General features: G+C 51.3%; 3 protein-coding genes across 3 annotated transcripts; 2 read left to right on the forward strand and 1 right to left on the reverse strand.

Moving 5' to 3' along the window:
- Positions 1 to 18,847: 18,847 nt before the first annotated feature.
- CMTR2 (cap methyltransferase 2) lies at positions 18,848 to 24,970 on the reverse strand. The gene is made up of 2 exons (XM_069739548.1): positions 24,919 to 24,970; positions 18,848 to 21,537 (listed from the first exon to the last, which is right to left on the reverse strand). The coding sequence occupies exon 2, from the start codon at positions 21,522 to 21,524 to the stop codon at positions 19,293 to 19,295; it is 2,232 nt and encodes a 743-aa protein (XP_069595649.1). The 5' UTR covers positions 21,525 to 21,537; positions 24,919 to 24,970; the 3' UTR covers positions 18,848 to 19,292.
- A 15,220-nt stretch (positions 24,971 to 40,190) lies between these two features.
- Positions 40,191 to 121,102, forward strand: CALB2 (calbindin 2). Its single transcript, XM_069739549.1, has 11 exons — positions 40,191 to 40,413; positions 56,533 to 56,609; positions 57,655 to 57,744; positions 57,877 to 57,957; positions 61,030 to 61,086; positions 91,624 to 91,701; positions 98,410 to 98,465; positions 98,632 to 98,671; positions 98,890 to 98,943; positions 100,012 to 100,083; positions 120,732 to 121,102. Exons 1-11 carry the CDS (start codon positions 40,323 to 40,325, stop codon positions 120,852 to 120,854), a joined length of 819 nt encoding a protein of 272 aa, XP_069595650.1. The 5' UTR covers positions 40,191 to 40,322; the 3' UTR covers positions 120,855 to 121,102.
- A 2,807-nt stretch (positions 121,103 to 123,909) lies between these two features.
- On the forward strand, positions 123,910 to 139,604 carry GOT2 (glutamic-oxaloacetic transaminase 2). The gene is made up of 10 exons (XM_069739550.1): positions 123,910 to 124,122; positions 130,823 to 130,979; positions 132,756 to 132,884; positions 132,953 to 133,012; positions 136,014 to 136,175; positions 136,297 to 136,401; positions 137,743 to 137,893; positions 137,976 to 138,141; positions 138,211 to 138,361; positions 138,912 to 139,604. The coding sequence occupies exons 1-10, from the start codon at positions 124,043 to 124,045 to the stop codon at positions 139,032 to 139,034; spliced, it is 1,284 nt and encodes a 427-aa protein (XP_069595651.1). The 5' UTR covers positions 123,910 to 124,042; the 3' UTR covers positions 139,035 to 139,604.
- The last annotated feature ends 4,575 nt before the right edge of the window (positions 139,605 to 144,179 follow it).

Here is a 144,179-nt window from a genome sequence, read left to right on the forward strand (position 1 = left end):
CATACATTACAATAGCCGCCGGTGGCCGGAGCCTGCCGATATTTACTGTGGGAATTACAAAGGTGGGGGGAGGCCAAAAGAGGAATATCGTGTCCCCTCTGCCCAGGAGCGCAGCGTGTGGGCTGATGCATTGGGGACATGCATCTCACATGGAACCTATTATACATATATATAACTGCACAAAATATTCTTGGTGCGGTGGGGTTCCATAACACGGCTCCCCTTTTCAGCGACGTGATTGGAAAACACAGTCTGATCCTTAATGGATCAGTTTGGGGATGACCGAAGTTTATGGGGTTGGTACAATTTCTGTTTGTCGACTTACTCCATCGGCGTTACCATTTTGTTTGCCGAGTCTGTAGTGGATGGTGAAGTCCAGAGGTTGTAGGGCTAAACTCCACCGCATCAATCTGGCATTGTCTCCGGAGACCCGATTAAGCCAGACTAGGGGTTTATGGTCCGCTAGGAGAGAAAACCGTTGTCCATACAAATATGGTTGCAATTTTTGAGTGCCCATACTACCGCCAGGCACTCCTCGATGGCCGCATAGCTTACTTCACAGGGCAGCAGTTTCCGACTCAGGTAAGCTACCGGGTGTTCTTGGCCGTCCGGCCCGACTTGGCTCAGTACTGCCCCCAATCCAAACATAGAAGCGTCTGTGTGAACAAGGAAACGTTTAGCTGGATCGGGTGCGGCCAATACAGGGGTATTGGTGAGGGCGTCCTATAGTTGGCGGAAGGCTTCCTCACACTCTGGGGTCCAGGTTACCTGGCGGGGTTGGTTCTTACGGGTCAGATCAGTGAGGGGCTTGGCTTCGCTGCTGTAATTGGGAACGAGTTTCCTGTAATACCCCGCTGTTCCTAGAAACACCATGACCTGGATTTTAGTGCGTGGGGTGGGCCATTTGGTATGGCCTCAATCATGGCTGGTTCTGGTCGCTGTTTCCCACTTCCCACCCAATGCCCTAAATACTGAACCTCTGCTTTGCCCACGTGACACTTGTTTGGGTTCAGGGTGATTCCGGCCTTGTGGATCCTGTCCAATACTGTCTCTAGGTGATTTAGATGCTCTTCCCATGTCGCACTGTAGATGGCGATGTCATCCAGGTAGGCACAAGCATAGTCCTGGAGACCATCCAGAAGCCGGTCAGCCAGCCTCTGGAAGGTCGTCGGGGCATTCTTCATCCCGAATGGCATAACTCAAAACTGGAATAAGCCGAACGGGGTGACAAATGCCGACTTGGGAATAGCGTCAGGATTAAGGGGAATCTGCCAGTAGCCTTTGCATAGATCGATGGTGGTCAAATAATTTGCCCCCGCCCGCCGGTCTAACAACTCATCCACACGCGGCATTGGATATGCATCTGTCACTGTTTTCTCATTGAACTTACGATAGTCTACACAAAACCGTGCAGTCCCATCCTTCTTGGGCACTAACACTACGGGGGATGCCCAGGGACTATTTGACTCTTCAATGACCCCTAAACGCAACATCTCTTGTATCTCTTGTCGCATCCCTTCTCGTACAGACTAAGGGACGCGGAAAGGGTTTTGTCGTAGGGGGGTCTGATCCTGGGTCTCAACCTTGTGTTGTGCCAGGCAAGTTTACCCTGGTCTCCCCGAAAACATCCTCTGTCGCTTCCTCAACAACTCCTCCACCTGCTGTCTCTCCCGGGGGCTTAAGTCTTCACCCAAGTGTACCTGGTCCCATGTTTTAGACTGAGTCCGTTCCCCTAAGACATCCGGCAAGGGAAGTCCGGCTAAATCCTCTGCTTCAGGTGCACAGATGGCCACTACCTCTTCAGGGTGCTCCCGGTAGGGCTTCAGCATATTCACGTGGAACATGCGGATAACCCTGGGGTCGTCACAATCGGCGACATTATAAGTTGTGTTGGCTATTTTCTCACTACCTGGTAGGGCCCCTGCCATGCAGCTTGGAACTTGTTCTGCCTAGTGGGCTCTAACACCAGGACCATCTGTCCTATTTCCAAGGTGCGCTCTCTAGCCCTCCGATCGTACCATACGCGCTGGCTTCGCTGGGTCACCTGCATGTTCCCACGTACAGCCTGGGTCAGCTCCTGTAGGCGGTCCCGGAATTCCAGCACATAGGGTACAATAAGTACCCCTTCTGTTATGACCTGGTGGTCAGGACAATAATGGACCTGGTGGTTAAGAGCACACGGAATGACCTGATAGTTACTGATAATAAGGACGAGCTCTGGGACGTGGGAACTCTGCTGACCGCAATCCCTAAACCTATCAAACACACTAGAAATAGCCGTGGATTGCGCCTAACGCTCCCTATGCAACTCGGCACAGCCTAAGAAACTAGCTAGCCCTGAAGATAGAAAAATAAAGCCTACCTTGCCTCAGAGAAATTCCCCAAAGGAAAAGGCAGCCCCCACATATAATGACTGTGAGTAAAGATGAAAAGACAAACACAGAGATGAAATAGATTTAGCAAAGTGAGGCCCGACTTACTGAACAGACCGAGGATAGGAAAGGTTACTTTGCGGTCAGCGCAAAAACCTACAAAAATACCACGCAGAGGGCGCAAAAAGACCCTCCGCACCGACTCACGGTGCGGAGGTGCTCCCTCTGCGTTCCAGAGCTTCCAGCAAGCAAGACAAAAAATTAAATAGCAAGCTGGACAGAAAAATAGCAAACCAAAGAAATACAAGCTGGAACTTAGCTTCTGATGGGAAGACAGGTCACAAGAACGACCCAGGAGTGAACTAGACCAATACTGGAACATTGACAGGTGGCATGGAGCAAAGATGTAAGTGGAGTTAAATAGAGCAGCAGCTAACGAATTAACCTCGTCACCTGTGAAACTCAGAAGCACCCACTAGAGGAAGTCCATGGACAGAACCAGCCGAAGTACCATTCATGACCACAGGAGGGAGCCCGACAACAGAATTCACAACAGTACCCCCCCTTGAGGAGGGGTCACCGAACCCTCACCAGAGCCCCCAGGCTGACCAGGATGAGCCAAATGAAAGGCACGAACCAGATTGGCAGCATGAACATCAGAGGCAAAAACCCAGGAATTATCTTCCTGACCATAACCCTTCCACTTGACCAGGTACTGGAGTTTCCGTCTCGAAACACGAGAATCCAAAATCTTCTCCACCACATACTCCAACTCCCCCTCAACTAACACCGGGGCAGGAGGATCAACGGATGGAACCACAGGCGCCACGTATCTCCGCAACAACGACCTATGGAACACATTATGGATGGCAAAAGAAGCAGGAAGGGCCAAACGAAATGACACAGGATTGATAACCTCAGAAATCTTATACGGACCAATGAAACGAGGCTTAAACTTAGGAGAGGAAACCTTCATAGGAACATAACGAGACGACAACCAAACCAAATCCCCAACACGAAGTCGGGGATCCACACAGCGCCGGCGGTTAGCGAAACGTTGAGCCTTCTCTTGGGACAATGTCAAATTGTCCACCACATGAGTCCAAATCTGCTGCAACCTATCCACCACATGATCTACACCAGGACAGTCTGAAGACTCAACCTGCCCTGAAGAGAAACGAGGATGGAAACCAGAATTGCAGAAAAACGGCGAAACCAAAGTAGCCGAGCTGGCCCGATTATTAAGGGCGAACTCAGCCAACGGCAAAAAGGACACCTAATCATCCTGATCAGCAGAAACAAAGCATCTCAGATATGTTTCCAAAGTTTGATTAGTTCGTTCGGTTTGGCCATTTGTCTGAGGATGGAAAGCCGAGGAAAAAGACAAATCAATGCCCATCCTAGCACAAAAGGATCGCCAAAACCTCGAAACAAACTGGGAACCTCTGTCAGAAACGATGTTCTCCTGGATACCATGTAAACGAACCACATGCTGGAAAAACAATGGCACCAAATCAGAGGAGGAAGGCAATTTAGACAAAGGTACCAAATGGACCATCTTAGAAAAGCGATCACAAACCACCCAAATGACCGACATCTTTTGATAGACGGGGAGATCCGAAATAAAATCCATAGAAATATGCGTCCAGGGCCTCTTCGGGACCGGCAAGGGCAAAAGCAACCCACTGGCACGAGAACAGCAGGGCTTAGCCCGAGCACAAGTCCCACAGGACTGCACAAAAGAACGCACATCCCGCGACAAAGACGGCCACCAGAAGGATCTAGCCACCAAATCTCTGGTACCAAAGATTCCAGGATGCCCAGCCAACAATGAACAATGAATCTCAGAGATAACTCTACTAGTCCATCTATCAGGGACAAACAGTTTCTCCGCTGGGCAACGGTCAGGTCTATCAGCCTGAAATTCTTGCAGCACCCGCCGCAAATCAGGGGAGATGGCAGACAAAATTACCCCCTCTTTGAGAATACCCGCCGGCTCAGGAACACCCGGAGAGTCAGGCACAAAACTCCTTGACAGGGCATCAGCCTTCACATTCTTAGAGCCCGGAAGGTACGAAACCACAAAATCAAAACGGGAGAAAAATAACAACCATCGAGCCTGTCTCGGATTCAACCGTTTGGCAGACTCAAGATAAGTCAAATTCTTGTGATCTGTCAAGACCACCACGCGATGCTTGGCTTCTTCCAGCCAATGACGCCACTCCTCGAATGCCCACTTCATGGCCAACAATTCACGATTACCAACATCATAGTTACGCTAAGCAGGCGAAAACTTTCTAGAAAAGAAAGCACATGGCTTCATCACCGAGCCATCAGAACTTCTTTGCGACAAAACAGCCCCTGCTCCAATCTCAGAAGCATCAACCTCAACCTGAAACGGAAGCGAAAAATCTGGCTGGCACAATACAGGGGCAGAAGAAAAACGACGCTTCAACTCCTGAAAAGCCTCTACAGCCGCAGAAGACCAATTGACCACATCAGCACCCTTCTTGGTCAAATCAGTCAACGGTTTAGCAAAAGTAGAAAAATTAGCGATGAAGCGCCGATAAAAATTAGCAAAGCCCAGGAACTTTTGCAGGCTCTTCACAGATGTCGGCTGAGTCCAATCGTAAATGGCCTGGACTTTAACAGGGTCCATCTCGATAGTAGAAGGGGAAAAAATGAACCCCAAAAATGAAACCTTCTGAACTCCAAAGAGACACTTTGACCCCTTCACAAACAAGGAATTCGCACAAAGGACCTGGAACACCATTCTGACCTGCTTCACATGAGACTCCCAATCATCCGAAAAGACCAAAATATCATCCAAATACACAATCAGGAATTTATCCAGGTACTCTCGGAAGATGTCATGCATAAAGGACTGAAATACTGATGGAGCATTGGAAAGCCCGATTGGCATAACCAGGTACTCAAAATGGCCCTCGGGCGTATTAAATGCTGTTTTCCATTCATCACCTTGTTTAATACGCACAAGATTATACGCCCCTCGAAGATCTATCTTGGTGAACCAACTAGCCCCCTTAATCCGAGCAAACAAATCAGACAGCAGCGGCAAAGGATACTGAAATTGGACTGTAATTTTATTAAGAAGGCGGTAATCAATACAAGGTCTCAAAGAACCATCCTTCTTGGCCACAAAAAAGAACCCTGCTCCTAACGGTGATGACGACGGGCGAATATGGCCTTTCTCCAAGGATTCATTTATATAACTCCGCATAGCGGCGTGTTCTGGCACAGATAAATTGAACAATCGGCCCTTAGGAAACTTACTACCAGGAATCAAATTAATTGCACAATCGCAATCCCTATGAGGAGGTAGGGCACTGGCTTTGGGCTCATCAAATACATCCCGATAATCCGACAAAAACTCTGGAACTTCAGAAGGAGTGGAAGACGAAATAGTCAAAAATGGAACATCACCATGTACCCCCTGGCAACCCCAGCTGGACACAGACATAGATTTCCAGTCCAATACTGGATTATGAACCTGTAGCCATGGCAACCCCAAAACGACCACATCATGCAGATTATGCAACACCAGAAAGCGGATATCCTCCTGATGTGCAGGAGCCATGCACATGGTCAATTGGGTCCAATACTGAGGCTTATTCTTGGCCAAAGGCGTAGCATCAATTCCTCTCAATGGAATAGGATACTGCAAGGGCTCCAAGAAAAAAACCACAGCGCCTAGCATACTCCAAGTCCATCAAATTCAGGGCAGCACCTGAATCCACAAATGCCATAACAGAATAGGATGACAAAGAGCAAATCAGAGTAACAGACAATAGAAATTTAGACTGTACCGTACCAATGGTGGCAGACCTAGCGAACCGCTTAGTGCGCTTAGGACAATCGGAGATAGCATGAGTGGAATCACCACAGTAAAAACATAGCCCATTCCGACGTCTGTGTTCTTGCCGTTCAGCTCTGGTCAAAGTCCTATCACATTGCATAGGCTCAGGCCCATGCTCAGATAGTACCGCCAAATGGTGCACAGCTTTACGCTCACGCAAGCGTCGATCGATCTGAATGGCCAAGGGCATAGACTCATTCAGACCAGCAGGCATGGGAAACCCCACCATGACATCCTTAAGGGCCTCAGAGAGACCCTTTCTGAAGATTGCTGCCAGGGCACATTCATTCCACTGAGTGAGCACAGACCACTTTCTAAACTTCTGACAATATATCTCCGCTTCATCCTGACCCTGACACAGAGCCAGCAAGATTTTCTCTGCCTGATCCACTGAATTAGGTTCGTCATAAAGCAATCCAAGTGCCAGGAAAAACGCATCAACATCACGCAATGCCGGATCGCCTGGCGCAAGGGAAAATGCCCAGTCTTGAGGGTCACCACGTAACAAAGAAATAATGATCTTCACTTGTTGAACAGGGTCACCTGAGGAGCGAGGTTTCAAGGCAAGAAACAATTTACAATTATTTTTGAAATTCAAGAACTTAGATCTATCACCAAAAAACAAATCAGGAATAGGAATCTTAGGCTCTGACATCGGATTCTGAACCACAAACTTTTGAATGTTTTGTATCCTTGTAGTGAGATTATCCATCCAAGAGGACAGACCTTGAATGTCCATGTTTACACCTGTGTCCTGAACCACCCAGAGGTAAAGGGGAAAAGAGAGACAAAACACACTGCAAAGAAAAAAAAATGGTCTCAGAACGTCTCTTATCCCTCTATTGAGATGCTTTAATACTTTGGGCCAGCTGTACTGTTATGACCCGGTGGTTAGGACAATAATGGACCTGGTGGTTAAGAGCACACAGAATGACCTGATAGTTACTAATAATATAGGACGAGCTCTGGGACGTGGGAACTCTGCTGACCGCAATCCCTAATCCTATCACACACACTAGAAATAGCCGTGGATTGCTCCTAACGCTCCCTATGCAACTCGGCACAGCCTAAGAAACTAGCTAGCCCTGAAGATAGAAAAATAAAGCCTACCTTGCCTCAGGGAAATTCCCCAAAGGAAAAGGCAGCCCCCACATATAATGACTGTGAGTAAAGATGAAAATACAAACACAGAGATGAAATAGATTTAGCAAAGTGAGGCCCGACTTACTGAACAGACCGAGGATAGGAAAGGTTACTTTGCGGTCAGCGCAAAAACCTACAAAAAGACCACGCAGAGGGCGCAAAAAGACCCTCTGCACCGACTCACGGTGCGGAGGTGCTCCCTCTGCGTCCCAGAGCTTCCAGCAAGCAAGACAAAAAATTAAATAGCAAGCTGGACAGAAAAATAGCAAACCAAAGAAATACAAGCTGGAACTTAGCTTCTGATGGGAAGACAGGTCACAAGAACGATCCAGGAGTGAACTAGACCAATACTAGAACATTGACAGGTGGCATGGAGCAAAGATCTAAGTGGAGTTAAATAGAGCAGCAGCAATCGAATTAACCTTGTCACCTGTGAAACTCAGAAACACCCACCAGAGGAAGTCCATGGACAGAACCAGCCGAAGTACCATTCATGACCACAGGAGGGAGCCCAACAACAGAATTCACAACACCCTTCTATGAGACCCTCCCCTTCCCAATGGTCTAGCACTAAGTCTAGGGGTCCCCTTACCCGTCTCCCGTATACCAGCTCGAACAGGGAGAACCCCGTGGATTCTTGGGGCACCTCCCGATAGGCAAACAGGAGGTGTGGCAAGAATTTCTCCCAGTCCCTGTAGGTCCTTGTAAAAGTTCCAATGAGTTGTTTTAATGTCCTGTTGAAGCGTTCACACAACCCATTGGTTTGCGGGTGGTACTGGGTGCTTCTAATGGACTTTACGCCGCACAGCTTCCACAGTTGGTTGGTCACCTCTGCTGTAAACTGGGTACACTGGTCTGAGATAATCTCCCGGGGAAATCCAACCCGTGAGAAAACCTGGAGCAGGGCAGCTGCCACTGTCTCTGCCAGTATGTTAGGTAACACAACCACCTCTGGATACCGTGTGGCATAATCTACCACTGTCAATATATATCTTTTCCCTGACGGACTGGTTAAGCTAACGGCCCTATCAGATCGACCGCTACTCGACTAAATGGTTCCTCCAAAATGGGGAGATGGCGTAATTTTGCCTTGCATCGATCTCCCCTCTTGCCAATGCACTGGCAACTCTCACAGGTCTGGCAGTACTGACGAACATCATAGGTTACCCCCGGCCAAAAGAAGTTTTGTGTCAGACGATGCCTGGTGCGACTGACACTGAAGTGCCCGGCCAAGGGTTTGTCATGAGAGATTCGCAGTAAATCTTGCCTATACTTTTTGGGAACTACCAGTTGTCGTTTTATAGTGGGGCTCGTCACTGTGTGGTGCTGCTCTGTGATCTGGTAGAGGAGTCCCTGCTTCCATACAAACTGTTCCCCTTCCAGTAACCCTCTCCCCTCCTGTGCCTTCCCCCGATATCCCTCCAATGAAGGATCCTCAAGTAACTCCCTCTTAAATTCATCTGGGGTGGCCCAAGAAATGTGTCTGGCTATGAGAATACATGTAGGGCTGGGATGTCTTACCTGGGCCTCCTCTGAGTGTGATTCCGCCTCCACAGCTCGAGCTGGTCTCCGGGTGGTCACAGGATATGTCTCAGCCAGAGGGGCAACCGAGAAGGCAGACAACATGGACCCCAAGTCATTTCCCAGCAAGACGTCTGCAGGCAAATCCTCCATCAAGCCAACCTCAACAAGGCCATCCCCGACTCCCAAGTTCAGGTGAATCCAAGCAGTGGGCAATCGATGTATAGCTCCCCCGCTACACAGACTGCCACTGTCCGGTCCGTCTTCTCTTTGTCCCGGACGAGATGAGGCTTCACAAGGGTCAAAATTCCCCCGGAATCTCTTAGTCCCTGCATATGTTTCCCATTAACCCACACGACCTGTTGATGCTGTTGTCGATTATCTGCCCGGGCTGCCTGCACAGGGTCTACTTCATGCAGCACATCTTCCATCTCTTCCACCCCTTGGTTAGTCGTAGCCCCCAATGCCGGGTCAGCTTCGCCTTGGTAGCAGTGTACAGCGGCCCAGCTGAAGGTAGCTGTTCCCGCCTTTGGCCACTGGGTATGCCGAGTCCGGTTGGGACATTGTCTTTGCAGGTGGCCCGGCTGATGACAGGTGTGGCATCGCGCCCCAGGGGGGACTGTGGTAGACTGGGTTTCTGGCTGGTCCCCCTACAATCTTTGGTGGTTTGGGGCCCTCCAGGTCCATGTGCGGACCCCTAGTGACCATCTTTGATCCGGACAACTGAGGCCTCCTGGCATCATGATGTTCATTGGCCAGACGAGCAGCTTCCTCAAGAGTCATTGGCCGCCTGTCCCGAAGCCATTCCTGTGTCTTGAGGATTAGTCCATTAAAGAATCGTTCTAACAATTAGAGCTGGAGGACATCCTCCCTAGTGGTTGCTTGGCTCCCTTGAACCCACTGTAGCAGTGACCACCGTAATTTATAGGCCCATTCAGCGTGGGTATCGGTTACGCGCTTTATAAGTCCGCTGAACTTTTGGCGGTATGCCTCTGGTGTCAGCGCATTCCGGGCCAAGATCACTTCTTTGATCCGCTCATAGTCCATACAGCCCTCATCAGGTATCGTGTGATAGGCGTCCGCTGCCCGGCCTGTCAGCTTGCTGGCCAGAATCTGAACCCGTTTCTCCGGCTTCACTTGATGAAGGGCACACTGCCGCTCAAAGTCCTGCAGAAAGCCATCAATGTCTTCCTCTGCCTCCCCCAACTGTCGGAAGGCATTATACTGGATCTTTTTGTGGCTTACTGTTGAAGGTACCTGGTCGAAGGCCAGAGCTCCCCTGCTCGCTGACTCTCCTCCCTCCGCTCTGCCATCTCCATCTTGGCTAGCTCTATCCTGGTCCGCTCGGCCATCTTTTCCTTCAGATCAGTACGCACATCAGCCATCACCTCTCGTATGATCTCTACTGCAGGGTTTGGGCCATAGAACGCCAGTCTGTTCTTTACCTCCCTCTGGAATTCAGTCTCCTCCACGTTCACATTGGGGGGCGCTGCACTGTCGTGTTCCATGATGGCTGCTATCAAATCCACTTTTGTTTTGTTGCTGGTGATCAACCCTCGGACTTCCACCAGATCTTTTCATGTAGTCCTCTTTAACTCCTGGTAGTTGTTTTCCATTCATTCCTTTCCTCCTGTAGAAGGGGTATCATATCCCGCTGTCTGCCACCAGTGTATCGGGGTCTACAAAGCTGGGGTACCTCTCTCAGTACCACCCCATGTTTCAGGAGGCTGGAGTCTGAATGAAGGATGCTGGCTGGAATTGCTTGGTTACATGGGCGCATATAAAAGATCACCGCTTTTCCACGTATTTCCAGTCTGACAGCACTTTACTCACAGGACACAGAATATATCACACAGATACAGAGGGCAGGCCAATAGAAAAGCGGCAGGCCAGACATACATTACAATAGCCGCCGATGGCCGGAGCATGCCGATATTTACTGTGTGAATTACAAAGGTGGGGGGAGGACAAAAGGGGAATATCGTGTCCCCTCTGCCCAGGGCGCAGCCTGTGGGCTGATGCATTAGGGACATGCATCTCACATGGAACCTATTATACATACTTATAACTGCACAATATATTCTGGGTGCTGAGTGGTTCCGTAACACGTAACAATGCACCTTGTTCATTTCTTCCCTACAACATAGAAAATCTATCTCCCAAAACTATCAGATCAATGCCAACCCCAATATTCATCACTGATCACTGGCTGAAAAAGGTATGCGATCTGTGCTTTGAACAGAGGCAGCTCTTGCCTTGGAAGTGTTCTTCTTGCCTCTGTATACACAAATCCCAGGCTTAGGGTCTGTCAGAGCAGATCACATGCTGTAATTACCTGGTCTCTGCAGGATGACCCTACCTCAATGGATGTTGAAGTGTCAGCTCTTTCTCACTTTCCCAGTTATAATTTATGTCATTTGTTCAATATGAGGGTGATATGTCCTCTCTTCAGAGATGTCTTTATGGATTTTACTTTTTCTCTATGACAGGCCTCTGTATTTGAATAAGTAGAATATCATTATCCAACTACAAGCAGAAATCTTAACACGTCAGATAAATTGAAATTCTTCATGGTGGGATCTCACACTGTAGGTTATAGAACTGCAAGTCTCCAGGGCTATTGTGAGCATTAGCAAGAATATGGAAGTCTGCAGCAAGTGACGATGTTCAACAGGACTCCAGAGCAGCGCTCCTCATGCAGATGTGAGGTAAATTAAGGTCACTGAACGTAAATCACTATTTAAACATTAAAAGGAATAAAATTGTGCCATAGGGAAGTGCGCTGGAGTAGAAACACTAATGCATTCTCACCAGCGCCGCTGCTTAATAATTGAGCGTGTTGGAGTCAGGCAGGGCTGAACGCCTGGTGGACAGATGAAGATGAGCTATAGAGTGTGATGGCTGTGATCTCGAGTACCAGCAGCCACCCCTGTCTCCTATACAAGACCCATGAAAACGAGCCACATCCACAGTCTTAAGAAGCTTCCAACCCAGTGCCCCAAGCACCATGATACCTGGAGACTTTGGCCGCCAATTTGCCAGGTTCCCGCCTTCCATCTTCATTTCAGCTATGGAGTCCAACACAACAGAGCGCAGTTGGGCTGTAACCCGTGACAGCCGTTATGGGGCTAGTACGATCCATCATCCAGGCGTCAGGGAGGACACACTGCCCTGCACTAAGATAGAGACGTGGCTCATCCACCCCTTCACTAAACATGTGATGCTCGGTTTATGGAGACGCAGCTTGTTGGCTTCTGGGCATCACTATTTGTAGGATCTGACTACAGACCTTTATGGAATGATGATACTGTATACAATCTCAAACAGATGGGACACTGGGTAAAATGTAAAGCAAACAAAAATGTGGTGATCTGGAAACATCTTCTCGTCATATTTTATTCATAGAGGATATAGTGAAGTTGAATTTCGAACATTTTTCCATTTACTTTGAAAAATGTAGCTCATTTAGAAATTGACGGCAGCAACACTTCTGAAAAAAGTTGATAATGGATCAAGGTCCAGCTTGTTATTAATTAGAGAGACCTGTACAGCTTGTTATTGAGAGGGGACCATCCAGCTTGTTATTGAGAGGGGACCGTCCAGCTTATCATTGAGAGGGACCGTCCAGCTTGTTACTGAGAGGAACCGTCCAGTTGTTATTTAGAGGGGTCCGTCCAGGTTGTCAATGAGAGGGGACCGTCCAGCTTGTTACAGAGGAGAGGGGACTGTCCAGCTTGTTACTGAGGAGAGGGGACCGTCCAGGTTGTCAATGAGGAGAGGGGACCGTCCAGCTTGTTACAGAGGAGAGGGGACTGTCCAGCTTGTTACTGAGGAGAGGGGACCATCCAGCTTGTTACAGAGGAGAGGGGACTGTCCAGCTTGTTATTGAGATGAAACATTCAGCTTATTAGCACACTTATCACATCTCTGATCTATGGGGGGACATTAGTGCCTTTGGTAGGTGCAATGCACACAAGAGGCGCCACCAATGCTGACTTATATAAAGGTGATGGACATTTTCTGCATAGACCAGATGTTGTTCTGTTTCAGGGAAGACCTTGTATTTCAACAGGACAAAGGTAAACCACATTCTGCGTCATCACTGCAGCACGGCTGCACAGAAGAGTTCATTCAGTGTGTAACCGACTGTTTGCAGTCCGGACCTTTTACCAATACAAAACATTTGGTACATTATGAAAGGAAAAATCAGGCAAAGACCCGAACTGTAGAGCAATGAGAACCCAACATTAGACTGAAGGGGACAACATTCCTGTCTCAAAATTACAGCGATTGTCTAAATCATAGACTGTTAGTTGGAAGGGACCACCAGGGTCATCAGGACCTCCTTGGTCTTCGTGTCCAACCCCCTGCTCAATGCAGCAGTAACTAAACCATCTCAGATGTTTGTCCAGCCTTTGTGTGAAGACTTCCATTGAAGGTGAACTCACCACCTCTCGTGGTCACCTGTTCCACTCATTGATCGCCCTATCACCCTTCTAATATCTAATCTGTATCTTCTCCCTTTCAGTTTTATTCCATTGCTTCTCATGTTTCCATGTGCAAACGAGAGTAATGATGATCCCTCTACACTGTGACAGCCCTTCAGATATTTGTAGTCTCCTCTTAGCCTTCATTCTTACAAGCTAAACATTCCCAGACCCTTTAATCGTTCCTCGTAGTACATACTTTGCAGTCTGCTCACCATCTTGGTCGCTCTTCTCTGAATTTACTCCAGTTTTTCAATGTCTTTTTTACAATGTTGTGCCCAAAACTGGACACAGTGGCCAGATGAGGCCTGACCAAGGAGTAGAGGGGGACAATTTCTTCCCGTGTTTAGACTCTATGCTTCTCTTATTACATTCTAGTACTGCGTTTTCCTTTTTTGATGCTGCATCACACTGTTGACTCATGTGCGGTCTGTGATCTATTAGAATACCCAAGTCTTTTTCACACATGCTGTTGCTTAGGTCTACTTCTCCAATCCTGTAAATGTAATTTTTTTCTTTCTTGCCCAGATGTAGACTCTTGCATTTCTCCCTGTTAACTACCATTCTATTAGTCGCTTCCCACTGTTCAAGCTTATCTAGATCGTTCTGAATCCTTCCTGTCTTCTCTAGTGTTAGCTATCCCTCCTAGCTTTGAATCATCTGCAAATTGGATCAGTTTACCTTCAGTTCCCTTATCTAGATCATTTATAAAAAAAAAGTTGATCAACACTGGTGCTAGGACAGAGCCTTGTGGTACTTCACTTGTAACACTCTTCCAAATGGATGTGCAACCATTTATCGCCACTCTTTTAGTACGATCACTAAGTCGGTTATGAATCCACCTAATCATAGACTTGTCAATCCCAGACGTGGTCATTTTTTCAATAAGGATAGCATGAGATAATTTATCAAATGTTTTGCTGAGGTCGGGATATACTAAGTCTCTTCTATGTTCTGTGTCAAAATCTGAAGACAAGAAATTTCCAGATTATCACATTTTGGTTTTCTTTACATTTTACACAGCAAACCAACAACTTTTATGGCATTGGAGTTGTACGTTGCTGCCCCAGTTTGTCATTAATCCTAGGTCTAACCTTTCTTTTCTTGCAGTGATCATTATAAACCCTGATATGAGTAGCTACTTCCTGAATATCAATAGGGTGTCATCGACAGGAAGAACTGATGGAGGACTAGGCGACAGACAGCAACCATCTTGGTTGACAGGGCATGGAGAGAGAACACAAGGTCTATTTAGTTATAGAAAAGCCCGTGTGGGACTTTGTGCTGGGATTCTTTGCGGCTGGGGGTCTTGAGATGTTGGGTGTTGCTCTACTTATAGGCAAAAAACTGGAAAGAAGGGGACAAAAGATTAATTAATCACCTTATTTTTTACTATCACTATATCTATAAGATTTGTATCTATGTATTTTTATTAGTACACGCTTGCATATGCTTGTATTTTTACACTATTTTTGCCATCTCACTGTTCTGCAGTGAAGGTGAACATATTTGTTGCTACAATCAATGATCCCCCACTAGTTGTCTCGCACTTTTGTATTATTATACTATATTTCCATTACATTAGGGGGGTGGGAAAATGTTCTGGATCCTGGTGAGGATAATTGCCCAATGTGGCAACTTTTACTACCTATTCTACTTCACATATTGTGAGTTCGATCTCACATTATGCAATTTTTGTTTATCACTTTTTTGTACCCACTATATGTCCCCACATCACATCTATTTTGCTGCCCTATATATATATATATATATATATATATTTTTTTTTTTTTTATGGCACAACATTGAGGGATTCAGTGCACTTATGACTATTTAAGTTCTGTGTTAAATTATACCCCTGATTTCTTTTCGCCCTCCTTTTCGGTATGATACGCCCCAATCTATTTATTATTTCCCATTTATTATTTAATATTGTTTAGCTCACCGTCTGTTTTCTGTTCTTTATTATTTCTCTAGCCCACATCTTACTTTTGGTTTATTTATTTAAGACGCAGAACAGCGCCATTCTCCCACCCCCTCCTTCTCTGTTTTGTTTAATGTCCCCATATACACTTACATTTCTCGTTACCTCCCTTCTTTTGCAGGCTTCAACCTCTGCGCTTGCGCACATATTATGCCTTCCGCTTCCTGCGTACATTTACTACGTCCCTTTTCGCTCACCTCCACGCATGCGCACAATCACCCATGTCCCCTTCGCTCACCATTCCGCTGGCATTTCCCGGAGTTCTTGTGCGCACGTTCCGTACACGCCACCTCTGACCTCCTGATGGCGCCGACCCACGTGACCGCAGTGCGTTCCACTGCGTGTCACGGTACGCCCTCGGAGGGTCCCCTTGGTAAGGTGGGACGGCCCTGTGTGTGCGCGCACTCCTGAACTCCGGGGTGCCACTTCCGGGTTACGATGCTGCGGCGGTGTATATAGTCCTTTATGCCTTTCACTTCCATCACTCCCGTTGAAGAAGCTTGTACGAAACGACGCTCGTCGGGCTCGGGATCATAGCACTTGGTACCTTCAAGCAGGCACAGACCCCTCTTCTGAGTAACATCAATATTGCAGGTAAATATTAACCCCCACTTTCCGGCTAAGTCTTTTATACCAGGCACACATTCTTAGGCGTTGGTTAGTGCTTGCACATACCAGGTGTACTAACAACTCTGGTTGTATTCCCTGGTCTCCATTGCCTTCCTTTCTCTGCTTTACTATTTAGTTATTGGTTTTTCCTGGCAGCCAGTTTCTGGGGAATCCACACTATTTACCTGTAATAGGTATATACATAGGAGGCCGCATTATTAATATCCCTTCTGGTCTGTTATCTCATTGTTTCAGGCGGCAGCTTACCCTTCAGGATATGTGTTATCTCTTCCTGCAATAATCGTATATTAATATCTATATAACTTTTTGTGGCTGTGCCGTTATTATTATGCTCGTTATATCCCATACCACTACATAGCTTTACTTTGGGGATTTCTTGCTCTCATCTACTCTTGAAGTTTGCCAAATATTGGTGTTATTGATCCCGTGGTAGTCGTGTTTTTTCAATCACCCCCCCCATTCTTTTTCATTATTTTATTGTCTTCTGTACACATTTTTGTAATAAAATTTACTCTTTTATTTGAAAACAATCTTCAAAAGCATTATCTGGTGGATTCATTTTATAATCCTGATATCCCACAATTCCTTGCATTATGGGGTCCATGATACACAAACAAGCTATACTACAATGGCGGCCATTACTGGTGCTGTACCTGCCTCCATTATTCCTGTAGTTCTTTATAGGAAGGACAAGTCAGGAGCTCACGGGGTGGGCGATCACAGGAGCAGGACAGCCAGGAGCTCACTGGGTGGGCGATCACAGGAGCAGGACAGCCAGGAGCTCACGGGGTGGGCGATCACAGGAGCAGGACAGCCAGGAGCTCACTGGGTGGGCGATCACAGGAGCAGGACAGCCAGGAGCTCACTGGGTGGGCGATCACAGGAGCAGGACAGCCAGGAGCTCACTGGGTGGACGATCACAGGAGCAGGACAGCCAGGAGCTCACTGGGTGGACGATCACAGGAGCAGGACAGCCAGGAGCTCACTGGGTGGACGATCACAGGAGCAGGACAGCCAGGAGCTCACTGGGTGGGCGATCACAGGAGCAGGACAGCCAGGAGCTCACTGGGTGGACGATCACAGGAGCAGGACAGTCAGGAGCTCACTGGGTGGGCGATCACAGGAGCAGGACAGCCAGGAGCTCACTGGGTGGGCGATCACAGGAGCAGGACAGCCAGGAGCTCACTGGGTGGGCGATCACAGGAGGAGGACAGCCAGGAGCTCACTGGGTGGGCGATCACAGGAGCAGGACAGTCAGGAGCTCACTGGGTGGGCGATCACAGGAGCAGGACAGCCAGGAGCTCACTGGGTGGGCGATCACAGGAGCAGGACAGCCAGGAGCTCACTGGGTGGGCGATCACAAGAGCAGGACAGCCAGGAGCTCACTGGGTGGGCGATCACAGGAGCAGGACAGCCAGGAGCTCACTGGGTGGGCGATCACAGAAGCAGGACAGCCAGGAGCTCACTGGGTGGGTGATCACAGGAGGACAGCCAGGAGCTCACTGGGTGGGCGATCACAGGAGGAGAACAGCCAGGAGCTCACTGGGTGGGCGATCACAGGAGGACAGTCAGGAGCTCACTGGGTGGGCGATCACAGGAGCAGGACAGTCAGGAGCTCACTGGGTGGGCGATCACAGGAGCAGGACAGCCAGGAGCTCACTAGGTGGGCGATCACAGGAGCAGGACAGCCAGGAGCTCACTGGGTGGGCGATCACAAGAGCAGGACAGCCAGGAGCTCACTGGGTGGGCGATCACAGGAGCAGGACAGCCAGGAGCTCACTGGGTGGGCGATCACAGGAGCAGGACAGCCAGGAGCTCACTGGGTGGGCGATCACAGAAGCTGGACAGCCAGGAGCTCACTGGGTGGGTGATCACAGGAGGACAGCCAGGAGCTCACTGGGTGGGCGATCACAGGAGCAGGACAGTCAGGAGCTCACTGGGTGGGCGATCACAGGAGCAGGACAGCCAGGAGCTCACTGGGTGGGCGATCACAGGAGCAGGACAGCCAGGAGCTCACTGGGTGGGTGATCACAGGAGGAGGACAGCCAGTAGCTCACTGGGTGGGTGATCACAGGAGGACAGCCAGGAGCTCACTGGGTGGGTGATCACAGGAGCATGACTGCCAAGAACAGATCATAATAGGAACAGCATAGTCTTGAGCTCACGCGGTGGTTCATCATAGGAACAGGATGGTCAGAAATTAACACGGTGGGTCGTCATAGGAAAGTCTAGACTTCATTGGGGTTGGGCAAGATAGAAGCAGCAGGACAGACTAGAGCTCACGGGGTGGGTCAAAGGAGTGGGATGGTCTGGAACTTACGTGGGGAGTGATTACAGGACCAGGACAGTAAGAATCTCACCCGGTGGGTCATAGGAGCCGATCAGGAGCTAAGGGGGGGGATCATAATAGGAGCAGGATAGTCTTGGCTCATGGGGTGGGCCATCATAGGAACAGGATAATCAAGAGCTCAGAGGGTAGGTCATTATAGGAATAGGATGATTAGCACTCATTGGGTGGGCTATCGGACACATGGATGGTCTTGACTACATGGGGTGGATCATTATAGGAACGGGATGGTCAGAAATTCATGGGGTGGGTCATCATAGGAAAGAAATGGTCTGGACTTCATGGAGGGTGGCATTATATGAGCAGGACAGTCAGGAGCTCACGGGGTTGTTCCTGATAAAAGGCAGAAGCTAACAAACACATATCAGAGGAACGCACTAGAAAACCTGTCACAGGAACAGTTCAGTCAGGACCTCAAAGGAAAACCTACGAAATGAAAACAGTTGATATTTCACTGGGAGAAGATCCATCATAAGAATGACATAATCAGAAATCAAAATGTTGTTTTAATTATGTTGCGTAATGGGACAGTCAGCACAGAATGACTGTTTAACCTACCGTAAGTCCCACAGCTCGGTGATTCACGTTGCACGTTGACCAACGATTAACATTCACCTTCCCACCTGCTTGGTTACCATCAATCTCCACCATTCTCTGGCTCTATGGAAACAAAGGTGTCAAAGAAACAAGCAGGTGGGAAGGTGCCTACAAATTATTGACCCAGCTGTGAGGCATGGAGCGCCTGTGCTTGGTTTGAACAGTCATTCTGTGCTGCCCGAGCCCGATGATCCAACTAGGACCAGTCCTGCACAGAAACTACAGCAATCACTAAACTATAGTGGCCACGAAGGCCTGCAGGTCGTAAAATAAATGCCATCTTATATGTGCAGGCTATTCACAAGTTCGGAAGCTTTGGGCAGTACAAAGCTTTTCACTTCAATTCTGGATGCTCCGAAACCTGGACTGTGCTTGATAAAGTCTTTTCATGTTCACGGAGGCCGATTACATGGAGGCTATGGCTAATTATGGCACAATTCAAGTCCCAGAGGAATTCCAGGATGGAGCCTTTCAAAAGTTCCTCCATGGGTATAAACTCCAGTACCTGATGGGGAGAGTCCGAGCTCACCAACTGGTCCACCAGCTGCTGTAACTCGTGAAGGCGCTGGAGAGCGGAACTGGGAAGAGGCTGGTAACCACTACACAGGAGTACAGCACTGGTTCCGTGGGTAAGATGGCTAACGGGACAAGAGAAACTGATGACATGAAAGCAATGGCACAAGGTGTACACAATACCAGCAGTAAAGCGGGTAAACGATGACGGAAGTGGCAGAAGGAAGGAGTCACCTGCCTGTAACTGCTGAAAAGCCTGAAGAATCAAGGAGATGAGCTGCTGCTGGTAGACTGGGTGTCCATCATGAAGGACGGAGATGGGTAGATGCAGAGGGGCAAATTCTAGGAATCCTGAAGACAACTGTCTTTGTTGAAGAACCTCAAAGAACGAACATGCCCCACAGACCAGTACTTGATGTCCATCCTCTGCCAGCTCCAACAATGACAACACTACATCTCCTGCTGGCTGAAGCTGACAGGAAAGGCATGAGAATGATGCCAGGGAGGCGATAGGGTCTCCTTCAGAACAACCCTCGATGGTTTCATTATATTTATTGAGCAGTTCAGTGTCACAGAACGAGGAGCTCTGGATCCTCGAGAGCCGCTGCCCCTGGAGGAAGTACCAGTCTTCATGTTTCAATGGATTGCTGGAACCTTGCAGGAAGCAGCCTCTACCCAGGTTACCGGCCATATGTTCCTCCAAGAAGGAGCTGAAGTATCCCTGAGCCACCTTCTCCGGCCATGTCCGAGCTTCCCGCTGCTTCCTCTCATTGTAGGTATCTGTGCGGCGGTTACGACTTCCCACCCACCGCATATTAAAGCTGCAGCCCACCCGCGGCTTCCGAACCAACCAATTTTTCCTGGAAATGTATTTGATCTGGAACCTCTGCAGGTAATAGGAGATAGCAGAGTCGCGCAGAAAATCCAGGTGCAGCTTGTCCTCTGAGCCCATATGTGAGAAAAGTTTCAGGTTCTCCAGGATGGTTTGTGTCTGATGCTTATAAAAGAAAGTGCAGCAATCATGATGGCACTGCAGGAATGACTCTGGGAGGGACTGATGAGGAAACAAGGATTGTGGTCCCACCTCTGCCCCAAAATGTGCTATCATTTTCCTAAGATGCCCTTGGATGGCCTCTTTACCCAAGTAGCCCAAGCACACCACATACACCTCAGAGTTGCCTGCCTTGCTGGTGCCAGGTTTTATTATGTGGACTGTCTGGAAGCAGCAGTTCAGAAGATACATGAGATTTACAGAAGAATGCTGAAACAGAGTGAACATCTTCAAGACAAAGGATCCTCCAAGCCCGAGGGTGACCAGACAGGTGACCACCTCACAGTAGTGCAGAGGATAGACTAGAGTCTCCTGTTCTCCGGGGTTCCCCTGGCAGTCAAAACTGCCATCAGCAGTGACCAGGTGTACAGAGGACATGTTACTGATGAACTTCTGTAACCCCTCCAAGTGTCTGATGTTCATGATGTCCCCAGTGTTGTCTGGGCCAAAGTACCACCAGGGTAAGGTATTAGCAATCAGGCGGTCATCAGCAATCATCACCAGACCATCGTTGGCCTCGTGGTATGGGTTTAGCGTGTTCGCCACCCAGTTCCAGTCACAGCGCTCAGCCACCTGGGTTTTCATGTAGTGGTTGAGGCTGGAGATGAAGGCTCCTGGGGCCTCACACAAGTGTAGGGTGTTCAGCTCAAAGCTCCACAGAGCTGTGTTGGGAAGCAGGGGGTACGAACATAAGATCTCATGAAACTTACACCAGGCCTGAGTGCACAGCTCAGCATTGGCCTGTCTCCGCACCTCAGACACTATTCTCCCAGCTTTGTTGGTGAAGGATGTGTGTTGGTGCCAGGCGTCCAGCTTCTTATCACTCAGAAGGTTCTTCACCTGGTTCAGAGAATCCTTCAGGGCCAGGAAGCGACTAAACTCCTTGTGGTCAGAGCTCAGGATCTCGGAGGCTGCGGGCAGATGCCAGTCTCTCTGCTTGTTGTAGGTGAAGCGCTTATCAAACAGATTCTGGATCTCTGTAGGGAAACCACAGCTGGACATTGTGCCCGGCGGCCTGTGAAAAACAGAAGCTCGTTACCAGCCACACCCAGGAGGTCCGACCTCAACCCCAACAACTGCCCTCCACCCCACAAAAAAAACGACAAAGCATCAGCCCCACTCCACCTTTGTACACAGTGCCCTCCGCCCCACAGATGAAATCGACACCCTCCTGACTGTCCTGCTCATAAACATACGCTAGGCCACTACTCTGTACGCCACACATCCCGCTCCTCCCCTGCACATCACACCGTAGGCTCGGCTCCTCCCCTGTACGCCACGCCGTATACTCCGCTCCTCCCATGTGCGACGCATTGTACGCTCCGCTCCTCCTCCATATGCCTAATCAAACACACCGCACCTCCTCTATAGACAGCGCTGTGCCCCCGCTCCTCCTCTATACGGCGCTGTGCCCCCGCTCCTCCTCTATACGGCGCTGTGCCCCCGCTCCTCTATAGACGGCGCTGTAACCCCCGATCCTCCTCTATACGGCGCTGTGCCCCGCTCCTCCTATATACAGCGCTGTAGCCCCGCTCCTCCTCTATACAGCGCTGTACTCCGCTCCACCTCTATACAGCGCTGTACCCCCGCTCCTCTATACAGCGCTGTACCCTGCTCCTCCTCTACATGGCGCTGTGCCCCCGCTCCTCCTCTATACAGCGCTGTACCCCCGCTCCTCCTCTATAGACGGCGCTGTGCCCCCGCTCCTCCTCTATACGGCACTGTGCCCCGCTCCTCCTATATACAGCGCTGTACCCCCGCTCCTCCTCTATACAGCGCTGTACCCCGCTCCTCCTCTATACAGCGCTGTACCCCCGCTCCTCCTCTATAGACGGCGCTGTGCCCCCGCTCCTCCTCTATACGGCGCTGTGCCCCGCTCCTCCTATATACAGCGCTGTACCCCCGCTCCTCCTCTATACAGCGCTGTACCCTGCTCCTCCTCTATACAGCGCTGTACTCCGCTCCTCCTCTATACGGCGCTGTACTCCGCTCCTCCTCTATACAGCGCTGTACTCCGCTCCTCCTCTATACAGCGCTGTGCCCCGCTCCTCCTCTATACAGCGCTGTACTCCGCTCCTCCTCTATACAGCGCTGTACTCCGCTCCTCCTATATACAGCGCTGTACTCCGCTCCTCCTCTATACAGCGCTGTGCCCCGCTCCTCCTATATACAGCGCTGTGCCCCGCTCCTCCTATATACAGCGCTGTACTCTGCTCCTCCTCTATACGGCGCTGTGCCCCGCTCCTCCTCTATACGGCGCTGTACTCCGCTCCTCCTCTATACGGCGCTGTACTCCGCTCCTCCTCTATACAGCGCTGTACTCCGCTCCTCCTCTATACGGCGCTGTACCCCGCTCCTCCTCTATACGGCGCTGTACTCCGCTCCTCCTCTATACGGCGCTGTACTCCGCTCCTCCTCTATACGGCGCTGTACCCCGCTCCTCCTCTATACGGCGCTGTACCCCCGCTCCTCCTCTATACGGCGCTGTGCCCCCGCTCCTCCTCTATACGGCGCTGTACTCCGCTCATCCTCTATACGGCGCTGTACCCCGCTCCTCCTCTATACAGCGCTGTACCCCGCTCCTCCTCTATACAGCGCTGTACTCCGCTCCTCCTCTATACAGCGCTGTACCCCGCTCCTCCTCTATACGGCGCTGTACCCCGCTCCTCCTCTATACGGCGCTGTACTCCGCTCCTCCTCTATACGGCGCTGTGCCCCGCTCCTCCTCTATACAGCGCTGTACCCCGCTCCTCCTCTATACGGCGCTGTACTCCGCTCCTCCTCTATACGGCGCTGTGCCCCGCTCCTCCTCTATACAGCGCTGTACCCCGCTCCTCCTCTATACGGCGCTGTACTCCGCTCCTCCTCTATACGGCGCTGTGCCCCGCTCCTCCTCTATACAGCGCTGTACTCCGCTCCTCCTCTCCTCCTCTATACGGCGCTGTGCCCCGCTCCTCCTCTATACGGCGCTGTACCCCGCTCCTCCTCTATACAGCGCTGTACTCCGCTCCTCCTCTATACAGCGCTGTACCCCGCTCCTCCTCTATACAGCGCTGTACCCCGCTCCTCCTCTATACAGCGCTGTACCCCGCTCCTCCTCTATACGGCGCTGTACTCCGCTCCTCCTCTATACGGCGCTGTACTCCGCTCCTCCTCTATACAGCGCTGTACTCCGCTCCTCCTCTATACAGCGCTGTACCCCGCTCCTCCTCTATACAGCGCTGTACTCCGCTCCTCCTCTATACAGCGCTGTACTCCGCTCCTCCTCTATACGGCGCTGTACTCCGCTCCTCCTCTATACGGCGCTGTACTCCGCTCCTCCTCTATACGGCGCTGTACTCCGCTCCTCCTCTATACAGCGCTGTACTCCGCTCCTCCTCTATACAGCGCTGTACTCCGCTCCTCCTCTATACGGCGCTGTACTCCGCTCCTCCTCTATACAGCGCTGTACTCCGCTCCTCCTCTATACGGCGCTGTACTCCGCTCCTCCTCTATACGGCGCTGTACTCCGCTCCTCCTCTATACGGCGCTGTACTCCGCTCCTCCTCTATACAGCGCTGTACTCCGCTCCTCCTCTATACAGCGCTGTACTCCGCTCCTCCTCTATACAGCGCTGTACTCCGCTCCTCCTCTATACAGCGCTGTACTCCGCTCCTCCTCTATACGGCGCTGTACTCCGCTCCTCCTCTATACAGCGCTGTACTCCGCTCCTCCTCTATACGGCGCTGTACTCCGCTCCTCCTCTATACAGCGCTGTACCCCGCTCCTCCTCTATACAGCGCTGTACTCCGCTCCTCCTCTATACAGCGCTGTACTCCGCTCCTCCTCTATACAGCGCTGTACCCCGCTCCTCCTCTATACAGCGCTGTACTCCGCTCCTCCTCTATACAGCGCTGTACTCCGCTCCTCCTCTATACAGCGCTGTACTCCGCTCCTCCTCTATACGGCGCTGTACTCCGCTCCTCCTCTATACAGCGCTGTACCCCGCTCCTCCTCTATACAGCGCTGTACTCCGCTCCTCCTCTATACAGCGCTGTACTCCGCTCCTCCTCTATACAGCGCTGTACTCCGCTCCTCCTCTATACAGCGCTGTACTCCGCTCCTCCTCTATACGGCGCTGTACTCCGCTCCTCCTCTATACAGCGCTGTACCCCGCTCCTCCTCTATACAGCGCTGTACTCCGCTCCTCCTCTATACAGCGCTGTACCCCCGCTCCTCTATACAGCGCTGTACCCCGCTCCTCCTCTATACAGCGCTGTACTCCGCTCCTCCTCTATACGGCGCTGTGCCCCGCTCCTCCTCTATACGGCGCTGTACTCCGCTCCTCCTCTATACGGCGCTGTGCCCCGCTCCTCCGGTCAGTGCCGGTATTTCCCGCGTCTCTTCAGGTCTTTACCTTTTTCCTGTCGATCTTCAGTTGAACCCGGAAGTAACGACCAGCAGTCACGTGACGCGCAGCCCTCTTTAATCACGTGAGTGATGTCGTCTCCATAGTAACTGCCGCCCTGAATGAGAGGATCCTGCCCTCGGCGTCCGCTGTGGGGTCTGACTGTTGCCCTCGGCATCCGCTGTGGGGTCTGACTGCCGCCCTCGGCGTCCGCTGTGGGGTCTGACTGCCGCCCTCGGCGTCCGCTGTCGGGTCTGACTGCCGCCCTCGGCGTCCGCTGTGGGGTCTGACTGTTGCCCTCGGCGTCCGCTGTCGGGTCTGACTGCCGCCCTCGGCGTCCGCTGTGGGGTCTGACTGCCGCCCTCGGCGTCCGCTGTCGGGGGTGACTGCCGCCCTCGGCGTCCGCTGTCGGGGGTGACTGCCGCCCTCGGCGTCCGCTGTCGGGTCTGACTGTTGCCCTCGGCGTCCGCTGTGGGGTCTGACTGTTGCCCTCGGCATCCGCTGTGGGGTCTGACTGCCGCCCTCGGCGTCCGCTGTGGGGTCTGACTGCCGCCCTCGGCGTCCGCTGTGGGGTCTGACTGCCGCCCTCGGCGTCCGCTGTGGGGTCTGACTGTTGCCCTCGGCGTCCGCTGTCGGGTCTGGCTGCCGCCCTCGGCGTCCGCTGTGGGGTCTGACTGTTGCCCTCGGCGTCCGCTGTCGGGTCTGACTGCCGCCCTCGGCGTCCGCTGTGGGGTCTGACTGCCGCCCTCGGCGTCCGCTGTCGGGGGTGACTGCCGCCCTCGGCGTCCGCTGTCGGGTCTGACTGCCGCCCTCGGCGTCCGCTGTCGGGGGTGACTGCCGCTCTCGGCGTCCGCTGTCGGGGGTGACTGCCGCTCTCGGCGTCCGCTGTGGGGTCTGACTGCCGCCCTCGGCGTCCGCTGTCGGGGGTGACTGCCGCTCTCGGCGTCCGCTGTGGGGTCTGACTGCCGCCCTCGGCGTCCGCTGTCGGGTCTGACTGCCGCCCTCGGCGTCCGCTGTGGGGTCTGACTGCCGCCCTCGGCGTCCGCTGTCGGGGGTGACTGCCGCTCTCGGCGTCCGCTGTGGGGTACGACTGCTGCACTCCGCTTCCGATGTCGGGTCTTACTCCTGCCCTCAGCGTTATAATATGATTTTTAGTTGTCCCTGTTCGCACACCATTGTGGGCTCTGACCCCTTTTCTCTGTGTTTCTGCTGGCAGAGATGTGTATGTGGATCCCAAATCCCTCATGTCCCCCCCACAAGAATTTTTATTGCGCTTGTAGCTGCACAAATCTCCCTCCAGCTGAACCTGGTCTGATATTCCTCTGAAGACAGGAGGTTCTTTGTTCTATTATAGTAAGATATTGGGCCACCCATTTGCTAGAAAAATAATAAGTACATATTGCTAACTTCCATCTGTAGATCTGTCAACCACTGTAACCACTAGCAGCTAAACACAACGAGTAAAAAGTATGGATTTTTCCGGAACCGTGTGGAACTAGGACGAATTTGGTATCAATAGAGAGCTAATTTTAATACAAGATGGATGAGGTGTGTGTTATGACTGACAGATTCTCAAGCGAAGATATGAGAGTTACAAGAATTGTGAGAAAAACTGTACAGCTGAGGAGAGGGGAAGGCGATGTTAACTCAACCCATTTAGTGATGTCACAAGGCTGCAGTTATAAGTTTCTGCACTTCACCCAGCAGTCTTGCCTGAGGAGCTGTTACAGCAGGTCTTATCTCATGAACTGGGACATTTGGGGCTCCGCCTACCAGCATGGTTGCCTGAGATGATCTGAGCACATGTGAGTTTTATCTTTCTTCTTTAATCCATGTTATTTTATAATTGCTGTGTACATACATACTTTGCCTCATATTGTAACATCTTTATATACCTTTTTATAAACACTGCTTGATCTTTATGGAGTAAAATACCAGCTTTGTTCCCCTGTTCTAAAACGTACCCTAAGTCTTCTGAAGGGAATTACGCTACTGTTTTGGGTTAGCTTCGGACCCGTTAATCGAAGCTGGTGGTGGCATACCTTGTCCTGCGCTTTTGGGAGTCGTTGTAGCGACGGCGGCATTGATAATTATTGTTCCTGCCTGAGTGGGAGTAGTTATATCGCCCTCGCTGCAGCGTGCCCAATAGCCATTACATAGCAGGCAGCCTTTCTGGCGACAAATTACCTTGGGTGCAGTACCTAATCTGACCTGAGGATAAGGGGGTGCCAGAGAGCTGCAAGTTTACAAGCGGAACTGTAAAGCGGGATATACATAAATCCCTGCACTTCGTGTTATACTGCAGAGCAGTGGGATATCTAAAATAAGCCCCTGCGGTAAATTGAGAGGTCAGTAGCCTTGTTTGTGTTTTCATCACATTGGAGGGATAATTAAAATAAGCCCCCCCTGCACAAGTGATAACCGTGGGCTGGCCAAAGGTCACCCCGATCGTGACGTATTGACAGTGACGCTGTGAATCTGATGACTGCCCTCAGCGTCCAATGTCAGGTAGGACTACTGCCCTCAGCGTCCACTGTCGGGTCTGACTGCCGCCCTCGGCGTCCGCTGTGGGGTCTGGCTGCCGCCCTCGGCGTCCGCTGTCGGGTCTGGCTGCCGCCCTCGGCGTCCGCTGTGGGGTCTGACTGTTGCCCTCGGCATCCGCTGTCGGGTCTGACTGCCGTCCTCGGCGTCCGCTGTGGGGTCTGACTGCCGCCCTCGGCGTCCGCTGTCGGGTCTGGCTGCCGCCCTCGGCGTCCGCTGTGGGGTCTGACTGTTGCCCTCGGCGTCCGCTGTCGGGTCTGGCTGCCGCCCTCGGCGTCCGCTGTGGGGTCTGACTGTTGCCCTCGGCGTCCGCTGTCGGGTCTGACTGCCGCCCTCGGCGTCCGCTGTGGGGTCTGACTGTTGCCCTCGGCGTCCGCTGTGGGGTCTGACTGTTGCCCTCGGCGTCCGCTGTCGGGTCTGACTGCCGCCCTCGGCGTCCGCTGTCGGGTCTGACTGCCGCCCTCGGCGTCCGCTGTCGGGTCTGACTGCCGCCCTCGGCGTCCGCTGTGGGGTCTGGCTGCCACCCTCAGCGTCCGCTGTCGGGTCTGACTGCCGCCCTCGGCGTCCGCTGTCGGGTCTGACTGCCGCCCTCGGCGTCCGCTGTCGGGTCTGACTGCCGCCCTCGGCGTCCGCTGTGGGGTCTGACTGCCGCCCTCGGCGTCCGCTGTCGGGGGTGACTGCCGCTCTCGGCGTCCGCTGTGGGGTACGACTGCTGCACTCCGCTTCCGATGTCGGGTCTTACTCCTGCCCTCAGCGTTATAATATGATTTTTAGTTGTCCCTGTTCGCACACCATTGTGGGCTCTGACCCCTTTTCTCTGTGTTTCTGCTGGCAGAGATGTGTATGTGGATCCCAAATCCCTCATGTCCCCCCCACAAGAATTTTTATTGCGCTTGTAGCTGCACAAATCTCCCTCCAGCTGAAACTGGTCTGATATCCCTCTGAAGACAGGAGGTTCTTTGTTCTATTATAGTAAGATATTGGGCCACCCATTTGCTAGAAAAATAATAAGTACATATTGCTAACTTCCATCTGTAGATCTGTCAACCACTGTAACCACTAGCAGCTAAACACAACGAGTAAAAAGTATGGATTTTTCCGGAACCGTGTGGAACTAGGACGAATTTGGTATCAATAGAGAGCTAATTTTAATACAAGATGGATGAGGTGTGTGTTATGACTCTGACAGATTCTCAAGCGAAGATATGAGAGTTACAAGAATTGTGAGAAAAACTGTACAGCTGAGGAGAGGGGAAGGCGATGTTAACTCAACCCATTTAGTGATGTCACAAGGCTGCAGTTATAAGTTTCTGCACTTCACCCAGCAGTCTTGCCTGAGGAGCTGTTACAGCAGGTCTTATCTCATGAACTGGGACATTTGGGGCTCCGCCTACCAGCATGGTTGCCTGAGATGATCTGAGCACATGTGAGTTTTATCTTTCTTCTTTAATCCATGTTATTTTATAATTGCTGTGTACATACATACTTTGCCTCATATTGTAACATCTTTATATACCTTTTTATAAACACTGCTTGATCTTTATGGAGTAAAATACCAGCTTTGTTCCCCTGTTCTAAAACGTACCCTAAGTCTTCTGAAGGGAATTACGCTACTGTTTTGGGTTAGCTTCGGACCCGTTAATCGAAGCTGGTGGTGGCATACCTTGTCCTGCGCTTTTGGGAGTCGTTGTAGCGACGGCGGCATTGATAATTATTGTTCCTGCCTGAGTGGGAGTAGTTATATCGCCCTCGCTGCAGCGTGCCCAATAGCCATTACATAGCAGGCAGCCTTTCTGGCGACAAATTACCTTGGGTGCAGTACCTAATCTGACCTGAGGATAAGGGGGTGCCAGAGAGCTGCAAGTTTACAAGCGGAACTGTAAAGCGGGATATACATAAATCCCTGCACTTCGTGTTATACTGCAGAGCAGTGGGATATCTAAAATAAGCCCCTGCGGTAAATTGAGAGGTCAGTAGCCTTGTTTGTGTTTTCATCACATTGGAGGGATAATTAAAATAAGCCCCCCCTGCACAAGTGATAACCGTGGGCTGGCCAAAGGTCACCCCGATCGTGACGTATTGACAGTGACGCTGTGAATCTGATGACTGCCCTCAGCGTCCAATGTCAGGTAGGACTACTGCCCTCAGCGTCCACTGTCGGGTCTGACTACTGCCCTCAACGTCCACTGTCCGGTCTGACTACTGCCCTCAGCGTCCACTGTCGGGTCTGACTACTGCCCTGATCGTGCACGATCGGGGCTGTCACGATAATGTAAAAATGCCATGGTCTGAGTAATTTTCTAGAAGGTCCATGGTTCTAGACACACGCTGCGATTTCACTCCCTCCTGCTATACAGCTGTAATGTGAGACCAGCGTGCCAGCAGCCTTCACTGAGCAGTTTTATGGCCTTAAACTGAAAGGACAAATAGAAGCACATGGAAAAAAACAAGGTTTCTATGTCCTTACAAATGTAAATATACCACCCAGTGGCGTAACTACAAAGTTATGGGCCCCGGTGCGAACTTTCAAATGGGGCCCCCCACCATGCCAAAATATTTTCCACCCAAATTCACATTTTCCCTATTAATATTGCACACTATAGCTTTATTGCAAAGTTGTATAGTGTGACCTCAGTTGCATAACTATCCAGGGCCCCATCCTGGCATATATTTGTCCCCCGTACTGCCATTGTTATGTAATGTATAAAAGAAAATAAACCATTATACTCATCAGGGGCTAACATAGAAGTCATGGGGATCCATATGAGAAGTATAATGCACCCCCATAGTACTCCTTATAGTATAATACACTCCCCATAGTCCCCCATATAGTATTGTACACTCCTCAGACCTCCATATAGTATAATACACTCCTCCGTATATTAAAATACACTCCTCATAGTGCTCCATATAGCATAATACTCTTCGTAGTGCTCCATATAGTATAATACACTGCTCAGTCCTCCATATAGTATAATACACCCCTCATAGTCCTCCATATAGTATAATACACTCCTCAGTCCTCCATTTAGTCTTACACACTCCACATAGTCCTCCATATATTAAAATACACTGCTCAGTCCTCCATATAGTATAATACACTGCTCATAGTGCTCCATATAGTATAATGCACCGCCATCGTCATCCATGTTGTACAATTCACTTCCCATAGTATAATACACCCCATAGTTCTTCATATAGTATAATATATTCCCCATAGTCCTCAATTCAGTATAATGCAGCCCACATATAGTATAATACAGCCACCCCACAGAGTATACTGCAGCCCTGCCATACAATACAATGTAACCCCCATAGAATATAATGCAGCCCCCCTCACAGTGTAATGCAGCCCCTCCATACAGGGGCAGTGAGAAAGACATGAGCAAATGGTGACTAGGGGGCAGGGGACAAGGACACAAGGGGAGTAGGGGAGACAGGCACAATGGTAACATAGGGGGGCTAGGGAGCAAGGAAGACAGGCACAAGGGGACACGTGGGGGCTAGGAGGCAGGGGAGAAGGTTACAAGGGGACTAGTGGGCAAGGGAGACAGACACAAGGGGACAAGGGAGACTGGCACAAGGGGACACACAGGGACTAGTTGGCCAGGGAGACTGAGAAGGGGACACACAGGGACTAATAGGCAAGGAAGACTGGCACACAGGGACAAGGGACACAAGCATAAGGGGACAAGGGAGACAGGCGCAAGGGGACACACAGGGACTAGTGGGCAAGGGACACTGACACAAGGCTACACACGGGGACAAGGGATAGAAGCACAAGGGGACTCATAGGGACTAAGAGGAAGGGGAGAAGGGCACAATGGGACACACGGGGACTAGGGTGCAATGGAGACATGCACAAGAGGACACAAGGGGACTCCGAGGGCAGAGTAGATAGGGACGCAAGGGGACAGAGGAAGATGGGGGGAGGGGGGGAGACTTGGGAGGAGGGAAGAAGGGGGGCACAGGGATTACAAGGACGGTAGATGGAGAACACACGGTGAGAAATGGGACAGGGGAGACTTGAGAGCAGGGCAGACGAGTCACACGGGGACAAGGGGCAGGGAATGCATGGGGGGTGCAGGAGGACTCAGGGCATGGGAGATGAGGAGCATTGGGAGACCAGGGGAGGAGGAACAAGGTGTGTACGGGGAGCCCAGAGGAGCACCATGACCTGAACCTGGGGACCTACTAGGACATGGGGCACGGGACAGCAGGGACGAAACGGGGCTGGTGTCACAGGGGGCCAGGGACGCTGGGGGCCGAGACGGCGACACACGGGCAGCAGACACACCTCACTTCCGCCGGTCCCGTACACCTTCATGTTCATCCCCGGATCCTCCATATGGCTGAGCCGCTGCGGCATCCCCCTCCTGGGCTTTGGTCCATGTGCCCCCCACTAGCTCCAGAACCGCCTGTTCCCGGTCCCAGCAGCCGCCACAGGCTTTGCCAATATGGCGGCCACCATCACCTGTGCAGATGCTGCACTGCCTTGGCCCCACACACAGCGGGTGCGCGATGAAGTGATGTCATCACGCACCCGCAGTGTCAAAGGCAGAGGGGAATGATGGGAGAGGGAGCATCAGCTGACGCTCTCTCCTCCATCATTGCTTTGAACTGTACCGGCATCATAAACGCCGGTATAGTTCACTGCGGCGGCTGCGACGGGGGCAGTCGGGTGCCTCTGACCTATCGGGCCCCTGACTTGCCAGTCTGTCGTAGTTACACCCCTGCCTCACACACACTACAGATATCACACACACTACAGATATCACACACACACACTACAGATATCACACACACACTACAGATATCACACACACACTACAGATGTCATACACACACTACATATATAACACGCACTACAGATATCACACACACACTACAGATGACACACACACTACAGATATCACACACACACTACATATATAACACGCACTACAGATATCACACACACACTACAGATATCACACACACACTACAGATATCACACACACACTACAGATATCACACACACACTACAGATATCACACACACACTACAGATATCACACACACACTACAGATATCACACACACACTACAGATGTCATACACACACTACATATATAACACACGCACTACAGATATCACACACACACTACATATATAACACACGCACTACAGATATCACACACACTACATATATAACCACACCTCCCAACTTTTGAAGCTGGGAAAGAGGGACAAAGTTAGCAGCGCGCAACGCGCGCCGCGGCAAATTTTAGGCCACGCCTCTGACCACACCCATTCACTAGTCACACCCATATCCACGTCTCAACCACACCCATTTAGCACTGCTGATCACACTGTTCATAAAGAATAATTATAAACAAAAAAATATGGCCACACAGTGCTCCATACTGTATAATGGCCACACATGATGCTCCATACTGTATAATGGCCACACATGATGCTCCATACTGTATAATGGCCACACATGATGCTCAATACTGTATAATGGCCACACAGTGCTCCATACTGTATAATGGCCGCACATGATGCTCAATACTGTATAACGACCCCACATGATGCTCAATACTGTATAATGGCCACACATAATGCTCCATACTGTATAATTGCCGCACATGATGCTCAATACTGTATAATGACCGCACATGATGCTCCATACTGTATAATGGCCACACATGATGCTCCATACTGTATAACAGCCACACATGATGCTACATACTGTATAACGGCCACACATGGTGCTCCATACTGTATAACGGCCACACATGACGCTCCATACTGTATAACGACCCCACATGATGCTCAATACTGTATAATGGCCACACATAATGCTCCATACTGTATAATGGCCGCACATGACGCTCCATACTGTATAATTGCCGCACATGATGCTCAATACTGTATAATGACCGCACATGATGCTCCATACTGTATAATGACCGCACATGATGCTCCATACTGTATAACGGCCACACATGATGCTCCATACTGTATAACAGCCACACATGATGCTACATACTGTATAACGGCCACACATGATGCTACATACTGTATAACGGCCACACATGATGCTCCATACTGTATAACGACCCCACATGATGCTCAATACTGTATAATGGCCACACATAATGCTCCATACTGTATAATGGCCGCACATGACGCTCCATACTGTATAATGACCCTACATGACGCTCAATACTGTATAACGGCCCCACATAACGCTCCATACTGTATAATGGCCCCACATAACGCTCCATACTGTATAATGGCCCCACATGATGCTCCATACTGTATAATGGCCCCACATGATGCTCCATACTGTATAATGGCCCCACATGATGCTCCATACTGTATAATGGCCCCACATGATGCTCCATACTGTATAATGGCCCCACATGATGCTCCATACTGTATAATGATCGCACATGATGCTCCATACTGTATAATGATCGCACATGATGCTCCATACTGTATAATGACCGCACATGATGCTCCATACTGTATAACAGCCACACATGATGCTACATACTGTATAACGGCCACACATGATGCTACATACTGTATAACGGCCACACATGATGCTCCATACTGTATAACGACCCCACATGATGCTCAATACTGTATAATGGCCACACATAATGCTCCATACTGTATAATGGCCGCACATGACGCTCCATACTGTATAATTGCCGCACATGATGCTCAATACTGTATAATGACCGCACATGATGCTCCATACTGTATAATGACCGCACATGATGCTCCATACTGTATAACGGCCACACATGATGCTCCATACTGTATAACAGCCACACATGATGCTACATACTGTATAACGGCCACACATGATGCTACATACTGTATAACGGCCACACATGATGCTCCATACTGTATAACGACCCCACATGATGCTCAATACTGTATAATGGCCACACATAATGCTCCATACTGTATAATGGCCGCACATGACGCTCCATACTGTATAATGACCCTACATGACGCTCAATACTGTATAACGGCCCCACATAACGCTCCATACTGTATAATGGCCCCACATAACGCTCCATACTGTATAATGGCCCCACATGATGCTCCATACTGTATAATGGCCCCACATGATGCTCCATACTGTATAATGGCCCCACATGATGCTCCATACTGTATAATGGCCCCACATGATGCTCCATACTGTATAATGGCCCCACATGATGCTCCATACTGTATAATGATCGCACATGATGCTCCATACTGTATAATGATCGCACATGATGCTCCATACTGTATAATGACCGCACATGATGCTCCATACTGTATAACAGCCACACATGATGCTACATACTGTATAACGGCCACACATGATGCTACATACTGTATAACGGCCACACATGATGCTCCATACTGTATAACGACCCCACATGATGCTCAATACTGTATAATGGCCACACATGATGCTCCATACTGTATAATGGCCCCACATGATGCTCCATACTGTATAATGGCCCCACATGATGCTCCATACTGTATAATGGCCCCACATGATGCTCCATACTGTATAATGGCCCCACATGATGCTCCATACTGTATAATGGCCCCACATGATGCTCCATACTGTATAATGGCCCCACATGATGCTCCATACTGTATAATGGCCCCACATGATGCTCCATACTGTATAATGGCCCCACATGATGCTCCATACTGTATAATGGCCCCACATGATGCTCCATACTGTATAATGGCCCCACATGATGCTCCATACTGTATAATGATCGCACATGATGCTCCATACTGTATAATGATCGCACATGATGCTCCATACTGTATAATGATCGCACATGATGCTCCATACTGTATATTGGCCGCACATGATACTTCGTACCGTATAATGGCCACACATAGCTACTCCTACACACGTGGCTGCGCTCCGTACACTTTGCATACACGGCTCCGCTCCATACACACGGCTCCACTCCATACATCTCAAACACACACGGCTCCGTTCCGTTCACCTCGTACACATTCAGCTCCGCTCCATACACCTCATACACACACTGCTCCGCTCCATACATCTCGTACACACGGCACTACGTACACCTCATACACACACCGCTCCGCTCCATACACATTGCAGAAGCTACTCCGCTCCGTATACCTTGCACACACACGGCTCTGCTGCGTACACCTCATACACATACGACTCCTCTCCATACATCTCGTTCACACGGCTCCACTCCGTACACCTCGTACACACACGGCTCCGCTCTATACACATTGCACACACTGCTCCGCTCCGTATACCTTGCACACACATGGCTCTGCTCTGTACACCTCGTACACACGTGGCTCTGCTCTGTACACCTCGTACACACTCGGCTGCGCTCCGTACACCTCATGCACACGGCTCCGTACACCTCATACACACGCGGCTGCGCTCCGTACACCTCATGCACACTGCTCCGTACACCCCTTACACACACGGCTCAGCTCCATACACCTCATACACACACGGCTCTGCTACATCCACCCTGTAAACACCTCCTGACCTCACACATACGCTGCCTTACCCTCCTCAGACGCCATGGCAACCAGCAAAGTCTTGTACACGGAGGTCCTCCTCCCGAATCCGATCATGTGACCCCTGACTCCTCCCATCCTGTGACCTCATCACAGGTCCTGTGCACAGAGCAGCCATTATGTGCTGCTGTGCTGGCCGGGTGCAGGGAGCTCTCAGCTGACCGACCGGGTGATTCACATACCTCCCAACCAGTGCGTGACAATTAATGTCCCGCCCGGGATCGCGGGGCTGACTGTCAAAATCAGGACAGTCCCGCTGGATCCGGGACGGGAGGTATGATATAACACACACACACACACACCTACCTCTCTGGTAAAGGGGAGGCTGATATTAACCTGCAGCTCCTCAGCGTCTCCTGCTTGCACACCGCTGTCATGTCCCGCCCCTCCCCCGCTCTCCCCTTCAGTCCCGGGGCTCAGAGCAGGAGACGCTGTCACAGTCTCACAGTGCTGACTGCTGGAGCTGCTTCCAAGTTCCTCTCCCATACCCCGGCTGCCCCCTCCCCCTAGATAAGCCTGGGACTGTTGCCGTGCGGAGGGATCTCCTCCTGCACTGCAACATGGTGTCGGCCGATGCCTCTGACCTGCCGGGCGGAGGGCCGCTGACCAGCCGGGCCCCGTCGCAATGGCGACCGCTGCGACCGCGGTAGTTACTCCACTGATACCACCGGTTAATGATAGAAGTGGGACAAATACATTTTTGACATGTGCCTCAGTAGAACTACCAGCCAGTGAGTTTTCTAGGTTCCAGAACCAGCACAATTGACAAACGGATTACTACATAATTGGGTCACCCAGCTACCCCATGTCTATACTTAAACGAACCCCTGTGTCACGCTGAGCATAAGGACATGGGTGTCGTCTTTCTACGAAGTTCATGCGGCAAGATATGCGGGATGATGGTTTTTCAATCCTCAAGAAAGAGAAGTGCATTCCATAGCTCTGCCCACCCCATGAGGTCATCCAGGGAGGGAGACCCTTTGGTTTGGGCAAAGGTATAAAGCTCCGCCCTATATACTGCACTATACACACCCGCTCCGCCCTATATACTGCACTATACACACCCGCTCCGCCCTATATACTGCACTATACACACCCGCTCCGCCCTATATACTGTACTATACACACCCGCTCCGCCCTATATACTGTACTATACACACCCGCTCCGCCCTATACACTGCACTATACACACCCGCTCCGCCCTATATACTGCACTATACACACCCGCTCCGCCCTATATACTGCACTATACACACCCGCTCCGCCCTATATACTGTACTATACACACCCGCTCCGCCCTATATACTGCACTATACACACCCGCTCCCCCCTATATACTGCACTATACACACCCGCTCCGCCCTATATACTGCACTATACACACCCGCTCCCCCCTATATACTGCACTATACACACCCGCTCCGCCCTATATACTGCACTATACACACCCGCTCCGCCCTATATACTGTACTATACACACCCGCTCCGCCCTATATACTGCACTATACATACCCGCTCCGCCCTATATACTGCACTATACACACCCGCTCCGCCCTATATACTGCACTATACACACCCGCTCTGCCCTATATACTGTACTATACACACCCGCTCCGCCCTATATACTGCACTATACACACCCGCTCTGCCCTATATACTGTACTATACACACCCGCTCTGCCCTATATACTGTACTGTACACACCCCGCTCCGCCCTATATACTGCACTATACACACCCGCTCCGCCCTATATACTGCACTATACATACCCGCTCCCCCCTATATACTGCACTATACACACCCGCTCCCCCCTATATACTGCACTATACACACCCGCTCCCCCCTATATACTGCACTATACACACCCGCTCCGCCCTATATACTGCACTATACACACCCGCTCCGCCCTATATACTATACTGTACTATACACACCCGCTCCGCCCTATATACTGCACTATACACACCCCGCTCCGCCCTATATACTATACTGTACTATACACACCCGCTCCGCCCTATATACTGTACTATACACACCCGCTCCCCCTATATACTGCACTATACACACCCCGATCCGCCCTATATACTGCACTATACACACCCCGCTCCGCCCTATATACTGCACTATACACACCCCGCTCCGCCCTATATACTGCACTATACACACCCCGCTCCGCCCTATATACTGCACTATACACACCCCGCTCCGCCCTATATACTGCACTATACACACCCCGCTCCGCCCTATATACTACACTATACACACCCGCTCCGTCCTATATACTGCACTATACACACCCGCTCTGCCCTATATACTGCACTATACACACCCGCTCCGCCCTATATGCTGCACTATACACACCCGCTCCGCCCTATATACTATACTGTACTATACACACCCGCTCCGCCCTATATACTGCACTATACACACCCCGCTCCGCCCTATATACTATACTGTACTATACACACCCGCTCCGCCCTATATACTGTACTATACACACCCGCTCCCCCTATATACTGCACTATACACACCCCGCTCCGCCCTATATACTGCACTATACACACCCGCTCCGCCCTATATACTGCACTATACACACCCGCTCCGCCCTATATACTGCACTAAACATACCCGCTCCCCCCTATATACTGCACTATACACACCCGCTCCCCACTATATACTGCACTATACACACCCGCTCCCCCCTATATACTGCACTATACACACCCGCTCCGCCCTATATACTGCACTATACACACCCGCTCCTCCCTATATACTATACTGTACTATACACACCCGCTCCACCCTATATACTGCACTATACACACCCCGCTCTGCCCTATATACTGCACTATACACACCCCGCTCCGCCCTATATACTGCACTATACACACCCGCTCCCCCCTATATACTGCACTATACACACCCGCTCCGCCCTATATACTGCACTATACACACCCGCTCCTCCCTATATACTATACTGTACTATACACACCCGCTCCGCCCTATATACTGCACTATACACACCCCGCTCCGCCCTATATACTGCACTATACACACCCCGCTCCGCCCTATATACTGCACTATACACACCCCGCTCCGCCCTATATACTGCACTATACACACCCGCTCCGCCCTATATACTGCACTATACACACCCCGCTCCGCCCTATATACTGCACTATACACACCCGCTCCGCCCTATATACTGTACTATACACACCCCGCTCCGCCCTATATACTGCACTATACACACCCCGCTCCGCCCTATATACTGCACTATACACACCCCGCTCCGCCCTATATACTGCACTATACACACCCCGCTCCGCCCTATATACTGCACTATACACACCCCGCTCCGCCCTATATACTGCACTATACACACCCCGCTCCGCCCTATATACTGCTCTATACACACCCCGCTCTGCCCTATATACTGCACTATACACACCCCGCTCCGCCCTATGTACTGCACTATACACACCCCGCTCCGCCCTATGTACTGCACTATACACACCCGCTCCCCCCTATGTACTGCACTATACACACCCGCTCCGCCCTATATACTGCACTATACACACCCCGCTCCTCCCTATATTCTATACTGTACTATACACACCCCGCTCCGCCCTATATACTGCACTATACACACCCCGCTCCGCCCTATATACTGCACTATACACACCCCGCTCCGCCCTATATACTGCACTATACACACCCCGCTCCGCCCTATATACTGCACTATACACACCCCGCTCCGCCCTATATACTGCACTATACACACCCCGCTCCGCCCTATATACTGCACTATACACACCCCGCTCCGCCCTATATACTGCACTATACACACCCCGCTCCGCCCTATATACTGCACTATACACACCCCGCTCCGCCCTATATACTGCACTATACACACCCCGCTCCGCCCTATATACTGCACTGTACCATGTCCCTCTTCTCTCTAGTACGGACATAATTCTGATGTATGTGATTATGAAGGGTGATATAAGGTGTCCTGTGCTGTTGGAGATGTCCGGTCACTGGTCGGATCACATTTGATGTCTCCTGAAGTCTCCGTATGATCAGCGGCTGCAGCGCTCCTGTGTCAGTGCTGCCCTCTGCGGGAGGCCGCGGGCACTGCAGCCGGGAGATGTGTCTATATAAGAGGAGCGCAGCCTGGCGCTGGGATTACTGGACAGAAGGCACCGCCGCTCCGTGATCTCCGCTCTGACATTATCCGCTCCGTGTTCTCCGCTCCGTGTTCTCCGCTCCGACACACGGGATCATGGCTCACAAGCAGCAGCCTCTGTACCTGCACCTGGCCGAGCTCACCGCCTCCCAGTTTCTGGATATTTGGAAGCACTACGACTCTGATGGTAAGAGCCTCTGACTCCCCGAACTACTGCCCCCCACCTGTCTGCTGGAAGAGAAGGCTCAGACGTCCCGTTATCTCAGCTGCCCCTTCTCCCATTTCCCTTATTTACTCTTTCCTGCCCAATGCACCCCTCTAGCTAGGAATGAAAGAAAGATAGGGGGTCTCTTCACATTGGGCCACTGATATACCAGGGGATCAGGAGAGTGGACCACACCATGGATACCAGGGATCCTCGGGAGACCAAAGGTACAAAGGGTTCTGAGGACACTGGAACATCCACCCAGACCATCAACACCAGGGGTCCTGCACTATGCCACAATGATAGTAGGTTGCCTTTTTTTTACTAAACTATGCCACACAAATTGTGGGTACCAGGGCTCCTCCTGCTTTTGGACCATACTATATTATCCACTAATTCCAGCTTGTTTCCAGATATTGGATTTTGCCATCTGGGCCACTGATGCCAAGGGTTGTGCATCCTCTCAACAATTCCACCTGAACCACCAATAGAGGTCATCTAGACCACCAATAGTAGAGGTCCACTGGACCACCAATACTAGAGGTCTTCTAAGATCATGCAACCTGGATAATCAATACTAGAGATCCTCTGGACCATGCCACCTAGACCACCAATACTAGAGATCCTCTGGACCATGCCACCTAGACCACCAATACTAGAGATCCTCTGGACCATTCCACCTGGACCATCAATACCAGGGTTTTTCTCGACATTGCACCATGCCAAGCAGATCACTGCTATCAGGAGTCCTCTGGACACTGGCCCATACCACTAGCTCTCACCTACTTCTCTCCCTCAGACTTTATATTGTGCGGCTCTCTGAGGGGATATGTGAAGGAAACGGGAACTAATCCTGCACAATTAGAGTAAAAAATTACTGGCAGAATGATGAATGTGATGATCCTTTTCTCAGATTGGTGAGAGTGCAAAGATATAATAGGGGAACCAGTGAGCGGAGGTTCTATGTGTAGGGGACCCTCATTTTCTTGCCCTTTTATAACATCTGATCCCTCCCTGTAGATTATTCCTTGTCACCTGCTCCCCCTCATTCACAATTCCCTTCCTTCCAGCTCTCCTCGATCCTGCTCCCCTAAATCCCTCTTCACTCATTCCTGTTACTATCGTTATCTGCTCACCTCGTTCCCGATCACCTTGTTCCCTCTACCCCTCATTCCCGTTCCCCCTCGATCTAGCTCTTTCCCACTCCTATCAATCCCACTCCCCTTGTTTTCACTAACCTTCATTCCCCCTCATTCACTTTTTCCTCGATCCTGCTATTTCTCGTTTTCACTCCCCTCATTTCAGAAACCTCTCGTTCCCGCTCCCTTCTTTCGCACTCCATTCATGCTACCCTTCGTTCTTGCTACCCTTCGTTCTTGCTACCCTTCGTTCTTGCTACCCTTCGTTCTTGCTACCCTTCGTTCTTGCTACCCTTCGTTCCCGCTACCGTTTGTTCCCGCTACCCTTTGTTCTCGCTACCCTTTGTTCTCGCTACCCTTTGTTCTCGCTACCCTTTGTTCTCGCTACCCTTTGTTCTCACTACCCTTTGTTCCCGCTACCCTTTGTTCCCGCTACCCTTCGTTCTTGCTACCCTTTCTTCCCGCTACTCCCGTTACCACTCCTCTCGTTACCGCTTCCCTTGTTACCTCTCCCCTTGATTTCACTTTCCACATTTCTGCTCCCCTCAGTCCCAGCTTCCTTCGTTTTTAGTCTTATTTCTGGTCTCCGCTTCCCTTGTTCCCGCCCTCCTCATTTCTGCTCCCCTCAATCCCCGCTTCCTTCGTTCCTGCTCTTCTGATGTCTGGTCCTGGTCTGTAGAAGGACGTAGATCTGGGGATTTATTATGATGGAATATAGGCTGAACTGGATGGACAAATGTCTTTTTTCGGCCTTACTAACTATGTTACTATGTTACTATGGTCTCCGCTTCCCTCGTTACCACTACCTTTAGTTTCTGCTACCCTTCATTCCCACTCGCCTAGATTTAGCCTCCCTCATCCCTTCTACCTCTAGTTCCTGCTCCCCTTGTACCCGCTCCCTTAGTTCCCGTTCCCCTCGTTTCTGCTCACTTAGTTTGCGCTCCCCTTGTGTGTTCCCCTTTCCCGTTACTCCTCGATCCCGCTACCTCTCATTCTTGCTCCCCGAGTTCCCACTCACCTCAATTCTGCTTACTTCGAACTCGCTCCCCTTGATCTAGCTCCCTTCGTTCCTTTTACCCCTCATTCTTGCTCCCTAGATTTTGCTCCTTGCCTTCCCACTACTCCTCGTTCCCACTACTCCTTGTTTCCGCTCCCCTCATTTGCTTCCCTTGTTCCCACTACACCTCGTTCCAGCAACCTCTCATACTTGCTACCCCTCGTTTGTGCTCCCCTCATTCCCGCTCCCATCTATCCCTCTCCCCTCATTGGGCCACCAATACTAGAGGTCTTCTGGATCGTGTCACCATTACCACCAGTACCAGGGTTCGTCTCAACTTTGCACCATGCCAAGTAGACCACTGATACCAGGAATCCTCTGAACACTGGCCCGTACCACTAGATGTCACCTCAGACTTTATATTGTGCAGCTCTCCTGTATGAGGGGATATGTGAAGGAAACAGGAACTAACCATGCAGAATTAGAATGCACCTTGATCCCTCTCCCCTTGGTCGCTTTCACCTTGATCCTGCTCCCCTCGTTCGCACTCTCCCTGGTGTTTGTTTACGAATTCACTGATTAGTGAAAAGACGCTATGGGCACCTGAGCCCAAAAGGATCCCTTGGGAGGGGATATCGAAAACATGAGTGCAGCTGTGGCTCAACTCATGCCTACAGGGTGCCATGGAATACCACCCCGTATCCTGCCCCCCTCCCAGTGTGTAACTGATATGTGACCAGTTACCCCGTATCCTGCCCCCTGTGTGTACCTGAGATGAGACCCGTTACCCCTTATCCTGCCGCCAGTGTGTACCTGAGATGTGGCCCATTACCCCTTATCCTGCCCCCCAGTGTGTACCTGAGATGTGACCCGTTACTCCGTATCCTGCCACCAGTGTGTACCTGAGATTTGACCCGTTACCCCGTATCCTGCTCCCCAGTGTGAACCTGAGATGTGAACCGTTACACCGTATTCTGCCCCCCAGTGTGTACCTGAGCTGTGACCCATTACCCCTTATCCTGCCCCCCAGTGTGTACCTGAGATGTGACCCATTATCCAGTATGCTGCACCAGTCTGTACCTGAGATGTGACCCATTACCCTGGACAACTTGTGTATTCCTGTACACCTCTATTTAGTCTTGCCTATCTTCTGTACACCCCTGTATATCTCCTGCATACCCCAGTACACCTCTGTACACTCCTGTTTATCCTGTACACCCCTTTGTATTCCTGTACACCCCTTTGTATTCCTGTACACTCCTGTGTACTCCTGTATACCCCTGTGTACTGCTGTACACCGCTGTATATTCTGTACAACCCTGTATATTGATGTATACTCCTGTGCAACCCTGTATACTCTTCTACACCCCAGTACACCCCTGTACACTCCTGTAAATCCTGAATACCCTTGTAAAATCCTGTATACTCCTTTACACTCCTGTTCACCCTATATACCCCTGTACACTACTGTACACCCTATATACTCTTGTATACCCCTGTACACCTATGTATACCCTTTGTGGTAGATCGGCCCACTCAGCTGTACACGGAGGTAGACACAGGAATACTGTCTCTTAAAGACCTTCATTAGTTTATTATACATGCGGCATAAACCATGGTGAAGTAAAAGTAAACATGGCCCTCTGGGCAAAAACAGGAAAAACAAAGTGGTAACGCAAAGTACAGTCCTTGTGATAGCGGGGGTCCACCCGCTCAGGGTTCGCAACACCTGTGTTTCAGGTCAGCACACAGGACCACTTCTCTGGGGTTAGCCTCTACAGACACTGAACACCTGATGTCTCTGGAGGTCAACTGTTTAAACCACAGACCACACCCTGGAGTGGAGATAAGTCCACAAAAACCCAGCCCTTAAAAATGGCAGATTAACCGCTCTCAACACATAGTGTGCTGGAGCAAACTTCTAGGTTTCAAATCACTAAAGCTGATATTCTCAGTGAAACGTATCTCTTCTCCAGCACTTTGCCAGTGACTGGCACACCTTGTAGACCTCTGTATACTTGTCACTAGAGTGTCAAGTTCCCCTGGAACACCTGGAGTTAGACGATCACATTGGATAATGAATCGCAGGTCTTCTTTAGAGAGAGAGTGAATTGTGTCCCATATTAAATGGATATTGTTTCTTCTGGTGCTGAAGAGGTTAACAACCCTTTCTTTGCTGGTCAGAAACATGCAGCTCCATTTCAACTGCTTCTAATCTGGTCATTACTTCTTTCTACATAAACTGATTAGACGTTCTTGTCCCTGCCAGTGAAAGATATGTCTTTATTTGCTGTATTCTAAAGCTAAGTAGTAGGAGTGGGAGTTGTTGTAGTAGTAGTAGTAGTAGTAGTGATCTGTGGTTTGCTGTTGTACGTGTGTGTTTATCTCCTGGTCCCCTTTTCCCATTCAGTTTGTTCCTCCCTGGCCCTATCCTCCTCCCTATTGTTGGTTTGTGCTTTTGAATGATAGAGGTTTTCTGTTCTCCCTGTTTTGTCTTTGTGTCTTGTTTTACCTTACATTTCTGTCCCTTGCCTCATGGGGTGGAGGGAGGGGACAAATCAGGGGTTAATGAGATAATAGTAAGGTTGGAGACTCAGGCCTCTCTATCTTTAAGTGTACCCCCAGGACAGGGATAGTTAGGGTCCCAGTTCCATGGACAGTTTGAGGCCCACCTTCCTTCACAAAGACCATTACAGTGTGACATTTTCACTGAACCCACATTTTGTATCTTGGTATACATACCGTTGCAGTCCTTGCCAAACAATTGCAGGGCCTGTCTCTTAAACTGTCAGACCTACAATCTAGGGTCTCACAGCAACAGACTGTTGGTCTGGCGGGCAGTCAGGCTGAACCGGACCCTATAGCAGCCCTCCCGGATAGGTTATCTGGGGGACGGGATAAATTTGTGTTCCGTGAAGCCTGCAAGCTTTATTTTACGCTTTGTCTTCATCCATCTGTGAGTGAGGAGCAATGGGATGGGATTGTTATTTCTTTTCTTCAGGGAGATCCTCAATCCTGGGCCTCCTCCTGTCAGACTCAGTCTCTTCGGTCAGTTTTTTTTTTTTTTTTTTGAGGCTCTAGTCCTGGTTTCTGATGATTTGAACTGTGTCTCCCTTGCTGAATATCAGATACTTATGCTCCAGCAGGAAGACGGGCCGGACAATAAGCTCCAGCAGAAAACGGACCGGCACGGAAGCCCCAGCAGGGAGACGGCCGCCACAGGAGCCCCAGCAGGGAGACGGGCCGGCACGGAAGCTCCAGCAGGGAGACGGGCCGGCACAGAAGCTCCAGCAGGGAGACGGGCCGGCACAGAAGCTCCAGCAGGGAGATGGGCTGGCATGGAAGCTCCAGCAGGGAGACGGGCCGGCACAGAAGCTCCAGCAGGGAGATGGGCCGGCACGGAAGCTCCAGCAGGGAGATGGGGCGTGTCACGGTTCCCAGGGAGGATATCTTTATCATCTCCACCGCTCGCACTAGTATGTCATGAACCGGGGTTGTTTTGCTGCCCAGTTTGCTGCAGGGGATTTTTCTATATGCCACTTCCCAGTTCCAGTTTGGAACTTGCAGCTCTCTGGCACCCCCCCTTACCCTCAGGTCAGACAGGGTACTGCACCTAGGTTATTTAGTCACCAGAAAGACTGTCTTACTTTGTACTGGCTAATGAGCACACTGCAGCGAGGGCGATATAACTACTCTCACTCAGGCAGGAACAATAATTATTAACGCGGTCCGTCGCTACAAAGTCTCCCAGCCGCACAGGACAAATCCGCTGCTACCAGCTCCGATTCCTTAATTAATAACGGGTCCGGAGCCAACCCAAATTAGTAGCGTAATTCACTTCAGAGGACATGACAGTACATTATAGAGCAAGGAGAGACAAAGCTTGTTATTTTATATATTTTACTCCGAAAAGGTAGGCAGTGTTTACAGAAGTATGAAAGGGTATTATAATTGTAGACAAGTCATGTGTACAGTACAATTACAAATAAAATGGCATTAACGTTGAAAAAACACTTAGTTTCTTATGTCATTTCATCTCATGGCAGACAATGTGGCTCGGGCGACACATCAAGATGCATTACAGATGGGTCTCGCAGCTATACCCTAGACAAGACTCGTGAAGACTGATGTCTCACTTATCTCCATACCCAAAACCAAGGCACTCCCTTTTTGGTGACCTCACTCCGAGGCTGAATACTCCCCTTTTTTAGAGTTATGACAAGCCATTTCTATACATAACTCGCTGTATGAACCTCGTAGAAGAATGACACAATAACCATGATGCTCACCACATTATGGGGGTTCTTTTAAGAATAAACACGGCATAGATATATGACCCACTTATGGAGAAACCTGTTCCTTGCATTTCATTGGGTTTAGATCCTAGCGATTTCAGTGAGATATAGATTTCTCGGTGGACATTCGGAATATGTAACCCTTATATCTCTATCCCCGATCGGTGCCATTATACATAACTTTTCAAGAACAAAAGAGTCCCATGCGGTTTGAAAGTTGCTGTACCAGTTAAAGCTGGTATCAGGCGGGAGAGGGGATAAGGGGTTTAGACAGAAGACTGGTTTTCCCAGCACAAAGCCATAAAAATTCCTCAGTGGATGTTGCTGGCACGCTGGTCTCACATTACAGCTAATAGCAGAGGGGAGGGAGGAAGAATGGCTTAGAATTCCAGCCTGTCCTGGGCAAGCAGAAGAAACTGCAGCTGAGAGCCCTGTATGTGTAATTGAAGTAATCAGAAATTACTATTTTCTGACCAGCCAGCACGGAAGCTCCAGCAGGGAGATGTGCTGGCATGTAAGCTCCAGCAGGGAGACCGGCCGGCAGAGGAATTCTGCTCAGAGTCCCGTAGATGGGCCACTGACACCCAGTGGAACAATCCTGCTCTTAGGAGCCAGTTTTGTCTGGGCCTGTCTGAAAGACCAAAAGACGCACTAGCACTTTGCGAGACTTCTGAGTCGTTGGATGCCGCTGTCATGATAATGTGAATATGCCATGTTTGAGTATCTACCTAGAAGTTCCATGGCTTTCCAGATACACGCTGTGGGCCTTTCTGACCCCCTCTTGCCCTTCTTTTATTTGTGTGTAATCCTAAACCCCTCATTTACCCATCCCTCAAGAATTTATATGGCTCCGTGCTACACAGACAAATCTCCCTACCCTACTCATTCCCCCCTCCCATCTTGTGCTGGTTAAAACTGGTATACAAAGCATGAGTTTCTATTGTTTTTTGAACGTTATATTTTGGCGCCGATCAGGGCTAGAGATATAAGAATTATATATTCCGGATGTCCATCGAGAGATCTATGGCTCCCTGAAATCGCTAGAAGCTAAACTCAACGAGTGCAGTGAGCGGGTTTCATGTAATTACACCGTGTTTACACTTAGAATCCCCCTTATGTGGGGCACATCCTGATCATTATATCTTTCGTATACAGATTCATACAGCGAGCTAGGCATAAAAATTACTTACTATAACTCTAAGTAAAGGGGAGGTTTCAGCCTCTAAGTGAGGTCACCACAGGGGGAGTGCCTGGGTTTTGGGCTAGGAAATAAGTGAGTGAAGCAGCAGTTTCACGTGTCTTTGTCTGGGGTCCTGCTGAGAGACAGGGGTGATGCATCTGGATATATGCTCGTCCTCCCCCCACAGCACACTGTCAGCCATTAGATGATATGACAACGAAATGTAAGTGATTTTTCAACGTTAATCCCATTTTATTTTGTAATTGTATTGTACATATGATCATTGTCTTCTTTATTTTATCTTCTTATACTTCAGTAAACACTGTCTACCTTTTCTGGAGTAAAATATAAAATTACTAGCTTGTCTCTCCTTGCTCTATAACGTACGGTCGCGTCCTCTGAAGTGAATTACGCTACTAATCCAGGTTGGCTCCAGACCCGTTAATAAATAAGAAATTGGAGCTGGTGGCAGCAGAATTTGTCCTGTGTGACTGGGAGGCTCTGTAGTGACCGGCGGAGTTGATAATTTATTGTTCCCGTCTGAGTGGGAGTAGTTATATCACCCTCGCTGCAGTGTGCCCGTTAGCCAGGACATAGCAGGCAGCCTTTCTGGCGACTAATTACCCTAGGTGCAGTACCCTGACTGACCTGAGCATAAGGGAGGGCACCAGAGAGCTGCAAGTTCCAAACCGGAACTGGGAAGTGGGATATAGATAAATCCCCTTCAGAAAGAACCAGGGGCAACCAAACAACCCCTTACAAATTGGTGTGAGTCGTGGGGATGATAAAGGTATCCTCACCGTGAACAGTGACCGCTGCCATGGCTCTGGCCATAGACTCCTCATGGGGGTAAACCTGTAACTAAGCTCCCCATGGTACTCCCTAAAACCGAGATTCTTCCTGTGTGCCCTGAATAACCAATGCAGTTAGGAGCTGCCTCCCTTCGGTATGAGTCTCTTACAGTTTGCCACAAAACGGAGTTGTGTTATTTCTGTGGTCAAAAGGAGTCTGTCCTTCTTTACCTAAAGCACAAAAAGCCGTCGGAAAACTTCTCACCCCAGGTTGTGTGGAGGATAACAACAAGGGTGTATACATCTCCTCCACATGTGTATTTCAGTTTTTCTTACCCGCAGAAGTGGTTAGAGGTACAAAAAATGAGAAAATATCTATCTTCTTGGATAGTGGGGTGGGAGCCAATATGGTGGATACTTGTTTCTCACGGGACCTTGTTCTTTCCTGTGGTACTCTAGTGAAGCTAATCCCCATATTTGCAATGGACTCTTCACCTCTTGGGGAGGATATCTTTATCGTCCCCACTACTCACACCAATTTGTCGCGAACCGGGGTTGTTTGATTGGCCCTGGTTCCTTCCGAAGGGGATTTATCTATATCCCACTTCCCAGTACTGGTTTGGAACTTGCAGCTCTCTGGCGCCCCCTTTACTCTCTGGTCAGATTAGGTACTGCACCTAGGGTAATTAGTCGCCAGAAAGGCTGCCTGCTATGTACTGGCTAGTACTGGCTATTGGGCATGCTGCAGCGAGGGCAATATAACTACTCCCACACAGTCGGGAACAATAATTATCAATGCTGCCGTCGCTACAAAGATTCTCAATCGCACAGAACAAAGTATACTGCCACCAGCTTCGATTCTACCAAAGGTTAACGGGTTCGGAGCCAACCCAAATCAGTAGCGTAATTCACTTCAGAGGAAGCGACAGTTTGTTCATAGAGCAGGAAGAGACAGCTAATAAATTATATATTTTACTCCATAAAAAGTTAGGCAGTGTTTACAAAGTATAAAAGATATTACAAAGAAGCCAAAATCATGTGTACATTACAAATTACAATATAAAATGAGATTAAAATGGAATAGAACACTTACAGGTCGTTCAGATCATTTCATATCAGCATGGCGGCCATGTGCTAAGGAGATACATCCAAGTGCATTAGAACAGCTGTGTCAAGCTGTTAGCTTGCTTCCTGGGCCAAGACAAACACAACTCAGCAGGCGTAACATATACCCTCTCCTCCTAACATCACTAAGTGGGCTGAGTAATGATATGCACTCTTTTCTCAGAATTTACATTTTTGAGAGTCCCCAGACAAAAGCATTCCTGTTAGGAGGGAGGGGCTGCTACACCTTTGTCTCCCATTACACTATATAGCAGGGAGAGGTGGGTGAGTGGCTTTACAGGATTGGTCTCCTGCAGTTTAAAAGCCACACCCTGCTCACACATTAGTATCTAGTTGCACAGTGTCACTGCCATAGGGTTTTGTTTGTTGTATGAGCTAATGCAGGGGGGAGAAAGAAGGGTCGAAGCTGCAGCATGTGTGTGTGACATGGTACTTTCTAGAACTAATCTCACATTATGACATTTTTACATTATCGTGACACCTGTGCATAGGGGTCTTCACATGGAGTTCCTTCCTTGTTATATCTTGGAAGGTCTCCCTGCTCCTATTGTTTGGTCTTCCCTGGATAACTGTGTGTAAGCTGATTATAGACTGGCCGTCCAGAGAAATAGTCAAATGGAGAGATTTCTGCAAAAATAATTGCCTAGGTGCCATCATTTCTACTGTTTCCACTAAAACCATACCCTCATTCTGTCTGATTTTGTGGATGTGCTCTTAGAAAAGGGGCACCTTTAACTGCCTCCCCACGTGTGCATGATTGCCCCCCGTAAACCTCCCTGGAGTGAAATTACCCAAAACCAGATTATACAATTTGTCTGGCCCTGAAAGGATGGCCATGAAGTATTACATCTCTGAGAGTCTTGCTAAGAGACATATTAGACCCTCCTCTTTGCCTGTAGCAGTGGGGGTTATTCTTTGTTAGAAAGATGGGGGCTGTGAGGGACGAGGGAGACTCTATTTTGGATTTATTAATTCAGGCCCAATATATTGTCCAGAGATCTCCCTGCACTCCTGAAGTGGCCCCACCCTTGGGATAAGTACACAAATTCCCAAAAGAACAAAACGTCGCCATTTGGCTAGAAAATGAAAGGCCACGTGTTAATCAATTTTGTGCAAGTTGGCCAACATCAATCAACTATCAAGAAGAAAGTGTAGATGTTACATCTTCGCTTCCACCGCGGCTCCCTGCCTCCTCTTGCACTCACCTGTCTTCGGGGCCTCGGCGCTCCTCCTTTGCTGCAGGTTCCCGTCCGGCGTCCTCTCGTCTGCGTGTGGACTCTGCTTCTCGCCGGCTGTGCGCGCACGCACTGTTCAGCGCTGCGCGTGTACATCTCTGAGAGTGTCACACTAACACAAGGCCATGGACTATTGTCCAGCATCTCATTTACCTGACCTCATACTTTTTACTCTATTTCCCTAGGTCCTGTTCTTGTTCCTCATCCAGTCTACCTCCACGTTGTCCTGCCTCCTTGTCCGTTTCCACTGCACCGTCCTTGCTTCACTCTCCAGCCAGACCTCAGTTATCTTCCGGTTCGTGCTTCTCTCTGGTACCACTTCACCATCCTATCTTATCTCTCTTATTCAGCTATACCCTCCTGGTTCCTATTTCTAGCCCTTTCACCCTGCCTTCCAGCTGCCATGGCGATAGTCCCTCACGGGTCTGCCCCTAACGCTCCCTGTATAGGGGGCGGTTCCATCTGGTCAGGTCGCCCGTGGGAGGATCGTTGTCACGGTCCAGTGGGTCCACCCCTTTCGTTCCTTTTTTATGTCTCCGTCATTATCACAGTAGACACTTTGGCACCGACATCTAGAAATGATATACAACCAGAACCCTGGGAGCCCTCCGCACGCACCCATGCATCTCATATTTCTCTAGCGGTCCCGGATACTGAGCTATCGAGACTGGCCCTCCAGAACCACTTAGCTAACCCAAGTTTGAACTCTCAGTATCGGTCCAGCCCCAACGAACCCGTTGAGATGTCAGTCATCCTGTTTGGACCTCCCTCTAGGAAGTTATGACCCATCCTAGATATTGGAAATTATTTCAGCTAGGAGGTCAAGGGAGGAAAATTCAGCCCAACCCAGAGGGACGGTGTCACGATAATGTAAAATCCTATAGCAGAGGGATTTTTGCACATGTGACCATGGTCCTGAAAGCACACAACAGCTTTGACCCCCCCTCTCTCCCTTTCCCCTCTGAATACAACAAACAAGCCGTATGGCCTAGACACTGGGTAACTTGAAGCTAGTGGGTGAGGAGGGTGTAGCTTTAAACTGCAAGTGACCAATCCTACGGTCATGGCCACTCCTTCTGCGGCTGTGCCTGCTGCCGGGACCACCGCCGCTCCCTCCGCTCATACTTACCCGCTGCGGCGCGCTCCTCCTGCAGGCGCGCATCCTATCCTTCATTCTTCTCCGTTCCCTGGTTCTTGTCGGGTGCGCGTCGCACCGCCCACTCCAGCACTTCCTCTTTCTGATTTACAGGCGCTCTGTATCTCCTCTCTGTAATCCTGGAGGACCGTGACCCAGAAGTCCTTCAGCACACCTTGTACTTAAGGCGATTCCTTCCTCTGCTCCTTGCCTGTCTGTCATTTGTTCTTCTGTGACTCAGGTTCACCTTTGCTCTGCCTGTTCTGAGTCTCCGCTCTGTCCAGCCAGTTCAGCTTCTCTGCCTTTCCCAGGCTTCCTTGTCTCCTCGTCCAGTCCAGCCTTCCCAGTGTCCGCTCTGTACTGTTAGTCTGGTGTCTCTGTCCTGTCCTGCTTCCTTTGTGTCTTCCCCTTCCCAGTGCTCCTTTGGTCTCGCCTGTATTCAGCTCTTACCAAACTGTACTTCATCTTACCCTGCTCTGTCCGTCCTACGCCCATCTTCTCTATTTTGTACCTCCTATTACCTGTCTCCGGGATCCAGCTTCTGCAGCAATAGTCTCCCTTGGGTCTGCCCCTAACACTCTCTGTATAGGGGATGGTCTAGCTGGTCAGCTCACCCTTGGGAGGTTCTTTGTCATGGATCTGTGGGTCCACTCCAGGTGTTCCAAAAGATCTCACACCTGCAAAGCCACCTGTTGTCCCTCCCTTCTCACTCAGTAATTTCTTTTGTCTCCAGAGTCTAAAAGCATAAATATCTCTGAGGTCAGTGAATATCATTAACCAGCCCTTTAGTGATGTCACAAGCCTGCAGGTATAAGTTGCTGCACTCGACCCAGCCTTCATTCTTGCTTGGGACCTCACCCCCGAAAGACTATCTCATAAATTGGGACATTTGGGGCTCCGCCTACCAGCATGGTTTGCCTGAAATGATCTAAGCAAATGTGAGTTTATCTTCCTTTAACCCATGTTTATTTTATAATTGCTTTGTACATACTTTGTCTCATATTGTAACATCTTTATATGCCTTTTATATACACTGCCTAATCTTTTATGGAGTAAAATATATAAAATACTAGCTTTGCTCTCCTGCTCTAAAACGTACCCTAAGTCTTCTGAAGTTAATTACGCTACTAATTTGGGTTGGCTCGAACCCCTCTCTGAGAAATCTGATCTGGTGGCAGCAAAGTGTGTTCTTGGCTGGGCAGGTGAGCTGGCAGTGATGGAACAAGGGTTTATAAGCTATTGTCTGGCTGCGGCCTGAGCATTCATAATTCCCTTGCTGCAGCGTGCCTGCTAGCCAGTCCACAGTGAAGTGGCCCGGTTGGCGACTAATTATCCCAGGTGTAGTTCCCTGAGTGACCTGAGGGTAAGGGGGCGCCGGAGAGCTGCAAGTTCCGAAGTGGAACTGGAAAGCGGAATATACATAAATCCCTGCAGTTTGTGATATTGTAGCAGCAGTGGGATAACTAAAATAAGCCTCTGCGGCAAATTGATAGGTCAATAGCCTTTGTTGGTGTTTTCTTCACATTGTAGCAGTGGAGGGATAACTAAGATAAGCCCCCTGCACACGTGATAGCCGTGTGCTGGCCAAAGGTCACCCCTGATTCGTGACATAGTGGTGTCAGCACTGTGGGAATCATGACAGACGGCAAATATGGGAGGGGGCGAGCGAGTAGTTAAAAGCTAGCTACACACCTTTAGCCTTTGTTAGTGCTCTGCCAAGGTAGCCGCATCATGTCACGTGTGGAGACGGACCAGAAACTAAGAAGGTTCCTGTGGATACGAGAGCTTCCCTCCATCCACAAGATATATGGACTGGTAATGTGACACATACGCTAACTGCAATCCCAACCTGTACCCTACATTTATCTGTACTTCTTACTGTTATCTCTGTATATATGTGTAGTTTCTAGTGCGTCTTTCAGCAATTAAAATATCAATTAATTTTGGGCCTCTCTTTTATCTCGAAACCCGATTTTCCACACCGGTGAGTCCGGCTAGTACTTATACGCTACCTGGGGTTGGTTTCTGACCCGATATAAGCATGTTAACGGACCGGGCTTATATCTAACGAGGAACTGGTGGCAGCATACCGTCCTGGTGTTATTGGGGGATCCTGGCGGTGCTGGATCTGACATATATATACCTGGCCTGGGACTGTTGGTGTATATACCGCCCTCACTGCAGAGTGACCCGATAACCAGTACGTGACAGTACTTATCCTAGGTGCAGTTCCCTGACTGACCTAAGGGTAAGGGGGGTGCCAGAGAGCTGTGACTGTGTAAGCTCTGTCACAGATTGGTGACGATGGGGGGATATCCCCCAGCTCTCCTCTCATGTGTGTTTTCCCTTACAGGGGCCTGCGTCCCTGTTTAGATTTTCGTGAGTTAAATCAGATTGCTATCTGGACCCTTATCTCCTCCCACTCATTTCCGACTTATTTAATCAGATTTTTGGTGTAAAATGGTTCTCTAAACCGGACCTCAGAGGATCCTATAATCTGATTCGGATCGAGGAGGGGGATGAGTGGATGACAGCCTTTAACACTCCTGAAGGGCATTCTGAAAACCTTGTCTTGCCCCTTGGTTGGACTAGTCCCCCAGTCATTTTCCAACATTTCGTTAACATTTTTTGTCACCTTTTTGGTAGATTTGCAGTGGTGTATCTGGACGATATTTTAGCCCCTTAACGACCAGAGGTATTTTTGGTTTTGTGTTTTCGGTTTTCGCTCCCCTCCTTCCCAGAGCCATAACTTTTTTATTTTTCCGTCAATATGGTCATGTTAGGGGTTGTTTTTTGCGGGATGAGTTGTACATTTGAATTACACCATTAGTTTTACCATGTCGTGTACTAGAAAACGAGAAAAAATTCCAAGTACTGTGAAATTGCAAAAAAGTGCAACCCCACAGATTTTAGTTTTTTTTAACCATATTCACTAACTGCTAAATCTGAGCTGCCATTATGATTCTCCAGGTCATTACGAGTTCATAGACACCAAACATGTCTAGGTTCTTTTTTATTTAAGTGGTGAAAAAAAATTCCAAAGTTTGTAAAAAAAAAAAAAAAAGAAATTGCGCCATTTTCCGATACCGACAGAGTCTCTATGTTTTCGTGATCTTGGGTTGGATGAGGGATTATTTTTTGCGTGCCGAGATGACGTTTTTAATGATACCATTTTAGTGCAGATACGATCTTTTGCTCGTCCGTTATTGCATTTTAATACAATGTTGCGGAGACCAAAAAAACGTAATTCTGGAGTTTTGACTTTTTTTTTTGTTACGCCATTTAGCGATCTGTTTAATTCTTTTTTTATATTAATCGGAGTGATTCTGAACTCGGCGATACCAGATATGTGTGTGTTTTGATTTTATATATTTTTTAATATTTTTAAAAACATTTTTTTTTACTTTTGCCATGCTTCAATAGCTTCCATAGGAGACTAGAAGCTGCCATAACCTGATCGGCTCTGCTACATACAGGCGATGCTCAGATCGCCTGTATGTAGCAGAATTGCTGACTTGCTATGAGCTCCGCCCACCGGGCAGTGCTCGTAGCAGTCTGGCAGTGACAACCATAGAGGTCTGCTGGAGACCTATGGTTGTCATACCAACCCATCGGTGACTTGCGATCATGTGACGGGTTCACCAATGGGCCGGATTTGCGCTGCGCTTGCCGAAAGCGCGCGTTAAATGCCGCTGTCAAGAGTTTGACAGCAGCATTTAACTAGTGAACAGCCACAGGTGGATCGCAATTCCACCCATGGCTGTTAGAGGCACATGTCAGCTGTTCAAAACACCTGACATGTGCCGGGAAAGATGTGGGCTCAGCGCCGGAGCCCACAACAAACAAGGGGAGTCTGACATCGGCGTACTATTACCCCCAATTTTGGAAAGGTATATACTCACCTGATCTCAAGTCACATCAGGCACATGTCCGGCAGGTGTTACAGGTTTTGCAGGATAATAAACTGTACGCCAAATTCGAAAAATGTGTATTTGCCATACAAGGGGTTCAGTTCCTGGGCTTTCTAGTGTCTGCGGCAGGTTTCCAGATGGATCCTGAAAAGGTCCGTGCAGTTCTGTCATGGGACCTGCTAGAAAATCTGAAAGCGTTAAAAAGCTTTTTGGGGTTTGGCAACTACTATTTAATGGGAGTAAGAGCGGTGGAGCAGACCTGCTGGTGACAGTGTGATTTCTCCTCTCTACAGGTAATGGCTACATTGAAGGGAAGGAATTGGAGAGCTTCTTCCAGGAATTGGAAGCTGCAAGGAGAGGAGCTGGAGTGGTAAGAACCCACCCCCCGGGTGGAGGCTGCCCCTGCTGGGGATCTGGTGGTGGAGGCCGGCCCCTGCTGGGGATCAGGTGGTGGAGGCCTGCCCCTGCTGGTGGTCTGGTGGTGAAGACTGCCCCGCTGGGGATCTGGTAGTGGAGGCTGCCCCTTGATGGGGATCAGGTGGTGGAGGCTGGCCCCTGCTGGGGATCTGGTGGTGAAGACTGCCCCGCTGGGGATCTGGTAGTGGAGGCTGCCCCTTGATGGGGATCAGGTGGTTGAGGCTGCCCCCTGCTGGGAATCTGGTGGTGGAGGCTGCCCTCTTGGGGATCTGAGGGGGGAGTCTGCCTCCTGCTGTGGTTCTAGTGGGGGAGGCTGGCCCCTGCTGGGGATCTGGTGGTGGAGGCCGGCCCCTGCTGGGGATCAGGTGGTGGATGCCTGCCCCTGCTGGTGGTCTGGTGGTGAAGACTGCCCCGCTGGGGATCTGGTAGAGGAGGTTGCCCCTTGATGGGGATCAGGTGGTGGAGGCTGGCCCCTGCTGGGGATCTGGTGGTGAAGACTGCCCCGCTGGGGATCTGGTAGTGGAGGCTGCCCCTTGATGGGGAACAGGTGGTTGAGGCTGCCCCCTGCTGGGAATCTGGTGGTGGAGGCTGCCCTCTTGGGGATCTGAGGGGGGAGTCTGCCTCCTGCTGTGGACCTAGTGGGGGAGGCTGCCCCTGCTGGGGATCTGGTGGTGGAGGCTGCCTCCTGCTGGGGATCTGGTGGTGGAGGCTGCCCCCTGCTGGGGATCTGGTGGTGGAGGCTGCCCCCTGCTGGGGATCTGGTGGTGGAGGCTGCCCCCTGCTGGGGATCTGGTGGTGGAGGCTGCCCCCTGCTGGGGATCTGGTGGTGGAGGCTGCCCCCTGCTGGGGATCTGGTGGTGGAGGCTGCCCCCTGCTGGGGATCTGGTGGTGGAGGCTGCCTCCTGTTGGGGATCTGGTGGTGGAGGCTGCCCCCTGCTGGGGATCTGGTGGTGGAGGCTGCCTCCTGCTGGGGATCTGACGTCCTGATCTGTCGTTAGGAGGGATCCAGCATTAATATCGGGGAGAAGCTGAAGGAGTTCATGCAGAAGTACGACAAGAATGCAGACGGCCGTATCGAGATGGCGGAGGTGAGTGCTCGACCGGCTTCCCTGCTCCATGGTGCGGTGCCGGCCCTGAAACCTCAGAGGCTTGGATTTTGGAGATGTCTGGTGTCACACAGCAGAGGATCCGTCACAGTGTGTCATTGTGTCTCCATTCAGCTGGCGCAAATTCTCCCCACAGAAGAAAATTTCCTGCTCTGCTTCAGACAACACGCCGGCTCCAGCACAGAGTTCATGGAGGTACGAGAGACACCGCACTACACCCCACCTGTACACGCTCGGCTCTGCCGCACCACACTACACCCCACCTGTACACGCTCTGCTCTGCCGCACCACACTACACCCCACCTGTACACGCTCGGCTCTGCCGCACCACACTACACCCCACCTGTACACGCTCTGCTCTGCCGCACCACACTACACCCCACCTGTACACGCTCGACCCTGCCGCACCACACTACACCCCACCTGTACACGCTCGGCTCTGCCGCACCACACTACACCCCACCTGTACACGCTCGGCTCTGCCGCACCACACTACACCCCACCTGTACACGCTCTGCTCTGCCGCACCACACTACACCCCACCTGTACACGCTCGGCTCTGCCGCACCACACTACACCCCACCTGTACACGCTCTGCTCTGCCGCACCACACTACACCCCACCTGTACACGCTCGGCTCTGCCGCACCACACTACACCCCACCTGTACACGCTCTGCTCTGCCGCACCACACTACACCCCACCTGTACACGCTCGACCCTGCCGCACCACACTACACCCCACCTGTACACGCTCGGCTCTGCCGCACCACACTACACCCCACCTGTACACGCTCGGCTCTGCCGCACCACACTACACCCCACCTGTACACGCTCTGCTCTGCCGCACCACACTACACCCCACCTGTACACGCTCTGCTCTGCCGCACCACACTACACCCCACCTGTACACGCTCGGCTCTGCCGCACCACACTACACCCCACCTGTACACGCTCTGCTCTGCCGCACCACACTACACCCCACCTGTACACGCTCTGCTCTGCCGCACCACACTACACCCCACCTGTACACGCTCTGCTCTGCCGCACCACACTACACCCTACCTGTACACGCTCGGCTCTGCCGCACCACACTACACCCCACCTGTACACGCTCTGCCGCACCACACTACACCCCACCTGTACACGCTCGACTCTGCCGCACCACACTACACCCCACCTGTACACGCTCGACTCTGCAGCACCACACTACACCCCACCTGTACACGCTCGACCCTGCCGCACCACACTACGCCCCACCTGTACACGCTCGACTCTGCAGCACCACACTACTCCCCACCTGTACACGCTCGGCTCTGCCGCACCACACTACACCCCACCTGTACACGCTCGACTCTGCCACACCACACTACACCCCACCTGTACACGCTCGGCTCTGCCGCACCACACTACTCCCCACCTGTACACGCTCGGCTCTGCCGCACCACACTACACCCCACCTGTACACGCTCGACTCTGCCGCACCACACTACACCCCACCTGTACACGCTCTGCTCTGCCGCACCACACTACACCCCACCTGTACACGCTCTGCTCTGCCGCACCACACTACACCCCACCTGTACACGCTCTGCTCTGCCGCACCACACTACACCCTACCTGTACACGCTCGGCTCTGCCGCACCACACTACACCCCACCTGTACACGCTCTGCCGCACCACACTACACCCCACCTGTACACGCTCGACTCTGCCGCACCACACTACACCCCACCTGTACACGCTCGACTCTGCAGCACCACACTACACCCCACCTGTACACGCTCGACCCTGCCGCACCACACTACGCCCCACCTGTACACGCTCGACTCTGCAGCACCACACTACTCCCCACCTGTACACGCTCGGCTCTGCCGCACCACACTACACCCCACCTGTACACGCTCGACTCTGCCACACCACACTACACCCCACCTGTACACGCTCGGCTCTGCCGCACCACACTACTCCCCACCTGTACACGCTCGGCTCTGCCGCACCACACTACACCCCACCTGTACACGCTCGACTCTGCCGCACCACACTACACCCCACCTGTACACGCTCGGCTCTGCCGCACCACACTACACCCCACCTGTACACGCTCTGCTCTGCCGCACCACACTACACCCCACCTGTACACGCTCGGCTCTGCCGCACCACACTACACCCCACCTGTACACGCTCGGCTCTGCCGCACCACACTACACCCCACCTGTACACGCTCTGCTCTGCCGCACCACACTACACCCCACCTGTACACGCTCTGCCGCACCACACTACACCCCACCTGTACACGCTCGGCTCTGCCGCACCACACTACACCCCACCTGTACACGCTCTGCTCTGCCGCACCACACTACACCCCACCTGTACACGCTCTGCTCTGCCGCACCACACTACACCCCACCTGTACACGCTCTGCTCTGCCGCACCACACTACACCCTACCTGTACACGCTCGGCTCTGCCGCACCACACTACACCCCACCTGTACACGCTCTGCCGCACCACACTACACCCCACCTGTACACGCTCGACTCTGCCGCACCACACTACACCCCACCTGTACACGCTCGACTCTGCAGCACCACACTACACCCCACCTGTACACGCTCGACCCTGCCGCACCACACTACGCCCCACCTGTACACGCTCGACTCTGCAGCACCACACTACTCCCCACCTGTACACGCTCGGCTCTGCCGCACCACACTACACCCCACCTGTACACGCTCGACTCTGCCACACCACACTACACCCCACCTGTACACGCTCGGCTCTGCCGCACCACACTACTCCCCTCCTGTACACGCTCGGCTCTGCCGCACCACACTACACCCCACCTGTACACGCTCGACTCTGCCGCACCACACTACACCCCACCTGTACACGCTCGACTCTGCCGCACCACACTACACCCCACCTGTACACGCTCGACTCTGCCGCACCACACTACACCCCACCTGTACACGCTCGACTCTGCCGCACCACACTACACCCCACCTGTACACGCTCGACTCTGCCGCACCACACTACACCCCACCTGTACACGCTCGACTCTGCCGCACCACACTACACCCCACCTGTACACGCTCGGCTCTGCCGCACCACACTACACCCCACCTGTACACGCTCGGCTCTGCCGCACCACACTACTCCCCACCTGTACACGCTCTGCTCTGCCGCACCACACTACACCCTACCTGTACACGATTTTCCCTTTTACTGTTTTTTTGTAGAACAGTTGATTTCATTCTAATGTTTCAGGCCTGGAGAAAATACGACACAGATAGAAGCGGCTACATCGAGGCCAACGAACTGAAGGTGAGATTGTGAGGGGTCCCTGGGGGTCTAATACTGACGGACGGAGGACCAGCGACCACGCGGGGCTCTGATAACCACAACCTGTGTGGCTCAGAGCACAGTTACCTGATATCTGCCCCATGCTCCCCGTGTGATATCTGCCCCACGTGATATGTGATATTTGCCCCGTGTGATATTTCCCCGTGTGATATCTGCCCCACGTGATATGTGATATTTGCCCCGTGTGATATTTGCCCCGTGTGATATCTGCCCCACGTGATATGTGATATTTGCCCCGTGTGATATTTGCCCCGTGTGATATCTGCCCCACGTGATATGTGATATTTGCCCCGTGTGATATCTGCCCCACGTGATATGTGATATTTGCCCCGTGTGATATTTCCCCGTGTGATATCTGCCCCACGTGATATGTGATATTTGCCCCGTGTGATATTTGCCCCGTGTGATATCTGCCCCACGTGATATGTGATATTTGCCCCGTGTGATATCTGCCCCACATGATATGTGATATTTGCCCCGTGTGATATTTGCCCCGTGTGATATCTGCCCCACGTGATATGTGATATTTGCCCCGTGTGATATTTGCCCCGTGTGATATCTGCCCCACATGATATGTGATATTTGCCCCGTGTGATATCTGCCCCACATGATATGTGATATTTGCCCCGTGTGATATCTGCCCCACATGATATGTGATATTTGCCCCGTGTGATATCTGCCCCACATGATATGTGATATTTGCCCCGTGTGATATCTGCCCCACATGATATGTGATATTTGCCCCGTGTGATATCTGCCCCACATGATATGTGATATTTGCCCCGTGTGATATCTGCCCCACATGATATGTGATATTTGCCCCGTGTGATATCTGCCCCACATGATATGTGATATTTGCCCCGTGTGATATCTGCCCCACATGATATGTGATATTTGCCCCGTGTGATATCTGCCCCACATGATATGTGATATTTGCCCCGTGTGATATCTGCCCCACATGATATGTGATATTTGCCCCGTGTGATATCTGCCCCACATGATATGTGATATTTGCCCCGTGTGATATCTGCCCCACATGATATGTGATATTTGCCCCGTGTGATATCTGCCCTGTGCCTCTCTGTGAAAGCTGCAGACTAGAACCCAACCCTATGCACACTACTGTGAGTGTTACAGAAGGGTGGTCCGGATTATCAGGGGAGTAAAGGTGAATTTAGGCTGCAATGAAGAGGTTCTCAGGGATTACTCAGTGGTCGGGGGCGTCTCCGGACCCTCGTGCGGTCATTCCAGCTTGTGTTGGGGCTGTCTCTGCAGACCACCAGGGATGGGGGGTCCGTGGACTTCTACTGGGGACAATCACTGTCTCTGTTGCCTGCAGAAGAGTCCAGACAGTGATGTCTTGTAGGTGCATTTTAACATCGGAAACATATCCAGTAATCACAGAAGTGAGTACACCCCTGCCATTTCTGTGACTCTTATTGCCTCTTCCTCGGACCGCGCTGAGGGTCTGATGAGGCCGTGTTCTTTATGCACAGTGTCCGTTGTGTTTTCAGCAGTAAAGTCTGAGATATCGGAGTCTCCTGCACACAACAGTAATTGCAGGATGCAGCTGGCGCTTCTCGGTGTTTTCAGTAATGTGTGGTACAGAGACGCTGGAGAGACGGTGCAGAGACACTGGAGAGACGGTGCAGAGACGGTGGAGAGACTCTAGAGACGGTGCAGAGATGCTGGAGGGACGGTGCAGAGATGCTGGAGAGACGGTGCAGAGACGCTGGAGAGACGGTGCAGAGACGCTGGAGAGACTCTAGAGACGCTGTAGAGATGCTGGAGAGACGGTGCAGAGATGCTGGAGGGACGGTGCAGAGATGCTGGAGGGACGGTGCAGAGACACTGGAGAGACAGTGCAGAGACGGTGCAGAGACGGTGGAGAGACTCTAGAGACGGTGCAGAGATGCTGGAGGGACGGTGCAGAGATGCTGGAGGGATGGTGCAGAGATGCTGGAGAGACGGTGCAGAGACGCTGGAGAGACTCTAGAGACGCTGTAGAGATGCTGGAGAGACGGTGCAGAGATGCTGGAGGGACGGTGCAGAGATGCTGGAGGGACGGTGCAGAGACACTGGAGAGACAGTGCAGAGACGGTGCAGAGACGGTGGAGAGACTCTAGAGACGGTGCAGAGATGCTGGAGGGACGGTGCAGAGATGCTGGAGGGATGGTGCAGAGATGCTGGAGAGACGGTGCAGAGACGCTGGAGAGACTCTAGAGACGCTGTAGAGATGCTGGAGAGACGGTGCAGAGATGCTGGAGGGATGGTGCAGAGATGCTGGAGGGACGGTGCAGAGATGCTGGAGAGACGGTGCAGAGACGCTGGAGAGACTCTAGAGACGCTGTAGAGATGCTGGAGAGACGGTGCAGAGATGCTGGAGGGACGGTGCAGAGATGCTGGAGGGACGGTGCAGAGATGCTGGAGAGACGGTGCAGAGATGCTGGAGAGACGGTGCAGAGACGCTGGAGAGACTCTAGAGACGCTGTAGAGATGCTGGAGAGACGGTGCAGAGATGCTGGAGGGACGGTGCAGAGATGCTGGAGGGACGGTGCAGAGATGCTGGAGAGACGTTGCAGAGATGCTGGAGAGACGGTGCAGAGACGCTGGAGAGACTCTAGAGACGCTGTAGAGATGCTGGAGAGACGGTGCAGAGATGCTGGAGGGACGGTGCAGAGATGCTGGAGGGACGGTGCAGAGATGCTGGAGAGACGGTGCAGAGACACTGGAGAGACAGTGCAGAGACGGTGGAGAGACTCTAGAGATGCTGGAGGGATGGTGCAGAGATGCTGGAGAGACGGTGCAGAGATGCTGGAGAGACGGTGCAGAGACGCTGGAGAGACGGTGCAGAAAAGCTGGAGAGATGTGCAGAGAGACGGTGGAGAGACACTTTAGAGATGCTGCAGAGACGCTGGAGAGATGCTGCAGAGACGCTGGAGAGATGGTGCAGAGACGGTGGAGAGACGCTGCAGAGACTGTGTAGAGATGCTGTAGTGACGGTGGATAGACAGTGCAGAGACAGTGGAGAGATGCTGTAGTGACGGTGGATACAGTGCAGAGACGCTGCAGAGACAGTGGAGAGATGCTGGAGAGGTGGTGCAGAGACACAGAGATCAGGTTTGTCTGCGTTTTTGTGCCAAAACCTGATGAAAGTTGATTCAGAAATTTTTTATTCACTAAACTTTATCAGCATGAACAAGAGTCAAATATGCCCTGAAAAAAAAAAAGAAAAACTCTGTCTAACTCCCAAGAGAGCAGGATTTTTTCTTTAGGAAACAAAAGTGAGTACACCCCTGTCAGGACTCACAGGGACTATAAGTTTATCATCCCGCCCACTCACACCAATATGTCATGAATCGGGGTTGTTTGGTTACCTCTGGTTCTTTTCTGAAGGGGATTTAACTATATCCCACTTCCAGATCACTAATGCTCTATTATCCCACTGCTGCCAAAAATATGTCATGAACCGGGGGTGTTTGGTTGCCCCCAGTTCTTCATCAGGGATATATTTATATCCCACTTCCTGTTTGGAACTTGCAGCTCTCTGGTGCCCCCCTTACCCTTAGGTCAGAGAGGGAACTACACCTAGGATAATTAGTCGCCAGAACGGCTGCCTTACTTTGTACTGGCTAATGGGCACACTGCAGCGAGGGTGATATAACTACTCCTACTCAGACAAGAACAATAATTATCAATGCCGTCCGTCACTACCAGGTTCCCCAAACGCACAGGACAAATTCGCTGCCACCAGCTCCAATTCCTGAATTAATAAGGGGTCCGGGAGCCAACCCAAATTAGTAGCAAAATTCACTTCAGAGGATGTGAAAGTACGTTATAAAGCAAGGAGAAACGAAGCTAGTAATTTTATATATTTTACTCCAAAATGGTAGGCAGTGTTTACAAAAGGGTAAAAGGATATTATAAAAAAAGACAAGTATTGTATGTACAAACAATTACAAATAAAAAGGGACTAAAGCTGAAAAAAAAACAGTTCTCTCATATTTCAGATCATGGCAAACCATGTGGCTGGTGGAAGGGGTGACATCAAAATACATCAGAGTAGCTTGCAGAGCTGCTGATAGCTCTCTTCCTGGGCAAAGACTCACTCACAACTCAGCAGGGATAAGATATGCCCTCTGGTCGTGGCATCACTGAGTGGGCTGAGTTATGAAATGCACTGCTCATTTCTCAGAGGGATTCAGAGTTATGGAACATTCATATCCACCGTAGTTCCAGGATGCAACCTCTTATAGCGATGACGGAATTATCATTGATCTTGTTTTGCAACTAGCATTCTATTAAGACCAAACATGACCTGGCTATGCACTGCGAGTAAGCAGTAACTCGTTTTTTGGATACCAAGGATATAGGAAATTGGAAAACGCACTCGGTGATGGCCCGGCCGATGCACATACCAAATATATAACTTTCATATCTCTATCACTAATTCGGGTCAAGTTATGCCTTACTATTAAGTTTGTACATGAACAAAAGAGCACGTGGTTTCAGACAAAAGACTGGTTTTCTGCACACTCCTGCATTGGAGAGGGAGGGGGGGCAGAGTCCCACACTTGAGTTTCAAGTTACAGCTGTATTGTCAGCAGGGAGCAAGGCTGGGAGTAAGGGGGGGGGAGGTCGGAAAGTCTGCAGCGTGTGTCTGTGCTCAGCTTTAATGGATGTAGCAGAGCTCAGTGTGCGTGATCATAGACAATCAAGTATATCATGTTCCTGACAACCCCTAAGTGAAAATTGTGCCTGATTACCTCCCCGGTGTCATGTGACTCGTTAGGGTTTCCAGGTGTCAGGTGTGAATGGGGGCAGGGGGTAACATTTGGGGTCATCATGGCGCCTCATGGTGAAGAAAGCTCCGAGGATCGGAAGTAAAAATTATTACTCTACATAAAGTTGGCCGAGGCTATAAGAAGACCACAGACACCCCAACACTGAGCTGCAACACGGGGGCCACGACCGGACAGTGGTGGGGGCTCCACCATTCAGTGCTCAGACCATACACATTACTGCAGAGGGTGCAGGGGTGGGGGTCCGTCTGTCAGTGCTCAGACCATACACATTACTGCAGAGGTTACAGGGGTGGGGGTCCCCCTGTCAGCGCTCAGACCATACACATTACTGCAGAGGTTACGGGGGTGGGGGTCTGCCTGTCAGCGCTCAGACCATACACATTACTGCAGAGGGTACAGGGGTGGGGGGTCCGCCTGTCAGTGCTCAGACCATACACATTACTGCAGAGGGTACAGGGGTGGGGGGTCCGCCTGTCAGTGCTCAGACCATACACATTACTGCAGAGGTTACAGGGGTGGGGGTCCCCCTGTCAGCGCTCAGACCATACACATTACTGCAGAGGTTACGGGGGTGGGGGTCTGCCTGTCAGCGCTCAGACCATACACATTACTGCAGAGGGTACAGGGGTGGGGGGTCCGCCTGTCAGTGCTCAGACCATACACATTACTGCAGAGGGTACAGGGGTGGGGGGTCCGCCTGTCAGTGCTCAGACCATACACATTACCGCAGAGGGTACAGTGGTGGGGGGTCCGCCTGTCAGTGCTCAGACCATACACATTACTACAAAGGTGGGGGGTCCGCCTGTCAGCGCTCAGACCATACACATTACTGCAGAGGGTACAGGGGTGGGGGGTCCGCCTGTCAGTGCTAAGACCATACACATTGCTGCAGAGGTTACAGGGGTGGGGGGTCTGCCTGTCAGTGCTCAGACCATACACATTACTGCAGAGGGTACAGGGGTGGGGGGTCTGCCTGTCAGTGCTCAGACCATACACATTACTGCAGAGGTTACAGGGGTGGGGGGTCTGCCTGTCAGTGCTCAGACCATACACATTACTGCAGAGGTTAGAGGGGTGGGGGGTCCGCCTGTCAGTGCTCAGACCATACACATTACTGCAGAGGGTACAGGGGTGGGGGGTCCGCCTGTCAGTGCTCAGACCATACACATTACTGCAGAGGGTACAGGGGTGGGGGTCTGCCTGTCAGTGCTCAGACCATACACATTGCTGCAGAGGGTACAGGGGTGGGGGGTCCGCCTGTCAGTGCTCAGACCATACACATTACTGCAGAGGGTACAGGGGTGGAGGGTCCGCCTGTCAGTGCTCAGACCATACACATTGCTGCAGAGGGTACAGGGGTGGGGGGTCCGCCCGTCAGTGCTCAGACCATACACATTACTGCAGAGGGTACAGTGGTGGAGGGTCCGCCTGTCAGTGCTCAGACCATACACATTACTGCAGAGGGTACAGGGGTGGGGGGTCTGCCTGTCAGTGCTCAGACCATACACATTACTGCAGAGGGTACAGGGGTGGGGGGTCCGCCTGTCAGTGCTCAGACCATACACATTGCTGCAGAGGGTACAGGGGTGGGGGGTCCGCCTGTCAGTGCTCAGACCATACACATTACAGCAGAGGGTACAGTGGTGGAGGGTCCGCCTGTCAGTGCTCAGACCATACACATTACTGCAGAGGGTACAGGGGTGGGGGGTCCGCCGGTCAGCGCTCAGACCAAACACATTGCTGCAGAGGGTACAGTGGTGGGGGGTCCGCCTGTCAGCGCTCAGACCATACACATTACTGCAAAGGTTACAGGGGTACAGGGTCCGCCTGTCAGCGCTCAGACTATACTTATTGTTGCAGAGGTTACTAGAGCCGCGTTCTGTGCTCTGATGACACCAAGATAAACTTATTTGGTTCAGATGGTTGTCAGGAAATATGATGTAATGTCTTATCAGACACAAGCTGCAGCTTTGATCCCCCTTACAACCCCTCCTTCTCTCTCTGCCTGCGTGTGTAATCCTATACTCTTTCCCCCTCCCTCAGGAATGTGTGTGTGTGATCCTATACTCCCCCCCCCCCCCCCCCCCTCAGTAATGTGTGTGATCCTATACTCTTTCCCCCTCCCTCAGGAATGTGTGTGTGTGATCCTATACTCCCCCCCCCCCCCCCCCCCCCCCCTCAGTAATGTGTGTGATCCTATACTCCTCCCCCCCCCCCCCTCAGTAATGTGTGTGATCCTATACTCCTCCCCCCTCCCTCAGGAATGTGTGTGTGTGATTCCCTCACTCCCTCCTGCTTGCAGGTGGGGAAACTGAAAGTAAAAAGTTCTGAAACACGTGTTTCCTTTGTCCTAGTACAGGGTTCATTTAGGATCAAAATATAACAGCACCGAAGAGCCATAGTAACACGAAACTTCCCCTTTTGAATGGTCACAGGCAGAACCATACTCCAGTGAATTTTCTAAGCTCAGGGACCAGCAAAATCCAAGTGGTGGATTACTGCTTAACCAAGGCACATAGCCAAATCGGGTTTAGACTTAAATGAACGTCCATTTCATGCTGAGAAAAATGATAATTTTGTCTTCCTTCTATGGGCTTCTCCCCAGGGGATATGGTTAATAGCAGGATTTCATAACTTTCAAAAAGGGGAGTATTCAGCCACCCAATGATGTCAGCACAGGGGGGAGTGCCTTGGTTTTGGGCACAGGTATTAGACTCGGAGGCGGGACGAGAGGGCAGTCTTTGTCTAGGAAGACTGCTACAGGAGGCTCTGCAACCAGCCTGATGCATTAGGATGTGACTCCCTTTCCCCCCACACCACATGGCAGCCATGATATGAGATAACTGTAAGTGTTTTTTCAACTTTAATCTCTTTTCATTTGTAATTGTCTGTACATATTATAATTGTCTCATCTTGTAATATCGTTTTTATTCTTTTTGTAAACACTGCCTAATCTTTTTGGAGTAAAGCTATAATATTTACTAGTGTCCTTTTCCTTGCTTTAAACGTACCCTAAGTCCTCTGACCTAAGCCATTACTACTGATTGGGTTGGCTCCTGACCCATTATTAATCATAAGTAATAGGAGCTGGTGGCAGTGTAGCATTCTGAGCTTTGTTGGGCAAAGCTGTCAGTGATGGAAAGGGTTTTATAAGTGGATTTCCCGCCTGTCATTGGAAATTGGTTTAACGCCCTCACTGCAGTGTGTGCCCAATAACCAGTACATAGCAGGCAGCCTTTCTGGCGACTACTTATTCTAGGTGCAGTTCCCTGACTGACCTGAGGGTAAGGGGGGCACCAGAGAGCTGCAAGTTCCAAACTGGAAGTGGGATATAAATAAATCCCTGATGAAGAACCTGGGGGCAACCATACACCCCCGGTTCATGACATATTGGTGGCAGCAGTGGGATAATAGAGCATTAGTGATCTGGTTTGAGCAATCATTCCTCTCACTAAAAACTTGCATGGTTCTTGCGAGGATTCTGCGCAAATAAGTTTTGGAGAACGAACTCAGTGTTTAATAGTCCTGAGACAATAGTGTGTATTTCACGGTTCATGGGGAGGATACCTTTATCATCCCCACCACTCACATCAATTTGTCATGAACCGGGGTTGTTTGGTTGCCCCTGGTTCTTTCTGAAGGTGATTTATCTATATCCCACTTCCCAGTTCCGGTTTGGAACTTGCAGCTCTCTGGCGCCTCCTCTTACCTTCAGGTCAGGCCAGGTACTGCACTTAGGATAATTACATCCAAAAAAAGAACAAGATAAAGCTATGGCCTTAAAATAATTAACATGTTTTATTTCAATAAATTTTATAAACAAAAATGGAAACAAATACTAAAGGTAAAAGGACTATACGGATACAAGGTGCAACTGATATGATCGAACCAGACTAAAACAGGCAGTGCCAAGGGTCATCCACTTAAGGTAAAAAATACATAAAGTGCAGGATGTAACCAAGAGCGTATAGACGCTTCAGATAAGCAGCATGTGTACTAAAGTGCTATAGTGCATAAACTCTGGGCCACAAAAGAGGCTAGTAGAAAGAGACTATATGGCTTCACATGAACGTAAGTAGTCTATGTAAGAAATGCGGCCTAGCTAGGCTCCAGTAAAGCGAGTAAGCTCTAATCTCCAGAGTAAAGATGGTGACCCTAAGGGAGTAACGCACAGTGGCGGAGACACATTACCTGTATAGCCGTGGGACGATTCCCCGACGCGCGTTTCGCGTGTAGCTTTAACGAGGGGTTTCAGGTCAGGCCAGGTACTGCACTTAGGATAATTAGTTGCCAGAAAGGCTGCCTTCTATGTACTGGCTAATGGGCACACTGCAGTGAGGGCGATATAACTACTCCCACTCAGGCGGGAACAATAATTATCCATGTCGCCGGTCACTACAAAGCCTCCCAAACGCCCAGGACGAATCCTGCTACCACCAGTTCTGATTTCCTAATTATCGGGTCCGGAGCCAACCCAGATTAGTAGCGTAATTCACTTCAGAGGACGTGATCGTACGTTATAGAGCAAGGAGACACAAGCTAGTAATTTTAGATTTTACTCCTAAAAAGGTAGGCAGTGTTTACAGATGTATAAATAGATATTATAAAGAAGACAAATATCATATGTACAATTAAATTACAAATAAAATGGGATTAACGTTGAAAAATCACTTACATTACGTTATGTTATCTTACCTCATGGCCGACCGTGTGCTGTGGAGGAGGGGACACATATAGATGCATCGCACGAATCTGTATAGCAGCTAGACCCCGGACAAAGACACGTGAAGACTGCTGCTTCACTCAGTTATTTCCTAGCCTAAAACCCAGGCACTCCCCATGTGGTGGCCTCAGTTAGAAGCTGAAACCACCCTGTCGCGGATCCCACTTTGTGCTGCTACCAGTTTGTCACGTACCCGCTCTCAGCATGTGACTTGGGGTTGCGCCTGCAAAGGTTAATCTATCTCCCCTCTCTCAGTCCAGCATTCAATCTCTGTCCTATGGTGAAATGGGACGCTGCCACCACTCACGCTGCCACCACTCACCAAACACACGGGCAATGAGTCCCAGACTATTACTAATACTGTCTACCACTCATAAGGGTCAAACACTTTAAGGCTATGGATTCTTTAGAACATACAAGGCTCAACTGTTAAAGTTTTATTCTTTAATACAAAAGGTACAGTGCTTACAGTAAAAAAAAATATAAAAATATGGTAATAAGAAGACATACAATTATGCAAAAACAGTTATAAAATAAAGGGAGAAACTTACAGAAATATTGAACTTTGCAGTCTGGTACTCTGTCCCTGAGGGAGGACGAAATATGGAATGGAACACATCAGCTCTCCAGGCTGCCCCCATTATGTGAACAATTTTGAATGTATACAGGCCTAATTTATGGAGTCACCCTGGAGGTCAGATTTCTAGACCAGCCCCTCAAGTTGATATTCTAATTGCTTGTTTTTGATTGGACCACGGCCGCGCCACCAATGAATATATTATTTTCTCTGAGATCCTTTGTGTAAAGCTTCCCACAGATACATAGTGTCAGGCTGTAATTGACATCTCTCTTCCAAAGAGCCGAAGTTGTGAAGCGCTTCATCTCTTTCCTGGTCCTAGCTAGCCCCCTGGCGAGATTAGAGACAGAAGTCTGCTGTCTCATGATAATACATATTAACACCTGGGTGAGACCTGCAGCTTTCAGGACAGACGTTAAATTATTACTAGTCACACAATAAACCTATACATAGTTCACTGCACACATATATATATCTACTATATAATTGTTTAAGGGTCACTTCCGTTTTTCTGTCCTTCTGTCTGTCACGGATATTCATTGGTCGCGGCCTCTGTCTGTCATGGAATCCAAGTCGCTGATTGGTCTCGCCAGCTGCCTGTCATGGCTGCCGTGACCAATCAGCGACGGCCACAGTCCGATTAGTCCCTCCCTACTCCCCTGCAGTCAGTGCCCGGCGCCCGCTCCATACTCCCCGCAGTCACCGCTCACACAGGGTTAATGCCAGCGGTAACGGACCACGTTATGCTGCAGGTAACTCACTCCGTTACCGCCGCTATTAACCCTGTGTGACAAAGTTTTTATTCATGTGACCGCGATGTCATCACAGGTCCTGCGCGAGAAGGACCTGCCATGACGTCGCGGTCATGTGACTGCGACGTCATCACACCCTGGGACCGGAAGCTGCCGCGTGCACCGCGCACAGGCGACAGAACTACAAGGGGCCCTCGGATCGGAAGGTGAATATATGTTTATTTTTTATTTTTTAACCTGTGACATACGTGACTGGGCAATATACTACGTAGGTGGGCAATATACTACGTGGCTCTGTGCTGTATACTACGTCACTGGGCAATATACTACGTAACTGGGCAATATACTACGTGGCTGGGCAATATACTACGTCGCTGGGCATTATACTACGTAACTGGGCAATATACTACGTAACTGGGCAATATACTACATGGCTGGGCAATATACTACGTGGGCTCTGCAATATACTACGTGGCTGTGCAATATACTACGTGGACATGCATATTCTAGAATACCCAATGCGCTAGAATCGGGCCACGATCTAGTTTCTACATATTTCACTACACGCCCCTTTACTTAGAGTCATGGCCACCATTTTTATGCCTAGCTCGCTGTATGAATCTCGCATACGAAAGACACACTGATCAGGATGTGCCCCACATCAGGGGGATTATTTTAAGTGTAAACATGGTGTAATTACATGACCCGCTTACGGAGAAACCCGCTCTTTGCACTCATTGGGTTTAGCTTCTAGCGATTTCAGGAAGTTATAGATCCCTCGATGGACATCCGGAATATATAATCCTTATATCTCTAGCCCTGATCGGTGCCAATATATATAACCTTGAAAGAAAAATAGAAGCTCATGCTTTCTATACCAGTTTTAACCAGTACCGGGTGGGAGGGGGTGGAGGAATGAGTAGGTTAGGGAGACCTGCTTTTGCAGCTCAGAGCCATAAAAATTCTTGAGCGATCCCAGTGTTGGCATACTGAGCTCACATTACAGCCATAAAGCAGAGGCGAGGGAGAGTGGCTTAAAATTGCAGCCTTCGCTGGCAGGCACAGGAAACTGAAGCTGAGAGTTTTGTATGTGTAATTGAAGTAATCAGAACGTCTTCCTATTTCCTGACAGTGTATAAGGCGTTACCCCCTCCCTTCTCTTCGTTTTTCTATCCTATCTTTTATTTGGCAATGATGGCTGCAAAAGGAGAGCTCTTGTGCACCCAGCAGAAAAAGGGCATCCTTGCTGGAATATGCATGTTCAAAGGCATTGACCCCCATGGCAAGAACAAAGACCAAATGGTCGCGGAACTGGTGCGACTTGAAACAGAGCAAGACCGTGCTCAGAGCATAATATGAGATAACTGTAAGTGTTTTTTTCAACTTAGATCCCTTGTTATTTGTAATTTTCTGTACATACTATAATTGTCTCATCTTGTGTGGTGAAATATGTGTATATATATCTATATGTGTGTAGTGACATATGTCTAGGGTTATATGTGTGACTAGTGATAATGTAACATCTGTCCTGAAGGCAAGTCGCACCTAGGTGTTAATAGGTACTTCCTTGGGACTAGTAGAAATTGTGTCTCCATATCTCACCAGGAGGTCTAGCTAGGGCCAAGAAGAAAGGTAAAATTTGGCACCTCCTAGGTCTTGGAGGGGAGATGTTAATTGCAGCCTGAGGGTATCTATTCCTGAGAACCTTTTCACAAGTGTCTCAAGAGAAAAATAATATATTCATTAGTAGCGCGGCTGTGGCCAATCAGAAAGCCATCAATTATGATATTAACCTGAGGGGCCAGTCTAGAAACCTGACCTCCAGACCAAAGTTATAAATTTAGGCTGCAGACAGAGAATTTTGTTCACGTGATGGGGCAGCCTGAGAAGCTGGTGTGATCCAATCTACATTCGTCCTAACCTCAGGGAGCAGAAGCAACTACCAGTTAGATAATTTGTGTAAGTTTCTCCTCTTTATTTTAAGTTGTATGTCTTTTTATTATCATATTTTTATACCTTTTTCTTATTGTAAGCATTGAACCTTTTGTTATTAAAGTATAAAACTTTAGCAAATTGAACCTTGAATCTTCTAAAAGAATCCATAGCCTAAGGTGTGTGAGCCTTATGAGTGATAGACATTATTAGTATTATTAGTTCCGGGACTCATCGCCCGTGTACTCGATGAGCCGTGGCAGTGTGTATGAGCGGGTGTGTGCCTGCGCGGGCATTGCGGCCAACCACCTTTGGAATCCCCGCCCCGAACTGTGCATAATGCATAACACAGTGCGGGGCGAGGATTCCAAAGGTGGCTGGCCGCAATGCCCGCGCAGGCGCAGTCTGCAAGCCTGGCTGGGACGTCAGACAGCCAGAGCTTACTGCGTCTGCGCAGCACAGCAGTACACTGCGCAGGCGCCGGTTTTGAAACGTACACAGCGCTGAGGGGGTGGCGCCGAAAGCGCAGGAAGATTGGAGTGACGGCAGAGGAGCGGTTAGAGCTGGGGAGTGAGGACCCGCCTCCCTGGCTAGAGACAGGAATTGTGGCTAAGTATAAAAACGCTTTATTTGGGGTATACTTAAACCTAAAACTAAAAGAGCCACCTTGTTAGAATGCAGCATTACTGCTGCACAAGGTGACTCTTTTAGTTTATAACGGCTGGAGGGGGGTGACAGTGGCCCTTTAACCCTTGCAGGCACAACCCCAAGTCAAGTGAGAGAGCAGACACGTGACGAATAAGTGACACCACGGAGAAGGGATCCATGACATCTTGTAATATCGTTTTTATACTTTTTGTAAAAACTGCCTAATCTTTTTAGAGTATGTCACGATAATGTGTAAAATGGAGTAAGATTTTTCATTTTCCTTGTTGGCACACATGCTGGGGGCTCTGACCCCCCTTCTCTCTGTGCATCTGCCTGCTGCTTGTGTGTGTGTGAAGAAGAGTTTTTATTGCTTCTAGCTGCAAATTCTAGGCTCTGGACAACTTACTCATACTTCCTCCCATCTAGCACCACCTGAAACTGGTCTAGTCTGTTGTGAATTCTGTGGCAGAGCTCCCTCCTGTGGTCACAAGTGGTACTTCTGCTGATTCTCTCTGTGAGCTTCCGTTGGTGGAGGGAAGTGGTACTGCGGCTTCTGAGTTTCCTCCCTCAGGTGATGTGGTGAGGTCGTTAGGTGCTTCTCTACTTAACTCCACCTAGTGCTTTGATCCTGGCTTCCTGTCTATGTTCCAGTATTGGACTTGTTTTCCTCCTGGATCGTTCCTGTGGCCTGCTGCTCTGCATAGCTAAGTTTTCCTTTGCTATTTTGTTTGTTTTTTTTCTGTCCAGCTTTTCTATTTGTTTGCTGGAAGCTCTGGGACGCAGAGGGTGTACCTCCGTGCCGTTAGTTCGGTACGGAGGGTCTTTTTGCCCCCTTTGCGTGGTTTTTAGGGTTTTGTGTTGACCGCAAAGTTACCTTTCCTATCCTCGCTCTGTTCAGAAAGTCGGGCCTCACTTTGCTAAATCTATTTCATCTCTACGTTTGTCTTTTCATCTTAACTCACAGTCATTATATGTGGGGGGCTGCCTTTTCCTTTGGGGTATTTCTCTGAGGCAAGGTAGGCTTATTTTCTATCTTCAGGCTAGCTAGTTTCTCAGGCTGTGCCGAGTTGCATAGGGAGCGTTAGGCGCAATCCACGGCTGCCTCTAGTGTTTGTTTGAGAGGATCAGGGATTGCGGTCAACAGAGTTCCCACGTCTCAGAGCTCGTTCTATGTTTTTGGGTTATTGTCAGATCACTGTATGTGCTCTGACCTCTATGTCCACTGTGGTACTGAATTGCCTAGTCATAACAGTACAGGAAGCCAAAAGTACTAATGATTCTCAATAGAGGGAAAAAAGAAGTTCTGAGACCATTTTTTTTTTCTCTGCACTGTGTTTTGCCTTTTTTTTCCCCTAGACATTTGGGTGGTTCAGGACACAGGTGTAGCAATGGACATTAGAAGTCTGTCTTCATGTGTGGATCAGCTCTCGGCAAGAGTACAAAAGATTCAAGACACTATTGGTCAGAAATCTATGTTAGAACCAAGAATTCCTATTCCTGTTTTGTTTTTTGGAGATAGAACTAAGTTTCTGAGTTTCAAAAATAATTGTAAACTATTTCTGGCCTTGAAACCTCGCTCCTCTGGTGACCCAGTTCAACAGGTTTTGATCATTATTTCTTTTTTGCGTGGCGACCCTCAGGACTGGGCATTTTCTCTTGCGCCAGGAGATCCTGCATTAAGTAATATCGATGCGTTTTTCCTGGCGCTCGGATTGCTGTACGACGAACCTAATTCAGTGGATCAGGCAGAAAAAAATTTGCTGGCTCTTTGTCAGGGTCAGGATGAGATAGAGTTATATTGTCAGAAATTTAGAAAGTGGTCCGTGCTCACTCTATGGAATGAATCTGCGCTGGCAGCTATTTTCAGAAAGGGTCTCTCTGAAGCCCTTAAGGATGTCATGGTGGGATTTCCTATGCCTGCTGGTTTGAATGAGTCTATGTCTTTGGCCATTCAGATCGGTCGACGCTTGCGTGAGCTTAAATCTGTGCACCATTTGGCGGTATTACCTGAGCTTATACCTGAGCCTATGCAGTGCGATAGGACTTTGACCAGAGTTGAACGGCAAGAACACAGACGTCTGAATGGGCTGTGTTTCTATTGTGGTGATTCCACTCATGCTATCTCTGATTGTCCTAAGCGCACTAAGCGGTTCGCTAGGTCTGCCGCCATTGGTACGGTACAGTCAAAATTTCTTCTGTCCGTTACCTTGATCTGCTCTTTGTCATCGTATTCTGTCATGGCATTTGTGGATTCAGGCGCTGCCCTGAATTTGATGGACTTGGAATATGCTAAGCGTTGTGGGTTTTTCTTGGAGCCCTTGCAGTGTCCTATTCCATTGAGAGGAATTGATGCTACGCCTTTCGCCAAGAATAAGCCTTAGTACTGGACCCAGCTGACCATGTGCATGGCTCCTGCACATCAGGAGGTTATTCGCTTTCTGGTGTTGCATAATCTGCATGATGTGGTCGTGTTGGGGTTGCCATGGCTACAAGTCCATAATCCAGTATTAGATTGGAAATCCATGTCGGTGTCCAGCTGGGGTTGTCAGGGGGTACATGGTGATGTTCCATTTCTGTCAATTTCGTCATCCACCCCTTCTGAGGTTCCAGAGTTCTTGTCTGATTACCGGGATGTATTTGATGAGCCCAAGTCCGATGCCCTACCTCCGCATAGGGATTGTGATTGTGCTATCAATTTGATTCCTGGTAGTAAGTTCCCAAAAGGCCGATTGTTTAATTTATCTGTGCCTGAGCACGCCGCTATGCGCAGTTATGTGAAGGAGTCCTTGGAGAAGGGGCATATTCGCCCGTCATCGTCGCCATTAGGAGCAGGGTTCTTTTTTTGTAGCCAAGAAGGATGGTTCACTGAGACCTTGTATAGATTACCGCCTTCTAAATAAGATCACGGTTAAATTTCAGTACCCCTTGCCGTTGTTATCTGATTTGTTTGCTCGGATTAAGGGGGCTAGTTGGTTCACCAAGATAGATCTTCGTGGTGCGTATAATCTTGTGCGAATTAAGCGAGGCGATGAATGGAAAACTGCATTTAATACGCCCGAGGGTCATTTTGAGTATCTTGTAATGCCATTCGGACTTGCCAATGCTCCATCAGTGTTTCAGTCCTTTATACATGACATCTTCCGAGACTACCTGGATAAATTCCTGATTGTGTACTTGGATGACATTTTGATCTTCTCGGATGATTGGGAGTCTCATGTGAAGCAGGTCAGAACGGTTTTTCAGGTCCTGCGTGCTAATTCTTTGTTTGTGAAGGGATCAAAGTGTCTCTTTGGTGTGCAGAAGGTTTCATTTTTGGGGTTCATCTTTTCCCCTTCTACTATCGAGATGGATCCTGTTAAGGTCCAAGCCATCCATGATTGGACTCAGCCGACATCTCTGAAAAGTCTGCAAAAGTTCCTGGGCTTTGCTAATTTTTATCGTCGCTTCATCTGCAATTTTTCTAGTATTGCTAAACCATTGACCGATTTGACCAAGAAGGGTGCTGATGTGGTCAATTGGTCTTCTGCTGCTGTGGAAGCTTTTCAAGAGTTGAAGCGTCGTTTTTCTTCTGCCCCTGTGTTGTGTCAACCAGATGTTTCGCTTCCGTTCCAGGTCGAGGTTGATGCTTCTGAGATTGGAGCAAGGGCTGTTTTGTCGCAGAGAGGTTCTGATTGCTCAGTGATGAAACTGTGCGCCTTCTTTTCCAGGAAGTTTTCGCCTGCTGAGCGAAATTATGATGTGGGCAACCGAGAGTTGCTGGCCATGAAGTGGGCATTCGAGGAGTGGCGTCATTGGCTTGAAGGAGCTAAGCATCGCGTGGTGGTATTGACTGATCATAAGAACTTGACTTATCTCGAGTCTGCCAAGCGGTTGAATCCTAGACAGGCTCGTTGGTCGCTGTTTTTTGCCCGTTTTGACTTTGTGATTTCGTACCTTCCGGGCTCTAAAAATGTGAAGGCGGATGCTCTGTCTAGGAGTTTTGTGCCCGACTCTCCGGGTTTGTCTGAGCCGGCGGGTATCCTCAAGGAAGGAGTAATTGTGTCTGCCATCTCCCCTGATTTGCGGCGAGTGCTGCAAAAATTTCAGGCTAATAAACCTGATCGTTGTCCAGCGGAGAAACTGTTTGTCCCTGATAGGTGGACGAATAAAGTTATCTCTGAGGTTCATTGTTCGGTCTTGGCTGGTCATCCTGGAATCTTTGGTACCAGAGAGTTAGTGGCTAGATCCTTTTGGTGGCCATCTCTGTCGCGGGATGTGCGTACTTTTGTGCAGTCCTGTGGGATTTGTGCTCGGGCTAAGCCCTGCTGTTCTCGTGCCAGTGGGTTGCTTTTGCCCTTGCCGGTCCCAAAGAGGCCTTGGACACATATCTCTATGGATTTTATTTCAGATCTCCCCGTCTCTCAAAAGATGTCAGTCATTTGGGTGGTCTGTGATCGCTTCTCTAAGATGGTCCATTTAGTACCCTTGTCTAAATTGCCTTCCTCCTCTGATTTGGTGCCTTTGTTCTTCCAGCATGTGGTTTGTTTACATGGCATTCCAGAGAATATCGTTTCTGACAGAGGTTCCCAGTTTGTTTCGAGGTTTTCGCGAGCTTTTTGTGGTAGGATGGGCATTGACTTGTCTTTTTCCTCGGCTTTCCATCCTCAGACTAATGGCCAGACCGAACGAACCAATCAGACCTTGGAAACATATCTGAGATGTTTTGTTTCTGCTGATCAGGATGACTGGGTGTCCTTTTTGCCTTTGGCTGAGTTCGCCCTTAATAATCGGGCCAGCTCGGCTACCTTGGTTTCGCCATTTTTCTGCAACTCTGGGTTCCATCCTCGTTTCTCGTCAGGACAGGTTGAGTCTTCGGACTGTCCTGGTGTGGATACTGTGGTGGACAGGTTGCAGCAGATTTGGACTCATATAGTGGACAATTTGACCTTGTCCCAGGAGAAGGCTCAACGTTTTGCTAATCGCAGACGCTGTGTGGGTCCCCGACTTCGTGTTGGGGATCTGGTTTGGTTATCTTCTCGTCATATTCCTATGAAGGTTTCCTCTCCTAAGTTTAAACCTCGTTTCATTGGTCCGTATAGGATTTCTGAGGTTCTTAATCCTGTGTCTTTTCGTCTGACCCTTCCAGATTATTTTTCCATACATAACGTATTCCATAGGTCATTGTTGCGGAGATACGTGGCACCTATGGTTCCATCTGTTGACCCTCCTGCCCCGGTTTTGGTGGAAGGGGAGTTGGAGTATATTGTGGAGAAGATTTTGGATTCTCATGTTTCAAGACGGAAACTCCAGTATCTGGTTAAGTGGAAGGGTTATGCTCAGGAAGATAATTCCTGGGTCTTTGCCTCTGATGTCCATGCTCCCGATCTTGTTCGTGCCTTTCATGTGGCTCATCCTGGTCGGCCTGGGGGCTCTGGTAAGGGTTCGGTGACCCCTCCTCAAGGGGGGGGTACTGTTGTGAATTCTGTGGCAGAGCTCCCTCCTGTGGTCACAAGTGGTACTTCTGCTGATTCTCTCTGTGAGCTTCCGTTGGTGGAGGGAAGTGGTACTGCGGCTTCTGAGTTTCCTCCCTCAGGTGATGTGGTGAGGTCGTTAGGTGCTGCTCTACTTAACTCCACCTAGTGCTTTGATCCTGGCTTCCTGTCTATGTTCCAGTATTGGACTTGTTTTCCTCCTGGATCGTTCCTGTGGCCTGCTGCTCTGCATAGCTAAGTTTTCCTTTGCTATTTTGTTTGTTTTTTTTTTCTGTCCAGCTTTTCTATTTGTTTGCTGGAAGCTCTGGGACGCAGAGGGTGTACCTCCGTGCCGTTAGTTCGGTACGGAGGGTCTTTTTGCCCCCTTTGCGTGGTTTTTAGGGTTTTGTGTTGACCGCAAAGTTACCTTTCCTATCCTCGCTCTGTTCAGAAAGTCGGGCCTCACTTTGCTAAATCTATTTCATCTCTACGTTTGTCTTTTCATCTTAACTCACAGTCATTATATGTGGGGGGCTGCCTTTTCCTTTGGGGTATTTCTCTGAGGCAAGGTAGGCTTATTTTCTATCTTCAGGCTAGCTAGTTTCTCAGGCTGTGCCGAGTTGCATAGGGAGCGTTAGGCGCAATCCACGGCTGCCTCTAGTGTTTGTTTGAGAGGATCAGGGATTGCGGTCAAGAGTTCCCACGTCTCAGAGCTCGTTCTATGTTTTTGGGTTATTGTCAGATCACTGTATGTGCTCTGACCTCTATGTCCACTGTGGTACTGAATTGCCTAGTCATAACACTAGTCTCTCTCAGAACAAAGAACCTCATGTCTTTTATTATAATGATATATTGGGCCACCGATTTGGGCTAGAAAAATAAGCAGTACATATTGCTAACTTCCATCGGTAGATCTGTCAACCACTGTAAGCGCAAAATATAGATACAAAAAGCAGAAATAGCTAATCTTAGCCAGAAGCATTCTTGTACTTGCTCCTCTATCAATAGTAACTAACCTAATACAGATTAGTGGACAAATCCATATAGCTACCGACAAAATGAGTACCAAATACCCACAGACCACTATATCACAATACAGTAAAATCAATAAAGTTTATTGAAAACGAATTTTTTTAAAAAAATATACATAACACCATGTGAGTTTTATCAAAGAGAATCAGTCAGAAATTCCATGAGCAGCGGAAATACCGCATCCAACCATGTAATGCTAAGCATTAAGATACATTGAAATCTATATTAGTATTACTCTCATTTAAATATAAGATCCCCCAAAAAAACATCCTTTAAGGTAATTTCAGCGTCTATTATTCCCGGATGATGAGAATTCAATATATAGAATGAGTGGATTCATGCTTACCCATAGTCAGTGCACCGCTGCCCCGGAACGCCCCGACGCGCGTTTCGCCCGTGCTTTTTCAAGGGGAGTGTGTTCCTGCCCCCACCTTACCTCATTAAATACCCCTTGAATAGTAACACCAGCCAGTAGGATACTCGCATGCCGAGACGCTGCCGCCAGATTCCCAGCTGCATCAACTCCGGTACTCATTTCCGGCGCGCGCTAGAGGAAATCCCTCTCTGACGTCACATTGCGCGCACCGGAAGTAGATTGAGACCTTCGGTGACACAGGGAAAAGAGGCGAGCGACTGCGCATGCGCATACCGGCGCCATATTCAAGGAGCCCTTAAGGGAGATGCCATGTTTGTGTGCCCTGTGCGAAAAAGAAAGTGCGCCTGCGCATAGCGGCGCCATTCTTAAGGAGTCCATAGTATAACGCCGTCTCCCAATACCCTCGAAAGCGGAAGAAGAAAATTGTCCATCTATCTATACCGCACCGAGCAGGCTTTACCCAGAATACTAAGGCCAGCTGTAAGTAGCACACAAAGAAAAACCCCCTCCTACCCTATTCTACCCCAGAACCCAGTCCGTATACAGAAATGGTACAAGAAGGATATCAATATATATTCTCTCATCATCCGCATAATAAGAACAAACTCAAAATAAACTATAATACAAAATAAACATTCGTAAAGAATATGTATGTGCCATGAACAATAGTGCATAAAAACATACCACATTATACAACATGTAAATACAGATTAACCGTTTCAGGAAAACCCGAAACGGTAAATAAATAATAACTCAATCCCCAGGAGATCCCTAAAGAGAGGACCATATAATAACTATGGACCTCCTCCTCTAAGAATCCATATGTGTTATTAAATACTACACCTATGACATATCCCATGTTTCATCTATGTAGAACATACAATTAATATTAATATACACAAAAACAATAACAATAAAACAATAGTGAACATATACAATTCAATTACCACATGTAAATACACAAACATAAATAATAAATCACCATAAATATGAACATTATTTCGTTTATTTGTTGTTTTCCTCTATATTCCTGCTCTCAATATGCGGTCCTTCTTCTCATGTATTCAACCGGGCCATATTCATCATCTATGTATAAAAGGTCCGAAAGAAAACAGACTCTCCAAGATGTAGAAAATAGGCGAGGGGGGAGGGGGAAAGTCACAAATAATTCTTCTTTAAGATGAAGATCAATCACCAAAACCTCACATTCAAGCAAGAGATGATCCTACTACTAAAAATGAATAAACAAAGAAGAAAAATTAAAAACACACATAGAAAAAGTTAAAAAACAGGGATTACAAAAATGGTACAAAACTAATTTTTTCGTTGAGTCCATCAGGGGACATAGTGCCCAATTCGACAATCCACTTGGATTCCGTTTGGGCCAAAATCTGTTTAATATTTCCTCCTCTAGTGCCACAGTGGATCCTATCAATTCCCCTGACCCTAAATCCTCTCGGATCAGACTGATGATATAATTTAAAATGTTTCGGTATTGTTTTCAGCAATGATAGGTCATCCACCTCTTCTGCCGCAATGATGTCACGCACGTGTTCTCTGGTCCTAATACGCAGCTCACGTGATGTCAATCCAACGTAAGCCTTGTTGCAGGGACAGACGGCATGGTATATGACATACGTTGTACTACAAGAGATATAGCTGGTGACCACAAAGGAACGAGTCCCATCTACTGAGGAAAAGGAATTGCCTCTAATTATATTCCCCCTCTTACATGCCAAACAATCTCCGCACGGAAAGCATCCACATCTCTGTTTGCCGGCACCAAAAGGATTTTTAATTTTGGCCGTATAATGACTCCTGACCAGGTGATCCCTTAGATTCCTGCTACGTCTAGCAGTCATCAAGGGAACAGGTGAAATTTCTTTCTGTAATACCGGGTCAGTCATCAATACCGGCCAATGTTTGTTAAGAATCTGTCTGATTGAATGCCAACGGCAATTAAAGGTAGAGATAAATCTGGTTTTAAGATTGGTATCTTTATCTTTTCTAGTTGCAACAAGAAGTTTCTCTCTCGGGGTGCTCTTTGCTCTATAGTAGCCATGTCCAATCATTTTCTTACTATAGCCCCTATCTAAAAATCTCTCCTTCAGATCCTGGGCCTGTGATTCGAACCTGTCTACAGTGGAGCAAGTACGCTTTATTCTTAAGTATTGACCGATGGGAATTGCTTTCTTTGTTGAATGTGTATGTGAAGATGCCGCATGCAACACAGAATTTACTGACGTCTCTTTCCGAAAGATGTCAGTTTGAATGGTACCATCTAGATCTACGGAGATTGAGATATCTAGGAAGTCTATCACTCTCTTTTCAATTCTATGAGTAAGTTTAATGTTGTAAGGATTCTGATTCAGTCCACCAATGAATCTTTCGAAATCCAACTTGGATCCATTCCAAAAAATCAAGAGATCGTCTATGTACCGGAGCCAGCACTGCACATGGTCGGCGGCACACGCACCGTCACAATGCACAACCTCCCTCTCCCAAAATCCGAGAAAAAGGTTGGCATACGACGGCGCGCATGCCGCACCCATGGCAGTGCCGCGCTCCTGCAAATAGAAACGATCTCTGAAAGTAAAAAAATTATGTCTTAAAACAAAATCCAACAACTCCAAAATTAACTCAATTAAAAGATGGTCCAAATTACTCATTTCAAGAAAAAAACGCGCAGCCTTAATTCCATCATCATGGCCAATAGATGTGTAGAGGGACTCTACGTCTGCGGTCACCAGCCATACATCAGGTTCCAACGTAATGCCATCTATCCTCACCAGGACGTCCGAAGAGTCCCTGACATAGGAGGGTAGAGTTTCTACAAGTGGCTTCAGGTAAAAATCAATAAATCTACACACCGGATCACATAGCCCCCCTATGCCAGAGACTATCGGACGTCCGGGTGGGTCCACAGGATCTTTGTGAATTTTAGGGAGCAAGTATAATGTTGGAATTTTAGGACATCTAACTATTAATCCATCCAAGATTTTTTTGGGGATAATACCCATTTCGAAGGCCTGCTGTAAGATACCATGTAATTCATCAGTAAATTCCCGTAGTGGACTGTTAGGGAGCTTTGAGTAATTATCCTTATTTCTTAGTTGTCTGTATACTTCATGTTCGTACAGATCAACTGGCCAGATCACCACATTCCCTCCCTTGTCGGCCGCCTTAATCACCACATCGTCCAAAGACTTGAGTTCTTTAAGAGCCCGTCTTTGAACTGCATTTAAGTTATCATGTTTAATATGTCGTGGTATCTCTTTAAAGTCTTTCATGACGAGTTTACAGAAAATCTCTACTTGAGGGCAGACCGACAAGGGAGGATAGGTTAGTGATCTAGGCAGGATAGAGGTGGGAAAATTACCCACCGTAATTGGTCCCTGTTCTTCCAAAAGCTCCTCCAAGATGTTAAGAGTCTCCTGTTCTGTAATGTTAGTAGCCTCAGTAGCCTGTCCCTGTCGATGATGTAGTTTTTTTAAGACCAGTTTGCGGCAGAAGAGGTGGAGGTCCTTCACAGCTGAAAAATAGTTAAAGCCATTAGTTGGAGAGAATGTAAGGCCAAATTTCAAAACTTCCACCTGTGCATCAGTAAGTCTATGGGAAGAGAGATTTATTACCTCCAGGTTACCATTTCTGGTTTTCCTAGTGGACTGTCGTTGTGGGGAGATCATCCTCTTTTTGTTGTTATGAGGTTTAGTTTTATTCCTCTTAGTATCCTTGGGGAATCCTGAGTTACCAATGTCTTCCAACCTGGACTCAGAGACACTCGGTCTTGATTCATCCACTGACGTGTAGGAGGATACGGATGTAGATCGTGATCTATTCATTGGCCTCTTTCTACTAATTTTGTTTCTCCATCTATAGACAGTTTGATTCTGTGAGTCCAAAGAATCTCTTTGAAATTTTCTAGATTTGATGTTACAAATCTCAGTTTCCCATTTCTGGAAACTCTGTTCCAGATCTTTATTTATGTCCTCCAACTTTTTGTCCGATAATTCTTTTTTAAGTTCCCCTTGAACTCCCTCAATGTCTTTTTCAATTTCTTTTAATTTGCTGTCATCCAATTGAATCAAAAGCTCCATAAAACCCTTTGAACACTCCCCAGCTATTCTTTCCCATTTAGTTTTTATAGTCTCATCCTCTACCAAAAAAGACGGAAAAATCTGGACCCGAAGTCCCCGTGGAATCAACCCTTTAATTAAATATTTCTGAAGAAAGGCCTTATTCCACCAGACCCTTGTACGTCTGTGGAGAAGGTCCTTTAGTTTACCGATTTGTTCTTTAGTGTCCCTGTTGTCTAAAAACAAACTTGAATCCTCTTTGAAAACCTCATTGAGTTTTGTAAGCCACGCCTGATCACGTGCTCTGAAATCCATCTGCTTTGGATCAAAAGCTGTGAATGACACAGTAACAAATAGATCAAAATATAGATACAAAAAGCAGAAATAGCTAATCTTAGCCAGAAGCATTCTTGTACTTGCTCCTCTATCAATAGTAACTAACCTAATACAGATTAGTGGACAAATCCATATAGCTACCGACAAAATGAGTACCAAATACCCACAGACCACTATATCACAATACAGTAAAATCAATAAAGTTTATTGAAAACAAATTTTTTTAAAAAATATACATAACACCATGTGAGTTTTATCAAAGAGAATCAGTCAGAAATTCCATGAGCAGCGGAAATACCGCATCCAACCATGTAATGCTAAGCATTAAGATACATTGAAATCTATATTAGTATTACTCTCATTTAAATATAAGATCCCCCCAAAAAATGTCCACTGTGGTACTGAATTGCCTAGTCATAACACTAGTCTCTCTCAGAACAAAGAACCTCATGTCTTTTATTATAATGATATATTGGGCCACCGATTTGGGCTAGAAAAATAAGCAGTACATATTGCTAACTTCCATCGGTAGATCTGTCAACCACTGTAAGCGCTAGCAGCTAAACACATCGAATACAAAGTGCGGATTTCTCATGAACTGTGTAGAACAACTAGGACAAATTTGGTATCACTAGAAAGCCAATTTTAAAATAAGATGAATGATTGGTGTGCTGTGATTCTGCCAGGTTCTTAAACTAAGATATGAGAATTATAAGTATTGTTGGTAAAATCTGTAACTTTGAGGAGAGGGGAGGGTGAGGTTAAACCAGCCCCTTTAGTGATGTCACAAGCCTGCAGATATAAGTGACTGCACTTAACCCAGCCTTCAGTCTTGCCTTAGGAGCTGTTTCAGCAGGTCTTGTCTCATGAATTGGGACATTTGGGGCTCCGCCCACCAGCATGGTTTGCCTGAAATTATCTGAGCACATGTAAGTGTTAATTTCTCGTTTAATCCCTGTTTATTTTGTAATTGCTGTACATACTTTAAATTGTATCATATTGCAACATCTTTCTATATCTTTTATAAACACTGCCTAATCTTTTTTATGGAGTAAAGGTTATAATATTTACTAGTTTTGTTCCCTTGCTCTAAAACGTACCTTAAGTCTTCTGAAGTAATTGCGCTACTAATTTGAGTTGGCTCGAACCCCTCTCTGTGAGAAATCTGAGCTGGTGGCAGCAAAGTGTGTTCTGGGCTAGGCAGGTGAGCTGGCAGTGACGGAATGAGGTTCTATAAGCTATTGCATGGCTGTGACCTGAGCATTTATAATTCTCTAAAGGTACCCTAAGTAATCCGACCTAAGCCATTGCTACTGATTGGGTTGTCTCCTGACCCGTTATTAATCATAAGTAATAGGAGCTGGTGGCAGTGAAGCGTTCTGAGCTTGTTGGGCAAAGCTGGCAGTGATGGAAAGGGTTTTATAAGTGGATTTCCCGCCTGTCATTGGAAATAGGTACAACGCCCTCACTGCAGAGTGCCCAATAAGCTCAGAACGCTTCACTGCCATCAGCTCCTATTGCTTATGATTAATTACGGGTCAGGAGACAACCCAATCAGTAGTAATGGCTTAGGTTGGATGACTTGTGGTACATTTAGAGCAATGAAAAGGACACTAGTAAATATTATAGCTTTTACTCCAAAAAGATTAGACAGTGTTTACAAAAACGATATTATAAGATGAGACAATTATAGTATGTACAATTACAAATAAAAAGGGATTAAAGTTGAGAAAACGCTTACAGTTATCTCATATCATGGCTGCCATGCGGTGTGGAGGGAAGGGAGTGACATCCCAATGCATCAGGCTGGTTGCAGAGCCTCCGGTAGAAGGCTTCCTGGGTGTCACGGATCCCACCGTTGTGTCACCAATTTGTCACGTACCCGCTCTCAGCACGCGACTTGGGGTTGCGCCTACAAGGGTTAATAAATCTCCCCTCTCTGTCTAGCATTCAACCTCTGTCCTATGCTGTAATGGGAGCATAAATCACACACCGACCCAGGCCACACACCTGCTCATACACGCTGCCACCACTCACATAACACACGGGCGATGATTCCCGGAACTATTACTACTACTGTCCACCACTCATAAGGGTCACACATCTTAGGCTATGGATTCTTTAAAACATACAGGATTCATCTTGTTTAAGTTTTATGCTTTAATACAAAAAAGGTACAGTGCTTACAGTAAAGAAAAAGGTATAAAAATATGGTAATAAAAAGACACAAATATGCAAAACCGTTATAAAAATAAACAGAAGAAAACTTACAGAAATGTCTAACTTTGTAGTCTGCTTTCTGCTCCCTGAGGGCAGGAGAAATATGGAATGGAACACATCAGCTTTCCAGGCTGCCCCTACATGTGAACACCTTTATATACGTACAAGCCTAATTTATAGAGTTACTCTGGAGGTCAAGTTTCTAGACCAGTGGTCCCCAACTCCAGGCCTCGAGGGCCGCAAACAGTGCAGGTTTTCAGGATTTCCTTAGTATTGCACAGGGGTTGGAATCATCACCTGTGCAGATGATCACATTACCACCGATGCAATACTAAAGAAATCCTGAAAACCTGCACTGTTGGCGGCCCTCGAGGCCTGGAGTTGGGGACCCCTGTTCTAGACCATCCTCTCATGTTAATATTATAATTGTTTGTTTTTGATTGGACCACAGCTGCTCCCCCAATGAATATATTATTTCCTCTGAGATTCCCTGTGTAAAAGTTTGTCACAGATAGATACTGTCAGAGTGTAATTGACATCTCTCTTCAAAGAGCTAGAAGGTGTGAAAAGCTTGGAGACAGACTGCCTTCCCAAGATACATATGTTGTGACCCCCTGTGAGATCTGCAATCTCAGGACAGATGTTAAGCTACTGCTGGTCACACAATATATCTATACATATTTCACTACTCTGGGCAAAGACTGCCCTCTCGTCCCACCTCTGAGTTTTATACCTGTGCCCAAAACCAAGGCACTCCCCCCTGTGCAGACCTCATTGGATGGCTGAATACTCCCCTTTTTGAAAGTTATGAAATCCTGCTATTAACCATATCTCCTGGGGAGAAGCCCATAGAAGGAAGACAAAATTATCATTTTTCTCACCATGAAATGGATGTTCGTTCAAGTCTAAACCCGATTTGGCTATGTGCCTCGGGTAAGCAGTAATCCACTACTTGAATTCTGCTGGTCCCTGAGCTTAAAAAATTCACTGGAGAATGGTTCTGCCTGTGCCCATTCAAAAGGGTAAGTTTCATGTTTGTATGGCTCTTCAGCGCCGTTATATTTTGATCCTAAATCAATCCTGTACTAGGACAAAGGAAACACGTGTTTCAGAACTTTTTACTTTCAGTTTCCCCACCTGCAAGCAGGAGGGAGTGAGGGAATCACACACACACATTCCTGAGGGAGGGGGGAAGGAGTATAGGATCACACACATTACTGAGGGGGGGGGGGGAGGAGTATAGGATCACACACACACATTCCTGAGGGAGGGGGAGAAGGAGTATAGGATCACACACACACATTCCTGAGGGAGGGGGGAAGGAGTATAGGATCACACACACACATTCCTGAGGGAGGGGGAGAAGGAGTATAGGATCACACACACACATTCCTGAGGGAGGGGGAGAAGGAGTATAGGATCACACACACACACATTCCTGAGGGAGGGGGGAAGGAGTATAGGATCACACACACACATTCCTGAGGGAGGGGGGAAAGAGTATAGGATTACATACGCAGGCAAAGAGAGAGAGAAGGACAGGTTGTGAGGGGGAATCAAAGCTGCAGCTTGTGTCTGATAAGAAGTTAAGTCATATTTTCTGATAATGGTGTCAGGCGCATGTGGCGTTACCAGGTGAGGAGCACAAAGACCAGTGTGTCCTGCCTACAGTCAGGCATGGTGGTGGAGTGGATTGGGGCGGCATGAGTGCGGTCAGCAGTGGGTGGCTACAGGTCACTGAGGAAACCATGATGCCAACATGTACTGTGACATCCTGAAGCAGATCACGTTCCCTTTCTTCTCAAAATAGGACCCCATGATAATGACCCCAAACCCCTCCAAGACCACCACTGCCTTGTAAAGAAATTGAGGATAAAGGTGCTGGACTGGCCGAGCATGTCTCCAGACCTATGCCCTATGTATAACACAAAATCCCATATAGATATCAATGAGACCAAGAAGAGTTCCCACAATATGGTATAAAATAATTTTTTATTATAAATAAATATAAAAACAGAACAGTTGATAAATCCTAAGAAATACCGTATAAAGGGACGCCACAAAACAAAATGAGTATAGGTATATATATATGTATATAATACAGCAACCATCTGCAAATACTTGCTAGTGGTTGACACAAAGATCCTATGTCGAAGAAATGCTGACACTATACCAACTCAAAGTTTATAGAAGATGGGCAACATATATGGATTGATACCCAGGATCCTTAAACATAAGGGCCCTAACAAAATGTTTAGCCTCCCCAGATTATATATACATGCCGCAACAATGGGCCAATATGCAGGGCATAGCCGCCTCAATAAATCCTGGGGGATAAAGTAAGAACCGGGTACACATTACCTGCCACAGAGCTTCACCCAGGCATCCCTTCACCCCTGACGCGCGTTTCGCCGCCAGCTTCTTCCGCCCCCGGAAATAATGGTGGCCACACAAAATATTCACACTTTGGGCACAATTTGGCCGTTTTCACTGTGGGGTGTACTCACTTTTGTTGCCAGCGGATCACACATTGATGGCTGTGCTGAGTTATTTCCACACGAGCCGTACACGACCACTGTGCATTATATCCACCAGATCTTCAGTGTTGTCCCAGGAATAGAGACAATGCGATATTTACATAAATCTCAGGGGTGTACTCACTTTTGTGAGATACTCTATAACAGGGCAGGTTGATGGGATTGTTAGTGATGAGGAGTGTGCGCTGTGACTGAAAATGTAGCTGTGTATGAGCTGAACGCCGGACAACTGCAGGAATCTGGGTGCACCCCAAAAAGATAAATCTAATATGGTCCAAAAAAAAAGAAAAAAAGGTGGCGCTCACTGTCCGGTAACACAGTCCTCTATTTAACCCATAACGTTGGTACAGCGGGAGAGGAGCGGAAACCTGTGGACGGCGGCTGTTCGCGCTGACAGCGGGTCCTGTGCTGGCAGGAAATGACGAGGTCCCCGATTTATAGGGAATACCTCCCACACCTGAGTGAAGAACCACAAGTCACTGCTCCCAGCAAAACTGCTGTACCCATGTTATAGGTTAAATAAAGGACTGTTTTACCGGACGGTGAGTGCCACCTTTTTTCTTTTTTTGGACTCATGGGATTGTTAACTCTGTCCTCTCCTGAATGGCCTTGAGGACTCCCTTCTAATAGGCCCCCAAAACTGGAGATGACCACCAGATGTGCGACATTGTGCACCCCACGCCAGCACAGATCAGAGACGTGTGGAGACCATGTGTGCAGATGATTGGGGTCCGGACACGGTCATGGTTATAGCGGATGTGTAAGACACTGACCCCTAACATAGAGGGAGCGCCAACAGTACTTCTCCTGAGACCACCTGGATGCTCCTGGGGAGACTCTCAGGTTATCAGTTATTGGCATCATTGGTCCACAGGGGTCAATCAGAATACCTCTGATCTCAATCTGCGCATGCACCGCCCCCACTGTTCATGGAGAATGGGCGCACAGCTACCATTCGTGGTCATTCATGGTGAGGGGGTGCTGCAGACGAGCATGGAGGCTTTTCTGCTGATAATCTTCTATGACTCCTTCAGGGATTCCTGTCTGATCTGCTTAAGAAGGCAAATCGACCCTTCGATGAAAAGAAACTCCATGAATACACCCAAACTATAGTGAGTATACCACGACCCGACCATGATGAATACACCCAAACTATAGGGAGTATACCCCGACCATGATGAATACACCCAAACTATAGGGAGTATACCACGACCATGATGAGTACACCCAAACTATAGGGAGTATACCACGACCATGATGAGTACACCCAAACTATAGGGAGTATACCCCGACCATGATGAGTACACCCAATCTATAGCGAGTATACCCCGACCATGATGAGTACACCCAAACTATAGGGAGTATACCCCGACCATGATGAATACACCCAAACTATAGGGAGTATACCACGACCATGATGAGTACACCCAATCTATAGCGAGTATACCCCGACCATGATGAATACACCCAAACTATAGGGAGTATACCATGACCATGATGAGTACACCCAAACTATAGTGAGTATACCTCGACCCGACCATGATGAATACACCCAAACTATAGTGAGTATACCACGACCATGATGAGTACACCCAAACTATAGTGAGTATACCTCGACCCGACCATGATGAATACACCCAAACTATAGTGAGTATACCACGACCATGATGAGTACACCCAATCTATAGGGAGTATACCCCGACCATGATGAGTACACCCAATCTATAGCGAGTATACCCCGACCATGATGAGTACACCCAATCTATAGCGAGTATACCCCGACCATGATGAGTACACCCAATCTATAGCGAGTATACCCCGACCATGATGAGTACACCCAAACCATAGCGAGTATACCCCGACCATGATGAGTACATCCAATCTATAGCGAGTATACCCCGACCATGATGAGTACACCCAATCTATAGCGAGTATACCCCGACCATGATGAGTACACCCAATCTATAGCGAGTATACCCCGACCATGATGAGTACACCCAAACTATAGTGAGTATACCCCGACCATGATGAATACACCCAAACTATAGCGAGTATACCACGACCATGATGAGTACACCCAAACTATAGCGAGTATACCCCGACCATGATGAATACACCCAAACTATAGCGAGTATACCCCGACCATGATGAGTACACCCAAACTATAGCGAGTATACCACGACCATGATGAGTACACCCAAACTATAGCGAGTATACCACGACCATGATGAGTACACCCAAACTATAGCGAGTATACCACGACCATGATGAGTACACCCAAACTATAGCGAGTATACCACGACCATGATGAATACACCCAAACTATAGCGAGTATACCCCGACCATGATGAGTACACCCAATCTATAGCGAGTATACCCCGACCATGATGAATACACCCAAACTATAGTGAGTATATCCTGACCATGATGAGTACACCCAAACTATAGTGAGTATACCCCAACCATGATGAGTACACCCAATCTATAGCGAGTATACCCAGACCATGATGAGTACATCCAATCTATAGCGAGTATACCACGACCATGATGAATACACCCAAACTATAGCGAGTATACCCCGACCATGATGAGTACACCCAATCTATAGCGAGTATACCCCGACCATGATGAATACACCCAAACTATAGTGAGTATATCCTGACCATGATGAGTACACCCAAACTATAGTGAGTATACCCCAACCATGATGAGTACACCCAATCTATAGCGAGTATACCCCGACCATGATGAGTACATCCAATCTATAGCGAGTATACCACGACCATGATGAGTACACCCAAACTATAGCGAGTATACCCTGACCATGATGCGTACACCCAAACTATAGCGAGTATACCACGACCATGATGAGTACACCCAATCTATAGCGAGTATACCCCGACCATGATGAGTATACCCCGACCATGATGAGTACATCCAATCTATAGCGAGTATACCACGACCATGATGAGTACACCCAAACTATAGCGAGTATACCCCGACCATGATGCGTACACCCAAACTATAGTGAGTATACCCCGACCATGATGAGTACACCCAATCTATAGCGAGTATACCCCGACCATGATGAGTACACCCAAACTATAGCGAGTATACCCCGACCATGATGAGTACACCCAAACTATAGCGAGTATACCGCGACCATGATGAGTACACCCAAACTATAGCGAGTATACCCCGACCATGATGAATACACCCAAACTATAGCGAGTATACCCCGACCATGATGAATACACCCAAACTATAGCGAGTATACCCTGACCATGATGAGTACACCCAAACTATAATGAGTATACCCCGACCATGATGAGTACACCCAAACTATAGCGAGTATACCCCGACCATGATGAGTACACCCAATCTATAGCGAGTATACCCTGACATGATGAATACACCCAAACTATAGCGAGTATACCACGACCATGATGAGTACATCCAATCTATAGCGAGTATACCCCGACCATGATGAGTACACCCAAACTATAGCGAGTATACCGCGACCATGATGAATACACCCAAACTATAGCGAGTATACCACGACCATGATGAGTACACCCAAACTATAGGGAGTATACCACGACCATGATGAGTACACCCAAACTATAGGGAGTATACCCCGACCATGATGAATACACCCAAAATATAGGGAGTATACCACGACCATGATGAGTACACCCAATCTATAGCGAGTATACCCCGACCATGATGAATACACCCAAACTATAGGGAGTATACCATGACCATGATGAGTACACCCAAACTATAGTGAGTATACCTCGACCCGACCATGATGAATACACCCAAACTATAGTGAGTATACCACGACCATGATGAGTACACCCAAACTATAGTGAGTATACCTCGACCCGACCATGATGAATACACCCAAACTATAGCGAGTATACCGCGACCATGATGAATACACCCAAACTATAGCGAGTATACCACGACCATGATGAGTACACCCAAACTATAGGGAGTATACCACGACCATGATGAGTACACCCAATCTATAGGGAGTATACCCCGACCATGATGAATACACCCAAAATATAGGGAGTATACCACGACCATGATGAGTACACCCAATCTATAGCGAGTATACCCCGACCATGATGAATACACCCAAACTATAGGGAGTATACCATGACCATGATGAGTACACCCAAACTATAGTGAGTATACCTCGACCCGACCATGATGAATACACCCAAACTATAGTGAGTATACCACGACCATGATGAGTACACCCAAACTATAGTGAGTATACCTCGACCCGACCATGATGAATACACCCAAACTATAGTGAGTATACCACGACCATGATGAGTACACCCAATCTATAGGGAGTATACCCCGACCATGATGAGTACACCCAATCTATAGCGAGTATACCCCGACCATGATGAGTACACCCAATCTATAGCGAGTATACCCCGACCATGATGAGTACACCCAATCTATAGCGAGTATACCCCGACCATGATGAGTACACCCAAACCATAGCGAGTATACCCCGACCATGATGAGTACATCCAATCTATAGCGAGTATACCCCGACCATGATGAGTACACCCAATCTATAGCGAGTATACCCCGACCATGATGAGTACACCCAATCTATAGTGAGTATACCCCGACCATGATGAGTACACCCAAACTATAGCGAGTATACCCCGACCATGATGAATACACCCAAACTATAGCGAGTATACCCCGACCATGATGAGTACACCCAAACTATAGCGAGTATACCACGACCATGATGAGTACACCCAAACTATAGCGAGTATACCACGACCATGATGAGTACACCCAAACTATAGCGAGTATACCACGACCATGATGAGTACACCCAAACTATAGCGAGTATACCACGACCATGATGAATACACCCAAACTATAGCGAGTATACCCCGACCATGATGAGTACACCCAATCTATAGCGAGTATACCCCGACCATGATGAATACACCCAAACTATAGTGAGTATATCCTGACCATGATGAGTACACCCAAACTATAGTGAGTATACCCCAACCATGATGAGTACACCCAATCTATAGCGAGTATACCCAGACCATGATGAGTACATCCAATCTATAGCGAGTATACCACGACCATGATGAATACACCCAAACTATAGCGAGTATACCCCGACCATGATGAGTACACCCAATCTATAGCGAGTATACCCCGACCATGATGAATACACCCAAACTATAGTGAGTATATCCTGACCATGATGAGTACACCCAAACTATAGTGAGTATACCCCAACCATGATGAGTACACCCAATCTATAGCGAGTATACCCCGACCATGATGAGTACATCCAATCTATAGCGAGTATACCACGACCATGATGAGTACACCCAAACTATAGCGAGTATACCCTGACCATGATGCGTACACCCAAACTATAGCGAGTATACCACGACCATGATGAGTACACCCAATCTATAGCGAGTATACCCCGACCATGATGAGTATACCCCGACCATGATGAGTACATCCAATCTATAGCGAGTATACCACGACCATGATGAGTACACCCAAACTATAGCGAGTATACCCCGACCATGATGCGTACACCCAAACTATAGTGAGTATACCCCGACCATGATGAGTACACCCAATCTATAGCGAGTATACCCCGACCATGATGAGTACACCCAAACTATAGCGAGTATACCCCGACCATGATGAGTACACCCAAACTATAGCGAGTATACCGCGACCATGATGAGTACACCCAAACTATAGCGAGTATACCCCGACCATGATGAATACACCCAAACTATAGCGAGTATACCCCGACCATGATGAATACACCCAAACTATAGCGAGTATACCCTGACCATGATGAGTACACCCAAACTATAATGAGTATACCCCGACCATGATGAGTACACCCAAACTATAGCGAGTATACCCCGACCATGATGAGTACACCCAAACTATAGCGAGTATACCCTGACCATGATGAATACACCCAAACTATAGCGAGTATACCCTGACCATGATGAGTACACCCAAACTATAATGAGTATACCCCGACCATGATGAGTACACCCAAACTATAGCGAGTATACCCCGACCATGATGAGTACACCCAATCTATAGCGAGTATACCCTGACCATGATGAATACACCCAAACTATAGCGAGTATACCACGACCATGATGAGTACATCCAATCTATAGCGAGTATACCCCGACCATGATGAGTACACCCAAACTATAGCGAGTATACCGCGACCATGATGAATACACCCAAACTATAGCGAGTATACCACGACCATGATGAGTACACCCAAACTATAGTGAGTAGACCCCGACAATGATGAGTACACCCAAACTATAGTGAGTATACCGCGACCATGATGAATACACCCAAACTATAGTGAGTATACCGCGACCATGATGAGTACACCCAAACTATAGCGAGTATACCCCGACCATGATGAGTACACCCAAACTATAGCGAGTATACCGCGACCATGATGAGTACACCCAAACTATAGCGAGTATACCCCGACCATGATGAATACACCCAAACTATAGCGAGTATACCCCGACCATGATGAATACACCCAAACTATAGCGAGTATACCCCGACCATGATGAGTACACCCAAACTATAGCGAGTATACCCCGACCATGATGAGTACACCCAATCTATAGCGAGTATACCCTGACCATGATGAATACACCCAAACTATAGCGAGTATACCACGACCATGATGAGTACATCCAATCTATAGCGAGTATACCCCGACCATGATGAGTACACCCAAACTATAGCGAGTATACCGCGACCATGATGAATACACCCAAACTATAGCGAGTATACCACGACCATGATGAGTACACCCAAACTATAGTGAGTATACCCCGACCATGATGAGTACACCCAAACTATAGTGAGTATACCGCGACCATGATGAATACACCCAAACTATAGTGAGTATACCGCGACCATGATGAGTACACCCAAACTATAGCGAGTATACCCCGACCATGATGAGTACATCCAATCTATAGCGAGTATACCACGACCATGATGAGTACACCCAATCTATAGCGAGTATACCCCGACCATGATGAGTACACCCAAACTATAGCGAGTATACCCCGACCATGATGAGTACACCCAAACTATAGTGAGTATATCACGACCATGATGAGTACACCCAAACTATAGCGAGTATACCACGACCATGATGAGTACACCCAAACTATAGCGAGTATACCACGACCATGATGAGTACACCCAATCTATAGCGAGTATACCCCGACCATGATGAGTACACCCAAACTATAGCGAGTATACCCCGACCATGATGAGTACACCCAATCTATAGCGAGTATACCACGACCATGATGAGTACACCCAAACTATAGTGAGTATACCCCGACCATGATGAGTACACCCAAACTATAGCGAGTATACCCCGACCATGATGAGTACACCCAATCTATAGCGAGTATACCACGACCATGATGAGTACACCCAAACTATAGTGAGTATACCCCGACCATGATGAGTACACCCAAACTATAGCGAGTATACCCCGACCATGATGAGTACACCCAATCTATAGTGAGTATACCCCGATCGCAGCGAGTACACTATCATTGCGAGTACATCCCGTCCATAGTGAGCAGACCCCTAGCATAGTGAGTACACCCCTCCATTGTGGAGTGCAGGGAGAGTACAGAGTGGATGCGGGGAGGTCCATGTGCACATTGTGCGGTTGGTGGCCGGTGCTCACACTCTAATGTCGTGTTTTGCAGCTCCGCATGTTTGATCTGAATGGGGACGGGAAGCTCTGCCTGTCGGAGATGTCCAGGTAACGGGAGGCCGGGATCACACGCTCGTAATTGTGAGCGCCCCCTGCAGAGCTGCCCACATTGGGGGTAGGATGTGGGAGGATCCATCTCTTGCCCCGCCCATTTTAAAGTGACAGTGCTGATAAGTAGGTTTCTGTGCGCTGACCATTATCTCCTGTATTACAGGCTGCTTCCTGTGCAGGAGAATTTCCTACTGAAATTTCAGGTATGGAAGATCCCTCATGTCCCAGGGGTCACGGCGACATATGCCATGACAACTGCTGGGGGCAGTAGAGAGCAGCGCCTACAGCTCTCTGTGTGTTTGGAGGCTGTACCGTCTGCAGGGTCCGGACATTGTGACTCTTCCCGGGGAGGGGTCTCCCCTAACTGTGGGGGTCTACCGGGAGGTCACATGCACTGAACTCTTGTCCTTTCGTCTCTCAGGGAATGAAGCTGAGCGGCCAGGAATTCAATACCATATTCAGCTTCTACGACAAGGTGAGGACATGGCCAGCGGGGCAGAGTGGGCGGGGACAGCAGGGGTGGAGGAGGCGGGGACAGTGGGGCAGAGTGGGCGGGGACAGCAGGGGTGGAGGAGGCGGGGCAGAGGGGGCGGTGCCAGCAGGGCAGGGGTGGAGGAGGCGGGGACAGCAGGGCAGAGTGGGCGGGGACAGCAAGGCAGGGGTGGAGGAGGTGGGGACAGCGGGGCAGAGGGGGCGGGGACAGCAAGGCAGGGGTGGAGGAGGTGGGGACAGCGGGGCAGAGGGGGTGGGGACAGCAAGGCAGGGGTGGAGGAGGTGGGGACAGCGGGGCAGAGTGGGCGGGGACAGCAGGGCAGGGGTGGAGTTGGCGGGCAGAGTGGGCGGGGACAGCAAGGCAGGGGTGGAGGAGGCGGGGGAAGAGTGGGCGGGGACAGTAAGGCAGGGGTGGAGGAGGTGGGGGCAGAGTGGGTGGGGACAGCAAGACAGGGGTGGAGGAGGAGGTGGAGGCAGAGGGGGCGGCGACAGCAAGGCAGGGGTGGAGGAGGCGGGGGCAGAGGGGGCGGTGCCAGCAGGGCAGGGGTGAAGGAGGCGGGGACAGCAGGGCAGAGTGGGTGGGGACAGCAGGGCAGGGGTGGAGGAGGCGGGGACAGCGGGGCAGAGGGATCGGTGCCAGCAGGGCAGGGGTGAAGGAGGCGGGGACAGCAGGGCAGAGTGGGCGGGGACAGCAGGGCAGGGTTGGAGGAGGCGGGACAGCGGGGCAGAGGGGGCGGTGCCAGCAAGGCAGGGGTGAAGGAGGCGGGGACAGAAGGGCAGAGTGGGCGGGGACAGCAAGGCAGGGGTGGAGGAGGCGGGGACAGCGGGGAAGAGGGGGCGGTGCCAGCAGAGCAGGGGTGGAGGAGGCGGGGACAGCAGGGCAGAGTGGGCGGGGACAGCAAGGCAGGGGTGGAGGAGGCGGGGACAGCAGGGCAGAGTGGGCGGGGACAGCAAGGCAGGGGTGGAGGAGGTGGGGACAGCGGGGCAGAGGGGGCGGTGCCAGCAGAGCAGGGGGTAAGAGGCCATGTCTGACGTCCGGCTCTTGTTGCAGGATGGGAGCGGGTACATAGATGAGCACGAGCTGGACGCATTACTGAAGGATTTTTTTGAAAAGAACAAAAAGGTGAGAGATGATGATCTGCGGATGATGGATGATGGATGGATGATGATGGAGAGAAGGATATTTTACCCCCAAGGGGAATGATGTGATTGTGGTTACCCCAGGGGAGTGTAGAGGAGAAGGGACAGCAGGGTCGCTGTGCGGGGATGATGAGGGTCCTTGTGTGATGATGATGGGGGTCCCTGTGTGATGATGATGTGGGTCCCTGTGTGATGATGATGTGGGTCGCTGTGTGGGGATGATGAGGGTCCCTGTGTGATGATGATGGGGGTCCCTGTGTGATGATGATGATGGGGGTCCCTGTGTGATGATGATGGGGGTCGCTGTGCGGGGATGATGAGGGTCCCTGTGTGATGATGATGGGGGTCCCTGTGTGATGATGATGGGGGTCCCTGTGTGATGATGATGGGGGTCGCTGTGTGATAATGATGAGGGTCCCTGTGTGATGATGATGAGGGTCCCTGTGTGATGATGATGAGAGTTGTTGTGTGCTGATGATGGGGGTCCCTGTGTGATGATGATGATGATGGGGGTCCCTGTGTGATGATGATGGGGGTCGCTGTGTGATGATGATGGGGGTCGCTGTGTGATGATGATGAGGGGGGTCCCTGTGTGATGATGGGGGTCCCTGTGTGATGATGGGGGTCCCTGTATGATGATGGGGGTCCCTGTGTGATGATGATGATGGGGGTCCCTGTGTGATGAAGATGGGGGTCCCTGTGTGATGATGATGGGGGTCCCTGTGTGATGATGATGGGGGTCCCTGTGTGATGATGATGGGGGTCGCTGTGTGGGGATGATGAGGGTCCCTGTGTGCTGATGATGGGGGTCCCTGTGTGATGATGATGAGGGGGGTCCCTGTGTGATGATGATGGGGGTCCCTGTGTGCTGATGATGGGGGTCCCTGTGTGATGATGATGGGGTCCCTGTGTGATGATGATGGGGGTCCCTGTGATGATGATGGGGGGTCCCTGTGTGATGATGATGGGGGTCCCTGTGTGATGATGATGATGGGGGTCCCTGTGTGATGATGATGGGGGTCCCTGTGTGATGATGATGGGGGTCCCTGTGTGCTGATGATGGGGGTCCCTGTGTGATGATGATGGGGTCCCTGTGTGATGATGATGGGGGTCCCTGTGATGATGATGGGGGGTCCCTGTGTGATGATGATGGGGGTCCCTGTGTGATGATGATGATGGGGGTCCCTGTGTGATGATGATGGGGGTCCCTGTGTGATGATGATGGGGGTCGCTGTGTGGGGATGATGGGGTCCCTGTGTGCTGATGATGGGGGTCCCTGTGTGCTGATGATGAGGGTCCCTGTGTGATGATGATGGGGGTCTCTATGTGATGTTGATGGGGGTCCCTGTGTGCTGATGATGGGGGTCTCTATGTGATGTTGATGGGGGTCCCTGTGTGATGATGATGAGGGTCGCTGTGTGATGATGATGGCGTCCCTGTGTGATGAAGATGGGGGTCCCTGTGTGATGATGATGGGGGTCGCTGTGTGATGATGATGGGGGTCCCTGTGTGATGATGATGGGGGTCGCTGTGTGATGATGATGGGGGTCCCTGTGTGATGATGATGGGGTCCCTGTGTGATGATGATGGGGGTCCCTGTGTGATGATAATGAGGGTCCCTGTGTGATGATGATGGGGGTCCCTGTGTGATGATGATGGGGTCCCTGTGTGATGATGATGATGGGGTCCCTGTGTGCTGATGATGGGGGTCTCTATGTGATGTTGATGGGGGTCCCTGTGTGATGATGATGAGGGTCCCTGTGTGATGATGATGGGGGTCCCTGTGTGATGATAATGAGGGTCCCTGTGTGCTGATGATGGGGGTCGCTGTGCTGATGATGATGGGGGTCCCTGTGTGATGATGATGGGGGTCCCTGTGTGATGATGATGGGGGTCGCTGTGTGATGATGATGGGGGTCCCTGTGTGATGTTGATGGGGGTCCCTGTGTGATGTTGATGGGGGTCCCTGTGTGATGTTGATGGGGGTCCCTGTGTGATGATGATGGGGGTCCCTGTGTGATGATGATGGGGGTCCCTGTGTGATGATGGGGGTCCCTGTGTGATGATGATGGGGGTCGCTGTGTGATGATGATGGGGGTCCCTGTGCTGATGATGATGGGGGTCCCTGTGTGATGATGATGGGGGTCCCTGTGTGATAATGATGGGGGTCCCTGTGTGATGATGATGAGGGTCCCTGTGTGATGATGATGGGGGTCTCTATGTGATGTTGATGGGGGTCCCTGTGTGCTGATGATGGGGGTCTCTATGTGATGTTGATGGGGGTCCCTGTGTGATGATGATGATGGGGGTCCCTGTGTGATGTTGATGGGGGTCCCTGTGTGATGATGGGCGTCCCTGTGTGATGATAATGAGGGTCCCTGTGTGCTGATGATGGGGGTCGCTGTGTGATGATGATGGGGGTCGCTGTGTGATGATGATGAGGGGGGTCCCTGTGTGATGATGGGGGTCCCTGTGTGATGATGGGGGTCCCTGTGTGATGATGGGGGTCCCTGTGTGATGATGATGATGGGGGTCCCTGTGTGATGAAGATGGGGGTCCCTGTGTGATGATGATGGGGGTCCCTGTGTGATGATGATGGGGGTCCCTGTGTGATGATGATGGGGGTCGCTGTGTGGGGATGATGAGGGTCCCTGTGTGCTGATGATGGGGGTCCCTGTGTGATGATGATGAGGGGGGTCCCTGTGTGATGATGATGGGGGTCCCTGTGTGCTGATGATGGGGGTCCCTGTGTGATGATGATGGGGTCCCTGTGTGATGATGATGGGGTCCCTGTGATGTTGATGGGGGTCCCTGTGTGATGATGATGAGGGTCCCTGTGTGATGTTGATGGGGGTCGCTGTGTGATGTTGATGGGGGTCCCTGTGTGATGATGATGGGGGTCCCTGTGTGATGATAATGAGGGTCCCTGTGTGCTGATGATGGGGGTCGCTGTGCTGATGATGATGGGGGTCCCTGTGTGATGATGATGGGGGTCCCTGTGTGATGATGATGGGGGTCGCTGTGTGATGATGATGGGGGTCCCTGTGTGATGTTGATGGGGGTCCCTGTGTGATGTTGATGGGGGTCCCTGTGTGATGTTGATGGGGGTCCCTGTGTGATGATGATGGGGGTCCCTGTGTGATGATGATGGGGGTCCCTGTGTGATGATGGGGGTCCCTGTGTGATGATGATGGGGGTCGCTGTGTGATGATGATGGGGGTCCCTGTGCTGATGATGATGGGGGTCCCTGTGTGATGATGATGGGGGTCCCTGTGTGATAATGATGGGGGTCCCTGTGTGATGATGATGAGGGTCCCTGTGTGATGATGATGGGGGTCTCTATGTGATGTTGATGGGGGTCCCTGTGTGCTGATGATGGGGGTCTCTATGTGATGTTGATGGGGGTCCCTGTGTGATGATGATGATGGGGGTCCCTGTGTGATGTTGATGGGGGTCGCTGTGTGATGATGATGATGGGGGTCGCTGTGTGATGATGATGATGGGGGTCCCTGTGTGATGATGATGGGGGTCCCTGTGTGATGATGGGCATCCCTGTGTGATGATGATGGGGGTCCCTGTGTGATGATAATGAGGGTCCCTGTGTGCTGATGATGGGGGTCGCTGTGTGATGATGATGAGGGGGGTCCCTGTGTGATGATGGGGGTCCCTGTGTGATGATGGAGGTCCCTGTGTGATGATGGGGGTCCCTGTGTGATGATGATGATGGGGGTCCCTGTGTGATGAAGATGGGGGTCCCTGTGTGATGATGATGGGGGTCGCTGTGTGGGGATGATGAGGGTCCCTGTGTGCTGATGATGGGGGTCCCTGTGTGATGATGATGATGGGGGTCCCTGTGTGATGATGATGGGGGTCCCTGTGTGCTGATGATGGGGGTCCCTGTGTGATGATGATGGGGTCCCTGTGTGATGATGATGGGGGTCCCTGTGTGATGATGATGGGGGTCGCTGTGTGGGGATGATGAGGGTCCCTGTGTGCTGATGATGGGGGTCCCTGTGTGATGATGATGAGGGGGGTCCCTGTGTGATGATGATGGGGGTCCCTGTGTGCTGATGATGGGGGTCCCTGTGTGATGATGATGGGGTCCCTGTGTGATGATGATGGGGTCCCTGTGATGATGATGGGGGGTCCCTGTGTGATGATGATGGGGGTCCCTGTGTGATGATGATGATGGGGGTCCCTGTGTGATGATGATGGGGGTCCCTGTGTGATGATGAGGTGGGTCGCTGTGTGGGGATGATGGGGTCCCTGTGTGCTGATGATGGGGTCCCTGTGTGCTGATGATGGGGGTCTCTATGTGATGTTGATGGGGGTCCCTGTGTGATGAAGATGGGGGTCCCTGTGTGATGATGATGGGGGTCCCTGTGTGATGAAGATGGGGGTCCCTGTGTGATGATGATGGGGGTCGCTGTGTGATGATGATGGGGGTCCCTGTGTGATGATGATGGGGTCCCTGTGTGATGATGATGGGGGTCCCTGTGTAATGATAATGAGGGTCCCTGTGTGATGATGATGGGGGTCCCTGTGTGAAGATGATGGGGGTCCCTGTGTGATGATGATGGGGGTCGCTGTGTGATGATGATGGGGGTCCCTGTGTGATGATGATGGGGGTCTCTATGTGATGTTGATGGGGGTCCCTGTGTGATGATGATGATGGGGGTCCCTGTGTGATGTTGATGGGGGTCGCTGTGTGATGATGATGATGGGGGTCCCTGTGTGATGATGGGGTCCCTGTGTGATGATGATGGGGGTCTCTATGTGATGTTGATGGGGGTCCCTGTGTGATGATAATGAGGGTCCCTGTGTGATGATAATGAGGGTCCCTGTGTGCTGATGATGGGGGTCGCTGTGTGATGATGATGGGGGTCCCTGTGTGATGATGATGATGGGGGTCCCTGTGTGATGTTGATGGGGGTCGCTGTGTGATGATGATGGGGGTCCCTGTGTGATGATGATGGGCGTCCCTGTGTGATGATGATGGGGGTCCCTGTGTGATGATAATGAGGGTCCCTGTGTGCTGATGATGGGGGTCGCTGTGTGATGATGATGGGGTCCCTGTGTGATGATGATGGGGGTCCCTGTGTGATGATGATGGGGGTCCCTGTGTGATGATGATGGGGTCCCTGTGTGATGTTGATGGGGGTCCCTGTGTGATGATGATGGGGGTCCCTGTGTGCTGATGATGGGGGTCCCTGTGTGATGATGATGGGGGTCTCTATGTGATGTTGATGGGGGTCGCTGTGTGATGATGATGGGGGTCGCTGTGTGATGATGATGAGGGTCCCTGTGTGATGATGATGGGGGTCGCTGTGTGATGATAATGAGGGTCCCTGTGTGATGATGATGGGGGTCCCTGTGTGATGATGATGGGGGTCCCTGTGTGATGATGGGGGTCGCTGTGTGATGATGATGGGGGTCCCTGTGCTGATGATGATGGGGGTCCCTGTGTGATGATGGGGGTCGCTGTGTGATGATGATGGGGGTCCCTGTGCTGATGATGATGGGGGTCCCTGTGTGATGATGGGGGTCCCTGTGTGATGTTGATGGGGGGTCCCTTTGTGATGATGATGGGGGTCCCTGTGTGATGTTGATGGGGGTTCCCTGTGTGATGTTGATGGGGGTCCCTGTGTGATGATGATGGGGGTCGCTGTGTGATGATGATGGGGGTCCCTGTGTGATGATGATGGGGGTCCCTGTGTGATGACGATGGGGGTCGCTGTGTGATGATGATGGGGGTCCCTGTGTGATGATGATGGGGGTCCCTGTGTGATGATGATGGGGGTCGCTGTGTGATGATGATGGGGGTCCCTGTGCTGATGATGATGGGGGTCCCTGTGTGATGTTGATGGGGGTCGCTGTGTGATGATGATGGGGGTCCCTGTGTGATGATGATGGGGGTCCCTGTGTGATGATGATGGGGGTCCCTGTGTGATGATGATGGGGTCGCTGTGTGATGATGATGGGGGTCCCTGTGTGATGATGATGGGGGTCCCTGTGTGATGTTGATAGGGGTCGCTGTGTGATGTTGATGGGGGTCCCTGTGTGATGATGATGGGGGTCCCTGTGTGATGTTGATGGGGGTCGCTGAGTGATGATGATGGGGGTCGCTGTGTGATGATGAGGGTCCCTGTGTGCTGATGATGGGGGTCCCTGTGTGCTGATGATGGGGGTCCCTGTGTGATGATGATGGGGTCCCTGTGTGATGATGATGGGGGTCCCTGTGTGATGATGATGGGGGTCCCTGTGTGATGTTGATGGGGATCCCTGTGTGATGATGATGGGGGTCGCTGAGTGATGATGATGGGGGTCCCTGTGTGATGATGATGGGGGTCCCTGTGATGATGATGGGGTCGCTGTGTGATGTTGATGGGGGTCCCTGTGTGATGATGATGGGGGTCCCTGTGATGATGATGGGGGTCCCTGTGTGATGATGATGGGGGTCGCTGAGTGATGATGATGGGGGTCGCTGTGTGATGTTGATGGGGGTCCCTGTGTGATGATGATGGGGGTCCCTGTGTGATGATGATGGGGGTCCCTGTGTGATGATGATGGGGGTCCCTGTGATGATGATGGGGGTCCCTGTGTGATGATGATAGGGGTCGCTGTGTGATGTTGATGGGGGTCGCTGTGTGATGATGATGGGGGTCCCTGTGTGATGATGATGGGGGTCGCTGAGTGATGATGATGGGGGTCCCTGTGTGATGATGATGGGGGTCCCTGTGTGATGATGATGGGGGTCCCTGTGATGATGATGGGGGTCCCTGTGTGATGATGATAGGGGTCGCTGTGTGATGTTGATGGGGGTCGCTGTGTGATGATGATGGGGGTCCCTGTGTGATGATGGGGGTCCCTGTGTGATGATGATGGGGGTCCCTGTGTGATGATGATGGGGGTCCCTGTGTGATGATGATGGGGGTCCCTGTGTGATGATGATGGGGGTCCCTGTGTGATGATGATGGGGGTCCCTGTGTGATGATGATGGGGGTCCCTGTGTGATGATGATGGGGGTCCCTGTGTGATGATGATGGGGGTCGCTGTGTGATGATGATGGGGGTCCCTGTGTGATGATGATGGGGGTCGCTGTGTGATGATGATGGGGGTCCCTGTGCTGATGATGATGGGGGTCCCTGTGATGATGATGATGGGGGTCCCTGTGTGATGATGATGGGGGTCGCTGTGTGATGATGATGGGGGTCCCTGTGTGATGATGATGGGGGTCGCTGTGTGATGATGATGGGGGTCCCTGTGTGATGATGATGGGGGTCCCTGTGTGATGATGATGGGGTTCCCTGTGTGATGATGATGGGGGTCGCTGTGTGATGATGATGGGGGTCCCTGTGCTGATGATGATGGGGGTCCCTGTGTGATGATGATGGGGGTCGCTGTGTGATGATGATGGGGGTCCCTGTGCTGATGATGATGGGGGTCCCTGTGTGATGATGATGGGGGTCCCTGTGTGATGATGATGGGGGTCGCTGTGTGATGATGATGGGGGTCCCTGTGTGATGATGATGGGGGTCCCTGTGTGATGTTGATGGGGGTCGCTGTGTGATGATGGGGGTCCCTGTGCTGATGATGATGGGGGTCCCTGTGTGATCATGATGGGGGTCTCTATGTGATGTTGATGGGGGTCCCTGTGTGATGATGATGGGGGTCCCTGTGTGATGTTGATGGGGGTCGCTGTGTGATGATGATGGGGGTCCCTGTGTGATGATGATGGGGGTCCCTGTGTGATGTTGATGGGGGTCGCTGTGTGATGTTGATGGGGGTCCCTGTGTGATGATGATGGGGGTCCCTGTGTGATGATGATGGGGGTCCCTGTGTGATGATGATGGGGGTCCCTGTGATGATGATGGGGTCCCTGTGTGATGATGATGGGGGTCCCTGTGTGATGATGATGGGGGTCCCTGTGTGATGATGATGATGGGGGTCCCTGTGTGATGATGATGGGGGTCCCTGTGATGATGATGGGGTCCCTGTGTGATGATGATGGGGGTCCCTGTGTGATGATGATGGGGGTCCCTGTGTGATGATGATGGGGGTCGCTGTGTGATGATGATGGGGGTCCCTGTGATGATGATGGGGGTCCCTGTGTGATGTTGATGGGGGTCGATGTGTGATGATGATGGGGGTCCCTGTGTGATGATGATGGGGGTCCCTGTGATGATGATGGGGTCCCTGTGTGATGATGATGGGGGTCCCTGTGTGATGATGATGGGGGTCCCTGTGTGATGATGATGGGGGTCGCTGTGTGATGATGATGGGGGTCCCTGTGATGATGATGGGGGTCCCTGTGTGATGTTGATGGGGGTCGCTGTGTGATGATGATGGGGGTCCCTGTGATGATGATGGGGGTCCCTGTGTGATGTTGATGGGGGTCGCTGTGTGATGATGATGAGGGTCCCTGTGTGATGATGATGGGGGTCCCTGTGTGATGATGATGGGGGTCCCTGTGTGATGATGATGGGGGTCCCTGTGATGATGATGGGGGTCCCTGTGATGATGATGATGGGGGTCCCTGTGATGATGATGGGGGTCCCTGTGATGATGATGATGGGGGTCCCTGTGTGATGATGATGGGGGTCCCTGTGATGATGATGGGGGTCGCTGTGTGATGATGATGGGGGTCCCTGTGATGATGATGGGGGTCCCTGTGTGATGATGATGGGGGTCGCTGTGTGATGATGATAGGGGTCCCTGTGTGATGATGATGAGGGTCCCTGTGTGATGATGATGGGGGTCCCTGTGTGATGTTGATGGGGGTCGCTGTGTGATGTTGATGGGGGTCCCTGTGCTGATGATGGGGGTCCCTGTGTGATGATGATGGGGGTCCCTGTGTGATGATGATGGGGGTCGCTGTGTGATGATGATGGGGTCCCTGTGTGATGATGATGGGGTCCCTGTGATGATGATGGGGGTCCCTGTGTGATGTTGATGGGGGTCCCTGTGTGATGATGATGGGGGTCCCTGTGTGATGATGATGGGGGTCCCTGTGTGATGATGATGGGGGTCGCTGTGTGATGATGATGGGGGTCCCTGTGATGATGATGGGGTCCCTGTGTGATGATGATGGGGGTCCCTGTGTGATGATGATGGGGGTCGCTGTGTGATGATGATGGGGGTCGCTGTGTGATGATGATGGGGGTCCCTGTGATGATGATGGGGTCGCTGTGTGATGTTGATGGGGGTCGCTGTGTGATGTTGATGGGGGTCGCTGAGTGATGATGATGGGGGTCGCTGTGTGATGTTGATGGGGGTCGCTGTGTGATGTTGATGGGGGTCCCTGTGTGATGATGATGGGGGTCCCTGTGTGATGATGATGGGGGTCCCTGTGATGATGATGGGGTCGCTGTGTGATGTTGATGGGGGTCGCTGTGTGATGTTGATGGGGGTCGCTGAGTGATGATGATGGGGGTCGCTGTGTGATGTTGATGGGGGTCCCTGTGTGATGATGATGGGGGTCGCTGTGTGATGTTGATGGGGGTCGCTGTGTGATGATGATGGGGGTCCCTGTGTGATGATGGGGGTCCCTGTGCTGATGATGATGGGGGTCCCTGTGTGATGATGATGGGGGTCTCTATGTGATGTTGATGGGGGTCCCTGTGTGATGATGATGGGGGTCCCTGTGTGATGTTGATGGGGGTCGCTGTGTGATGATGATGGGGGTCCCTGTGTGATGATGATGGGGGTCCCTGTGTGATGTTGATGGGGGTCGCTGTGTGATGTTGATGGGGGTCCCTGTGTGATGATGATGGGGGTCCCTGTGTGATGATGATGGGGGTCCCTGTGTGATGATGATGGGGGTCCCTGTGATGATGATGGGGTCCCTGTGTGATGATGATGGGGGTCCCTGTGTGATGATGATGGGGGTCCCTGTGTGATGATGATGATGGGGGTCCCTGTGTGATGATGATGGGGGTCCCTGTGATGATGATGGGGTCCCTGTGTGATGATGATGGGGGTCCCTGTGTGATGATGATGGGGGTCCCTGTGTGATGATGATGGGGGTCGCTGTGTGATGATGATGGGGGTCCCTGTGATGATGATGGGGGTCCCTGTGTGATGTTGATGGGGGTCGATGTGTGATGATGATGGGGGTCCCTGTGTGATGATGATGGGGGTCCCTGTGATGATGATGGGGTCCCTGTGTGATGATGATGGGGGTCCCTGTGTGATGATGATGGGGGTCCCTGTGTGATGATGATGGGGGTCGCTGTGTGATGATGATGGGGGTCCCTGTGATGATGATGGGGGTCCCTGTGTGATGTTGATGGGGGTCGCTGTGTGATGATGATGGGGGTCCCTGTGATGATGATGGGGGTCCCTGTGTGATGTTGATGGGGGTCGCTGTGTGATGATGATGAGGGTCCCTGTGTGATGATGATGGGGGTCCCTGTGTGATGATGATGGGGGTCCCTGTGTGATGATGATGGGGGTCCCTGTGATGATGATGGGGGTCCCTGTGATGATGATGATGGGGGTCCCTGTGATGATGATGGGGGTCCCTGTGATGATGATGATGGGGGTCCCTGTGTGATGATGATGGGGGTCCCTGTGATGATGATGGGGGTCGCTGTGTGATGATGATGGGGGTCCCTGTGATGATGATGGGGGTCCCTGTGTGATGATGATGGGGGTCGCTGTGTGATGATGATAGGGGTCCCTGTGTGATGATGATGAGGGTCCCTGTGTGATGATGATGGGGGTCCCTGTGTGATGTTGATGGGGGTCGCTGTGTGATGTTGATGGGGGTCCCTGTGCTGATGATGGGGGTCCCTGTGTGATGATGATGGGGGTCCCTGTGTGATGATGATGGGGGTCGCTGTGTGATGATGATGGGGTCCCTGTGTGATGATGATGGGGTCCCTGTGATGATGATGGGGGTCCCTGTGTGATGTTGATGGGGGTCCCTGTGTGATGATGATGGGGGTCCCTGTGTGATGATGATGGGGGTCCCTGTGTGATGATGATGGGGGTCGCTGTGTGATGATGATGGGGGTCCCTGTGATGATGATGGGGTCCCTGTGTGATGATGATGGGGGTCCCTGTGTGATGATGATGGGGGTCGCTGTGTGATGATGATGGGGGTCGCTGTGTGATGATGATGGGGGTCCCTGTGATGATGATGGGGTCGCTGTGTGATGTTGATGGGGGTCGCTGTGTGATGTTGATGGGGGTCGCTGAGTGATGATGATGGGGGTCGCTGTGTGATGTTGATGGGGGTCGCTGTGTGATGTTGATGGGGGTCCCTGTGTGATGATGATGGGGGTCCCTGTGTGATGATGATGGGGGTCCCTGTGATGATGATGGGGTCGCTGTGTGATGTTGATGGGGGTCGCTGTGTGATGTTGATGGGGGTCGCTGAGTGATGATGATGGGGGTCGCTGTGTGATGTTGATGGGGGTCCCTGTGTGATGATGATGGGGGTCGCTGTGTGATGTTGATGGGGGTCGCTGTGTGATGATGATGGGGGTCCCTGTGTGATGATGGGGGTCCCTGTGTGATGATGATGGGGGTCCCTGTGTGATGATGATGGGGGTCCCTGTGTGATGATGATGGGGGTCGCTGTGTGATGATGATGGGGGTCCCTGTGCTGATGATGATGGGGGTCCCTGTGTGATGATGATGGGGGTCCCTGTGTGATGATGATGGGGGTCCCTGTGATGATGATGGGGGTCCCTGTGTGATGTTGATGGGGGTCGCTGTGTGATGATGATGGGGGTCCCTGTGATGATGATGGGGGTCCCTGTGTGATGTTGATGGGGGTCGCTGTGTGATGATGATGAGGGTCCCTGTGTGATGATGATGGGGGTCCCTGTGTGATGATGATGGGGGTCCCTGTGTGATGATGATGGGGGTCCCTGTGATGATGATGGGGGTCCCTGTGATGATGATGGGGGTCCCTGTGTGATGATGATGGGGGTCGCTGTGTGATGATGATGGGGGTCCCTGTGTGATGATGATGGGGGTCCCTGTGTGATGTTGATGGGGGTCGCTGTGTGATGTTGATGGGGGTCCCTGTGCTGATGATGGGGGTCCCTGTGTGATGATGATGGGGGTCCCTGTGTGATGATGATGGGGGTCGCTGTGTGATGATGATGGGGTCCCTGTGTGATGATGATGGGGTCCCTGTGATGATGATGGGGGTCCCTGTGTGATGATGATGGGGGTCCCTGTGATGATGATGGGGGTCCCTGTGATGATGATGGGGGTCCCTGTGTGATGATGATGGGGGTCCCTGTGTGATGATGATGGGGGTCCCTGTGTGATGATGATGGGGGTCCCTGTGATGATGATGGGGGTCCCTGTGATGATGATGGGGGTCCCTGTGTGATGATGATGGGGGTCGCTGTGTGATGATGATGGGGGTCCCTGTGTGATGATGATGGGGGTCCCTGTGTGATGTTGATGGGGGTCGCTGTGTGATGTTGATGGGGGTCCCTGTGCTGATGATGGGGGTCCCTGTGTGATGATGATGGGGGTCCCTGTGTGATGATGATGGGGGTCGCTGTGTGATGATGATGGGGTCCCTGTGTGATGATGATGGGGGTCCCTGTGCTGATGATGATGGGCGTCCCTGTGTGATGTTGATGGGGGTCCCTGTGTGATGATGATGGGGGTCCCGTGTGATGATGATGGGGGTCCCTGTGATGATGATGGGGTCCCTGTGTGATGATGATGGGGGTCCCTGTGTGATGATGATGGGGGTCGCTGTGTGATGATGATGGGGGTCGCTGTGTGATGTTGATGGGAGTCCCTGTGTGATGATGATGGGGGTCCCTGTGTGATGATGATGGGGGTCCCTGTGATGATGATGGGGTCGCTGAGTGATGATGATGGGGGTCGCTGTGTGATGTTGATGGGGGTCGCTGTGTGATGATGATGGGGGTCGCTGTGTGATGTTGATGGGGGTCGCTGTGTGATGATGATGGGGGTCCCTGTGTGATGATGGGGGTCCCTGTGTGATGATGATGGGGGTCCCTGTGTGATGATGATGGGGGTCCCTGTGTGATGATGATGGGGGTCGCTGTGTGATGATGATGGGGGTCCCTGTGCTGATGATGATGGGGGTCCCTGTGTGATGATGATGGGGGTCCCTGTGTGATGATGATGGGGGTCCCTGTGTGATGATGATGGGGGTCCCTGTGTGATGATGATGGAGGTCGCTGTGTGATGATGATGGAGGTCGCTGTGTGATGATGATGGGGGTCCCTGTGCTGATGATGATGGGGGTCCCTGTGATGATGATGATGGGGGTCCCTGTGTGATGATGATGGGGGTCCCTGTGTGATGATGATGGGGGTCGCTGTGTGATGATGATGGGGGTCCCTGTGTGATGATGATGGGGTTCCCTGTGTGATGATGATGGGGGTCCCTGTGTGATGATGATGGGGGTCGCTGTGTGATGATGATGGGGGTCCCTGTGTGATGATGATGGGGGTCCCTGTGTGATGATGATGGGGGTCCCTGTGTGATGATGATGGGGGTCCCTGTGTGATGATGATGGGGGTCGCTGTGTGATGATGATGGGGGTCCCTGTGTGATGATGATGGGGGTCCCTGTGTGATGTTGATGGGGGTCGCTGTGTGATGATGGGGGTCCCTGTGTGATGATGATGGGGGTCCCTGTGTGATGATGATGGGGGTCGCTGTGTGATGATGATGGGGGTCGCTGTGTGATGATGATGGGGTCCCTGTGTGATGATGATGGGGGTCCCTGTGTGATGATGATGGGGGTCCCTGTGTGATGATGATGGGGGTCGCTGTGTGATGATGATGGGGGTCCCTGTGTGATGATGATGGGGGTCCCTGTGTGATGTTGATGGGGGTCGCTGTGTGATGATGGGGGTCCCTGTGCTGATGATGGGGGTCGCTGTGTGATGTTGATGGGGGTCCCTGTGTGATGATGATGGGGGTCCCTGTGTGATGATGATGGGGGTCCCTGTGTGATGATGATGGGGGTCGCTGTGTGATGATGATGGGGGTCCCTGTGTGATGATGATGGGGGTCCCTGTGTGATGATGATGGGGGTCGCTGTGTGATGATGATGGGGGTCCCTGTGATGATGATGGGGTCCCTGTGTGATGTTGATGGGGGTCCCTGTGTGATGATGATGGGGGTCCCTGTGTGATGATGATGGGGGTCGCTGTGTGATGATGATGGGGGTCGCTGTGTGATGATGATGGGGGTCCCTGTGTGATGATGATGGGGGTCCCTGTGTGATGATGATGGGGGTCGCTGTGTGATGATGATGGGGGTCGCTGTGTGATGATGATGGGGGTCCCTGTGATGATGATGGGGGTCCCTGTGTGATGTTGATGGGGGTCGCTGTGTGATGATGATGGGGGTCCCTGTGATGATGATGGGGGTCCCTGTGTGATGTTGATGGGGGTCCCTGTGTGATGATGATGAGGGTCCCTGTGTGATGATGATGGGGGTCCCTGTGTGATGATGATGGGGGTCGCTGTGTGATGATGATGGGGGTCGCTGTGTGATGATGATGGGGGTCCCTGTGATGATGATGGGGGTCCCTGTGTGATGATGATGGGGGTCCCTGTGATGATGATGGGGGTCCCTGTGTGATGTTGATGGGGGTCGCTGTGTGATGATGATGAGGGTCCCTGTGTGATGATGATGGGGGTCCCTGTGTGATGATGATGGGGGTCCCTGTGTGATGATGATGGGGGTCCCTGTGATGATGATGGGGGTCCCTGTGATGATGATGGGGGTCCCTGTGTGATGATGATGGGGGTCGCTGTGTGATGATGATAGGGGTCCCTGTGTGATGATGATGAGGGTCCCTGTGTGATGATGATGGGGGTCCCTGTGTGATGTTGATGGGGGTCGCTGTGTGATGTTGATGGGGGTCCCTGTGCTGATGATGGGGGTCCCTGTGTGATGATGATGGGGGTCCCTGTGTGATGATGATGGGGGTCCCTGTGTGATGATGATGGGGGTCGCTGTGTGATGATGATAGGGGTCCCTGTGTGATGATGATGAGGGTCCCTGTGTGATGATGATGGGGGTCCCTGTGTGATGTTGATGGGGGTCGCTGTGTGATGTTGATGGGGGTCCCTGTGCTGATGATGGGGGTCCCTGTGTGATGATGATGGGGGTCCCTGTGTGATGATGATGGGGGTCGCTGTGTGATGATGATGGGGTCCCTGTGTGATGATGATGGGGGTCGCTGTGTGATGATGATGGGGGTCCCTGTGTGATGTTGATGGGGGTCCCTGTGTGATGATAATGAGTGTCCCTGTGTGATGATGATGGGGGTCCCTGTGTGATGTTGATGGGGGTCGCTGTGTGATGTTGATGGGGGTCCCTGTGTGATGATGATGGGGGTCCCTGTGTGATGATGATGGGGGTCCCTGTGTGATGATGATGGGGGTCCCTGTGTGATGATGATGGGGGTCCCGTGTGATGATGATGGGGGTCCCTGTGATGATGATGGGGTCCCTGTGTGATGATGATGGGGGTCCCTGTGTGATGATGATGGGGGTCGCTGTGTGATGATGATGGGGGTCCCTGTGATGATGATGGGGTCCCTGTGTGATGATGATGGGGGTCCCTGTGTGATGATGATGGGGGTCGCTGTGTGATGTTGATGGGGGTCCCTGTGTGATGATGATGGGGGTCCCTGTGTGATGATGATGGGGGTCCCTGTGATGATGATGGGGTCGCTGTGTGATGTTGATGGGGGTCGCTGAGTGATGATGATGGGGGTCGCTGTGTGATGTTGATGGGGGTCCCTGTGTGATGATGATGGGGGTCGCTGTGTGATGTTGATGGGGGTCGCTGTGTGATGATGATGGGGGTCCCTGTGTGATGATGGGGGTCCCTGTGTGATGATGATGGGGGTCCCTGTGTGATGATGATGGGGGTCCCTGTGTGATGATGATGGGGTTCCCTGTGTGATGTTGATGGGGGTCGCTGTGTGATGATGATGAGGGTCCCTGTGTGATGATGATGGGGGTCCCTGTGTGATGATGATGGGGGTCCCTGTGATGATGATGGGGGTCCCTGTGATGATGATGGGGGTCCCTGTGTGATGATGATGGGGGTCGCTGTGTGATGATGATGGGGGTCCCTGTGTGATGATGATGGGGGTCCCTGTGTGATGATGATGGGGGTCGCTGTGTGATGATGATAGGGGTCCCTGTGTGATGATGATGAGGGTCCCTGTGTGATGATGATGGGGGTCCCTGTGTGATGTTGATGGGGGTCGCTGTGTGATGTTGATGGGGGTCCCTGTGCTGATGATGGGGGTCCCTGTGTGATGATGATGGGGGTCCCTGTGTGATGATGATGGGGTCCCTGTGATGTTGATGGGGGTCCCTGTGTGATGATAATGAGTGTCCCTGTGTGATGATGATGGGGGTCCCTGTGTGATGTTGATGGGGGTCGCTGTGTGATGTTGATGGGGGTCCCTGTGTGATGATGATGGGGTCCCTGTGTGATGATGATGGGGGTCCCTGTGTGATGATGATGGGGGTCGCTGTGTGATGATGATGGGGGTCCCTGTGATGATGATGGGGTCCCTGTGTGATGATGATGGGGGTCCCTGTGTGATGATGATGGGGGTCGCTGTGTGATGATGATGGGGGTCGCTGTGTGATGTTGATGGGGGTCGCTGTGTGATGTTGATGGGGGTCGCTGTGTGATGATGATGGGGGTCCCTGTGTGATGATGGGGGTCCCTGTGTGATGATGATGGGGGTCCCTGTGTGATGATGATGGGGGTCCCTGTGTGATGATGATGGGGGTCGCTGTGTGATGATGATGGGGGTCCCTGTGCTGATGATGATGGGGGTCCCTGTGTGATGATGATGGGGGTCCCTGTGTGATGATGATGGGGGTCCCTGTGTGATGATGATGGGGGTCCCTGTGTGATGATGATGGGGGTCCCTGTGTGATGATGATGGAGGTCGCTGTGTGATGATGATGGGGGTCCCTGTGCTGATGATGATGGGGGTCCCTGTGTGATGTTGATGGGGGTCCCTGTGTGATGATGATGGGGTCCCTGTGTGATGATGATGAGGGTCCCTGTGTGATGATGATGGGGGTCCCTGTGTGATGATGATGGGGGTCCCTGTGTGATGATGATGGGGGTCCCTGTGATGATGATGATGGGGGTCCCTGTGTGATGATGATGGGGTTCCCTGTGTGATGATGATGGGGGTCCCTGTGTGATGATGATGGGGGTCCCTGTGTGATGATGATGGGGGTCCCTGTGCTGATGATGATGGGGGTCCCTGTGTGATGATGATGGGGTTCCCTGTGTGATGATGATGGGGGTCCCTGTGTGATGATGATGGGGGTCCCTGTGTGATGATGATGGGGGTCGCTGTGTGATGATGATGGGGGTCCCTGTGTGATGATGATGGGGGTCCCTGTGTGATGATGATGGGGGTCCCTGTGTGATGTTGGTGGGGGTCGCTGTGTGATGATGGGGGTCCCTGTGCTGATGATGATGGGGGTCCCTGTGTGATGATGATGGGGGTCTCTATGTGATGTTGATGGGGGTCCCTGTGTGATGATAATGAGTGTCCCTGTGTGATGATGATGGGGGTCCCTGTGTGATGTTGATGGGGGTCGCTGTGTGATGTTGATGGGGGTCCCTGTGTGATGATGATGGGGGTCCCTGTGTGATGATGATGGGGGTCCCTGTGTGATGATGATGGGGGTCCCTGTGTGATGATGATGGGGGTCCCTGTGATGATGATGGGGTCCCTGTGTGATGATGATGGGGGTCCCTGTGTGATGATGATGGGGGTCCCTGTGTGATGATGATGGGGGTCCCTGTGTGATGATGATGGTTGTCCCTGTGTGATGATGATGGGGGTCCCTGTGTGATGATGATGGGGGTCGCTGTGTGATGATGATGGGGGTCGCTGTGTGATGATGATGGGGGTCGCTGTGTGATGATGATGGGGTCCCTGTGATGATGATGTGGGTCCCTGTGATGATGATGGGGGTCGCTGTGTGATGATGATGGGGGTCCCTGTGATGATGATGGGGGTCCCTGTGATGATGATGGGGGTCGCTGTGTGATGATGATGGGGGTCCCTGTGTGATGTTGATGGGGGTCGCTGTGTGATGATGATGGGGGTCCCTGTGTGATGAAGATGGGGGTCGCTGTGTGATGATGATGGGGTCCCTGTGATGATGATGGGGGTCCCTGTGATGATGATGGGGGTCCCTGTGTGATGTTGATGGGGGTCGCTGTGTGATGATGTTGATGGGGGTCCCTGTGTGATGATGATGGGGTCCCTGTGTGATGATGATGGGGGTCGCTGTGTGATGATGATGGGGGTCGCTGTGTGATGATGATGGGGTCCCTGTGATGATGATGGGGGTCGCTGTGTGATGATGATGGGGGTCCCTGTGTGATGTTGATGGGGGTCGCTGTGTGATGATGATGATGGGGGTCCCTGTGATGATGATGGGGTCGCTGTGTGATGATGATGGGGGTCCCTGTGATGATGGGGGTCGCTGTGTGATGATGATGGGGGTCGCTGTGTGATGATGATGATGGGGTTCCTGTGATGATGATGGGGGTCGCTGAGTGATGATGATGGGGGTCGCTGTGTGATGATGATGATGGGGGTCCCTGTGATGATGATGGGGTCGCTGTGTGATGATGATGGGGGTCCCTGTGATGATGGGGGTCGCTGTGTGATGATGATGGGGGTCGCTGAGTGATGATGATGGGGGTCCCTGTGTGATGATGATGGGGGTCCCTGTGTGATGTTGATGGAGGTCGCTGTGTGATGATGATGGGGGTCCCTGTGTGATGATGATGGGGGTCCCTGTGTGATGATGATGGGGGTCCCTGTGTGATGATGATGGGGGTCGCTGTGTGATGATGATGGGGGTCCCTGTGTGATGATGATGGGGGTCCCTGTGTGATGTTGATGGGGGTCGCTGAGTGATGATGATGGGGGTCGCTGCGTGATGATGATGGGGGTCCCTGTGTGATGATGATGGGGTCCCTGTGTGATGATGATGGGGGTCCCTGTGTGATGATGATGGGGTCCCTGTGATGATGATGGGGTCCCTGTGTGATGTTGATGGGGGTCGCTGTGTGATGATGATGGGGGTCCCTGTGATGATGGGGGTCCCTGTGTGATGATGATGGGGGTCCCTGTGTGATGATGATGGGGGTCGCTGTGTGATGATGATGGGGGTCGCTGAGTGATGATGATGGGGGTCGCTGTGTGATGATGATGATGGGGTCCCTGTGATGATGATGGGGGTCGCTGAGTGATGATGATGGGGATCGCTGTGTGATGATGATGGGGGTCCCTGTGTGATGTTGATGGAGGTCGCTGTGTGATGATGATGGGGGTCCCTGTGTGATGATGATGGGGGTCCCTGTGTGATGATGATGGGGGTCCCTGTGTGATGATGATGGGGGTCGCTGTGTGATGATGATGGGGGTCCCTGTGTGATGATGATGGGGGTCCCTGTGTGATGTTGATGGGGGTCGCTGAGTGATGATGATGGGGGTCGCTGCGTGATGATGATGGGGGTCCCTGTGTGATGATGATGGGGTCCCTGTGTGATGATGATGGGGGTCCCTGTGTGATGATGATGGGGTCCCTGTGATGATGATGGGGGTCCCTGTGTGATGATGATGGGGGTCGCTGTGTGATGATGATGGGGGTCCCTGTGTGATGATGATGGGGTCCCTGTGTGATGATGATGGGGGTCCCTGTGTGATGATGATGGGGTCCCTGTGATGATGATGGGGTCCCTGTGTGATGTTGATGGGGGTCCCTGTGTGATGATGATGGGGTCGCTGTGTAATGTTGATGGGGGTCGCTGTGTGATGATGATGGGGTCCCTGTGTGATGTTGATGGGGGTCGCTGTGTAATGTTGATGGGGGTCGCTGTGTGATGATGATGGGGTCGCTGTGTGATGATGATGGGGGTCCCTGTGTGATGTTGATGGGGGTCGCTGAGTGATGATGATGGGGGTCACTGTGTGATGATGATGGGGGTCGCTGTGTGATGATGATGGGGGTCCCTGTGTGATGATGATGGGGGTCCCTGTGTGATGTTGATGGGGGTCGCTGTGTGATGATGATGGGGGTCCCTGTGTGATGATGATGGGGGTCCCTGTGTGATGATGATGGGGGTCGCTGTGTAATGTTGATGGGGGTCGCTGTGTGATGATGATGGGGTCGCTGTGTGATGATGATGGGGGTCCCTGTGTGATGTTGATGGGGGTCGCTGAGTGATGATGATGGGGGTCACTGTGTGATGATGATGGGGGTCGCTGTGTGATGATGATGGGGGTCCCTGTGTGATGATGATGGGGGTCCCTGTGTGATGTTGATGGGGGTCGCTGTGTGATGATGATGGGGGTCCCTGTGTGATGATGATGGGGGTCCCTGTGATGATGATGGGGGTCCCTGTGTGATGATGATGGGGGTCCCTGTGTGATGTTGATGGGGGTCCCTGTGTGATGTTGATGGGGGTCGCTGTGTGATGTTGATGGGGGTCGCTGTGTGATGATGATGGGGGTCGCTGTGTGATGATGATGGGGGTCCCTGTGTGATGATGATGGGGGTCGCTGTGTGATGATGATGGGGGTCTCTGTCTTGCAGGAGATGAACATTCAGGGTCTCCCCGGCTATCGGCAGAGCATCATGTCGCTGTGTGACGCCGGCCGTCTGTACCGCAAGGAGCTGGAGATTGTGCTGTGCAGCGAGTCGCCCTCCATGAAGTAACTGCGGCCCCCGCTGACATCACCGCATGGCCCCCCACCGGAGAGACTGCTGGTGGCACCAAGAGACCACCAGTCCTGATCCCGGCACTCACCCCTTCTCTCCAGCAGTTCCCCAGCTCTCACATGCCCCCCACCCTGCGGCCAGGTGCGGCTCCTGTGATTTGTTTCCGCAGATGATCCCGGATTCTCGTCGCTTTCTTGGTTTTTGCTTCTCCTGATTTACTAAATAAAGAAAATGAGAAATTCTGAGTGCGGAGTCGTCATTAATATAGGGGGACAGCAGACCACCACTCCACGATACAAGGGGGGACGGCAGACCACCACTCCACGATACAAGGGGGGACGGCAGACCACCACTCCACGATACAAGGGGGGACAGGACCCACACACACAATCCATAGGAGAACCCACCACTACATAATCACACTGATTGCATAACCCTACTGACCAGCAGCAGGGCCGGTTTTAGGCAAAGTGGGGCCCTAGGCAAAAATTTTAAGTGGGGGCCCCAAATGATAACATTGCACTGTGGCCCCCATATTTAGGGGCCTTATATCGGCCAATGGCTCTGCCACTATTAGCTGTATGCAGGGTCACTGCTGGCACTTTGAATTTTTGCAGCTTTTTCTTCTGCAAATAATAAGTTTACAGCAGTTTACAACACAAGCAAAAACTGAGATTTTCAGAAATCTGCTGCACACCCTTTTATTTTCCGTTGACTGAATTTCACAACTGCGTCTCTCCAGACCCGAGCACGTCAATTTATCTTGCGCAGACGCGAGTCTCCTCAAGAGAAATCTCACCCCTGCAATGTATAGGACGCGGTGATTCCACACGGTTCAATGAACACACGCGGAATCACCTGTGTTCAAAAGATGGCGGCACTTTGGATGGAGCACATGTCCGCTGCTTCCAAGGTGCTGCCATTTCCGGGTCCTCTGCACAAACCCTAAAAAATGGGTGTTTTGAAAGCGGTGTTTTTACTGCCAACAGAGCAGGCTTTGGCTGCAAAAAAAAAATGCACCAAAAACGCTGATTCCTATGCACACCTGTACTATATATGTGTATGGTTTACCCTTATTATTTCACATGGGAATTCATTTATTTCTATATAATACCCTGATTCAGCAGACAATATTCCTGTCTTGTGTCATCCAGACAGTAGTGACAGGACATCGCCCTATCAGATTACAAGCAATGATTTAGTGACTGGTCAGAGCCCATGCTGATCCCTGCTGTACTGACTGTGAAACCTGATCCTACAGCAATCAGCACAGAGCTCCAGGACCAAAGGAGTAAATCACAGCACTGAGGGGGTCTCAAGGGGGGTTTGGGAGACACGTTCTGGGACTGCTGCTTCACTGCTGTACACCCTCTGGGCACTTCATACAGGGGCTGCAGAGGCACGGGGCCCCCTTTCTAGGTGGGGGCCCCAGGCGACTGCCTGGTCTGCCTGTGCCAAAGGCTGGCCCTGCCCAGCAGTTACATTGTGTCTTATCCTCTAGCCACCTCCAGAGCTGCTCTCACTATGACACTGATGTCCCCACTGTGTCACGTGTCCTTCTCCCTCTGTCCAGCAGGTGGCGGTGTCGCTCCATTCTCTCCCTCCTCCTCCGGCAGGTGGCGCTGTGTCCTCCCCGTTGTCACGTGTCCTTCTCCCTCCTGTCCAGCAGGTGGCGGTGTCGCTCCATTCTCTCCGACAGGCGGCGCTGTGTCCTCCCCGTTGTCACGTGTCCTTCTCCCTCCTGTCCAGCAGGTGGCGGTGTCGCTCCATTCTCTCCGGCAGGTGGCGCTGTGTCCTCCCCGTTGTCACGTGTCCTTCTCCCTCCTGTCCAGCAGGTGGCGGTGTCGCTCCATTCTCTCCGACAGGCGGCGCTGTGTCCTCCCCGTTGTGTCACGTGTCCTTCTCCCTTCTGTCCAGCAGATGGCGGTGTCGCTCCATTCTCTCCGGCAGGTGGCGCTGTGTCCTCCCCGTTGTGTCACGTGTCCTTCTCCCTTCTGTCCAGCAGGTGGCGGTGTCGCTCCATTTTCTCCGGCAAGTGGCGCTGTGTCCCCGTTGTGTCACGTGTCCTTCTCCCTCTGTCCAGCAGATGGCGGTGTCGCTCCATTCTCTCCGGCAGGTGGCGCTGTGTCCTCCCCGTTGTGTCACGTGTCCTTCTCCCTCCTGTCCAGCAGGTGGCGGTGTCGCTCCATTCTCTCCGGCAGGTGGCGCTGTGTCCTCCCCGTTGTGTCACGTGTCCTTCTCCCTCCTGTCCAGCAGGTGGCGGTGTCGCTCCATTCTCTCCGGCAGGTGGCGCTGTGTCCTCCCCGTTGTGTCACGTGTCCTTCTCCCTCCTGTCCAGCAGATGGCGGTGTCGCTCCCTCCTCCGGCAGGTGGCGCTGTGTCCTCCCCGTTGTGTCACGTGTCCTTCTCCCTTCTGTCCAGCAGGTGGCGGTGTCGCTCCCTCCTCTCCGGCAGGTGGCGCTGTGTCCCCGTTGTGTCACGTGTCCTTCTCCCTCCTGTCCAGCAGGTGGCGGTGTCGCTCCCTCCTCTCCGGCAGGCGGCGCTGTGTCCTCCCCGTTGTGTCACGTGTCCTTCTCCCTCCTGTCCAGCAGATGGCGGTGTCGCTCCATTCTCTCCGGCAGGTGGCGCTGTGTCCCCGTTGTGTCACGTGTCCTTCTCCCTCCTGTCCAGCAGATGGCGGTGTCGCTCCATTCTCTCCGGCAGGTGGCGCTGTGTCCCCGTTGTGTCACGTGTCCTTCTCCCTCTGTCCAGCAGATGGCGGTGTCGCTCCATTCTCTCCCTCCTCCGGCAGGCGGCGCTGTGTCCTCCCCGTTGTGTCACGTGTCCTTCTCCTTCTCTCCGGCAGGCGGCGCTGTGTCCCCGTTGTGTCACGTGTCCTTCTCCCTCCTGTCCAGCAGGTGGCGGTGTCGCTCCATTCTCTCCGGCAGATGGCGCTGTGTCCCCGTTGTGTCACGTGTCCTTCTCCCTCCTGTCCAGCAGATGGCGGTGTCGCTCCATTCTCTCCGGCAGGTGGCGCTGTGTCCTCCCCGTTGTGTCACGTGTCCTTCTCCCTCCTGTCCAGCAGATGGCGGTGTCGCTCCATTCTCTCCCTCCTCTCCGGCAGGCGGCGCTGTGTCCTCCCTGTGGCGTCTCCTCCTCGCATTTCTCGGCCGCTGTCAGTCGTCCTTCTCTCTCCTGCCGGGATCATGTCTCTCCTTACGTCCGGCGTCTTGTCCGGGGCTTTCCGCTTCCAGCCCTGTGTGGGGGTCCTGCAGAGCAGAGCCAGGTGAGGGCCGCTGTGCTGCACTGGCAGCTGACACGTGAGCTGCCGCAGAGCTGAAGCTCCGGTGCTTTGTATGTGACCCTGCTGTGTGAGGACTGTGGTCACATCATTGCTGCTGGGGTCATTGTGGGTCTTGTCCCTGGAGCTTGCACTTTCCTTCCGTGCAGCCTCCTGTGCTCTGCTGTTCTAGGTGCTGTGTAACCCCTGCAGTGCCGGGCGAGGGCCACAGCGCGGCCCCTGGTCTCATGGATGCCCCGATGCTGCTGCTCCATTCTACCGTCGGGCCCTGGTGACGAGGGCGCGTGAAGGTCGCGATGAAGTTTCAGGGTTCAATCACAGATATTGATTTGATCAGCGTCTGTCATCGCCATCTGCTGGGGACCTGCTGTATGACCTCAGATCTACGGCCCAGACACCGCGAAGCCCCACTGGTGGCTTCTGCCGACCACTTAGGAAGGGGTTAAACGTCCTTATGCAGTCAGGAGATGTGAGGTTCAAGGAGCTGAGTGGCACCACTAGGGGGAGCTCCCTGTATACAGAGATACATGATAAGATCCTGTCTGCAGTCACCACTAGGGGGAGCTCCCTGTATACAGAGATACATGATAAGATCCTGTCTGCAGTCACCACTAGGGGGAGCTCCCTGTATACAGAGATACATGATAAGATCCTGTCTGCAGCCACCACTAGGGGGAGCTCCCTGTATACAGAGATACATGATAAGATCCTGTCTGCAGTCACCACTAGGGGGAGCTCCCTGTATACAGAGATACATGATAAGATCCTGTCTGCAGCCACCACTAGGGGGAGCTCCCTGTATACAGAGATACATGATAAGATCCTGTCTGCAGCCACCACTAGGGGGAGCTTCCTGTATACAGAGATACATGATAAGATCCTGTCTGCAGCCACCACTAGGGGGAGCTCCCTGTATACAGAGATACATGATAAGATCCTGTCTGCAGCCACCACTAGGGGGAGCTCCCTGTATACAGAGATACATGATAAGATCCTGTCTGCAGCCACCACTAGGGGGAGCTCCCTGTATACAGAGATACACGATAAGATCCTGTCTGCAGCCACCACTAGGGGGAGCTTCCTGTATACAGAGATACATGATAAGATCCTGTCTGCAGTCACCACTAGGGGGAGCTCCCTGTATACAGAGATACATGATAAGATCCTGTCTGCAGTCACCACTAGGGGGAGCTCCCTGTATACAGAGATACATAAGATCCTGTCTGCAGCCACCACTAGGGGGAGCTCCCTGTATACAGAGATACATGATAAGATCCTGTCTGCAGTCACCACTAGGGGGAGCTCCCTGTATACAGAGATACATGATAAGATCCTGTCTGCAGTCACCACTAGGGGGAGCTCCCTGTATACAGAGATACATGATAAGATCCTGTCTGCAGTCACCACTAGGGGGAGCTCCCTGTATACAGAGATATATGATAAGATCCTGTCTGCAGTCACCACTAGGGGGAGCTCCCTGTATACAGAGATACATGATAAGATCCTGTCTGCAGTCACCACTAGGGGGAGCTCCCTGTATACAGAGATATATGATAAGATCCTGTCTGCAGCCACCACTAGGGGGCGCTCCCTGTATACAGAGATACATGATAAGATCCTGTCTGCAGTCACCACTAGGGGGAGCTCCCTGTATACAGAGATACATGATAAGATCCTGTCTGCAGCCACCACTAGGGGGAGCTCCCTGTATACAGAGATATATGATAAGATCCTGTCTGCAGCCACCACTAGGGGGAGCTCCCTGTATACAGAGATACATGATAAGATCCTGTCTGCAGCCACCACTAGGGGGAGCTCCCTGTATACAGAGATACATGATAAGATCCTCTCTGCAGCCACCACTAGGGAGAGCTCCCTGTATACAAAGATACATGATAAGATCCTGTCTGCAGTCACCACTAGGGGGAGCTCCCTGTATACAGAGATACATGATAAGATCCTGTCTGCAGTCACCACTAGGGGGAGCTCCCTGTATACAGAGATACATGATAAGACCCTGTCTGCAGTCACCACTAGGGGGAGCTCCCTGTATACAGAGATACATGATAAGACCCTGTCTGCAGTCACCACTAGGGGGAGCTCCCTGTATACAGAGATACATGATAAGATCCTGTCTGCAGTCACCACTAGGGGGAGCTCCCTGTATACAGAGACACATAATAAGATCCTGTCTGCAGTCACCACTAGGGGGAGCTCCCTGTATACAGAGATATATGATAAAATCCTGTCTGCAGTCACCACTAGGGGGAGCTCCCTGTATACAGAGATACATGATAAGATCCTGTCTGCAGCCACCACTAGGGGGAGCTCCCTGTATACAGAGATACATGATAAGATCCTGTCTGCAGCCACCACTAGGGGGAGCTCCCTGTATACAGAGATACATGATAAGATCCTGTCTGCACTCACCACTAGGGGGAGCTCCCTGTATACAGAGACACATGATAAGATCCTGTCTGCAGTCACCACTAGGGGGAGCTCCCTGTATACAGAGATACATGATAAGATCCTGTCTGCAGCCACCACTAGGGGGAGCTCCCTGTATACAGAGATACATGATAAGATCCTGTCTGCAGTCACCACTAGGGGGAGCTCCCTGTATACAGAGATACATGATAAGATCCTGTCTGCAGTCACCACTAGGGGGAGCTCCCTGTATACAGAGATACATGATAAGATCCTGTCTGCAGTCACCACTAGGGGGAGCTCCCTGTATACAGAGATACATGATAAGATCCTGTCTGCAGTCACCACTAGGGGGAGCTCCCTGTATACAGAGACACATAATAAGATCCTGTCTGCAGTCACCACTAGGGGGAGCTCCCTGTATACAGAGATACATGATAAGATCCTGTCTGCAGCCTCCCCCTAGTGGTGGCTGCAGACAGGATCTCATCATGTATCTCTGTATACAGGGAGCTCCCCCTAGTGGTGACTGCAGACAGGATCTTATCATGTATCTCTGTATACAGGGAGCTCCCCCTAGTGGTGGCTGCAGACAGGATCTTACCATGTATCTCTGTATACAGGGAGCTCCCCCTAGTGGTGGCTGCAGGTAGGTGTTGTGTATCTGTCAGTACAGGGAAGTTGTTGCTTTGTGTCCTTTGCTGTCAGATTTCTGCTCTTGGGGGGTCTCCCTATTCTCGTCAGGGTGGGTGACGCTGTTACATTGTTTTTGTGGTTGTTGCAGCTGTGGGTACATTAGTGTCTGATTCATGGAGGAGCAATGGCCGGTGGTGAAGCCTCTGGTGGGTGACGTGGGGGGCCGGCCGCCAGGGTCTGTTTATAGATCACCTTCTGTGCCCCTGACATTATCCGTGGCTTCAGCTGTCGCTCGGGGGGAAGCTGCATCCACAGCTGTCAGTGGGTCCCAGCATTTCCCTCACTGTTGTACGTGGGGCCACACGCAGCCCAGAGACGGTGGGTGCAATTTACCTGTTGGTCCGACATGTCCACTTACCACATAGGTGAGAATCCGCAGCGTCTCGGGCAAGATCCCCAAATCCCAGAAATCATGGAGGAAAGGGCGTTTTGGCCGGGCTGTTGTAAGGTGATAGGCAGGAAATGGTGCAGAATATAAGCGCCAACCTACTGATGTCATAGCCGCCAATTACACGCGGTATCAATAATGAGAAAATGACCAAAACGTCCATCATCCAACAATGCACTGCGCCCGGAGTGTCATGGTACAGGACAGGATTCTCTGCAGGAAGAATTGTCTCCAGGGCCCCCACAGGTTTATTAACCCTTCCAGTCTCCACAAATGGGGACGTCCCGCTGTTCGGCAGCACCTGAGCGATGTCGCCTGGACTTCAGTCTTCAGATTGTACAGCCGCTGTCACTGCTGTGGAGCTCGTGGCGGCATAGTGAGGGAACCACGTGTCTGTTACTGGCTGGACGCCGCTCCCCGGATGTCATCTTGTCAGTGCAGTGTGGAGCGTGTGGCGGCATAGTGAGGGAACCACGTGTCTGTTACTGGCTGGACGCCGCTCCCCGGATGTCATCTTGTCAGTGCGGTGTGGAGCGTGTGGCGGCATAGTGAGGGAACCACGTGTGTCCCCATTACTGGCCGGACGCCGCTTCCCTGATGTCATCTTGTCACTACGGTGTGGAGCGTGTGGCGGCATAGTGAGGGAACCACGTGTGTCCCCATTACTGGCCGGACGCCGCTCCCCGGATGTCATCTTGTCACTGCAGTGTGGAGCGTGTGGCGGCATAGTGAGGGAACCACGTGTGTCCCCATTACTGGCCGGACGCCGCTCCCCTGATGTCATCTTGTCAGTGCGGTGTGGAGAGTGTGGCGGCATAGTGAGGGAACCACGTGTGTCCCCATTACTGGCCGGACGCCACTCCCCTGATGTCATCTTGTCAGTGCGGTGTGGAGCGTGTGGCGGCATAGTGAGGGAACCACGTGTGTCCCCATTACTGGCCGGACGCCACTCCCCTGATGTCATCTTGTCACTGCGGTGTGAAGCGTGTGGCGGCACAGTGAGGGAACCACGTGTCTGTTACTGGCTGGACGCCGCTCCCCGGATGTCATCTTGTCACTGCAGTGTGGAGCGTGTGGCGGCATAGTGAGGGAACCACGTGTGTCCCCCATTACTGGCCGGACGCCGCTCCCCGGATGTCATCTTGTCACTGCAGTGTGGAGCGTGTGGCGGCATAGTGAGGGAACCACGTGTGTCCCCATTACTGGCCGGACGCCGCTCCCCTGATGTCATCTTGTCAGTGCGGTGTGGAGAGTGTGGCGGCATAGTGAGGGAACCACGTGTGTCCCCATTACTGGCCGGACGCCACTCCCCTGATGTCATCTTGTCAGTGCGGTGTGGAGCGTGTGGCGGCATAGTGAGGGAACCACGTGTGTCCCCATTACTGGCCGGACGCCACTCCCCTGATGTCATCTTGTCAGTGCGGTGTGGAGCGTGTGGCGGCATAGTGAGGGAACCACGTGTGTCCCCATTACTGGCCGGACGCCGCTCCCCTGATGTCATCTTGTCACTACGGTGTGGAGCGTGTGGCGGCACAGTGAGTGAACCACGTGTGTCCCCCATTACTGGCCGGACGCCGCTCCCCGGATGTCATCTTGTCACTGCGGTGTGGAGCGTGTGGCGGCATAGTGAGGGAACCACGTGTGTCCCCCATTACTGGTCGGACGCCGCTCCCTGGATGTCATCTTGTCACTGCGGTGTGAAGCGCGTGGCGGCACAGTGAGGGAACCACGTGTCTGTTACTGGCTGGACGCCGCTCCCCGGATGTCATCTTGTCACTGCAGTGTGGAGCGTGTGGCGGCATAGTGAGGGAACCACGTGTGTCCCCATTACTGGCCGGACGCCGCTCCCCTGATGTCATCTTGTCAGTGCGGTGTGGAGCGTGTGGCGGCATAGTGAGGGAACCACGTGTGTCCCCATTACTGGCCGGACGCCGCTTCCCTGATGTCATCTTGTCACTGCGGTGTGAAGCGTGTGGCGGCATAGTGAGGGAACCACGTGTGTCCCCATTACTGGCCGGACGCCACTCCCCGGATGTCATCTTGTCACTACGGTGTGGAGCGTGTGGCGGCATAGTGAGGGAACCACGTGTGTCCCCATTGCTGGCCGGACGCCGCTCCCCTGATGTCATCTTGTTAGTGCGGTGTGGAGCGTGTGGCGGCATAGTGAGGGAACCACGTGTGTCCCCATTACTGGCCGGACGCTGCTCCCCTGATGTCATCTTGTCACTACGGTGTGGAGCGTGTGGCGGCATAGTGAGGGAACCACGTGTGTCCCCATTACTGGCCGGACGCCACTCCCCGGATGTCATCTTGTCAGTGCAGTGTGGAGCGCGTGGCGGCATAGTGAGGAAACCACGTGTGTCCCCATTACTGGCCGGACGCCACTCCCCGGATGTCATCTTGTCAGTGCGGTGTGGAGCGCGTGGCGGCATAGTGAAGGAGCCACATGTGTCCCCGACACTGGCCGGACGCCGCTCCCTGGATGTCGTTTTGTTCAGTTCTGTATCTGGTGAAGCTCTGCGGCTGGAGACTGTAATGGATGCGAGTGTCGCTTGCGTGTTTCCTGCCAGGAATGGGATTGTATGCAGCATAGGCGCCATCATAGTGCCACGGTGCACACATTTACGCTCCCAATATCCTGCTCAGCTGCACACCTCACCTCAGTGGCAGCACAGAGTATTTCAGGAGGATGTGCTTCTGTAATAATGATTGATTATGGGCATTACGTTGCTCGGCACTGTGCCAAAGAGCTGACAACCTGCGGAAATGGGGGACATGTCGTTTCTTGCCACGCTGCAGCCATCTTATAATAGTGGGGTGCACTTAGACCAGAGCCGTCACCAGTGTCTGCCTGCACACGTGGGGGGGATCCTGCTGAATGACGACTAATGGTGGTGACCGTACAGGAGCCATATTATGACACCTCATGAGTCGGCCGTCATGATGTCTTTATGGCATGCTAATTCCTCTGGTTCAGGGTAGCGCAATCCAGAGAAGTTGTGCAGCACAAGGGAAGTCCTCGAGTCCAGAGTGGCGTCTTCCTTGGGGCTGAGACGGGCGGCTGCGTTCAGGGGACAGTTGGGTGATGAGAATGGTCTCATAGAGGTCTGATGTCTCGCTCTGTGTGTGCTGCTTGGGAAGGGCGGGCTTGTAATCCTGTGCTTGTCTTTTTAGCTCCTGGTGGTCTCATGTGGAGATGGGCCCCCCTGACCCCATCCTTGGTGTAACAGAAGCTTTCAAGAGAGATACAAATGCCAAGAAGATGAACCTGGGCGTCGGGGCGTATCGTGATGACAACGGGAAGCCCTTTGTGCTAAGCAGTGTGCGCAAGGTGAGCCACTGCCCTTCACAATGAGGCTGGTCCGGGCCTCCCATCCCCGTTCCGTCCCCTCTCCGGTCGGCGCCTCCCATCCCCGTTCCGTCCCTTCTCCGGCCGGCGCCTCCCGTCCCCGTTCCGTCCCCTCTCCGGTCCGCACCTCCCATCCCCGTTCCGTCCCTTCTCCGGTTGGCGCCTCCCGTCCCCGTTCTGTCCCCTCTCCGGTCCGCGCCTCCCGTCCCCATTCCGTCCCCTCTCCGGTCCGCACCTCCCATCCCCGTTCCGTCCCTTCTCCGGCCGGCGCCTCCCGTCCCCGTTCCGTCCCCTCTCCGGTCCGCACCTCCCATCCCCGTTCCGTCCCTTCTCCGGTTGGCGCCTCCCGTCCCCGTTCTGTCCCCTCTCCGGTCCGCGCCTCCCGTCCCCATTCCGTCCCCTCTCCGGTCCGCGCCTTCCGTCCCCGTTCCGTCCCCTCTCCGGTCCGCACCTCCCATCCCCGTTCCGTCCCTTCTCCGGTTGGCGCCTCCCATCCCCGTTCCGTCCCCTCTCCGGTCCGCGCCTCCCGTCCCCGTTCCGTCCCCTCTCCGGTCCGCGCCTCCCGTCCCCGTTCCGTCCCTTCTCCGGTCCGCGCCTCCCATCCCCGTTCCGTCCCTTCTCCGGTCCGCGCCTCCCGTCCCCGTTCCGTCCCTTCTCCGGTCCGCGCCTCCCGTCCCCGTTCCGTCCCTTCTCCGGTCCGCGCCTCCCGTCCCCGTTCCGTCCCTTCTCCGGTCCGCGCCTCCCGTCCCCGTTCCGTCCCTTCTCCGGTCCGCGCCTCCCGTCCCCGTTCCGTCCCTTCTCCGGTCCGCGCCTCCCATCTGGGTGTCAGGACTAGCTTGCATTTGGCGTTCGTCGGTGGTGATGGAACTTTGGCTTTCGCTCGGTCGCCACGTGCCTGTTACCAGCAGCGCTTGGCCGTTGTATACAGGCAGCCCCTCGGGATTGGTCTGATGGCTATGATAGGTACAGTCTGCCTATATTTAAAGAGATGTCTGTTCCTGGGAGAGGGCTGCACTGTGCCGGCTTACTGTTGGGGTCACTGGACTCTGGTGCTGGCCAGTGGTCACTATTTGACAGCGTTTCACAGAGAGTACAAGAGAGGCCGCTCATGTGATGTAGCAGAGTCCACCGTACAGGTGCGGCCCTGGGCTGACCCCGGGCCGCCCATGTGATGTAGCAGAGTCCACCGTACAGATGCTGCCTTGGGCTGACCCTGGGCCACCCACGTGATGTAGCCGAGTCCACCGTACAGGTGCCGCCCATGTGATGTAGCAGAGTCCACCGTACAGGTGCCGCCCATGTGATGTAGCAGAGTCCACCGTACAGGTGCCGCCCATGTGATGTAGCAGAGTCCACCATACAGGTGCCGCCCTGGGCTGACCCCGGCTATGGAGCAGTACATGGGGAGGGGGATGTCTGCACCCCACCAGGAAGCTGGACCCTCCAGTCGGGAGCTGTTCTCTTCTTTCTACTTTGATCATTTCCATTTTCTTTCTATGTCAGTATTTACTTGATGTTTGATATGATGGTGAAAGCCCCACATACCCCGCGGGGACTCCCAAGAGACGCTGGCGAGGTCTTTCCATTGATGGACTGCTGGCATCATTGTAGTAGATTGGTGTAGGTTCAGCGTCTGCCATGGTGACGGGGTCTGTGAGCTCTAGGAGCCCCCTCTGCCCTTTGGTGTCTGAGCAGCAGCTCTTGGGGACTTCTCCACCACAGCCCCGTCTCTGTCTCTTCCTTGTGCCTCTTTTTTAGGCGGAGGCTCAGATGGCAGCCAAGCACCTTGATAAGGAATACCTCGGCATCGGGGGACTGGCAGAATTTGCTCGTGCGTCGGCTCAGCTGGCGTTGGGCGAGAGCTCTGAGGTCATCCAGAATGGACGGGTGAGTGCGGGGGTCCGGCGGGGCCAGGGCTTGTTGCTGTGAACTGATGCTCTCCTGTCTTCTCGCAGTACATCACCGTACAGACCATCTCCGGGACCGGGTCTCTGCGAGTCGGAGCAAACTTCCTGGTGAGTTCCCCGAGGCCGTGAGCGGAGTGTGGATGGCTGGAGTAGTAGTTCTCAAGTGCATGTGCTGCCCCCGTCTGTTGTGTGTGGGCACTGCAGGCTTCTTTATTGGTCAGTGCATCGGCAGTACTGGGGTCTGTCAGCCCCCGTTGCAAGAAAAATATCCATGAATGTTCTCACAAATCTGCTGTACCCCAGATAGAAATGGCCATTCTCTGAGGTACACGCTTCGGGGGTTACTCCGGACACAAGCAAAGGTCTTCACCTGGACTGACACACTGTAATGACAGCTGCTGCTGCTGCGGTCTCATAGACGTTCCCGGGGACGACCGTGTGGAATGGTCGGTTGCGGCCATGTCTGCGTTGGCACCCTCCGGTCATCCTCCCAGGCTCTCGCCTGCCGGGAGTTGTGGCCCTCGCTGATACATGGCGGCACTTATGAAACCCAAGACAGAATCCAAATGACCAAACACCCGCTGTCAGTAAAAGCGACGGCCACATAAGTGATGGGGACTTGGGAGAAAAAAGCGTAAAAGCCGCCCTAGGAGCGCCATGATGCCCCAAAATCAGGATGGTCCTAACCTCTAATATTAACCCCTTACCCTGCGTCATGGTGACGTGTGAATAAGGGCCAAGCAGGATCGGGAGATTTGTGTGATGTACGGCTCACAGGGCGGGCGGCCGCGACCTGGAACTAAACTGGTGAAATCGCTGCAGTACAAGCGGCTGAGCATGTGGGATAGGAGCCTGTTCACACTGGCCATAAACGGAGAATAGGAGCCTGTTTACACGGGCCATAAACGGAGAATAGGAGCTTGTTCACACGGGCCATAAACGGAGAATAGGAGCCTGTTCACACGGGCCATAAACGGAGAATAGGAGCCTGTTCACACTGGCCATAAACGGAGAATAGGAGCCTGTTCACACTGGCCATAAACGGAGAATAGGAGCCTGTTCACACGGGCCATAAACGGAGAATAGGAGCCTGTTTACACGGGCCATAAACGGAGAATAGGAGCCTGTTCACACGGGCCATAAACAGAATAGGAGCCTGTTCACACGGGCCATAAACGGAGAATAGGAGCCTGTTCACACGGGCCATAAACGGAGAATAGGAGCTTGTTCACACGGGCCATAAACGGAGAATAGGAGCCTGTTCACACGGGCCATAAACGGAGAATAGGAGCTTGTTCACACGGGCCATAAACGGAGAATAGGAGCTTGTTCACACTGGCCATAAACGGAGAATAGGAGCCTGTTCACACTGGCCATAAACGGAGAATAGGAGCCTGTTCACACGGGCCATAAACGGAGAATAGGAGCCTGTTTACACGGGCCATAAACGGAGAATAGGAGCTTGTTCACACGGGCCATAAACGGAGAATAGGAGCCTGTTCACACGGGCCATAAACGGAGAATAGGAGCCTGTTCACACTGGCCATAAACGGAGAATAGGAGCCTGTTCACACTGGCCATAAACGGAGAATAGGAGCCTGTTCACACGGGCCATAAACGGAGAATAGGAGCCTGTTTACACGGGCCATAAACGGAGAATAGGAGCCTGTTCACACGGGCCATAAACAGAATAGGAGCCTGTTCACACGGGCCATAAACGGAGAATAGGAGCCTGTTCACACGGGCCATAAACGGAGAATAGGAGCTTGTTCACACGGGCCATAAACGGAGAATAGGAGCCTGTTCACACGGGCCATAAACGGAGAATAGGAGCTTGTTCACACGGGCCATAAACGGAGAATAGGAGCCTGTTCACACGGGCCATAAACGGAGAATAGGAGCTTGTTCACACGGGCCATAAACGGAGAATAGGAGCTTGTTCACACGGGCCATAAACGGAGAATAGGAGCCTGTTCACACGGGCCATAAATGAGGAATAGGAGCCTGTTCACACGGGCCATAAACTGAGAATAGGAGCCTGTTCACACGGGCCATAAACGGAGAATAGGAGCCTGTTCACACGGGCCATAAACGGAGAATAGGAGCTTGTTCACACTGGCCATAAACGGAGAATAGGAGCCTGTTCACACGGGCCATAAACGGAGAATAGGAGCCTGTTCACACGGGCCATAAACAGAATAGGAGCCTGTTCACACGGGCCATAAACGGAGAATAGGAGCCTGTTCACACGGGCCATAAACAGAATAGGAGCCTGTTCACACGGGCCATAAACGGGGAATAGGAGCCTGTTCACACGGGCCATAAACAGAATAGGAGCCTGTTCACACGGGCCATAAACGGGGAATAGGAGCCTGTTCACACGGGCCATAAACGGGGAATAGGAGCCTGTTCACACGGGCCATAAACGGGGAATAGGAGCCTGTTCACACGGGCCATAAACGGGGAATAGGAGCCTGTTCACACGGGCCATAAACAGAATAGGAGCCTGTTCACACGGGCCATAAACGGGGAATAGGAGCCTGTTCACATGGGCCATAAACAGAATAGGAGCCTGTTCACACGGGCCATAAACGGGGAATAGGAGCCTGTTCACACGGGCCATAAACGGGGAATAGGAGCCTGTTCACACGGGCCATAAACGGGGAATAGGAGCCTGTTCACACTGGCCATAAACGGAGAATAGGAGCCTGTTCACATGGGCCATAAACAGGGAATAGGAGCCTGTTCACACTGGCCATAAACGGAGAATAGGAGCCTGTTCACATGGGCCATAAACGGGGAATAGGAGCCTGTTCACATGGGCCATAAACAGAATAGGAGCCTGTTCACATGGGCCATAAACAGAATAGGAGCCTGTTCACACGGGCCATAAACGGGGAATAGGAGCCTGTTCACACGGGCCATAAACAGAATAGGAGCCTGTTCACACGGGCCATAAACAGGGAATAGGAGCCTGTTCACACTGGCCATAAACGGAGAATAGGAGCCTGTTCACATGGGCCATAAACGGGGAATAGGAGCCTGTTCACATGGGCTTTAAACAGATAAACTCTTCCTCGCGTTTCACAATTTATTTATTTTTTTACAGCAAAGATTCTACAAGTTCAGTCGAGACGTTTATCTCCCCAAACCATCATGGGGGAATCACACCCCAATATTCCGTGACGCCGGGATGGAGCTGAAGGGATACCGCTACTACGACCCCAACACCTGTGGATTTGATTTCCCCGGCGCTTTGGATGATATATCAGTGAGTGCAGACCCCCAATGGTCCTGTCCCCCCCCTGCTTTATGGACCCCCGGCCCGTGACTCTGCAGTGAGCTCCACCATCTTTATTAGTCTCATCTGATCCTAATGTTTAACATTCTAGAAAATCCCAGAACAGAGCATCATCCTATTCCATGCCTGCGCCCACAACCCCACCGGCGTGGACCCTCGGAAAGAGCAGTGGAAGGAGCTGGCAGCGGTGGTCAAGGTATTGCTTTATTCCTGGAGTGAACCCTGTGTGAGCGCTGCTGCTGGCTGGCTCCGTCGTGTGAGCTCTGCTGCTGGCTGGCTCCGTCGTGTGAGCTCTGCTGCTGGCTGGCTCCGTCGTGTGAGCTCTGCTGCTGGCTGGCTCCGTCGTGTGAGCTCTGCTGCTGGCTGGCTCCGTCGTGTGAGCTCTGCTGCTGGCTGGCTCCGTCGTGTGAGCTCTGCTGCTGGCTGGCTCCGTCGTGTGAGCTCTGCTGCTGGCTGGCTCCGTCGTGTGAGCTCTGCTGCTGGCTGGCTCCGTCGTGTGAGCTCTGCTGCTGGCTGGCTCCGTCGTGTGAGCTCTGCTGCTGGCTGGCTCCGTCGTGTGAGCTCTGCTGCTGGCTGGCTCCGTCGTGTGAGCTCTGCTGCTGGCTGGCTCCGTCGTGTGAGCTCTGCTGCTGGCTGGCTCCGTCGTGTGAGCTCTGCTGCTGGCTGGCTCCGTCGTGTGAGCTCTGCTGCTGGCTGGCTCCGTCGTGTGAGCTCTGCTGCTGGCTGGCTCCGTCGTGTGAGCTCTGCTGCTGGCTGGCTCGGTCGTGTGAGCGCTGCTGCTGGCTGGCTCCGTCGTGTGAGCGCTGCTGCTGGCTGGCTCTGTCCCGTGCGCGGCTGCTGGCTGGCTCTGTCCGGTGCGTGGCTGCTGGCTGGCTGGCTCTGTCCGGTGCGCGGCTGCTGGCTGGCTGGCTCTGTCCGGTGCGCGGCTGCTGGCTGGCTGGCTCTGTCCGGTGCGCGGCTGCTGGCTGGCTGGCTCTGTCCCGTGCGCGGCTGCTGGCTGGCTGGCTCTGTCCCGTGCGCGGCTGCTGGCTGGCTGGCTCTGTCCCGTGTGCGGCTGCTGGCTGGCAGGCTCTGTCCCGTGCGCGGCTGCTGGCTGGCTGGCTCTGTCCCGTGCGCGGCTGCTGGCTGGCTGGCTCTGTCCCGTGCGCGGCTGCTGGCTGGCTGGCTCTGTCCGGTGCGCGGCTGCTGGCTGGCTGGCTCTGTCCGGTGCGCGGCTGCTGGCTGGCTGGCTCTGTCCGGTGCGCGGCTGCTGGCTGGCTGGCTCTGTCCGGTGCGCGGCTGCTGGCTGGCTGGCTCTGTCCCGTGCGCGGCTGCTGGCTGGCTGGCTCTGTCCCGTGCGCGGCTGCTGGCTGGCTGGCTCTGTCCCGTGCGCGGCTGCTGGCTGGCTGGCTCTGTCCCGTGCGCGGCTGCTGGCTGGCTGGCTCTGTCCCGTGCGCGGCTGCTGGCTGTTCTGTTCCCTTCCCGGCTGGCTAGCTGTGTCCTGTGTGCGGCTGTCCGGCGCTATCTTCCTACGCTTACACGCCATGTTTTATTTCAGAGCCGACGCCTCTTCCCGTTCTTTGACATGGCTTACCAAGGTTTTGCCAGTGGAGACACGGACAGAGATGCATGGGCAGTGCGCCATTTTATCCAGGAAGGTCTCAATGTTGTGCTGTCTCAGTCTTATGCGAAGAACATGGGATTGTATGGTGAGGAGCGCTGAAGTGGCTCGGTGGGCAGTTTTGGCCGGTGGTGCTGGGCTTGTGACCACGACTCTGTCTTCTGCTCCAGGTGAACGTGTCGGGGCTTTCACCGTGGTTTGCAGTGACGCTGATGAAGCCAAGAGAGTGGAGTCTCAGCTGAAGATCCTCATTCGCCCCATGTACTCTAACCCGCCACTGAATGGAGCCAGAATAGCAGCGGCCATCCTGACCCAGCCTGACCTCCGCAGCGAGTGGTAATTGGGACCCCATGGGGCTTAGGAGACCGCGCTCTCCAGGCGGGTGATAACACTGTCTCTCTATAGGTTGCAGGAGGTGAAGGGAATGGCGAACCGGATCATTAGTATGAGAGAGCAGCTGGTGTCGAACCTGAAGAAGGAGGGCTCCATCCACAGCTGGAAGCACATCAGTGACCAGATCGGCATGTTCTGCTTCACCGGCCTACGCCCTGAGCAGGTGAGGAAGGAAGCGTGGTGTTATAGGCCGCTGTGGCCGCTAGAGTTGGTTGGGAGGCGAGTGAACTGCTAGGGTTAGGGAGGGTGGGGCGACGTGGCCCGCCTGGTTGGAGGGGTGGGACGTCGTGGTCTGCCCGGTTAGGGGAGGTGGGGTGTAGTGGTCTGCCCGGATACGGAGGGTGGGGTGCCGTTGTCTGCCTGGTTGGAGGGAGGGTGGGGCATCGTGGTCCGCCTGGTTTGGGAGAGGAGAGGGTGTGGACCAACAGGTTTGGGAGAGAAGGCGTGGACCGTCGGGGAGTTACCAATAAGGGAATTTTCACTGAAGTTCTGCAGGATTTTTGGTATGCTGCACATCTGTCGGAGTCTCGGGCTTCTGCCTACACTGATATGTCTCGCAGCTGATGGTTTACCATGCATTTGGCCCGGGCAGGCTTTCAATATAGTAATGTTGAACGCTTTCACTCACTTACTGGATCAGCACGTTAAACACTACAGGGGTCCGGGGTCTCTTCATGTGAACTCTTGTATTCATTCACATTCTGTTCCCGCAGGTCGAGCGTCTAACTAAGGAGTTCTCCATCTACATGACCAAAGATGGCCGCATCTCTGTTGCTGGCGTCACTTCAGGGAACGTTGGGTATCTCGCTCATGCCATCCACCAAGTTACCAAGTGAGGATGGTAGCGGTCCTGGTGACCCTGTGGGTGTGTTCAGGACTCTGCCCGACGGTGGTCTTGGTCCCCCTGCGGTCGTGCTTAGGACTCTGCCTGGCGGTGGTCTTGGTCCCCCTGCGGTCGTGCTTAGGACTCTGCCTGGCGGTGGTCTTGGTCCCCCTGCGGTCGTGCTCAGGACTCTGCCTGGCGGTAGTCTTGGTCCCCCTGCGGACGTGCTCAGGACTCTCTCTGGCGGTGGTCTTGGTCCCCCTGCGGTCGTGCTCAGGACTCTGCCCGGTGGTGGTCTTGGTCACTCTGCGGACGTGCTCAGGACTATGCCCGGCGGTGGTCTCAGTCACCCTGCGAACGTGTCCAGGATTCTGTCCCACCTCACTGTATTTCCTATAGCACTTTGTTAGTGACCGCTGTTTAGTCTTCACCCTCCATGAGCAGCGATCTGAGAGATAGATTACGGACCCTGTCGTTCTCGGCCGGTTTGTGGGGGCTTCTCCCCAGTTTCCCATCATGTCCTCCAGGGTTCTCAGGGCTGAGCCTTTGAATGTACAACAATAAAATCCATATTGGCAGTTTATTCTCAGTCTCTTGCGATCCTCGTCTGGGGGAGCTGACTGGTGGGCCCTCATGCACTGCTATTTTTTTTTTTTTAAATTTTGTTTATTGAAAATCTACATTAGAACAAACACATTTCCCATGTCCATAAACAGGAGTACTCTTTATTAGGGTATGTTCACACGTTCCTGATTTCCATCCTTTTTTTTTCAGGACTGTTTTTTAAAAAACTGCAGCTCTTGGCAGAAAACGCAGGTCCTTTTTTTGTCCTTTTTTGATCCTTTTTTTATGCAGTTTTCTATGCAGTTAAAATGGCTGAAAATACCCTAACCCTACCCCTAACCCTACCCCTAACCCTACCCCTAACCCTACCCCTAACCCTAGTGGGAAAAAAAAAATTCTTAATTTTTTTTATTGTCCCTACCTATGGGGGTGACAAAGGGGGGGTGGGGGGGTGTCATTTACTATTTTTTTTTATTTTGATCACTGTGATAGGTTATATCTCAGTGATCAAAATGCACTTTGGAACGAATCTGCCGGCCGGCAGATTCGGCGGGCGCACTGCGCATGCGCCCGCCATTTTGCAAGATGGCGGCGCCCAGGGAGAAGACGGCCGGACGGACACCGGGTAAGTATAAGGGGGGGAGATTAGGGCACGGGGGGGGGGGGCATCGGAGCACTGGGCGGGGGGCATCGGAGCACGGGGCGGTGGGATTGGAGCACGGGGGGGCGGGATCGGAGCACGGGGGGGGCAGCCACACTCCGCCCACGCACTTCCGCCCGCTTCCCCGCACTTCCTGCTGCAGCGGTTCGGCACCACAAACCGCAGTAAAACCCGCAGATATTTTTTTCATCTGCGGGTTTTACTGCGGGTTTGACCTCACAATGGAGGTCAATGGGTGCAGAACCGCTGCGGCTCCGAAAAAAGAAGTGACATGGTACTTCTTTTTTCCCGCAGCTATTCAGCGCGGCTTTTTTTTTTTTGATTTTCCGCATTGTGGGCACAGCAGTTCCTGTTTTCCATAGGGTACAATGTAATGTACCCTGCATGGAAAACAGCTGCGGACCCGCTGCGGGAAAATCGCGGCAATTCCGCATGAAAAAAAGGATCGTGTGAACATGGCCTAATACTGGTTTACAAAATTAAAAGCAACGATGTATGAATTAGTAGTGTTCATTCCCATGTCTGTCATTAACCGTCCAGCAATGTTACACTCTGGTTATATGGCACATACATCTGACCACTCATTCTAACTTATTGTCTCAGTATACATTTACTGAATCGCATAGAACGTCGACCTCGAAACTTGGAGATCGATACCCAATAACTATATACATAACAAGAACTAAGAATTAACATTTCTGCTGGAAAACCCGAGGCACCTCTAAATGTGGTTTGGGCACATCCCCTCCACGTCGATATTCTTGTTAGTGACGGGTGTTGAGTTCCAGAAGTCCCATGTTTCATAGCCATTTCCCAGGGCACCCTCTATTTTGATAGACCATGTTTTCATATGGAATCACTGAATTGACAAGTTCTACCCAGGATCTCAGTGTTCGGTGTGAACTACCCATCCATCTCGGAGGAATTAATCTCTTGGCCAATAATAGCGTCTCTCGAAGAAATATTTTAATATAATGGTCCCAATTATCTTCTTCCACAACCCCAAACAGGCACACCAAGGGATCCGGGGGAATTGGTATTGCTATGAGGGATGACAAGAAGGTGGTGACCTCCTGCCAGAACGGGCATTCTGAGGTCTGAGAACGACCCATTTTTGCGAATTTAGCTGGAGTAAGATATGTTTGATGGATTATGTATAATTGGGTCATTTTGTTAGCCGTTGGGGAAACCATGTACTACTGCTATTTTCAGGATGCTGAACATATCCGGCAATGTTGGGAGTGCTTGTCCTCTGTAACCTCCTCATCCATCGTGATGTCGGGGCGCACCAGTCAACATAATGTACTGTGGAGGGCTGTGGAGTCAGAGTTGTTATAAAATGGAGCAACTCCGACTCCTATCATATATAACACTATGGGTGCAGTAGTACCATGCAGGATGTGCTGGAAATGTTTCCATAAGAGTTTGGGAAATGTCCTATAAATGTCTGTTCTGCTCCTGATCTCGGCTTTTAGTTGAGAAGAATCTGCTGCACTTTGTCCAGTGGAGACTGGTGCTGTGGAGTCAGTCGGATGTCAGGGAAATTGAGGAGTTGAGTCAAACGTGGTGGTTTGGTTTACTGACTCCACAGCCCTGCTGGGAACTACAATGTACTGGTCTCTGCAGCGTAAGGGGCACTATAGCATACTGGTCACTGCAGCGTAAGGAGCACTACAGCATACTGGTCACTGCAGCGTAAGGGGCACTACAGCATACTGGTCACTGCAGCGTAAGGGGCACTACAGCATACTGGTCACTGCAGCGTAAGGAGCACTACAGCATACTGGTCACTGCAGCGTAAGGGGCACTACAGCATACTGGTCACTGCAGCGTAAGGAGCACTACAGCATACTGGTCACTGCAGCGTAAGGGGCACTACAGCATACTGGTCACTGCAGCGTAAGGGGCACTACAGCATACTGGTCTCTGCAGCGTAAGGAGCACTACAGCATACTGGTCACTGCAGCGTAAGGGGCACTACAGCATACTGGTCACTGCAGCGTAAGGAGCACTACAGCATACTGGTCTCTGCAGCGTAAGGGGCACTACAGCATACTGGTCACTGCAGCGTAAGGAGCACTACAGCATACTGGTCACTGCAGCGTAAGGGGCACTATAGCATACTGGTCTCTGCAGCGTAAGGGGCACTACAGCATACTGGTCACTGCAGCGTAAGGGGCACTACAGCATACTGGTCACTGCAGCGTAAGGAGCACTACAGCATACTGGTCTCTGCAGCGTAAGGGGCACTACAGCATACTGGTCACTGCAGCGTACGGGGCACTACAGCATACTGGTCACTGCAGCGTAAGGAGCACTACAGCATACTGGTCACTGCAGCGTACGGGGCACTACAGCATACTGGTCACTGCAGCGTAAGGAGCACTACAGCATACTGGTCACTGCAGCGTAAGGAGCACTACAGCATACTGGTCACTGCAGCGTAAGGAGCACTACAGCATACTGGTCACTGCAGCGTAAGGGGCACTACAGCATACTGGTCACTGCAGCGTAAGGGGCACTACAGCATACTGGTCACTGCAGCGTAAGGAGCACTACAGCATACTGGTCACTGCAGCGTAAGGAGCACTACAGCATACTGGTCACTGCAGCGTAAGGAGCACTACAGCATACTGGTCACTGCAGCGTAAGGGGCACTACAGCATACTGGTCACTGCAGCGTAAGGGGCACTACAGCATACTGAGCACTACAGCATACTGGTCACTGCAGCGTACGGAGCACTACATCATACTGGTCACTGCAGCGTACGGGGCACTACAGCATACTGGTCACTGCAGCGTACGGAGCACTACAGCATACTGGTCACTGCAGCGTAAGGAGCACTACAGCATACTGGTCACTGCAGCGTAAGGGGCACTACAGCATACTGGTCACTGCAGCGTACGGGGCACTACAGCATACTGGTCACTGCAGCGTACGGGGCACTACAGCATACTGGTCACTGCAGCGTAAGGAGCACTACAGCATACTGGTCACTGCAGCGTACGGAGCACTACAGCATACTGGTCACTGCAGCGTACGGGGCACTACAGCATACTGGTCACTGCAGCGTAAGGAGCACTACAGCATACTGGTCACTGCAGCGTACGGAGCACTACAGCATACTGGTCACTGCAGCGTACGGAGCACTACAGCATACTGGTCACTGCAGCGTACGGAGCACTACAGCATACTGGTCACTGCAGCGTACGGAGCACTACAGCATACTGGTCACTGCAGCGTACGGAGCACTACAGCATACTGGTCACTGCAGCGTACGGAGCACTACAGCATACTGGTCACTGCAGCGTACGGAGCACTACAGCATACTGGTCACTGCAGCGAGTTTGCAATTTTTCCTCAGCAACATCCACTGCTTTCTGTTTCTGAAAAACTCCCAAGGAGTCAAAATCGTCACTACATCTCTACATAAATTCCTAAAGGTGTATAATTTCCAAAATGGGGTCACTTGAGGGGGGATTCTGCTCTCCTACCACTTAGGAGCTCTTTATATAAAATCCGCAAACTAGTTTAGGAAAATGCGCTCCAGGAGGCAAATAGCGCTCTGTCCCTCCCCAGTCTCTCTGTATGCTAAGCAGTACCGTGCAGCCACATATGGGGTATTGCAATGTTCAGTAGAAATTGTGGGACACAATTTGGTGCGATTTTTGCACATTTCCCAGTGTGAAAATGTAAGGCCGGGGTCAGACCTAACGTATAAAAATACGATCCGTTTTTCCAGGACGTCCCTCCCGACAGCACCACCAGGAGGTTGTCCTTTGCATCCTTGATAGGGACAGAAACACAGAAGAGGATAAATAGTCCCTTCCCACCTCCACCCTTCAGTGTTTTTCCTGCCCCTATCAGGGACAGACACAGAAGAGTTCTCCAGAATTACCTGGATGCCGGGGAGCAGAGGCTACCGAAGGCGG

Source organism: Ranitomeya imitator, chromosome 9 (assembly GCF_032444005.1).
Source record: "Ranitomeya imitator isolate aRanImi1 chromosome 9, aRanImi1.pri, whole genome shotgun sequence".
Classification (NCBI taxonomy): domain Eukaryota; kingdom Metazoa; phylum Chordata; class Amphibia; order Anura; family Dendrobatidae; genus Ranitomeya; species Ranitomeya imitator.

Excerpts from the sequence above, each read along its gene's own strand:
- CMTR2 (XM_069739548.1), bottom strand. The coding sequence starts at position 21,524 with ATGTCCAGCTGTGGTTTCCCTACAGAGATCCAGAATCTGTTTGATAAG.
- CALB2 (XM_069739549.1), top strand. The coding sequence starts at position 40,323 with ATGGCTCACAAGCAGCAGCCTCTGTACCTGCACCTGGCCGAGCTCACC. Across the intron at positions 40,414-56,532 it reads GAAGCACTACGACTCTGATG|GTAATGGCTACATTGAAGGG; the intron begins GTAAGAGCCTCT and ends TCCTCTCTACAG. Across the intron at positions 91,702-98,409 it reads ATGAATACACCCAAACTATA|CTCCGCATGTTTGATCTGAA; the intron begins GTGAGTATACCA and ends CGTGTTTTGCAG.
- GOT2 (XM_069739550.1), top strand. The coding sequence starts at position 124,043 with ATGTCTCTCCTTACGTCCGGCGTCTTGTCCGGGGCTTTCCGCTTCCAG. Across the intron at positions 136,402-137,742 it reads AGCTGGCAGCGGTGGTCAAG|AGCCGACGCCTCTTCCCGTT; the intron begins GTATTGCTTTAT and ends GTTTTATTTCAG. Across the intron at positions 138,142-138,210 it reads CCTGACCTCCGCAGCGAGTG|GTTGCAGGAGGTGAAGGGAA; the intron begins GTAATTGGGACC and ends GTCTCTCTATAG.